This window comes from Armigeres subalbatus, chromosome 3, assembly GCF_024139115.2.
Source record: "Armigeres subalbatus isolate Guangzhou_Male chromosome 3, GZ_Asu_2, whole genome shotgun sequence".
NCBI classification, from domain to species: Eukaryota; Metazoa; Arthropoda; class Insecta; order Diptera; family Culicidae; genus Armigeres; species Armigeres subalbatus.
The window spans coordinates 248,668,057-248,812,235 of NC_085141.1; the positions used below are offsets into that span (position 1 = coordinate 248,668,057).

Genomic DNA, 144,179 nt, shown 5'->3' on the forward strand with positions numbered 1-144,179 from the left:
GGCATATGAGATGTTTGAAGATCTCCAAATTGTCCTGGAGTTTGAATCAAATGGTCCACCGAATCAAACAAGACTTTCACGATGTCCCTAGCCACAATAACAAGGCCATTATGTCCACCAAGTAAATATAGATTAGTTACCAAATGAACAACGACTTGCATGATGTCCTTATCAACCCAATTGTGTTCTCCTAGTATTTATAGATTACTTGCGATCCTCCAAATTGCCCAAGAGTAGGAACCAAATAGTCTACCAAATCAACCTCGCCAATGTCCACAATGAAAGTGTGTTTCCAATTTTTTTGCACATATTTTATTCATGAAGATGGCATGATCTAGGCTCTCCAAACTGCCCTATGTCCCAAGCACAAAAGGGCATGGCCCAATAACTGTGTCTGGGGACATCATGGAAGCTTTGGTTGATTCGGTGGACCATTTGATTCAAACTCCAGGACAATTTGGAGATCTTCAAACATCTCATATGCCTGAATTTGAGACGTAAGTGAAAGACAAATAATCGGAGGACATAATTGGGTTGATACCGCGGCTGGGGACATCATGGAAACCTTGGTTGATTCGGCAGAACGTTTGATTCAAACTCCAGGGTAATTTGGAGATCTTAGAACAACTCATATGCCTGGATTTGAGACGCAAGTGAAATACAAATTCTTGGAGGACATAATTGGGTTGACACCTCGGCTGGGGACATCAGGAGAGACTTGGTTGATTCGATAGACCATTTGATTTAAACTCCAGTACAATTTGGAGATTTTAGAACAAATCATATTCCTACATTAGAGACGCAAGTGAAAGACAAATACTCGGAGGACATATTTTGGATGAAACCGCGGCTGAGGATTGTAAGGAATTTTTGGATGACCTGGAAAGAAACGGCTGCTTGAGGCATATTGAGTTTTAAAAAAAAATAAAAAGAGATAACAGTCCTTCGGTTACGCGTGTAGACCTAAAGACCTATATTCCAGGGAATTCTTGGATGATGAATTTGGTTTAATATATCAAATAGGGCATAAACCATTTTTAAAAAGAGATAACAGCTCTTTCGTTACGCTTGTAGACCTTAGGTCCGCGTATATACTCCAGGAAATTCTTGGGTGACCTGGAATGGAACAATAGTTGAAGGCAAATGATGAATATACAAAGCATCTACTTTGTTCTTTGAGTTTCTAAGAGTGCCTTCTCATAGGCTCACTTTTGGATGTCAATAATGTTTCAAATTCTTTGTACGTCACGTGCCGTGGCTTCTGTGACCGGTAGCTTGAGGTAGTCTACCTACGTGCCAAACGGCCCTCCTCTTTGGCGTACAGAGGTCTTCTCAACCTCTGTACCGCACTGCGTTCTGATGGCTGAGACGATGTAGTCTGCATCCGTGACCTCATTCAGTTGTTTACACTGGAGGGTCACTTCCGCACCCAACGACCTCGCTTGCGCTCCACGTTTCAACACCAAGATCAGATCCCCAGCCTTGTTGCGTCTGACGCTTTGCACGTCCTCTCCCAGAGCCGAAAGACTTTCGACCACCCGCATCGGCTTAAGGACTTCGTCGTACTTTTCCTTGTCGGTTTTAAACGACAAGACATCACCTCTGTCCCTAATGTTCTTAGATACATAACCCGAGCAAAGCTTGAGAGCAAATCGATAACTAATTTTGTTGTTGTTAAATCGCCTAATTTTGATAACTCAGGTTGATATCCTTTTGGTCGTTTTAACGGTTAAAAGATCAAAATCTACAGCAGAAAAATCTTACTGTGACATAAAATCGAAAACTATTCCTGCTATCTATGAGAGCAAATCGAAAACTAATTTTGATATTGGTTCCGATAGCAAAATAAGTACACAGTTTGATGTCAGATCATACAATTTAGAAATCAACAGCAAAATGAGATCAAAATGTGGAATCTTCTTCTTCTTCTTATTGGCATTACATCCCCACACTGGGACAGAGCCGCCTCGCAGCTTAGTGTTCATTAAGCACTTCCACAGTTATTAACTGCGAGGTTTCTAAGCCAGGTTACCATTTTTGCATTCGTATTATCATGAGGCTAGCACGATGATACTTTTATGCCAAAGGAAGTCGAGACAATTTTCAATCCGAAAATTGCCTAGACCGGCACCGGGAATCGAACCCAGCCACCCTCAGCATGGTCTTGCTTTGTAGCCGCGCGTCTTACCGCACGGCTAAGGAGGGCCCCTGTGTAATCAGTCATAATGATTAATATTTGAAAACAAATTATGATTTCAATTTGATATCAAAATCGAAATTTGTTTTCTATATGCTCTCATTATGTTTTCAGACTTTGCTCGGGAAGCCAGGTACAGAGATGCGAGAAATAGTTTCATCAGTGGGATCCCCTACACAAAACTTGGCCAAGTGGGTAGTCAAGGAGTTGAGTATGCCGAAGCCGTTTCCCAGCAGATCAGTTGTAAACACCCAGGAGTTCACCAAGATGATATTGGAATCAGTAAACATCGGAGAAGAAGACATCATGGTATCATTCGACGTAGCGGCATTGTTCCCAAGCGTTCCAGTGAAGGACGCTCTGAACCTTTTGGAGGATTGGCTACTAGCACAACGGACGGATACAGCATGGCGAGGAAAAGTAAACCTTTATCTCAAGCTTGCACGATTATGCATGAATAAGAACTACTTTACATTCCGTGGAAGCTTCTACAAACAAACGAAGGGTGCACCTATGGGAAATCCGCTATCACCGTTTTTGTGCAAATTATTCATGGCGAATTTGGAGGACAACCTTTCGGTGAAGGGGTTCACCACCTCTGTAGCTGCTGCTACCTCAAAAGAATTGTTATTGTTGTCAGACTTAGCCCATGCGAGGGTTGACACTTGCGTGTTCAAAGCTGGATTAGCGCAGGTCAGGAAAGTTGAATGACTCGGCTGCCAGCCTTCGCTTGCTCAAAATCGCAATATCCAAGACAAGGTCCGTTTACACGCAGCCAGAATGCCATAATTAGCAGGAGGCCGCGGAGAGGGTTCGTCAAGCTACTGGATATAATCCCTGCTGCCCCATACGCACCACCCTGCTTCAATTCATCTACACCGGTTCTCAACCTTTTTCTTGGTAGGTACCCCTTTGAACTTTTGCATTAATTGAGATACCCCCTATGATTTTTTTGCTGTAAATGAAAATAATCGTAGCTCTTAAAGTATATGAAACTTTCCAATTAAAATTAAGTTCTTACATCGAGGGACTGACTGTAGGCACTGTTTTGACTATTGAAGGCTTCCGAGCATATTGAAAGGAGGCTTCCGAGCCTCTTGAAAGAAGGATTCCACGCCTCTTCTGAAAGAACCATCCAATCCTCTCGAAGATACGCTTCCGAGTCTCTTGAAAGTAGGCTTGAAAGGAAGCCTCTGAGCTGCTTTAAAGTATGCTTCCAAGCCTCTTAAAAAAGAATTCTGAGCCCCTTGAAGAGAGGCTTCCGAGCCTCTCGAACGAAGGCTTCCGAGCCTCTCGAACGGGGGCTTATAAACCTCATCAAGGGAGGCTTCCAAGCCTCTTGAAAGGAGGCTTCCGAGCCTCTTGAAAGGAGGCTTCCGAGCCGCTCGAAAGGATGCTTCCGAGCTTCTTGAAAGGAGGCTTCCGAGCCTCTTGAAAGAAGGCTTCAGAGCCTCTTGAAAGGAGGCTTCCGAGCCTCTTGAAAGGATGCTTCCGAGCCTCTTGAAAGGAGGCTTCCGAGCCTCTCGAAAGGAGGGCTTCCAGGCCTCTTGAAGGAGGCTTGAGCCTCTTGAAGGAGGCTTGAGCCTCTTGAAGGAGGCTTCGAGCCTCTTGAAAGAGGCTTCCAGGCCTCTTGAAAGGAGGCTTCTGAGCCTCTTGAAAGGAGGCTTCCAGGCCTCTTGAAAGGAGGCCTGAGCCTCTTGAAAGGAGGCTTCCGAGCCTCTTGAAAGGAGGCTTCCAGGCCTCTTGAAAGGAGGCTTCCAGGCCTCTTGAAGGAGCTGGGCCTCTTGAAAGGAGGCTGAGGCCTCTTGAAAGGAGGCTTCCAGGCCTCTTGAAGGAGGCTTCCAGGCCTCTTGAAGGAGGCTTCCAGGCCTCTTGAAAGGAGGCTTGAGGCCTCTTGAAAGGAGGCTTCCAGGCCTCTTGAAAGGAGGCTTCTGAGCCTCTTGAAAGGAGGCTTCCGGGCCTCTTGAAAGGAGGCTTCCGAGGCCTCTTGAAGGAGGAGGCTTCGAGGCCTCTTGAAAGGAGGCCTGAGCCTCTTGAAAGGAGGCTTCCAGGCCTCTTGAAAGGAGGCTTCCAGGCCTCTTGAAAGGAGGCTGGAGCCTCTTGAAAGGAGGCTTCGAGGCCTCTTGAAGGAGGCTGAGCCTCTTGAAAGGAGGCTTCCAGGCCTCTTGAAGGAGGCTTCCAGGCCTCTTGAAAGGAGGCTTGGGCCTCTTGAAAGGAGGCTTCCGGGCCTCTTGAAGGAGGCTGAGCCTCTTGAAAGGAGGCTGAGGCCTCTTGAAGGAGGCTTCTGAGCCTCTTGAAGGAGGCTTCTGAGCCTCTTGAAGGAGGCCTCTTGAAGGAGCTGAGCCTCTTGAAAGGAGGCTTCCGAGCCTCTTGAAAGGAGGCTTCCGGGCCTCTTGAAAGGAGGCTTGCACGCCTCTTGAAAGGACGCTTCCAAGCCCCTTAAAAGGAGGCGTCCGGGCCTCTTGAAAGGGGGCTTCTGAGCCTCTTGAAAGGAGGCTTCCGGGCCTCTTGAAAGGAGGCTTCTGAGCCTCTTGAAAGGAGGCTTCCGGGCCTCTTGAAAGGAGGCTTCCGGGCCTCTTGAAGGAGGCTGAGCCTCTTGAAGGAGGCTTCCGAGGCCTCTTGAAGGAGGCTGAGCCCTCTTGAAAGGAAGCTTCCAAGCTTCTTGAAAGGAGGCTTCCGAGCCTCTTGAAAGGAGGCTTCCGAGCCTCTTGAAAGGAGGCTTCCGAGCCTCTTGAAAGAAGGCTTCCGAGCATCTTGAAAGGAGGGTTCTGAGCCTCTTGAAAGGAGGCTTCTGAGCCTCTTGAAAGGAGGCTTCCAAACTTCTAGAAAGGAGGCTTCCGAACCTCTAGAAAGGAGGCTTCCGAACCTCTAGAAAGGAGGCTTCCGAGCATTTTAAATGATCCCGAGTAGCACACTTGTCATACACGAGTTTCTGTAACTCATATACGACCAAATCGAGTCACGTATGTGCTGTGGCAACCAAAGCAGTAATATTTGAGCTACTAGGTAGTCTACCAGATTTTAAAAAAAGGCTTCCAAGCCATTTAGAAGGAGGCTCTCGAGCCTTTTGGATGAAAGGATGCTTCCAAACCACTGAGCCTAATGAAAGAAGGCTTTCGAGGCACTTAAAATGAGACTTGAGTATCTTGAAAGGATGCTTCTGCGACTTTCAAGAGTACGGTTCCAAACCTCTTGAAAGAAGAATCCCGAGCCTCTTATAGGGAGGGCTTCGAGCCTCTTGAAAGGAGCCTTCCGAGCCTTTTGAAAAGAAGGAGAAAAGTAAAAATAGGAAAGTTTCAAGAAGAAAGCTTAAAAGAAGTCTTCCGGCCCTTAGAAATGAAGCTTCCAAGCCTCTTGAAAATAGGCTTCCAAACGTTTTAAAATGAGGTCTTCCAGCCTGTTAAAAATCCCTTCAGAGCCCCTTGAAAAGATCCGAGGCTTTGTAACCGTTTGGTTACAAATTGTTGATTTTTGTTTTGTTGGCATGTTGTTTTGTCAGAGCCTTCACGTTTCTCGTGTAATACCAGCAGAACTACCACAGAAGCGTTAGGGTTTGGTACCGCTGTAATTATATGAGAGCGCTATAAAATATCCAACATGGCATCAAGCTTGGATAAATGCCATGTTGGATAAAATGACATGCAAAATAGCGGGAAATATGGAGGGAATTTATTTTAAAAGAGGAGCCATTGCCCAAATTCGGGCTCTTAGTAAATCAGGCGTCCGTGTGCTGTGAAGTGAAAGTAAAGTGCAGTATTCCAAGTGAACCCCCCCCCCCCTTTCTAGTGGGAGCTAGTGTGAGCTCCGGGGAAAAAGTGTTCAGGACCTCTCTTTTTCTACGTCTTTTTCGAACTGCCAATTCGTCCAGCACACGGTTCGGCCCGCGAAGTCATTTGGCTTCCGCGCCTAATCCGTCAAGGATTGTAACGTCCTTCACCGGACGATTCCTCGGGCCGTAGGCCCTAAACGTCAAGGAGGAATTCCCCTCTCGGCCGTCCAAGGTGGCTAAGCCACGGCCGGCCGATCGCGCCTACGAGGGAAGACGCCTGCCCACCATCGTCCAGCAACGCCCGCTGGTCCCGTCGGACGACGATTGTCCGCATAGCCGCTCGCATCGCTATTCCGGCGAGATTTCTGGCCGCACAGCTGGACAGGAGTCGCTGTGCCGGCTATTCCGGCCCCAACAACCGAAGCAGCAGCGGTATGTACCGGTACCATCGTTAAAACTAGGTTACACATAACAAATTAACACAAATTTATTACACAGAACAACACGCACACGCCACAATTAGGAAAAATAAAATTATACAAGGAAAGTGAAAGTTCTGTGTTGTTAGTTTTTGTTTACCGCGAAAAACCCTTGATTACCCAGTAGTTAGCCGACCCTGGGATTGCCGGAGAGTCTCTTGCATCTTGGTTGAGCTAGCTACTACGTATTGTCGTCTAGTTTCAGCTTTTAAAAGTAGCAAAAAAAAAGTTTATAGAAAAAGCTTGGCTTCTGGGGCTCTTAAAAGAAAGTTTTCGAACCTTTTAATATGAGGCTTCCGGGTCACTTGAAAGGAGGCTTGCTTCCAATTCTCTTGCAACGAAGCAGCTGAGCTTTTCGGGAAAAAGTCTTCATGTCTCTCAAATGAAGGCTTTTGAATCTGTAGACTCTAAAATTTAGCTAAAAATCCATCCTTCATCCATTGCACTGTTTGTGAAGAGCAGTATTCAATTGGCGATGATTCACTGTTCGCCATGCATATGTTCAAGACAAAGTTAAGAAATAAATAAAAAAAATACAAAATCATCAAAACTTTATCGAAAAGTTTTTGATTAAAATTGTAATTCATCCGCCATTAAGCATTTCGTTCGAGGTACCCCCTGGGCTCAGCGAAGGTACCCCCAGGGGTACATGTACCCCAGGTTGAGAACCGCTGATCTACACATCTACATTATTCTACCGACCTCCGCAAAACTTTCGCCGAAATTCCAAGAGCCGAGATCTCAGTAATTTATTTTTTTTTTCCAAGTTCGTTTATTTGGTAGGCTCAGGCGTGTATAACACTTTACGGAGCCATGGTTCTTTATGATATATACAATCAATATCATTTTATTATACAGTTAATAAGAAAGGGGAAGGAGCCAGCGTACTCGTGGTGACTCGAGGTTAGTTTACAATGTTTAAGGATGGACGGGGCTAAGGATTTGGGATCAGGGAATTTCAGCTTCTCATCCGGGTATTTGGCGTCAGGGACGATGTGGCGTGTCGTCGTGCTCGAGGAATGGTTCGACTGGGAGCATCTTCCGGATGGCAAGAGCTATGGTGCTCTATGGAACAGAAAGCAAAGACTAAACACAAAAAAAAACTTTGAAGAAAGAAAAAAAACAAACTATTAGATTTTGATCTCAGAAGCACAAAGAAAACTATAAATGGCCTGCATATAGACCACATCACGATCTCCCAAAACACCTCGAACTTCCCTGAAGGGTTGTTTACCTCGGGCCACTAGGGTATCCAATAACTGCTCTCTGGAGGCGTCATTTTCCGAGCAGGACCAAACTACGTGATCGATGTCATCATAATCGGCTCCGCACCTACATAAGTTGCTATCGACAAGGTTTATTCTGTACAGATGTGCGTTTAGTGAATAGTGATTGGACATAAGCCTCGACATCGTGCGAATGAAGCCTCGACTTAAGTCCTCACCTCTGAACCACGCTCGCCCAGAAACTTTTGGAACTATGGAAAATAGCCACCGTCCAAGTTCGTTGTGTGTCCAATTTCTTTGCCAACTTTGAAGAGTACTCTGACGGACTAATGGGAAAAACTCGTTGCTCGAGAATTGTCTATCATAAACCTCAACTTCCTGTGCGCCCACCTTTGCCAGCGAGTCTGCCTTCTCATTGCCGTAGATTGAGCAGTGAGAAGGGACCCAAACAAAGGTAATCTTGAATGATCTTTCGACCAAAACACGCATCTGCTCTCTTATGTTTGTAAGAAAGTAAGATGCGTGCTTAACAGGTTTCATCGACCGGAGTGCCTCGATAGAACTAAGACTATCCGAGAAGATGAAATAATGGTCTACGGGCTGATTGGAAATTATCCCCAAAGCGAAGTTAATTGCTGCCAGCTCAGCAACATAAACTGAACACGGTTCCTGAAGTTTTCGGAAGGTGGTTGAAGTTACATTGAAAACACCGAAGCCAGTGGATCCGTTGATGCGAGAACCATCAGTGAAATATCTGTTGTTGCAATTGACATGTTCATATTTTTCAGAAAAAAGTGAGGGAATAGATATTTGTCGAAGATGATCTGGTATTCCTTGAATAGCATGTTTCATGGACAGATCGTATACAATTGAGGAACTGTCTTTGGTGAAGTGAACTCGAGGAGGATTATAACACGGAAGACAAAGATCTGATGATATGTAGTTGAGATAAACTCTCAGGAATCTTGAACGAGCAGTTAGTTCAAGCATATTATCGAAGTTATCTAGAACAAGTGTGTTACTTGTTCCACATTTGATGAGTATTCTAAGTGAGAGCTCCCAGTAACGGTGCTTTAAAGGAGTGACTCCAGCAAGCACCTCCAGGCTCATGTTATGCGTTGAATGCATGCAGCCAAGGGCAATACGCAAACAACGATACTGAATTCGTTCCAATTTGATCAGGTGGCAATCAGCTGCTGAGAGGAAGCAGAAGGAGCCATACTCTAAAACAGAGAGAATAGTCGTTCTATAGAGTTTGATGAGGTCTTCCGGGTGAGCACCCCACCATGTTCCGGAGATAGAACGTAGAAAATGGATCCTTTTCCGGCATTTTTGTATCAAATACTCAATGTGGAGTTTCCAGGTACATTTTGAATCAAACACGACCCCAAGGTATTTAGAAGATAAAGATTGGTTGATGTCATCATTCAACAGCTTGAGTTTCAGTTGAGCAGGATACCGCTTTTTAGTAAACACAACCAATTGAGTTTTTTGCGGTGAAAACTCGATCCCTAAATGTCTGGCCCAAACAGTCAGATTATCTAAGGTACTTTGCAATGGTCCTTGCAAGACAGCTGCACATGGACCTCTTAGAGAGACCACGGCATCATCTGCAAGTTGTCTGAGCGTGCATTGTCCTTCCAAACAATTGTCAATATCTTTAACATAGAAGTTATAAAGCAAGGGACTTAAACATGATCCTTGGGGAAGGCCCATGTAACTATTTCTGGAAGTTGTCAGAGTGCCGAGTGTGAAGTTCATTTGTTTTTCTGACAACAAATTGTACAAGAAATTATTTAAAAATACGGGTAGTCCATTACTGTGCAGATTGTCTGACAGTACTTCAATGGAAACTGAATCAAAAGCGCCCTTAATGTCCAAGAATACTGAAGCCAATTGCTCCTTGTGCGCAAAGGCCAGTTGTATATCTGAAGAAAGCAACGCTAAACAATCGTTTGTTCCTTTACCTTTACGAAATCCAAACTGAGTATTTGACAGTAATGCATTTTGCTCGACCCAATGGTCGATTCTTGAGAGGATCATTTTCTCCAATAATTTTCTCATGCATGATAGCATGGCAATCGGTCGGTATGAATTGTGATTAGACGCTGGTTTCCCAGGCTTTTGAATAGCTATTACTTTGACCTGTCGCCATTCAGGTGGCACAATGTTGTACTCCATGAAACAGTTGTACAGGCCAAGTAATCGTCTTTTGCGATATCTGGGAGGTTTTTCAGAAGATTGAATTTGATGTTATCGCATCCCGGAGCAGAGTTATTCGATGAAAGAAGAGACATAGAAAGTTCCAGCATTGAGAATGGTCCACCCAAAGAACCGGGATCATTGACTGATTCTCGAAATAGCGGTTCTGCTGGTACGGAATCTGGACAGACCTTTTTGCGAAGTTGAATATCCATCGATTGGAGTATTCTTCACTCTCGTTGGTGGAAGTGCGGTTCCGCATGTTGCGGGCCGTTTTCCAAAGTGTTGTCATTGAGGTTTCTCGCGATAGTCCCTCGACAAAACGTCGCCAGTAGCTACGTTTTTTAGCCTTGAGAAGATTTTGAGCTTTCTTTCAAGCCTCAAATACTCTTCGAAAAGCTCAGACCTTCCGTGTTTACGGAAGGCCTTGAAGGCATCAGATTTCTCAGAATACAACTTAGTACATTCATCATCCCATCCAGGAGTGGCTGGTCTTCTTATGACAGATGTACTTGGAACGCGTCGTTTCTGAGCTTCTAGTGCGCTTTTTTTAATTAATTCGGTAAGGAATCGATATTCATCCAGCGGTGGAAGAACATCAGTTGATTCAATACCAATATTTACCGCCGATGCAAATTTTTGCCAGTCAATGTTCTTCGTGAGGTCGAAAGGAACATTAACTGGCTCAGATTGTTGATAGCTACTTTTAATTGTAGTAACTATCGGCATATGGTCACTACCGTGGGGATCTTGGATAACCTTCCACGTGCAATCTAACGATAGTGAATTTGAACATAAAGACAGATCAATACGGCTTTGCTGACCATTTGGTCCTATTCGAGTTACTTCACCAGTGTTCAAAATATTCAAATTGAAATCGTCACACAAATCATAGAAAATAGGCGCTCTATAATCGTCATACGTTTCGCCCCATCCAATACCATGTGCGTTCATATCTCCCAATATCAACACTGGGGATGATAAAAGGGAGAATGCGCTCCAAAGATGTCGACGATTAAGAGAGGCATTTGGAGGAATGTACACTGAAGCTTGGCATGCGACGATTTCTAAGCCGGGAACAGTCGGAATGGGAATTCTGTAGAAGGAGTAGCATTTTTTTGATCCCCAAAAGAACGCCACCATAATGATCATCCCGATCTTGGCGAATAATGTTAAAATCGTGGAAGTTGATTTCATCTTCAGAAGAAAGCCATGTTTCACAGAGCGCAAATATATCGCAATCGGAATTGCAAATCAAAAACTTGAACACGTCTAATTTATTTTTCAGACTATGACAGTTCCACTGCAGCACAGTGATTGTATCTTGTATGGCCGTATTATCCATCGAAAGATACAATTCCTGCAAGAAGGGGCCATGAAACAGTCAATTGCTTCAGATAACTTTCCACTGTTGGTATAAAGAGGTCAATGATTGGCCTCAATGAATTCGGAATATTGAACAAGTTCAAAAAACGGTCCACAAGGTCCTTAAAGGAGATCAATCCTCGCTTGGACGGAGTACTTTTTTGGGAAGAACGAATTGTAGTTTTTCTTTCATTGATTCTCCTAGCCCTATGTTTATTGGAAACATCGGTTTTGGGCAATGGCGGGAATGTCTTGCTGCAAGATGGATCCAAAGGAGCAGTGAAGACAGGTTGCTTCGGGATTTTAAATAATCCCCCATTGCCTTCAGATTTGGGCAAGCTTTTATGGATGACTTTTGATTTCTTACGGCGCAATCCCGGGGAAGACGGTTGCTTCCTCTTTTCGGGCACGTGTACCTCCGTAGAATCATCCATATCAGCTGCGTCAGAGTCCAATTCGTCAATGCATATGGAATCATAATAATCACTAACTTGAACGGTAGCTGAAATAGCAGCCTTTGCAGTGGTATCGGCGGATGTGTCTTGCGCTTTAACCATTTCCGCATAAGTCTGCTTGGAGCGCTTAGTAATTTATTTTACCGGAATTCGGTAATTTCTTTTTTATTTAAAAATTTAAAAAAAAAAATTCGCTCAATCGATTCTTTATTTAAGTTAAGGTCAACTTTCCCAAAGAACTCATATTTTTTGACACCTCTGACATCGAAAGAATTTTTCAGACTGGCTCACACGTGCAGCACTTTTTCAGTTTTTGTTTTCGATGTCAATTTTGACACTCTAATCTGGACCCTTCATTATTAAGTATATGAGGCCATCCAACCAGCTGGTAGGCAGATCTTCATCCTTCCATTTTTTCTGGAACCTCGTTTGGGATTTCGTTCTTCTCAGCTCCCAGCGTATTTACTGCTTTCCTGCTCAGAACCTTCTTAATTTCATTCAGCATTCATTGGTGATTCCACAACTTGACCGTCGTCGACGTATTCGTGTTGTTATAGAATTCGATTCTATCAAAATTTTCGGAGTGAAAATGGCCTTTTTCTTACACCTCGGTTTACGAGAATGGCAGAATCCGGCCCTATGTTTCAAATTGTATGTTTATGTAGATTGCACTAGTTATCATAGTGAATCCATGTTGTGCGCCTATTCTATATATCGAGTAACTGGAGAATTATCGATTTCAAATATTCTTGCGAAAGACGACAATGTAGGTAATTCGAATGGAAGGTATCGACATTTCTCACTTCATCCTAACAATTATCTAATCGCAATTATCAATCATCAGAAGCATATCCATTTCCTGTGACGATTTCTAATAACGGAGGTTTCATTTATATACTCCTTCCAGATGATCATGGCATTGATAGGTGCTACCGGAAGGACGCGTTCATCAATCTGAAACGTGTTGAAACGCTTGGATTCTCAGCGTTGTACATTGAATGTGGTAGCTACTCCCAATATAGATTCGCGTATCTGTTGTGCATTTTTGATTATCTTGGTCACGGTGTCGTAGCTACAAATTAGGCGGTCATCTGTGTTCACTGTTCATGCTCTGCAAATCAACCGATCATTCCTTTGATATTTGTTTGAAATTTCAAGGGCACGTAGCTCTTTTAGGAAACTTCCTTTGTATATTTGAATGATAAATCAAATAAAATTCATTTTCATCAGTACGGTTCCTTCAAAATCGATTTTACACGAGTTCCAACTAATAAGCTTTTTTAAATCTGTCCACGCTTTTCGATGATTCGAGCGGTCGCGCCAACCCGTTGGCGATGGAGAGAAACCTTACCGTGATGGCAAATAATGCAACGCTGCGGGAAACTTTGCGCAGGGTTTGCTTTTTTTCATTTACTTCCAAGTTTCACACCATCATTGTTCGTCCGTTCGTTGAGTCGCGCGCCACGCGGTGCTCATCCTGACTCGGGTTCCAGTAAGAAGTTATTCGGTAATAATGCACCATCAGGCTTACTATAATAATGAGAATTGTGTAATAATAAAATAACCAGAACAAGTGTCTTGTGTGTTTAAGGATTATACCAATTTCAATCAAACCTACGAGTTTTTGTGAATTTCTTTAGCGTACAGTAGAAATCTTATACAAAATAAATTAAAATATAAAAAATATATATGCAGTTGTGGAAAAATTGTGAATACAGTGAAAAACCTTAAGAACTATGGACATTTTCCTGAAGCCGCACATTTTTTAAATTTAAATTTTCTTGATATTCTCAGATTTTACCCTATTTCTCTGATCTTTTTCTGGTGTCAGCAGAATAGCAAACATGCTATTATAGTGACAGCTAAAATGTTCAGATAATGTGTATAATCATTGGAAGAATATCTAATGTGCTCTTTGTTACTTATAAACTCTCATTTGAAATTCTATTTAAATCCTGAAAATAAAATTGATGTGTTCGGCCATGTCGAAGGTATGTGCCTTCAATGAACCAAAATCGAAGTATTCACACATTTAGTTTCGCACGATCTACCCAACGCAACAGTGTCAACATAAACAGTTTTTAAATGCAATAATCAACAAATCTTGGACCCAGTGTACACAAGCCGGCAAACGTTCGTAGTATTTTGTAACTGAAACCGTCACCGCCAGGTATTGGGAAAGCAAGCACACAAATATTGACTGCCGGGTGGGTTCGCCGTCGACTTTCGTGGACAGTCAGTGTTGCTGCCCTCTAGAGAAAACGGATTTCTCAGAGTTGCACGTGGTGATCACCCTTCAACTTTTGGACAGACGACACAGCAAACAGGAAGTGCTCAGAACCGTGACTGAAAGTGTGTGGATAACGACCTACAAAGCTTGTTTGATTTTCGGTGACGGTCAAAACCTTGAATGAAAAATTAATCCGCCTAAAACGGTGGTGGGGTTGCGCAGACGAAGAGCAAGAACAGAGCGATAGTGAACAAAAACGGTGGGCAGTGAAGAAAATCAAGTGCACGAAAATCAGGTGAGTCGCAGCGAATTTTTGCATCGTTCGTGAATTTTGTATTGCATTGAGAGTCAATGACACAATGAAACCTAAGGTGTAGTAAACAACTTTAATTCAGTGTTTCTTATCATTTTAAAAAATCATCGAATTTCAGTGCACAATCAAGTTGTGGAGTACAAGAATGAAACCAATAATAAAAGTTATAAGCCGAGTTTTGACCATCCCATTTAATTCCACCACTTGATTGTACCTTGACAGATACGTATTTCGACCCTGAAGACGACCTTACTGTTGAGGTCGAAATACGTATCTGTCAAGGTACAATCAAATGATGGAATTAAATGGGATGGTACAAACTCGTCTTATGACAAGTGAAGACATTCCACTAAAAAGCTCAAAATAATTTTCTTAACAAAAGTTAGTTGAGACTTGAGATGAAGGATCTCGCAAACGAAAACTTATTTTCATGAATAAACATTCTAAACATTTAATTCGTACTTGGGCAACTTAGTAGGGGGAGATCCCCCCGCGCCGGACACGACACTTGCGGAGGTCCCACCGCCATCTTATGATTTGTTAATTGATTCGACTAAGATGGCGACGGTAGAGGTATTGGCTTTCAGTCTTTTGGGATCAAAAAACGGGGTGTATTGTTTTCATCCGACGTTTCGTACACATTTATTTTGCCTTTTTCAAGGAGTCTGTGTACAATGAATATGTTTATGATGTGTTTATGTTTTATGCTTAGTGTACTAGCTAACTATGTTCCGTTTTGTTATCACATTAGCCCTCAGCATAGGACCTATTTGTTACCACAATTCTCGCTTAACTTTTCACCTTTTTTTTCATGAATTAATTTGCATAGCGCGATCCACGGAAAAGCATGAAAGCAATTGATTGCAGTATTCAAATAAATTCATGAAAAAAATAGCAAGAATTATCTACAACAAGAAAAACGTATAACGGAGCACTCACTGTGTAAGCAGTCAATTTTGGATCAATTAAACTTACTTTGCCCTGTCTTGTGTGTGGTAGGGCGGAAATTTAAATTGACCCGGCTCGCAGAAACTTTTAGTGCGCCATTTTATTTGGCGCTACTTTTACTCTGGTTGTGTCGAATTGTGTTGTGATGGCTGTCCTATCTGTTGATTGGCTTTACTACATCTATTGTTTTAAGTCCTATTGAAAAGTTAAGCGAGATTTGTATTATTTTAATACAAAATTTGTATAAAAAGCTTACAGAATTGTAAGCTTACAGAATACAATAATTGTCAGATTTGTTTTTTGGGTGTAGAGTCTAATATTTATACGAATTTCTTACGGTTCGTGGTTGCAAACAATCCCATTTGATTTTGCCATGACAGCTGCTCGTGGTTGCAAACAAACTGAGTAAAAGTGTGAGTGAAATGTGCGTGTACGTACACGCTCGCAGAAAGCCTAATACTCAGCCCTGTCGTATTCGTAGCCAAACAAATCTACACTCGATTCACTTTTCTACATCAAGAATCGAACACTAAATGATATTCATTTGTGTTCTACGCCACTCTTTGAAAAATCTAGCATTCCATGCAAGCCTCATTTATTTAGTTAACATCTAAACAGATAACACTCAATCAACAATTTGACGCCACAATGCACGGTTCGAGGCCGCATCTCTCCATCCTCGGATACGCCCCACGCTCGCCAAGTCGTTCTGCACCTGGTCTGCCCATCTCGCTCGCTGCGCTCCACGCCGTCTCGTACCTGCCGGATCGGAAGCGAACACCATCTTTGCAGGGTTGCTGTCCGGCATTCTTGCAACATGTCCTGCCCATCGTACCCTTCCGGCTTTAGCTACCTTCTGGATACTGGGTTCGCCGTAGAGTTGGGCGAGCTCATGGTTCATTCTTCGCCGCCACACACCGTCTTCTTGCAAACCGCCAAAGATGGTCCTAAGCACCCGTCTCTCGAATACTCCGATTGCTTGCAAGTCCTCCTCGAGCATTGTCCATGTTTCATGTCCGTAGAGGACAACCGGTCTTATTAACGTCTTGTACATGACACATTTGGTGCGGTGGCGAATCTTTTTCGACCGCAGTTTCTTCTGGAGCCCGTAGTAGGCCCGACTTCCACAGATGATGCGCCTTCGTATTTCACGACTAATGTTGTTGTCAGCCGTTAGCAAGGATCCCAGGTAGACGAATTCCTCGACCACCTCGAAGGTATCCCCGTCTATCGTAACACTGCTTCCCAGGCGGGCCCTGTCGCGCTCGGTTCCGCCCACAAGCATGTACTTTGTCTTTGACGCATTCACCACCAGTCCAACTTTTATTGCTTCACGTTTCAGGCGGGTGTACAGTTCTGCCACCTTTGCAAATGTTCGGCCGACAATGTCCATGTCATCCGCGAAGCAAATAAATTGACTGGATCTGTTGAAAATCGTACCCCGGCTGTTACACCCGGCTCTCCGCATAACACCTTCTAGCGCAATGTTGAACAACAGGCACGAAAGTCCATCACCTTGTCTTAGTCCCCGGCGCGATTCGAACGAACTGGAGTGTTCGCCCGAAATCTTCACACAGTTTTGCACACCATCCACCGTTGCCACCGTTTTGCACACCATCCAATAATGGCCATACTATTTCGAACAATTTTGTAGAACAACAGTTTTTTTTCTAAAAAATACAGTTTTGGTGTAAAATGCATCTTTCGCTTAACTTTTCAAAAGGTCCTAAGTAACATTTTTTTCATGATTTAATTTGAATATTGCAATGAACAGATTAACATGAAATATGTTGATTGCAATATTCAAATTAAATTATGAAAAAAATCTTACTTAGGACCTTTTGAAAAGTTAAGCGAGATCTTTCCGCGTAAATCTGTATCCTGGACCATAGTGCAATGTTAAAAATAAGTGTTTCCAAAATGTAAGTTAATCGATATCGTTTTAATGTTCAATATTGTGCCATAATCAAGAAAAATTTTACAGAATGTACCATAAATATCCAAACCAGACAGTTATTGTAAGACTAAACATTAGACAAGGAACAAACATAATATTGTAAGTCAAATTTTAACAAATATTTATAACACACAACTCATTACCCAATTAATTATAGTTTTCCCTGATGAAGACACCAACCCCGTGTCGAAACGTTGGACAAATATAAATCTTGTTTTAATCCTTAAAGACTGCGTAGCCGTTTTAAATTAAAATAACAATAAACAGTCGATCATTCGAAAGTTGTTCTACAACTTTCTCGAAGACACCAATGATGTATCTTCATAATTGGAGGAAAGAGAATTTCCATCTCACTTTCAGGGGGATTGGGGTATCTAATCATGGTTTGAACCAAATGGCGGGTTTCAGATGAGCCGTCAAAATAAAATTGATTTATTTCATTGAAGGGACATGTTAGAACTGCGATTTCTAGGTTGTATGGAAGCTTAGCTCATTATATTTCTAAAAACATCCTGGGTGCACATATTTATGCTTAGTTTCATTGAAAAAAACTTAATAATTATATTACTTTGATTCGTACCATGGTTTGAACTACACTGTTCATGGTTTGAACTAAATTCGTACTATGGTTTGAACTACTGGCAGCCAGCAGCTCCTAAATATAATACTAATCACATGCAAGAAACGCTGAGGAAATCTGTAGAAAAGCAAATTTGTTTTACTATTCATCTTCTCGCATTCGATTGTCAGTTCATATCAGTTTACACTTTCTAACACTGTACACAAAGCAACAGCTGATTTTGTACATGCAATCATGAGTAGAGCTTACCAGGCTCTTAAAAATCAATCTTGCATCAAAATCAGAAACATTTCAACAATATTCTCAGTTCATATCAGTTTACACTTTCTAACACTACACACAAGGCAACAGCTGATCTTGTTCATGCAAAAAATGGTAGAGCTTACCAGGCTCTAGAAAATCAATCTTGCATAAAAATCAGCAAAATCCCAACATTTTCAGTTCATGTCAATTTACACTTTCTAACACTATACACAAAGCAACAGCTGATCTTGTACATGCAATCATGAGTACAGCTTATCAGGCTCTTAAAAATCAATCTTGCATCAAAATCAGAAACATTTCAACAATATTGTCAGTTCATATCAGTTTACACTTTCTAACACTGTACACAAAGCAACAGCTGATTTTGTACATGCAATCATGAGTAGAGCTTACCAGGCTCTTAAAAATCAATCTTGCATCAAAATCAGAAACATTTCAACAATATTCTCAGTTCATATCAGTTTACACTTTCTAACACTACACACAAGGCAACAGCTGATCTTGTTCATGCAAAAAATGGTAGAGCTTACCAGGCTCTAGAAAATCAATCTTGCATAAAAATCAGCAAAATCCCAACATATTCAGTTCATGTCAATTTACACTTTCTAACACTATACACAAGGTAACAGCTGATCTTGTACATGCAATCATGAGTACAGCTTATCAGGCTCTTAAAAATCAATCTTGCATCAAAATCAGAAACATTTCAACAATATTGTCAGTTCATATCAGTTTACACTTTCTAACACTACACACAAGGCAACAGCTGATCTTGTTCATGCAAAAAATGGTAGAGCTTACCAGGCTCTAGAAAATCAATCTTGCATAAAAATCAGCAAAATCCCAACATTTTCAGTTCATGTCAATTTACACTTTCTAACACTATACACAAGGTAACAGCTGATCTTGTTCATGCAATCATGGGTAGAGCTTACCAGGCTCTTAAAAATCAATCTTGCATCAAAATCAGAAAAATTCCAGCAATATTCTCAGTACATATCAATTTACACTTTCTAACTCTATTCACAAAGCAACAGCTGATCTTGTTCATGCAATCATGGGTAGAGCTTACCAGGCTCTAGAAAATCAATGTTGCATCAAAATCAGAAACATTTTAACAATATTGTCAGTTCATATCAGTTTACACTTTCTAACACTACACACAAGGCAACAGCTGATCTTGTTCATGCAATCATGGATAGAGCATACCAGGCTCTATGAAATCAATCCTGCATCAAAATCAGAAAAATTCCAGCAATATTCTCAGTTCATCTTTGTTTACACTTTCTAACACTATACACGAGGTAACCGCTATCTTGTTCATGCAGTCGTAGACAAATTTTAGCACACGGAGGTTGAATTTGCCTCTATAAGATCCACCGGATCAAACGTCCTCTCAGAGACGCACCAATCCACTCGGAGATTGGATTTCTTTTATGTGATCCACCCGGATCAAACGTCCATTCAGAGACGCACCAACCCACTCAGAGATTGGATTTCTTCATATCCTTTACTCATCTCAAACGTTTCTTAATACAATAATGGTTCACAATCGGGAAAATCGAACAATACTTTCAGTTCATCTCTGTTTAAAAGAAGAATTCCAACAATATTCTCAATTCATATCAGTTTACATTTTCTAACATTATAGAAAAGGCAACAGCTGATCTTGTTCATGCAATCAGGGGTGGAACTTACCAGGCTCTGAAAATCAATCTTGCATTAAAATCAGAAAAATTCCAGCAATATTCTCAGTACATATCAGTTTACACTTTCTAACACTGTACACAAAGCAACAGCTGATTTTGTACATGCAATCATGAGTAGAGCTTACCAGGCTCTTAAAAATCAATCTTGCATCAAAATCAGAAACATTTCAACAATATTCTCAGTTCATATCAGTTTACACTTTCTAACACTACACACAAGGCAACAGCTGATCTTGTTCATGCAATCATGGATAGAGCATACCAGGCTCTATGAAATCAATCCTGCATCAAAATCAGCAAAATCCCAACATTTTCAGTTCATGTCAATTTACACTTTCTAACACTATACACAAGGTAACAGCTGATCTTGTTCATGCAATCATGGGTAGAGCTTACCAGGCTCTTAAAAATCAATCTTGCATCAAAATCAGAAAAATTCCAGCAATATTCTCAGTACATATCAGTTTACACTTTCTAACACTGTACACAAAGCAACAGCTGATTTTGTACATGCAATCATGAGTAGAGCTTACCAGGCTCTTAAAAATCAATCTTGCATCAAAATCAGAAACATTTCAACAATATTCTCAGTTCATATCAGTTTACACTTTCTAACACTACACACAAGGCAACAGCTGATCTTGTTCATGCGAAAAATGGTAGAGCTTACCAGGCTCTAGAAAATCAATCTTGCATAAAAATCAGCAAAATCCCAACATTTTCAGTTCATGTCAATTTACACTTTCTAACACTATACACAAAGCAACAGCTGATCTTGTACATGCAATCATGAGTACAGCTTATCAGGCTCTTAAAAATCAATCTTGCATCAAAATCAGAAACATTTCAACAATATTGTCAGTTCATATCAGTTTACACTTTCTAACACTACACACAAGGCAACAGCTGATCTTGTTCATGCAAAAAAATGGTAGAACTTACCAGGCTCTTGAAAATCAATCTTGCATAAAAATCAGCAAAATCCCAACATTTTCAGTTCATCTCAATTTACACTTTCTAACTCTATACATAAGGTAACAGCTGATCTTGTTCATGCAGTCATGAGTAGAGCTTTCCAGACTCTAGAAAATCATTCTTGCATCAAAACCAGAAAAATCCAACAATATTTTCAGTTCATCTCAATTTACACTTTCTAACTCTATACACAAAGCAACAGCTGATCTTGTTCATGCAATCATGGGTAGAGCTTACCAGGCTCTTAAAAATCAATCTTGCATCAAAATCAGAAACATTTCAACAATATTCTCAGTTCATATCAGTTTACACTTTCTAACACTACACACAAGGCAACAGCTGATCTTGTTCATGCAATCATGGATAGAGCATACCAGGCTCTATGAAATCAATCCTGCATCAAAATCAGAAAAATTCCAGCAATATTCTCAGTTCATCTTTGTTTACACTTTCTAACACTATACACGAGGTAACCGCTATCTTGTTCATGCAGTCGTAGACAAATTTTAGCACACGGAGGTTGAATTTGCCTCTATAAGATCCACCCGGATCAAACGTCCTCTCAGAGACGCACCAATCCACTCGGAGATTGGATTTCTTTTATGTGATCCACCCGGATCAAACGTCCATTCAGAGACGCACCAACCCACTCAGAGATTGGATTTCTTCATATCCTTTACTCATCTCAAACGTTTCTTAATACAATAATGGTTCACAATCGGGAAAATCGAACAATACTTTCAGTTCATCTCTGTTTAAAAGAAAAATTCCAACAATATTCTCAATTCATATCAGTTTACATTTTCTAACACTATACTCAAGGCAACAGCTGATCTTGTTCATGCAATCAGGGGAAGAACTTACCAGGCTCTAGAAAATCAATCTTGCATTAAAATCAGAAAAATTCCAGCAATATTCTCAGTACATATCAGTTTACACTTTCTAACACTGTACACAAAGCAACAGCTGATTTTGTACATGCAATCATGAGTAGAGCTTACCAGGCTCTTAAAAATCAATCTTGCATCAAAATCAGAAACATTTCAACAATATTCTCAGTTCATATCAGTTTACACTTTCTAACACTACACACAAGGCAACAGCTGATCTTGTTCATGCGAAAAATGGTAGAGCTTACCAGGCTCTAGAAAATCAATCTTGCATACAAATCAGCAAAATCCCAACATTTTCAGTTCATGTCAATTTACACTTTCTAACACTATACACAAGGTAACAGCTGATCTTGTTCATGCAATCATGGATAGAGCTTACCAGGCTCTTAAAAATCAATCTTGCATCAAAATCAGAAAAATTCCAGCAATATTCTCAGTACATATCAGTTTACACTTTCTAACACTATACACAAAGCAACAGCTGATCTTGTACATGCAATCATGAGTACAGCTTACCAGGCTCTTAAAAATCAATCTTGCATCAAAATCAGAAACATTTCAACAATATTGTCAGTTCATATCAGTTTACACTTTCTAACACTGTACACAAAGCAACAGCTGATTTTGTACATGCAATCATGAGTAGAGCTTACCAGGCTCTTAAAAATCAATCTTGCATCAAAATCAGAAACATTTCAACAATATTCTCAGTTCATATCAGTTTACACTTTCTAACACTACACACAAGGCAACAGCTGATCTTGTTCATGCAATCAGGGGTAGAACTTATCAGGCTTTAGAAAGTCAATCTTGCATCAAAATCAGAAAAATTCCAGCAATATTCTCAGTACATATCAGTTTACACTTTCTAACACTGTACCCAAAGCAACAGCTGATTTTGTACATGCAATCATGAGTAGAGCTTACCAGGCTCTTAAAAATCAATCTTGCATCAAAATCAGAAACATTTCAACAATATTGTCAGTTCATATCAGTTTACACTTTCTAACACTACACACAAGGCAACAGCTGATCTTGTTCATGCAAAAAAATGGTAGAACTTACCAGGCTCTTGAAAATCAATCTTGCATAAAAATCAGCAAAATCCCAACATTTTCAGTTCATGTCAATTTACACTTTCTAACACTATACACAAGGTAACAGCTGATCTTGTTCATGCAATCATGGGTAGAGCTTACCAGGCTCTTAAAAATCAATCTTGCATCAAAATCAGAAAAAATCCAGCAATATTCTCAGTACATATCAATTTACACTTTCTAACACTATACACAAAGCAACAGCTGATCTTGTTCATGCAATCATGGGTAGAGCTTACCAGGCTCTTAAAAATCAATCTTGCATCAAAATCAGAAACATTTCAACAATATTCTCAGTTCATATCAGTTTACACTTTCTAACACTACACACAAGGCAACAGCTGATCTTGTTCATGCAATCATGGATAGAGCATACCAGGCTCTATGAAATCAATCCTGCATCAAAATCAGAAAAATTCCAGCAATATTCTCAGTTCATCTTTGTTTACACTTTCTAACACTATACACGAGGTAACCGCTATCTTGTTCATGCAGTCGTAGACAAATTTTAGCACACGGAGGTTGAATTTGCCTCTATAAGATCCACCCGGATCAAACGTCCTCTCAGAGACGCACCAATCCACTCGGAGATTGGATTTCTTTTATGTGATCCACCCGGATCAAACGTCCATTCAGAGACGCACCAACCCACTCAGAGATTGGATTTCTTCATATCCTTTACTCATCTCAAACGTTTCTTAATACAATAATGGTTCACAATCGGGAAAATCGAACAATACTTTCAGTTCATCTCTGTTTAAAAGAAAAAATCCAACAATATTCTCAGTTCATATCAGTTTACATTTTCTAACATTATAGAAAAGGCAACAGCTGATCTTGTTCATGCAATCAGGGGTAGAACTTACCAGGCTCTAGAAAATCAATCTTGCATTAAAATCAGAAAAATTCCAGCAATATTCTCAGTACATATTAGTTTACACTTTCTAACACTGTACACAAAGCAACAGCGGATTTTGTACATGCAGTCATGAGTAGAGCTTACCAGGCTCTTAAAAATCAATCTTGCATCAAAATCAGAAACATTTCAACAATATTCTCAGTTCATATCAGTTTACACTTTCTAACACTACACACAAGGCAACAGCTGATCTTGTTCATGCAAAAAATGGTAGAGCTTACCAGGCTCTAGAAAATCAATCTTGCATACAAATCAGCAAAATCCCAACATTTTCAGTTCATGTCAATTTACACTTTCTAACACTATACACAAGGTAACAGCTGATCTTGTTCATGCAATCATGGGTAGAGCTTACCAGACTCTTAAAAATCAATCTTGCATCAAAATCAGAAAAATTCCAGCAATATTCTCAGTACATATCAGTTTACACTTTCTAACACTGTACACAAAGCAACAGCTGATTTTGTACATGCAATCATGAGTAGAGCTTACCAGGCTCTTAAAAATCAATCTTGCATCAAAATCAGAAACATTTCAACAATATTCTCAGTTCATATCAGTTTACACTTTCTAACACTACACACAAGGCAACAGCTGATCTTGTTCATGCGAAAAATGGTAGAGCTTACCAGGCTCTAGAAAATCAATCTTGCATAAAAATCAGCAAAATCCCAACATTTTCAGTTCATGTCAATTTACACTTTCTAACACTATACACAAAGCAACAGCTGATCTTGTACATGCAATCATGGGTAGAGCTTACCAGGCTCTTGAAAATCAATCTTGCATCAAAATCAGAAACATTTCAACAATATTGTCAGTTCATATCAGTTTACACTTTCTAACACTACACACAAGGCAACAGCTGATCTTGTTCATGCAAAAAAATGGTAGAGCTTACCAGGCTCTAGAAAATCAATCTTGCATAAAAATCAGCAAAATCCCAACATTTTCAGTTCATGTCAATTTACACTTTCTAACACTATACACAAGGTAACAGCTGATCTTGTTCATGCAATCATGGGTAGAGCTTACCAGGCTCTTAAAAATCAATCTTGCATCAAAATCAGAAAAAATCCAGCAATATTCTCAGTACATATCAATTTACACTTTCTAACTCTATTCATAAAGCAACAGCTGATCTTGTTCATGCAATCATGGGTAGAGCTTACCAGGCTCTAGAAAATCAATGTTGCATCAAAATCAGAAACATTTTAACAATATTCTCAGTTCATATCAGTTTCACTTTCTAACACTACACACAAGGCAACAGCTGATCTTGTTCATGCAATCATGGATAGAGCATACCAGGCTCTATGAAATCAATCCTGCATCAAAATCAGAAAAATTCCAGCAATATTCTCAGTTCATCTTTGATTACACTTTCTAACACTATACACGAGGTAACCGCTATCTTGTTCATGCAGTCGTAGACAAATTTTAGCACACGGAGGTTGAATTTGCCTCTATAAGATCCACCCGGATTAAACGTCCTCTCAGAGACGCACCAATCCACTCGGAGATTGGATTTCTTTTATGTGATCCACCCGGATCAAACGTCCATTCAGAGACGCACCAACCCACTCAGAGATTGGATTTCTTCATATCCTTTACTCATCTCAAACGTTTCTTAATACAATAATGGTTCACAATCGGGAAAATCGAACAATACTTTCAGTTCATCTCAGTTTAAAAGAAAAATTCCAACAATATTCTCAGTTCATATCAGTTTACATTTTCTAACACTATACAAAAGGCAACAGCTGATCTTGTTCATGCAATCATGGGTAGAGCTTACCAGACTCTTAAAAATCAATCTTGCATCAAAATCAGAAAAATTCCAGCAATATTCTCAGTACATATCAGTTTACACTTTCTAACACTGTACACAAAGCAACAGCTGATTTTGTACATGCAATCATGAGTAGAGCTTACCAGGCTCTTAAAAATCAATCTTGCATCAAAATCAGAAACATTTCAACAATATTCTCAGTTCATATCAGTTTACACTTTCTAACACTACACACAAGGCAACAGCTGATCTTGTTCATGCAAAAAATGGTAGAGCTTACCAGGCTCTAGAAAATCAATCTTGCATACAAATCAGCAAAATCCCAACATTTTCAGTTCATGTCAATTTACACTTTCTAACACTATACACAAGGTAACAGCTGATCTTGTTCATGCAATCATGGATAGAGCTTACCAGGCTCTTAAAAATCAATCTTGCATCAAAATCAGAAAAATTCCAGCAATATTCTCAGTACATATCAGTTTACACTTTCTAACACTATACACAAAGCAACAGCTGATCTTGTACATGCAATCATGAGTACAGCTTATCAGGCTCTTAAAAATCAATCTTGCATCAAAATCAGAAACATTTCAACAATATTCTCAGTTCATATCAGTTTACACTTTCTAACACTATACACAAGGCAACAGCTGATCTTGTTCATGATTCAGTATAATGATCATGACCTTCCAAACATCTTTGTAGAAGATAACAACTTTCTTCCTCTCCTAGATTCATCCAATCCATCTGGAAATTTCATGTTTACTAGCGCCATCAAGCAAATGATTCTCAAACTAAGCTTATACGCAATATAATGGTCTTGACTTTTTTAACAACTTTGTGGAAATAACAACTTTCTAGATTCTGAGATATGCAATCCATCTAATGATTTCATGTACACTAGCGCCACCAATCGAATGATTCGCAAACTAAACTTATTCTCAATATAATGATCTGGCCCATACGACTTTGTAGAAGACAACAACTTTCTATCTCTCATAGATTCTGAGTTATTCAAACCATCTGGTAGTTTCATATATACTAGCGCTACCAAGCGAATGATTCTCAAACTTATTTTTTTTATATAATGGTCTTGACTTTTCAAAAAAAAACTTTGTAGAAAATAACAACTTGATATCTCTCATAGATTCTGAGATATTCAATCCATCTGGTAATTTCATGTATACTAGCGCCACCAGGCGAATGATTCTTAAACTAAATCTATGATCAATATAATGGTTTTGACCTTCCAAACAACTTTGTAGAAGCTAACTACTTTCTATCTCTCATACTTTCAGAGATAATCAACCCAATTGTTAATTCATGTACACTAGCGCCACCAAGTGAATAAATCCCAAACGTTCGATTCTAAACATATTGGGTTTGAGCTCCCGAAAAACTATTAAAAACATGTAAAAAAAAATTCCTAGTAATTTAATTTTCTACAACAGCCCTGTGTTAACAACATTAGCATTAGAAAGCCATCAACAGCCATGGGCTCTGAGCACGCATAAACACAATTTCGAGGAAAAATATTTACACAACAAAGCCAATCAAGAACCACTGCATTAATAACCCAGAAAACACAAAAAATGTAACAGTTGTAGCGTTCGGTCACTTGGAAAAAAAAACTTTTAAAATGGTGATAAAATGTATAGGTAAACGACTTGGCGAGCGTGGGGCGTATCCGAGGATGGAGAGATGCGGCCTCGAACCGTGCATTGTGGCGTCAAATTGTTGATTCAGTGTTATCTGTTTAGATGTTAACTAAATAAATGAATGTATAGGTAAATAGATAACATTTCAACTTTTGTCGTGGCAGAGCGGAATTCATTCTGAAATGCCCACGAATTTGAGTCCCACCTTTACTACTATCATCAGTCATCACGTCCTTCAGCGACCATATTTCTTATTAGCCAAACAAGCCACAACTTGACCACAATTCAATAAGTTTTGCCTCAAACGTTTGGTACTTACAGATCCACCGACTGTCGCCATTGTCGGAGCTTCCCTCAGAGGTATATAAAACTAAAACACTTTTTTTTCTTTCGTATTTTTCTTCTATATTTTTCTTTTCTTTTCACGTTTCCACAAAACACCACTGTTCTCACTGATATCAATCTCAAAACTGACTCTTCTGTAGCCCAATGCATACCGACTCTCTATTCTTCGTCTTCCTCTCATTCCTACCTCTTACGTTCATAATTCTCAATTTGACGTTTCCCTTACAGGCGGGTATTTATAATACACTGTTATAAATGTTTAATCAAATTGTGAGTAGAGCTAAAGAATCCAAATATTAGAATTTTATTTAATTTTAATCTATATCTTCTCAATCCTACAGAAACGTGTGAAAATCGTCTAAATTATCGATATGAAAATTGCAATTTTTCCTTATTGGAAATGTAAACAAAATGCTCCAGCTAGGCGCATGCAGCGCTCCTAGCGGACAGCAGCAGAACATGACTGCATTTACAAGTTCAAACCATGGTACGAATTTAGTTCAAACCATGATCAGTTTTTACCTTGTATAAATGTTACTATTTTAACTATTTAAAACTGTTTCTCAATTGTATGATGACGTCAATCGATTACAGATGAAAAAAGCATTCTTTTGATATATTGATCTCACTGCTTTGTCATAAAATGCGTCTTTTACGAGCTTTTTGAAATTGTGCCACTGGTGGTGGGGATTTGGCGCAAATTCAGGACGTTTTTAAATCGCTGTTTTTTTAATTACTTAAACAATATGTACAAATGTTTAAATAAACTCTATCACTTCCAGTATACCTAAATATTCCATTCATACTGTTGTAGGTTAATTTCCTGCCAATGAGATGGTAATTTCTACTGATTTCAAAATGGTTCAAACCATGATACGCTTTTCACTAGTTCAAACCATGATTGGATACCCTAACCAAAAAAAAAATTTTTTTTTTAATGTGGACCTTAACTAACATACTGAAACTTTTCTCTGAAGTCACTGAACCTCTAAAATCCATTTTTCAAGGCCAAAACATTTTCGATTACGAATTCCTGGGTAAGAAAACACTGTGCAGTGAGTCGTCACGGTTTAGCTGACAGGCTCCCCATTGACATTGGGTAATTAGACAAGGCTTTTGAATTACATCAATCTTTTTCGTTTGGCACAACCCACGCCTTGCACGCTTGGTCATTTTCGTTTTTGTTGAGCCGTCATTAGTTACATACATAATAAATAACATGTTTACAGTCAAAAAGAAATCTATTGTTACGAGAACTCTTGCAACACCTATTCATGATTTTTTTTTGGAGCTACCCGGATAAAAATGTACTATTGGTTCAATAGTGTAAACAATTAAATTACCATACAATGTACGGTATACAATAGGATACATTGTTTCTTGATGGTTGCACAGATTGTATCAACACTGAGGATACAATACATCAACATATTTCTTTAATGTAGCAATACTTGAAATTATTTTTGAAAAATTTTCTTTCATAAGATTCATACATTGATAACTTTTGAAACTTTTCTTTACATTGCATATAAACTATATAACAATATTTGCCTCATAGCGCCAAATATGCATTTTTTTCCCTTCAAATTGCATTGTTGAACAGTAAAGCTGTCACAACTGAGAAATCAAAAATCGTATTGTTTTACTATACAAATACAATACAATCCATTGTATTTTGAACAGTTTCGTTCGGATATTTCAACAATATATTAACCATACACTCTATTGTGTGACGAAAAAAATGTATGGAAAAATCTCAGATTTTGTATAGTTACGATACTTAACAACCCGTACATTCTATTGCGAAAACTTCATTTACATTCGAATAAATGGTTCATAACAATGCATTTTAATGTATTTCTATGGTTTTATTTACAATATAATCTTTTACCAATTTAATGCTATTAATAGTAGTGTTACAATAAATTGTATTGTTATTCTACTGTATTTTTTATTCGGGTAAACTTCCCTCATTGGCGTACTAGCCCTGATTTCCTCTTTTTCTTGATTGTCTTCTAGACAATGTGAATAAAATAAAACAAAATCTTCAGTATCAAACCAAAATTTTCAGCAACAAATAGTAGAACAGGAGAAGTTCCGCATTTCGTGATAGTTTGTGAACTTTTTGCATGTTCTTAACCTTTGAATAAATTTCTAGTGGAGCTCTTGATTAGACCTGTGCACCGTCGCCGCCGGTGGTTTTAAGGTTCCCCCAAACACACGCGACGCGACAGTCGCCACGCGATTCTATCGCTTGGCGCCAGCGATGCTGTCGCCGTTGGTATGGAAGCGTATATAGAACATTGCCTGCAGCGATGCAACGATGGAATCGCGGCGACTAGTTGTCGCCGTCGCGGCTATGGAATCGCTTAGGTTTGGGGGAGCCATTACTCACGCCGCCGTCGCCGACGATTTTGGGTCGGCGCGCCGCCGATCATAATTTTGCCACACCGATGACTAACCGCAATAAAAAATAACTTGAGTCGAGTCGAGTAAAGTACTAGACACTGAAGATTGCCTTACAGTTCAGGACGAAATACGTATCTTTAAAGCAATACAATGTGGTGGAATTAATTGGAATAGTACTAAACTCGTCAAATAATAGTTCATAAATGTTGTTAAGGTGGAACTTGTCAGAATTCAAATTCAAATCTACCTCAAGTGACGGTGTCTCTAAGTCAGTGTGGTGACATACATTGTCTTGTTTAATGAATAGGTTGGTTGATTAGTTTGTGAGTTTGAATGAGGCTTTATCTAGTAGATTTAATTTACTATGTAGAATAATACATAAAATGTTTAACTAATCTTTTAAATTCGTCTAAGCCAAGGCCATTCAGTCGGACACCTAAACCTGTTGGTATGTGCTGTAGGTGACTAGTAAATTACACAGCTCAACAAGATTTTGTCCCTAACACCAAATAATGTGTCCCTAGTAGATTTTTGCTCGCTGAATCCGAATCTGACTTCAGATTTGCTCTAACACGTCGAGATTTTGAGATATACCTCAACAAATGTCGTAAAAACAATGATTTTGGGCATTTTGGAACAGCCATCGTTAACCCTATAGAAAGAATTACTTGTCAATCAAGGTCCAAAATGGATCACAAACATCTAATCTTTCGAAATGTGGTGCATTTTGAACAAGTTAAACATAATAAGTGTGATTTATCTGCAATTTTAGTTAGTGAAAGCTATTTAAAAATATGTTTTATGCAAGCCACCTTGTATACAAGCCTGGTTATTTTCTGTGAACGGTTTTGAGAGGAAAGTAACAAGAATTCAATATAATAGTTTGTCCAAGCAAAAAAATAATATGTTTTCATTGAAGTAACTGCTATTGAATATAAATATGATATTGTATTTCCTCTGGCGCGATAAATTTTCAATTATTGCACAAGTGATATGGTGTATTTAATTATTCAATTTATGTCAATTTATGCACCTTTATTATATTCATTCGAAGCAAGCAAGTACGAGAACTGTACGCAGTTCTATATATTTTGATTATTCCTGCTGTTTATGATCATTCCAATATTCCTATGATGGAAATTTGGGCGGAAAACTATCAATTAGCAAAATCAATCAACGAATCGATAAGTTGGTTTTCGATCGTTCTTGTGCATGATTGCATACAAGCTGAAGCGATGTTGACGGCTACGCAACAGAAACCGGAAAACGTCAACAACCTACTCGTGCGTGGGGGACTTTTTATTTGATTCGCGTTGAAAATGCTGCGTGGATGTTGCAATAATCCCAATGCAATTTCTTTAAACTATGATCAGCTTATAATATTGAAAAAGGAAAAAGTTCACTAGTTTTATCAAGCTTTGTTATGTACTAAGAAGCAAAGTTATGCGACAGAAAAAAAACTTGGGCTCCGCTCCACTTGTGTGCTGTTCAACATGTTACAGTTACCCGAGCATATGGTTGGATGATCCGCCAATTATGTACTCTGATATTTCTCTAATTTATCAAAACAACGGCGTGAATGAGAAAATTTACGATGAAGTTACAAAATGGTTAAGTTTCAACTTATTTTCCGAGTGCTGAAATGTATTTTATCAGTCAATGTAGCTTGAATGCTCTGGTAGAGGATCTAGTAGAGGATTTGAATACGTTCAAATTGCACTCCGATCTTTTTTTCTTGTTGATTAAAAGAAAGGAATTTTATGGATCATCATGTTCTCACTATATTCTAGCACAACACAATTGCACAATTACGTGTGGTTATTGGAAGTTGATCGATCGAAAAAAAAAACAACCAGAAATCTAGCAGAATAACATTTTAGGAGGAGGAGAAATGTTGAGCATAAAATGAAAAAACGTGGATATTTTATTAAAAGTCCAATTTACAAACTGACTAGTATCTCTATACTTCATTTAACATTTTCTTATCCTAGTTCCTCTGGCCTCATGTTGTGGAATTTTTGGTGGCTTCGAACTGATGGTGATGGCATTTGCATGCAAGTTTTTGAAACAAACTTGCATGGAATATTTTTAAATTAAATTCACTGAACTTAAATTCAAGTAAAACCGAATAGAAAACAATTGTAACGTGCAAATCTGATGGAAATTCATTAGATCAGATGATCTTTTACCGTTTCGGGTATTGATTGACCTAAAATTATGTTAATATACTTCATGAAAGTCCTTCGAAAAATGCCAATTTCTTCAAATTAGCGGTATTAATTTAGCTATATCTCAAAATTTGGACGTGTTAGAGCATATCTGAGGACAGATTCGGATTCAGCGAGCCAAAATCTACTGAAGACACATCAATTGGTTCTGAGGACCCGCAAAAGGTTAAATTTTGTTCCCCTGTGTTATGTTTGTTGTGGTACATAAGTTTTTGTGAAGGCTTGAATACATATGAACCGTTTGTTTGAGAAACTGCATATGTAACATTTTTGGCCAAAATGAGATTTTTATATATTCTGAATCCTCGTCCAAAAATACGTATTCTGGCAAAAAATACGAAAAAAAAATTTTTGTTCAGGAATGTATGAAAAAATTTTCGTTTGTTTGAGAAACTACATATGTCCACGTACTTTGAAGAGCAATTGTGGAGTACTGTTTACATTTTTTGCACCAAAAGTGCCCCAGGGTGTTGAGTTTTGCCAAAAACTAATGATCTGTATCGAAGAAATCGAAAGATTCGGTGCAAATTTGCTCAAAAACAGTTTTTTGTTTTCTCGAAAAAGTGTAAAATGGACTTATGCAGTTTCTCAAACAAATGATTCATATGATCTGGCACTGGTGTAGGCAAATTATTGTAGCTCAAGAAGTTCAAGTTAAGTAGCACATTAAGGTCTGAGGGAAGGGTTTTCCGTTAAAAAAGCACGTGGTAGCACTCTCTGAGAGAGAAAATTGCACAATTCAGCCCGCCAGAATGACACTGTCAGTGTCGCCAAAATTATTTCATCATTTTGCAGTTTACAAATGCTTGAGAATTTGCCGTAAACGGATAACAAAAGGGATTGGCAACAATGGGGAAGAAATTTATCACTCATGCAGTGGTTCGGCGAGAGAACAGCAGCAGCGCCGACCAATCACGCAATGAGGAAATCAAAATAAACAAACTCCAGCTGGTTTTGGAAAATGAAAACATTAGTTGTTTCTAGAACAACATTAGAAAATATCGTGAGAGGATTTCTGTACAAGGTTTCCACACAAGCTTTGAAAAGTATTTGGGTGATAATAGTGGTACTGATGTAAGTAAGATAAATAAGACAAATAAGACAAATAAGACAAATGAGACAAATAAGACAAATAAGACAAATAAGACAAATAAGACAAATAAGACAAATAAGACAAATAAGACAAATAAGACAAATAAGACAAATAAGACAAATAAGACAAATAAGACAAATAAGGCAAATAAGACAAATAAGACAAATAAGACAAATAAGACAAATAAGACAAATAAGACAAATAAAACAAATAAGACAAATAAGACAAATAAGACAAATAAGACAAATAAGACAAATAAGACAAATAAGACAAATAAAATAGATAAGAATAAGAAGAAAAATAAAGTAAGTTCCTCCAGGAATTCGTTCGGAAGTTCCTCCGGGAATTCCTCCGGAAGTTCCTCCGGGAATTCCTCCGGAAGTTCCTCCGGGAATTCCTCCGGAAGTTCCTCCGGGAATTCCTCCGAAAGTTCCTCCGGGAATTCCTCCGGAAGTTCCTCCGGGAATTCCTCCGGAAGTTCCTCCGGAAGTTCCTCCGGAAGTTCCTCTGGAAATTCCTCCGGAAGTTCCTCAGGGGAATTCCTCCGGAAGTTCCTCCGGAATTCCTCCGAAGTTCCTCCGAATTCCTCCGGAAGTTCCTCCGAATTCCTCCGGAAGTTCCTCCGGGAATTCCTCCGGAAGTTCCTCCAGAATTCCTCCGGAAGTTCCTCCGGAATTCCTCCGGAAGTTCCTCCGAATTCCTCCGAAGTTCCTCCGAATTCCTCCGGAAGTTCCTCCGGGAATTCCTCCGGAAGTTCCTCCGAGAATTCCTCCGGAAGTTCCTCCGAGAATTCCTCCGGAAGTTCCTCCGGGAATTCCTCCGGAAGTTCCTCCGGAAGTTCCTCCGGAAATTCCTCCGGGAATTCCTCCGGAAGTTCCTCCGGGAATTCCTCCGGAAGTTCCTCCGGGAATTCCTCTGGAAGTTCCTCCGAATTCCTCCGGAAGTTCCTCCGAATTCCTCCGAAGTTCCTCCAGGAATTCCTCCGGAAGTTCCTCCGAATTCCTCCGGAAGTTCCTCCGGGAATTCCTCCGGAAGTTCCTCCGGGAATTCCTCCGGAAGTTCCTCCGGAATTCCTCCGAAGTTCCTCCGGGAATTCCTCCGGAAGTTCCTCCGAATTCCTCCGAAGTTCCTCCGGAATTCCTCCGAAGTTCCTCCGGGAATTCCTCCGGAAGTTCCTCCGGAATTCCTCCGGAAGTTCCTCCGAATTCCTCCGGAAGTTCCTCCGGAATTCCTCCGAAGTTCCTCCGGGAATTCCTCCGAAGTTCCTCCGGAATTCCTCTGAAGTTCCTCCGGGAATTCCTCCGGAAGTTCCTCCGGGAATTCCTCCGGAAGTTCCTCCGGAAATCCTCCGAAGTTCCTCCGGAATTCCTCCGGAAGTTCCTCCGGGAATTCCTCCGGAAGTTCCTCCGGGAATTCCTCCGGAAGTTCCTCCGAATTCCTCCGGAAGTTCCTCCGGGAATTCCTCCGGAAGTTCCTCCGAATTCCTCCGGAAGTTCCTCCGGGAATTCCTCCGGAAGTTCCTCCGGAATTCCTCCGGAAGTTCCTCCGGAATTCCTCCGGAAGTTCCTCCGGAAGTTCCTCCGAAGTTCCTCCGGAATTCCTCCGAAGTTCCTCCGAGAATTCCTCCGGAAGTTCCTCCGGGAATTCCTCCGGAAGTTCCTCCGAGAATTCCTCCGGAAGTTCCTCCGAGAATTCCTCAGGAAGTTCCTCCGAGAATTCCTCAGGAAGTTCCTCCGAGAATTCCTCCGGAAGTTCCTCCGGAATTCCTCCGGAATTCCTCCGGAAGTTCCTCCGGGAATTCCTCCGGAAGTTCCTCCGGAATTCCTCCGGAAGTTCCTCCGGAATTCCTCCGAAAGTTCCTCCGGGAATTCCTCCGGAAGTTCCTCCGGGAATTCCTCGGGAAGTTCCTCCGGGAATTCCTCCGGAAGTTCCTCAGGGAATTCCTCCGGAAGTTCCTCAGGGAATTCCTCCGGAAGTTCCTCCGGGAATTCCTCCGGAAGTTCCTCCGGGAATTCCTCCGGAAGTTCCTCCGGGAATTCCTCCGGAAGTTCCTCCGGGAATTTCTCCTGAAGTTCCTCCAGGAATTCCTCCGGAAGTTCCTCCGAGAATTCCTCCAGAAGTTCCTCCGGGATTTACTCCCGGAAATCCTCCGGAAGTTCCTCCGGGAATTCCTCCAGAAGTTCCTTCGGGAATTCCTCCCGAAGTTCCTTCGGGAATTCCTCCGGAAGTTCTTTCGGGAATTCCTCCGGAAGTTCTTTCGGGAATTCCTCCGGAAGTTCCTTCATAAATTCCTCCGGAAGTTCCTTCGGGAATTCCTCCGGAAGTTCCTTCGGGAATTCCTCCGGAAGTTCCTTCGGGAATTACTCCGGAAGTTCCTTCGGGAATTACTCCGGAAGTTCCTCCGGGAATTCCTCCGGAAGTTCCTTCGGGAATTCCTCCGGAAGTTCCTTCGGGAATTCCTCCGGAAGTTCTTTCGGGAATTCCTCCGGAAGTTCCTGGAGAAACTTCCGAAGGAATTCCTGGAGAAACTTCCGAAGGAATTTCTGGAGAAACTTCCGAAGGAATTTCTGGAGAAACTTCCGAAGGAATTCCTGGAGAAACTTCCAAAGGAATTGCTGGATAAACTTCCGAAGGAATTTCTGCAGCAACTCCAGGAGGAACTTCCGGAGGAATTTTTGTAGAAACTTCCTGTGGAATTCCAGGAGGAATTACTGGAGGATCTTACGGAGGAATTACTGGAGGAACTTCCGGAGTAATTCCTGAAGGAACTTCAGGAGAAATTCCTGGAGGAATTTCTGGAGGATTTCCTGGAGGAATTCCCGGAGGAACTTCCGGAGGAACTTCTGGAGGGACTTCTGTAGGAATTTGTTTTGTTTATCTTATTTGTCCTATTTGTCTTATTTGCTATATTTGTCTTATTTATTTAATTTTGCTTATTTGTTCTATTTGTCTTATTTGTTTTATTCATTTTCGATTGTTTATCTCATCAAATTGCTATATTTGATTTCAATTTATATATTTGGTATCCTCGTGTTCAGAAATAGGAATACGCTTTTTTCTAGTGTCACGCTAGATACAAAGTTGACGGACTTTCTACCGCTCTCATCGCTCCTTTCCTGCCGTGCGCTAACAGAAAATATGCTGTTGGCTGCTCTCCCGAAATGGTAACTTTTGTATGGAATTTAAAAAACTTGGTTGAAGTAAAAAGAGCTTCCTGCAAAATTTATTGCGGTGACATATACTTTTTATTACATCAAAATGATCGTTGGAAAAATTCAAAACTTTTGTCAGTTGGGTTTTGCGAAATTCGGTTCCTTTGTGCCTCAAATCATCGGAGAGAGGTACTGAGAAGCGAAAATTTCAGTTCTACAATAGTTCAGTATTTAGAGCTTAATTCAAATTTGGGAAATAGTAGGTCCATGAAATTTTGTAGGAACATTCCTTGATAAATTTCAAAGAGATTGTCAGTTGAGATAAGCGAAATTCGTTTCCAATTCCGAGTTATAGACATTTTAGTACGAAAATAGCGCTCTACCGCGAGAGAGCTTCCCTCAGACCTTAATTATACTGACATTTTTTTTGTATTTTAAAATCAACCAGATTACTCATTTCATAAGTTTTCTTTGTTTTTTGATTTGTGCTATTAGGACAGTTGACTTATTTGACAGGGGGCAGCAGGGACTATGTCCAAGGGCTTGACGATCCCTCCCCAGGCCATCTGCGAGTTGTGGGGCTTGCCTAGGATGTGGTGGGGTTTGACAGTGGGCCCTGTTAAACCTCTATAAAAAGCTGCATGTATCCGCAAGTAGGCCCCACCAAAGCGACCGTGTGCCGCTCAAAGCGCACAAGCCCAAGTCCTGGTGTTAGGTGGGACGCTAAACAGCCCTGACACGACGGCCCTCCGACGAGACAGGAGGTTTGCGCTGGCCCAATAAGCCGCCTAGAAAACCAATCATTACGAACAATATAAGAGATAATGCGACTCGATATAATCGGCAAAGACCTAGGCGACGAATACAGGATCACGATTGGAAGCTTGGAACATGGAATTGCAAGTCGCTAGGTTTCGCAGGTTGCGACAGGATGATCTACGATGAATTACATCCCCGCAACTTCGACGTCGTTGCGCTGCAGGAGATTTGCTGGACAGGACAGAAAGTGTGGAAAAGCGGGCATCGAGCGGCTACCTTCTACCAAAGCTGTGGCACCACCAACGAGCTGGGAACCGGCTTCATAGTGCTGGGTAAGATGCGCCAACGCGTGATTGGGTGGCAGCCAATCAACGCAAGGATGTGCAAGCTGAGGATTAAAGGCCGTTTCTTCAACTATAGCATCATCAACGTGCACTGCCCGCACGAAGGGAGACCCGACGACGAGAAAGAAGCGTTCTATGCGCAGCTGGAGCAGACATACGATGGATGCCCACTGCGGGACGTCAAAATCGTCATCGGTGACATGAACGCACAGGTAGGAAGGGAGGAAATGTATAGACCGGTCATCGGACCGGATAGTCTGCACACCGTATCGAATGACAACGGCCAACGATGCATAAACTTCGCAGCCTCCCGCGGAATGGTAGTCCGAAGCACCTTCTTTCCCCGCAAAAATATCCACAAGGCCACATGGAGATCACCTAACCAAGAAACGGAAAACCAAATCGACCACGTTCTAATCGACGGTAAATTCTTCTCCGACATCACGAACGTCCGCACTTACCGCAGTGCGAATATTGAATCCGACCACTACCTCGTTGCAGTATGCCTGCGCTCAAAACTCTCGACGGTGTACAACACGCGTCGAAGTCGGACGCCGCGGCTTAACATTGGGCGGCTACAAGATGGTAGACTAGCCCAAGAATACGCGCAGCAGCTGGAAGTGGCACTTCCAACGGAAGAGCAGCTAGGCGCAGCGTCTCTTGAAGATGGCTGGAGAGATATACGATCCGCCATTGGTAGCACCGCAACCGCTGCACTTGGCACGGTGCCACCGGATCAGAGAAACGACTGGTATGACGGCGAATGTGAGCAGTTAGTGGAAGAGAAGAATGCAGCATGGGCGAGATTGCTGCAACACCGCACGAGGGCGAACGAGGCACGATATAAACAGGCGCGGAACAGACAAAACTCGATTTTCCGGAGGGAAAAGCGCCAGCAGGAAGATCGAGACCGTGAAGAAACGGAGCAACTGTACCGCGCTAATAACACACGAAAGTTCTATGAGAAGTTAAACCGTTCACGTAAGGGCCACGTGCCACAGCCTGATATGTGTAAGGACATAAATGGGAACCTTCTTACGAACGAGCGTGAGGTGATCCAAAGGTGGCGGCAGCACTACGAAGAACACCTGAATGGCGATGTGGCAGACGAAGATGGCGGTATGGTGATGGACCTGGGAGAACGCGCGCAGGACATAATTCTACTGGCTCCGGATCTCCAGGAAATCCAGGAGGAGATTGGCCGGCTGAAGAACAACAAAGCCCTGGGGTTGACCAACTACCAGGAGAGCTATTTAAACACGGTGGTGAGGCACTGGCTAGAGCGCTGCACTGGGTCATTACCAAGATTTGGGAGGAGGAAGTTTTGCCGCAGGAGTGGATGGAAGGTGTCGTGTGTCCCATCTACAAAAGGGCGATAAGCTGGATTGTAGCAACTACCGCGCAATAACATTGCTGAACGCCGCCTACAAGGTACTCTCCCAAATTTTATGCCGTCGACTAGCACCAACTGCAAGGGAGTTCGTGGGGCAGTACCAGGCGGGTTTTATGGGCGAACGCTCCACCACGGACCAGGTGTTCGCCATTCGCCAAGTACTGCAGAAATGCCGCGAATACAACGTGCCCACTCATCATCTATTCATCGACTTCAAAGCCGCATATGATACAATCGATCGGGACCAGCTATGGCAGCTAATGCACGAACAAGGTTTTCCGGATAAACTGACACGGTTGATCAAAGCGACGATGGATCGGGTGATGTGCGTAGTTCGAGTTTCAGGGGCATTCTCGAGTCCCTTCGAAACCCGCAGAGGGTTACGGCAAGGTGATGGTCTTTCGTGTTTGCTATTCAACATCGCTTTGGAAGGGTAATACGAAGAGCAGGGATTAACACGAGTGGTACAATTTTCAATAAGTCCGTCCAGCTATTTGGTTTCGCCGACGACATAGATATTATGGCACGTAACTTTGAGAAGATGGAGGAAGCCTACATCAGACTGAAGAGGGAAGCTAAGCGGATCGGACTAGTCATCAACACGTCGAAGACGAAGTACATGATAGGAAGAGGTTCAAGAGAAGACAATGTGAGCCACCCACCGCGAGTTTGCATCGGTGGTGACGAAATCGAGGTGGTAGAAGAATTTGTGTACTTGGGCTCACTGGTGACTGCCGAAAATGACACCAGCAGAGAAATTCGGAGACGCATAGTGGCTGGAAATCGTACGTACTTTGGACTCCGCAAGACGCTCCGATCGAATAGAGTTCGCCGCCGTACCAAACTGACAATCTACAAAACGCTAATTAGACCGGTAGTCCTCTACGGACACGAGACCTGGACGATGCTCGTGGAGGACCAACGCGCACTTGGAGTTTTCGAAAGGAAAGTGCTGCGTACCATCTATGGTGGGGTGCAGATGGCGGACGGTACGTGGAGGAGGCGAATGAACCACGAATTGCATCAGCTGTTGGGAGAACCATCCATCGTTCACACCGCGAAAATCGGAAGACTGCGGTGGGCCGGGCATGTGGCCAGAATGTCGGACAGTAACCCGGTGAATATGGTTCTCGACAACGATCCGACGGGAACAAGAAGGCGAGGTGCACAGCGGGCAAGGTGGATCGATCAGGTGGAAGATGACTTGCGGACCCTCCGTAGACTGCGTGGTTAGCGACGTGTAGCCATGGACCGAGCCGAATGGAGAAGACTCTTATATACCGCACAGGCCACTTCGGCCTTAGTCTGATTAAATAATGACTTATTTGACAAACTAATTAAGCAAAATATTTAAATCCCTACTGTGAATGCTTTTCCAGCTTTTTGTCCAGTATAACTAATTTTTATTTTGGAATCAATGTTTGAATAGGTGTCAGGCCATTTGGCCGAATGCCGTTTGGCCGAACGCCATTTGGCCGAATGCCGTTTGGCCGAACGGGTCGTTTGGCCGAATAGTTAAAAAAAATTAACCTCAAATTACGAGTAGCGAAGAGTGAGAAATGAAACGTGAGTAATGAGAAGTAAGATGTGAGAAGGGAGATGTGAAAAGTGTGAAGAGAAAAGTGAACGGAGAACTGAGAACAGAGAACTTTTTCCTTCTTCCTCCTCTTTTCTTCTCCTTCCTTTTCCTTCTTCCTTCTTCTTCCTTTTCCTTCTTCCTTCTTCTTCCTTCTCCTTCTTCCTCCTTCCTACTTTATTTTTCCTTCTTCCTCCTTCTTCCTTCCCCTTCTTCATTTTTCCTTCTTTCTTTCTCCTTTGTACTTGTCTATTTTCCCTTCTTCTTTTTACATTCCCCTTTCTTTCTTCTTTCTTTTTTCTTCTTCTTTCTTATTCCTTCTTCCTTCCACCTTCTTCCTGCTTCTTTCTTCCTTCTTCCTTCTTCTTCTATCTTCTTCCTTCATCCTTCATCCTTCTTTCTTCATCCTTCTTCTTTCTTCCTTGTTCCTTCTTCTTTCTTCCTTCTTCCTTCTTCCTTCTTCCTTCTTCTTTCTTTCTTCATCCTTCTTCTTGTTTCCTTTTTTCTACTTTCTTATTCCTCCTTCCTTCTTCTTCTAACTTCTTCCTTTTTTTCTTCTACCTTCTTCTTCCTTCTTCTTTTTTCCTTCTTCCTTCTTCCGTCTTCCTTCTTCCTTCTTCATTCTTCCCCTTCTTCCTTCTTCCCTCTTCCTTCTTCCTTCTTTGTTCTTCTTCTATATTCTTCCTTCTTCCTTCATTCTTCTTCCTTCTTCCTTCTCCCTTCTTTTTCCTTCCTTCTTCCTTCTTCCTCATTCCTTCTTACTTCTTCTTTCTTTATTCATTCTTCTCTTTCTATCTTCTTCCTTCTCTTTCCATCTTCTTCCTTCTATCTTCTTCCTTTTTTCTTCTTCCTTCTACCTTCTTCCTTCTTCCTTCTTCTTTCTTCCCTCTTCCTTCTTCCTTCGTCCTTCTTCCTTTTTCCTTCTTGCTTCTTCCTTCTTCCTTTTTCCTTCTTCCTTCTTCTTTTTTCCTTCTTCCTTCTTCCTTCTTTCTTCATCCTTCTTCCTTCTTCCTCCTTCCTTCTTCCTTCTTCCTTCTTCTTTCTTCCTTCTTCCTTCTTCTTGTTTCCTTTTTTCTACTTCCTTCTTCCTCCTTCCTTCTTCCTTCTTCTCCTAACTTCTTCCTTCTTCCTTCTTTCTTCTTCCTTCTTCTTTCTTTCTTCTATCTTCTTCTTCTATCTTCTTTTATCTTCTTCCTTCTTCTTTCTTTCTTCTTCCTTCTTCTTTCTTTCTTCTTCCTTCTTCTTTCTTTCTTCTTCCTTCTTCTTTCTTTCTTCTTCCTTTTTCTTTCTTTCTTCTTCCTTCTTCCTTCTTCATTCTTCCCCTTCTCCCTTCTTCTCTCTTCCTTCTTCCTTCTTCTTCTATATTCTTCCTTCTTCCTTCTTCCTTCTTCCTTCTTCCTTCTTTCTCTTCCTTCTTCCTTCTTCCTTCTTCCATCTTCCTTCTTCCTTCTTCCTTCTTCCTTCTTTCTTCTTCCTTCTTCCTTCTTCCTTCTTCCTTATTCCTTCTTACTTCTTCTTTCTTTATGCATTCTATCTTTTTCCTTCTCCTTCTATCTTCTTCCTTTTTCCTTCTTCCTTCTTCCTACTACCTTCTTCCCCTTCTTCCTTCTTCTTTCTTCCCTCTTCCTTCTTCCTTCGTCCTTCTTCCTTTATCCTTCTTGCTTCTTCCTTCTTCCTTTTTCCTTCTTCCTTCTTCTTCTTTATTCTTCCTTCTTTCTTTTTTCTTCTTCCTTCTTCCATCTTCCATCTTCCTTCTTCCTTCTTCATTCTTCCTTCTTCCCTCTTCCTTCTTCCTTTTTCTTTCTTCCTTCTTTTTTCTTCCTTGATTCTTTCTTCTTCCTTGATTCTTTCTTCTTTGTCTTTCCTTCTTCTTTATTTGTTTTTCATTCAAAGAATTTCAACTATTCGGCCAAACGGCATTCGGCCAGATGGCGTTCGGCCAAATGACCCTTTCGGCCAGATGGCATTCGGCTAAACGACATTCGGCCAAACGGCATTCGGCCAAATGACCCCAAACCGTTTGGATATGATTGCCGAAACCACTTAGTAGGGCGAGATCCCCCAGCACCGGACACCTCCCAATACCGGACACTTCTCAAAACGACACTTGCCCTCCGTCATCTTTTGTAGTACAAAAGAAAGCTATTGAAAATTCCTTTACTTGCATGAAATATCAGCTCCTTATGTTGTACACTTCGTACAAAATTTGAAATTGAACAAAAATGCAAAAAAAAAATTATGTTTCGGCTTACTTTAGAAGGTTTGAACTAGTGGCCTTGATAAGAGAAACGCGGATAGAAAATATAGCTCTGCCAACACTGCAGCCAAACTTCTTCATGTAAGAACAACACATGAAAAGGAAGAAATGGTTTATCCAGGTAAAATTTTACACACCTCTATTTAATGTGTTCACATCACATGACAATAAAATCCCATAAACAAAGCAATTGCATTTCATAATCTATCATTGATTTCCATATGTTATTGATAACAAATGTAAAATGCATTAAAATTTGTTCATTCATAAATGGCATTAATTCGAATTTAGCCGTTTTCAGTATTTGAGCCGATGTTTTGGTTGCTTGACAGGTCTCTTGCTCGATTGGCTGCTGTTTTTTGACGGTTCGATTGGCGGCTCATGCCAATCCGCGTTTCTCTTATCAAGGCCTCTAGTTTGAACCAACAATATCAAAATCAATCGAATGCATTCTGATTATGTGGAGAAGGTCAATATTAGCAATACTTAAAATAACGATCATGATTTGTTAATTGGTTCGACTAAGATGGCGACGGTAGAGGTATTGGCTTTCAGTCTTCTGGGATGAAAAAACGGGGTTTTATATTTTCATCCGACGTTTCGGACACATGTATTGTGCCTTTTTTAAGGAGTCTGTGGACAATGACTATCTTCATGTTTTATGCTTAGTGCACTTGCTAACTATGTTCCATTTTGTTGACACATAAGCCCTCAGCACACGTTATCCGGAGCACACACTGTGTAGGCAGTCAATTTTGGATCAATTAAACTTACCGCCATCGGGGGTGACAATGGGTCTGGGGGTGAGAATGGGTCATCGCTCTCACCGGCAGCGAAAATCGGAGGTCGGACAGCAAAATAGTTCAAAAAGGTCTCTTATATTTTAGTCTTCTTCCCCACACATACATTCAATTTTTTCTACAAGCATTCTAAGTACTTGAAACAGTGACCCATTCTCACCCCCATTTGACCCATTGTCACCCCCGATGACGGTACTTTACCCTGTCTTGTGTGAGGAAGGGCGGAAATTTAAATTGACCCGGCTCGCAGAAACTTTTGGTGCACCATTTTATTTGGCGCCACTTTTACCCTGGTTGTGTCGAATTGTGTTGTGATGGCTGTCCTATCTGTTGATCGGCTCTACTACATCTATTGTTTTTCAATGTATGTAGTATGCCGGCGTACGTACTGCTCCAATTGTCTGTGTCTGCACGTTAATTGACTGTGTCTGTACGTTTATTGACTGTGTGTTGTGTGTTTACAATGTGACATGTTTCGAGAATGTGTAAATTTTGTTTCTTAAAACTAGAGTCTAATATTCAAACGAATTTCTTACGGTTCGTGGTTGCAAACAATCCCATTTGATTTTGCCATGACAGCTGCTCGTGGTTGCAAACAAACTGAGTAAAAGTGTGAGTGAAATGTGCGTGTACGTACACGCTCGCAGAAAGCCTAATACTCAGCCCTGTCGTATTCGTAGCCAAACAAATCTACACTCGATTCACTTTTCTACATCAAGAATCGAACACTAAATGATATTCCTTTGTGTTCTACGCCACTCTTTGTAAAAATCTAGCATTCCTTGCATCTGATACGTTGTCGAGCGGACGTCAACGAAGCCGGCTTGACAACTTGCCACGAACTCATTCACTAATGGTGACAGACGGCGGAAGATGATCTGGGTTATCACTTTGTAGGCGGCATTAAGAATGGTGATTGCTCGAGTTCTCACACTCCAGCTTGTCGCCTTTCTTGTAGATGAGGCATATAACCACTCCTCCGGTAGCTGTTCAGTTTCCCAGATTCTGACTATCAGTTTGTGCAGGCAAGTGACCAGCTTTTCCGGGGCCATCTTGATGAGCTCAGCTCCGATACCATCCTTACCAGTTGCTTTATTGGTCTTTAGGTGTTGAATGGCATCCTTAACTTCCCTCAAGGTGGGGGCTGGTTGGCGTCCATCGTCCGCTGAACTGACGTAGTCATCTCCTCCGCTGCCTTGACTTTCACTGCCTGTACTCTCAGCGCCATTCAGATGTTCCTCGTAGTGCTGCTTCCACCTTTCGATCACCACACGTTCGTCCGTCAAGATGCTCCCATCCTTATCCCGGCACATTTCGGCTCGCGGAACGAAGCCTTTGCGGGATGCGTTGAGCTTCTGATAGAACTTGCGTGTATCTTGAGAACGGCACAGCTGTTCCATCTCCTCGCACTCCGCTTCTTCCAGGCGGCGTTTCTTCTCCTGAAAAAGGCGGGTCTGCTGTCTCCGCTTCCGTCTATAACGTTCCACGTTCTGCCGGGTACCTTGCTGCAGCGCGACCGCCCGCGCTGCATCCTTCTCCTCCAGAATCTGTCTGCACTCTTCGTCGAACCAATCGTTCCGTCGACTAGAGTTCTTTGGGAAAGTTGACCTTAAATAAGCCAAAGAATTGACTAAGACAATAAAACTAGATTCAATTTTTGACGGGAAAGGTTAATTGTGTTTTCTTATTGATTCTTCATCATTTGATTAAAGAAGGCAGATTTCACTTTTGAAAATATCAACTTATTCCTACAATAGCCTTTTTTTTGGGCAAACGTCTATTTCTAGAGAAGGAAAATCATCCACCGATGCCTTATTTCGGGCAAACGCATATTTTTAAAGAAGGGATCACACCCACCATCTAGAAGAAAATACATTTATCATTGCTTTTCACTAGGCATAGTGCAAACCATGATTCCAACAATTATCATTGCTTTATGGCCGGCTAATGCATGCTTTCGATGAAAGGATTTTGTGTTTTAATTTTATTACCATTCGAAGTTATTTTCGCCATGCAAAGAACTATTTCAGTTAACACAAAAAAAATTCAAACGTCGGTTTAGTCCAGTGGTCCCCAGGATTCTTACTATGAAGGGCCGCACAGACGTTTTGAGCTGTTGAAGCGGGCCGCAGCATATTTGCAAGATTTGTAGCGGACTTGACATAAGAAAATGTTTTTTCGCCATATATAGCATCTTGTCGGCTCAATTGGCAGAAAATATTCTATGCTTTTTTCCTAAATAATCAAGTGGCAACTAATTCTGTAATTTTGATCTCATGCTTTTCATACTTGTTGTTCGTAGCAAATAACAAACGGATTCTTAAAAATGCTCTAAGCAGCATCCGTTCGATGTTCGAAGCAAAATTCGTTAGAGCTTCTAAACAGAATCCGCCTGGAATTCTGAACAGAATCCGTTTGGGATTCTAAATAGAATCCGTTTGAGATTATAACGGGTCGGCCAGTAGCGTTTCCGGTTTAGAATTGGGCGGCTTATGCGCCACTCCTGGTAGGAGACCGCCCAACGAGTTTTAGTTGCCCGGCTTGAGACCTTCTTAGGGGAAGGGTCACTTTCCTTAAAGAGAAAGCTGACTGGCTAACCTGCATACGTCCGTCGTACTTCTCGTTTCCGAGCGGACACAACTAATTCCAAAAGATTTCCTCAAATAAATTCTTCTGATATCCGGCCTGGAGACAAAATCATGCAGGCGGGGTTTTCCTCATCGGACCAACCCAAAAGTTACCCGTTTCACCCCGTCCAAGACTAGAAAGCGGTCCAAAAGTCAAATCGGGCTGACTACCCAGTAAATACAACAACAAAAACCTAAATTCGAACACGAAGCGACATAAATTCTTTAAAGGACAGTAACTGACTACATTCAAATTACACGCATTTGGACCAGTCTAACGTCTCAACTCTGGGTTATTTCGGCTCCGATCAAATCATACATGGAACACTCAACAAACATTTACATGGATTTTAATGCATTTATTTTATCCCCTGCATTCGCCTAGGCCTAGCATTTCCCACTGTTTCCCTCTGCGCTATCTGTGTGTGCGTGCAATATTCCTCTCTACTTCTAATTTGTGTACATTCTCTTCACATATCTTCTTTCCTCTTTCTCTTCGCCGGCGGTATCTCCGGCTACGCGACTCTCCTCCTCTAGCTGACTCCGACAACTTCTCCTGCGAGCACACTCTCGCTTCTCACATACGGTGAGCTTCACACGGGAGCCGTATCGAATGGGCTACTGACGACTCACGAAAACAAAAATTGTTGTGCCTCTACTGGGTCACATGGCCATGGACGACACAAACAATTATGCATGCATATTACTCACGGTTTTGCTTAGCGAGTTTGGAGCGGACCTACGGATGGGGCCGGAGCTGCATTGCGTACTACTCCGGTCCAGAAACTCACGCCGACGGACGGCGTATTGCGTCGATGTTGTACGGTCACTCACTTCCTTCGGTGCGCGGGCTTACGGATGGGGCCGGAGCTGCATTGCGCACTACTCCGGTCCAGAAACTCACGCCGACGGACGGCGTATTGCGTCGATGTTGTACGGTCACTCACTTCCTTCGGTGCGCGGGCTTACGCATGGGCGCGGTACAAGCGTCCGTCCTGGCGCGCAAAGCAGATTGTTGAGGCGCCGTCGGTAGTGCGATGATGACGACGACAACGGCGATCTGCTGCTATGCGGTTGGAGGTACGATGCAACTTGATTGGATGCTGTTTGCGGTGGGTTGGCTTCGCCTGCCAAAGGTGCGCTTTTGATGGTACGCAACCTTCTCCGGCCAAGTGTACCCCGGGAATCTTTGTAGCCGATGCGTGGGGTCAAAAGACGGTCTTATCGGATTGGTGTAGTGTGTCGGCTTCGCCAATTTAATGCTGCCACGGACCTAATTGTACACACGCACGATGTTTGAGAACTATCTAATATTTTAAAAATGTCACAAATTACCTTTCTTAACATGGATCTACGCACACACAATATACAATCAACTGACTGAATTGAGCTTTTCTAACTTAGGCTCGACTAGAGGAAAACAAAGAACGTATATTAGCTAACAACCTACTAAAAAACTATGTCACTTTTACCTTTCAAAACACACTACGGCACGGAACAAAATTGACCGCTTTTGCCTCTTCCGCGGAACGGAACAAAGTGAACGATTCCGGTTTGGGAAAATCCTTAGATACCGCGAAATTTTAGACATTGTCTCCATAGTTCGCGAAATTCAACGAAGTTGAAATTTGCAAATCGAGCATCAAAAGAATTTATCCACGAAATCCCCCAAATCGTGCATCTCATTCCCACAGACGATTCAAATTAGCCAGTAAGCTTGCTCGCTAAGAATCGTGCCAAGCGTGGAATGCCGGACAAGCCAAAGGTCAACGCAACTTCAAAAGACCGGCGTGCGGGTCGTTGGCCGCAAGCCACGCGCTACTTTTGGCGTCATGATGCGCTATATGCTGGCTAAACCCCATGTGTTTCCTTGGTAGCTGACTGTAGGGAACTCATAATACTCAATTCTTAGCGTAGGTAACTCAATGGCGTACTTCTTCTAGACTATTCTTGCGGTGATCCAAGACAAAGATTTATTTCAAAAGACGCAACTATACATGCAAAGTTTTATAATTTAAATAAATAACGAAATAAATATATTTACAGAGATAAACTAAACATTGAAATAAATAAATAAATAAATATGGCGTACTTGCTACAACATTCCCCACTAAAAGTACGAAAATTTGATTGGCATTTGAAAATGGAGATGAAAAATTGCCAATCAAATTTTCGTAGATAGCAAGACGCATTGGATGAACAACTTTCGATTTTCGGGGTCATATAAGATCATCGTCAACCGAAGTCGACTCCTTCTCAATTTACAGCACAAGTTCCTATTGGTACTGGCTGCCACTGACCATCAGCGACGTGAGTCTCCGGTCTCCAGCAAAAATCTAGTCATTATCTCTCCGCTACGCTCACTAATAGAAATATGAAAAGAGTGGCCGAAAAATAGCTTGAAAGTCTATGAAAAGCAAAACCAGAGTCTATGGAAGTTACTTGTTTTACAGTCTATGATGATAGATGACCTCATTCATACACATAAATTCTCAAAAATACAACATTTAAACGGCTTCAACTCTTGAGTCGTGCACAACTCTGAGCAAGCTCACATAAAATACTGAAACATTATTCTACACCAGGACTACGCCGATATACAAAATAACATTTACGAAACATTCACATACATGTGAATAAAACTAACAAGTCAGAATGGTTGCCTCTCACCCAGCACGTAGCGAGCAACGCGAGACACCAACTTTCTTGCCAAAACAGGGTCCGTTTCTATTTACGATTCGCTTGCACGGAGTCTTTCATCCGCAATATACGCTCACCATAACATAGAAACTCAAATTGCTTCTTAAGAGTACTTTCTACGCCTAGAAATATCCGGCTATAAAGTACTCCAAGAAAACAACGCAAGACGCAATATATAAATCACTCACTCATCTCAAGCACTCACTTCCGCATCAGAATCCAACCCCAGTTGACCTCCGCCACGCGCGCACTAATTCTCTCTTCAGACCGGTCTATCAAACATATAATGTCAACATCAAAAGAGAACTGCGAAAACAGAAAGTGGACAAAAAAGTGCAACAAAACAGTTCGCGGACGGGAAAGCCATGCTTTTCCCAAAAGTTGGTGGAAATCTGCGATGGAGCGGCCAGCGATGGAAATCTTCAGGAGAGTGAACCTCTAGTTGTTCCAAACCTATCTGGTGTAAGTTGTTTTGTTTTTATATTTACAGGTAATCGGGAAAAACAAATCTGCGGTGAAATAGCGTCGGACAACATGGACGAAGGAAAGGAGATAAAGAGAAGAGACAACCACTGATAGTAACCTGTGTGGTTGAATGGACGGGACCAAATGCGAATACTTGATAGACGAAGGAATTATGGATAACTGGACGGGACTAAAATATATTGCATCGGACTGGAAGACCAACACAAGAACGGCACTATCTAAGGACTAAAGGAAAAAATATAAACAAACGAAGGATGACTACTGTATAAGGACATTGGCGTGGACTATACTGGACTGTTACGAATAAGGAAGTGGACAACATTGAGAAAAAAACGGATTTACTTCAATCGACAAAACGGAACTACAAAAGACTAAGCATAAATAATAAATAACGTAAGTAATCAAACAACAAAGAATAACAATTTTTACTTTTAGGATATTTACAACGCTGGCTCCTCCTTTACGAAGTAACCAGGAGAATAAATCCAGTCGTTACCCGAAGGATGTGAACGACCAGAACGAATCCAAGTGGATATCGTGAGTGGTTTTAATATTTAATTAATTTAGGCTAAGTACTAATCTAATTTAAGTGATAGGGAAATAGGCTAACTAACAAACTAATATTTACATATTTACAGCTCACTGGAGAGTGAGAAAGTCTAAATCGGGAATACGCGTCTTCAATGTCTCAAATCGTGGTTTGTTTAGGAAATTTCTGCCCGAGTTACGGTATTTTCGCGAAGCTTAGTTGTTCGTAGTTACTTTCAGAAAGTTGCATAGCTTTTTAAATTGTCGTAGTTTTAGGCTCAGTCGGTACCCTCAGTGCTAGTCAGTCCAAGAACCTCCTAAACACGAGTCCGTCGATCTGTCCGTAGATGTTATGACCCCGTAGGTGTTTTCGTTCATCGGTGAATTGTCGCTCTAAAAGAGGTACATAGCTGGACAAGATTTCCGCTTATGGAATACACGGAGGGGAATGCAACTTCTTGAGTCGATTGGCGAAGTAAACTCCGATTCTTTTACCGGAATCGTCCTCAAGTTCATACGTGTTTGTACCCAAAACCTTCCTAACCACCGCAGGTTCATATTTAGGAGCTAACTTTTTGCAGAACCCTTTTCCCTTATCTGAAAGCTCAAAAGTTTGCTTCAGGACCCTCTCTCCTTTCCTGTACGCAGGACAGCTTGGATTCGAACGCAAATTGTACGCTTTGGCGTGCCTCTTATATGCTGCTGACAGATTGGTCTTAATTTCGTCGAACAGCTTCTTTCGCCTATCGGCAACGGCATTCTCCTCATCCTTGTCATCAATCGGTTTATAACTATCGCGAATTCTGCTGTATTCCCTGCCATCGGAAACCTGATTTCGTCCAAAAACAACGAAATAGGGGCTGTATTTCGTCGAATCATGTACAGTGGTTCTAATAGCGTTAGCGACTGACTGGATATCGTCTGCCCAGTGTTTGTGGTCCTTCTTCAGCGTCGCACGGATAGCCGTAGTGATGACCCTGTTTACTCGTTCCGTATTGTTTACCTGAGGATGGTAGGCCGGCGTTAACCAGTGGTTCACGTGGTATGCTTCCAATAAATCCTTGAACCGCTTAGAGACAAATTGGGAACCATTATCGGTGAGAATGATTTCTGGAACACCAAAGAGTCGGAAAATCATGTTTTCCACGAATTCAGCAAGCGAGTTGGCCTTTGCTTCACGGAAAGGCTGGATGAGAACGAACTTACTGAAGACATCAGTGGCCACCAAGAGACATGTGCTCCTATTCTTCCCCGAGGGTGGCAGTGGCCCAACGTAATCCAGGGTTACAAACTGCCACGGGTACTCTACTGGCTTCTGTGCTCCCATCGGCGGCGTCACGTTCACATTGCCCGATTTACTGATCTGACATACTAGGCATTCTCTGCAGTATTTCTTAATCTCCCCATTCATTTTTGGCCAGAAATACCCTTGCTTAATCGCGGCCAACGTCTTTTCGTACCCGAAATGAGCCTTATCATGCTCTCTTTTGATAACTTCCTCCTTCTGCGATTCGGTGGGGAGTTGCTTCCACTCGAACCTAGGGTCGCTCACCCGGTCTTTTACCTTAACGTACCGGTACACCACGCCGTCTACGATTCGGAAGTCTTTATACTTCGTCGGGTTGCTCTGAATCTCCTCCATCAAATCCTCATATTCAGCGTCCGGTTGTGAAGCCGAGATGACGTCGATTTCTACTGCTCGAGACAGGCAATCGGCAGTGATATTTGCCTTTCCTTTCCGATACAGCAAGTCAAAGTCGTACGCCTGTATCCGGAGTGCCCACCTTAACAGCTTCGCGTTTCCCGTCTCTGCTCCCACGTTAAACAGCCACAGCAGACTGCGAGCGTCCGTGATGACGCGGAACTTGGTTCCCTCGACGTAGTGTCGAAAGTGATGAATGGCCGATAGCACTCCCAAGCATTCTTTCTCCACCGCGGAGTATCGTCGTTGTGTCCGATTCAGCTTCTTGCTGAAATAGCTGATTACCCGCGTCTCTCCGTCCTGCTCTTGGACCAAAGCTGCTCCCACTGCGCGATCGGATGCGTCTGATTCGATGGTAAATGTTTTAGTAAAATCAGGATTGCCTAAAATGGGTGCTGAGGTCAGCACCGATTTCAATTCGTTGAACCCGTTTTCTGCCTCTTTGGTCCATATTACCTTCTTGTTTTCCTTGGTCAAAAGGTCCGTGATTGGAGCTGTGATGCGGCTGTAGTCCTTGATGAACCGCTGATAGAATCCAGCCAGACCCATAAGACGACGAATGTCTTCCTGATTCCGCGGTCGTGCATAGTCTAAAATCGACTGGATTCTGGAAACATCTACCGCTAGCCCGTCCTTGTTCAATAGGTACCCAAGGTACATGACCTGTTTCCGACAGAAACGGGATTTTTCTACAGAAATTGTAAGTCCTGCTCGGTTTAGTCTTTCTGCCACTATTCTCAATAATCGAAGATGTTCTTCGAACGTCTCGGAAGCGATGACAATGTCATCTAAATAGACAAAAACGAATGGTTCGAGGTCGAATCCGAGCGCTTTGTCCATCAGGCGTGACATCGTAAACGGCGCGTTCATCACGCCGAACGGAAGAACCTTAAAACGGAACACCCCTTTCGCCGTACGGAATGCAGTGTAGTTTCGACTACCTTCTTTCAGAGGAATCTGAAAGTAGGCGTCCTTAAGATCGATCACTGTAAAGTATTTGGCTTTACCCAATCGTCGGAATATGTCCTGCATATTCCGCATTGGGTAAGAGTCCTTTATTGTGAGTTTGTTGATCTTTCTGGAATCCAAACACACTCGCACTTTCCCGTTTTTCTTACGGACCGGAACGAGTGGATTCGTCCACTCGCTATAGCACTCTTCAATGGCGTCAAGCTGTTTGAAACGTTCTACCTCCGCATTTATTGCCTCTTGTATGTACGGTGAACACTTGTACATTGGAGGATTTCGAGGTTTCACTCCATCCTTCAAGACAATCTCGTGTTCGATGAGATGTGTCCTCCCGAGTCTGCCTTCTGACGTTAGCTCGAACCGTTTTATCACATCTATCAGCTGTGCTCGTTGTCCATCCGTTAATGCATGCTCCGTCTCTATATTCTCCGGATCGGCTACCGTTTCCGTCGGTCCTTCGTAGACCGGAATGTCTAGGGTCTCATCGCTCTCTTCCTGTTCGATCGTCGGTAATTCGGTCGCTGGTTCTAGCGTATAACAGATGACTTCGTTGTCTCTCGGTGCGACGACTTCTACTGTTTCCGGACCATTTCCAATATCAATCATCGGCCGAATGCCGAACGCCTCCCAAAAATCTGCTCCAAGAATCAACTGTCGCGAGATTTCCGGTACCACGATTGTCGGAATAACTTTCGTCATGTTTTTGAAAGTAAATGGAATGTTGGCGTATCCCAGACACCTGTAGTTTGAGCCATCTGCGGTGGAAACTCTAATAGACGCAGGTTGAATTTTCAGGCCGTATCTGTCGATTACTTCTCTTGAATTGAGGACACTTATTCCTGCTCCAGAGTCTAATAGCGCTTCCCAGTCTGTGTCGAAAATCCTTACTCTAATGTGGGGACACTTGCCCACGCGAATCTTAATATGATACACTTCCAATAATGGGTCATATGGAAGGTTTGTCGTAGTTAGTTTGGGAACTTCTTTTGTAGTTTGGATGTTCGCGTTCCCAGACCGACACCCTTCTACTCGTTTCCCCGCTGGTTCCTGGAGCAGTGCTCACAGTTCCGCGTAGTTCTTCCTAAATTGCCGCAGCCGTAGCAAAATACCACTTTTGGCCTGCTACACTGTCTCCATCCGTGTCCTTGAGATTGGCAATTCCAACATATCATCGGCGCTGTAGCTTGATTGCCTTCTTGCTGTTCTTGACCGCTTTGCTGTTGGCCGTGTCTCTCGGGGCCAGTGCTTTGCCTCCGACGATCTCCTCTTTCGTAGCGCCCCCTTACCACGTTGACCGGTACTGAACGGTCGCTGTCGTAATCGCTTTCTTCCGCTTCGATCTGGTTGATAGGCCGCCGAACGTTGCTGTCGTTGGCATGATACTGTAACTGCGGGTCGGCTGCGTCGATTCTGTAGTTTAGTCTCGTAAGTTGCTGTAGGTCCTTCACCTCTACGATCGAGATTTTGGAGCGATAATGCTGCCGCATGTTGTCCCACACTATCTCGAACTTTCTCCGCGTCGACAACGGCCGGGACAGCATTTTATTCAGCTTCTCAATCTCCGTTACGAACGCTATAAAGGACTCGCCTCTCTGCTGCTTACGTTCGTGAATTCTCGAACGGATCCCTTGATCCTTGTTCGGATTCCCAAATCGGTAGACGATATTAGCTTCAAAGACATCCCAAGTGACCAGTTCATCCACAAAGGTAAAGAACCAGTCAGAAGCTGCGCCTTCGAGAAGCATGTGGATGTCACGAAGCAAAATGTCTCTCGACACACCTTCTCGTTCGGCTAACTTCTTCGCTTTATACAGGAAGTTCTCGATCGGCATGCCCCTAGGTTCGCCCGTGAATCGGAGCTTCCATTTCTCGATTCGGTTGTGGTTAATTGGTTCCCGAGGACGTTGCCCGCCATGCTGTGAACGCGCCCAACCTCGATGTTGCGGAATGTTGTTCCTGTAACTCTCATCGTCGCTTGACTGTGAGCTGTCTCTTGGCGGTTGATGTCTTCTGTATCGGTGTCCATCCTCACTAAGGCCTAACGAATCCTGGTGTGGCTGAACTTCACTTTGCCAATAGCTGTTCCGTGGGTCTCTCTGCCTCGGCAGTTCTTGTCGTTTTTCGTTCATTCCTATTTGCCTCTGGTGTTCCTCGTTCGAATGCCTAACCCGATTATCCTGACCATCCCCAGAAAACTTACTCATCAAACACTGCATCATGGCTTTCATTTCATCCCATTCTTGACGCGAGACCACAAACTTAGAATCCTGTGTCTGCCCTGTCCCCTGGTTGATTTGAACGGTTTCTTTGTGAATGGCAACCTTGGAATAATCGAGCGATTTGCGAGGATTATCGAGAATTGGTCTTAATTTCGTCGAACAGCTTCTTTCGCCTATCGGCAACGGCATTCTCCTCATCCTTGTCATCAATCGGTTTATAACTATCGCGAATTCTGCTGTATTCCCTGCCATCGGAAACCTGATTTCGTCCAAAAACAACGAAATAGGGGCTGTATTTCGTCGAATCATGTACAGTGGTTCTAATAGCGTTAGCGATTGACTGGATATCGTCTGCCCAGTGTTTGTGGTCCTTCTTCAGCGTCGCACGGATAGCCGTAGTGATGACCCTGTTTACTCGTTCCGTATTGTTTACCTGAGGATGGTAGGCCGGCGTTAACCAGTGGTTCACGTGGTATGCTTCCAATAAATCCTTGAACCGCTTAGAGACAAATTGGGAACCATTATCGGTGAGAATGATTTCTGGAACACCAAAGAGTCGGAAAATCATGTTTTCCACGAATTCAGCAAGCGAGTTGGCCTTTGCTTCACGGAAAGGCTGGATGAGAACGAACTTACTGAAGACATCAGTGGCCACCAAGAGACATGTGCTCCTATTCTTCCCCGAGGGTGGCAGTGGCCCAACGTAATCCAGGGTTACAAACTGCCACGGGTACTCTACTGGCTTCTGTGCTCCCATCGGCGGCGTCACGTTCACATTGCCCGATTTACTGATCTGACATACTAGGCATTCTCTGCAGTATTTCTTAATCTCCCCATTCATTTTTGGCCAGAAATACCCTTGCTTAATCGCGGCCAACGTCTTTTCGTACCCGAAATGAGCCTTATCATGCTCTCTTTTGATAACTTCCTCCTTCTGCGATTCGGTGGGGAGTTGCTTCCACTCGAACCTAGGGTCGCTCACCCGGTTTTTTACCTTAACGTACCGGTACACCACGCCGTCTACGATTCGGAAGTCTTTATACTTCGTCGGGTTGCTCTGAATCTCCTCCATCAAATCCTCATATTCAGCGTCCGGTTGTGAAGCCGAGATGACGTCGATTTCTACTGCTCGAGACAGGCAATCGGCAGTGATATTTGCCTTTCCTTTCCGATACAGCAAGTCGAAGTCGTACGCCTGTATCCGGAGTGCCCACCTTAACAGCTTCGCGTTTCCCGTCTCTGCTCCCACGTTAAACAGCCACAGCAGACTGCGAGCGTCCGTGATAACGCGGAACTTGGTTCCCTCGACGTAGTGTCGAAAGTGATGAATGGCCGATAGCACTCCCAAGCATTCTTTCTCCACCGCGGAGTATCGTCGTTGTGTCCGATTCAGCTTCTTGCTGAAATAGCTGATTACCCGCGTCTCTCCGTCCTGCTCTTGGACCAAAGCTGCTCCCACTGCGCGATCGGATGCGTCTGATTCGATGGTAAATGTTTTAGTAAAATCAGGATTGCCTAAAATGGGTGCTGAGGTCAGCACCGATTTCAATTCGTTGAACCCGTTTTCTGCCTCTTTGGTCCATATTACCTTCTTGTTTTCCTTGGTCAAAGGTCCGTGATTGGAGCTGTGATCCGGCTGTAGTCCTTGGTGAACCGCTGATGAATCCAGCCAGACCCATAAGACGACGAATGTCTTCCTGATTCCGCGGTCGTGCATAGTCTAAAATCGACTGGATTCTGGAAACATCTACCGCTAGCCCGTCCTTGTTCAATAGGTACCCAAGGTACATGACCTGTTTCCGACAGAAACGGGATTTTTCTACAGAAATTGTAAGTCCTGCTCGGTTTAGTCTTTCTGCCACTATTCTCAATAATCGAAGATGTTCTTCGAACGTCTCGGAAGCGATGACAATGTCATCTAAATAGACAAAAACGAATGGTTCGAGGTCGAATCCGAGCGCTTTGTCCATCAGGCGTGACATCGTAAACGGCGCGTTCATCACGCCGAACGGAAGAACCTTAAAACGGAACACCCCTTTCGCCGTACGGAATGCAGTGTAGTTTCGACTACCTTCTTTCAGAGGAATCTGAAAGTAGGCGTCCTTAAGATCGATCACTGTAAAGTATTTGGCTTTACCCAATCGTCGGAATATGTCCTGCATATTCCGCATTGGGTAAGAGTCCTTTATTGTGAGTTTGTTGATCTTTCTGGAATCCAAACACACTCGCACTTTCCCGTTTTTCTTACGGACCGGAACGAGTGGATTCGTCCACTCGCTATAGCACTCTTCAATGGCGTCAAGCTGTTTGAAACGTTCTACCTCCGCATTTATTGCCTCTTGTATGTACGGTGAACACTTGTACATTGGAGGATTTCGAGGTTTCACTCCATCCTTCAAGACAATCTCGTGTTCGATGAGATGTGTCCTCCGAGTCTGCCTTCTGACGTTAGCTCGAACCGTTTTATCACATCTATCAGCTGTGCTCGTTGTCCATCCGTTAATGCATGCTCCGTCTCTATATTCTCCGGATCGGCTACCGTTTCCGTCGGTCCTTCGTAGACCGGAATGTCTAGGGTCTCATCGCTCTCTTCCTGTTCGATCGTCGGTAATTCGGTCGCTGGTTCTAGCGTATAACAGATGACTTCGTTGTCTCTCGGTGCGACGACTTCTACTGTTTCCGGACCATTTCCAATATCAATCATCGGCCGAATGCCGAACGCCTCCCAAAAATCTGCTCCAAGAATCAACTGTCGCGAGATTTCCGGTACCACGATTGTCGGAATAACTTTCGTCATGTTTTTGAAAGTAAATGGAATGTTGGCGTATCCCAGACACCTGTAGTTTGAGCCATCTGCGGTGGAAACTCTAATAGACGCAGGTTGAATTTTCAGGCCGTATCTGTCGATTACTTCTCTTGAATTGAGGACACTTATTCCTGCTCCAGAGTCTAATAGCGCTTCCCAGTCTGTGTCGAAAATCCTTACTCTAATGTGGGGACACTTGCCCACGCGAATCTTAATATGATACACTTCCAATAATGGGTCATATGGAAGGTTTGTCGTAGTTAGTTTGGGAACTTCTTTTGTAGTTTGGATGTTCGCGTTCCCAGACCGACACCCTTCTACTCGTTTCCCCGCTGGTTCCTGGAGCAGTGCTCACAGTTCCGCGTAGTTCTTCCTAAATTGCCGCAGCCGTAGCAAAATACCACTTTTGGCCTGCTACACTGTCTCCATCCGTGTCCTTGAGATTGGCAATTCCAACATATCATCGGCGCTGTAGCTTGATTGCCTTCTTGCTGTTCTTGACCGCTTTGCTGTTGGCCGTGTCTCTCGGGGCCAGTGCTTTGCCTCCGACGATCTCCTCTTTCGTAGCGCCCCCTTACCACGTTGACCGGTACTGAACGGTCGCTGTCGTAATCGCTTTCTTCCGCTTCGATCTGGTTGATAGGCCGCCGAACGTTGCTGTCGTTGGCATGATACTGTAACTGCGGGTCGGCTGCGTCGATTCTGTAGTTTAGTCTCGTAAGTTGCTGTAGGTCCTTCACCTCTACGATCGAGATTTTGGAGCGATAATGCTGCCGCATGTTGTCCCACACTATCTCGAACTTTCTCCGCGTCGACAACGGCCGGGACAGCATTTTATTCAGCTTCTCAATCTCCGTTACGAACGCTATAAAGGACTCGCCTCTCTGCTGCTTACGTTCGTGAATTCTCGAACGGATCCCTTGATCCTTGTTCGGATTCCCAAATCGGTAGACGATATTAGCTTCAAAGACATCCCAAGTGACCAGTTCATCCACAAAGGTAAAGAACCAGTCAGAAGCTGCGCCTTCGAGAAGCATGTGGATGTCACGAAGCAAAATGTCTCTCGACACACCTTCTCGTTCGGCTAACTTCTTCGCTTTATACAGGAAGTTCTCGATCGGCATGCCCCTAGGTTCGCCCGTGAATCGGAGCTTCCATTTCTCGATTCGGTTGTGGTTAATTGGTTCCCGAGGACGTTGCCCGCCATGCTGTGAACGCGCCCAACCTCGATGTTGCGGAATGTTGTTCCTGTAACTCTCATCGTCGCTTGACTGTGAGCTGTCTCTTGGCGGTTGATGTCTTCTGTATCGGTGTCCATCCTCACTAAGGCCTAACGAATCCTGGTGTGGCTGAACTTCACTTTGCCAATAGCTGTTCCGTGGGTCTCTCTGCCTCGGCAGTTCTTGTCGTTTTTCGTTCATTCCTATTTGCCTCTGGTGTTCCTCGTTCGAATGCCTAACCCGATTATCCTGACCATCCCCAGAAAACTTACTCATCAAACACTGCATCATGGCTTTCATTTCATCCCATTCTTGACGCGAGACCACAAACTTAGAATCCTGTGTCTGCCCTGTCCCCTGGTTGATTTGAACGGTTTCTTTGTGAATGGCAACCTTGGAATAATCGAGCGATTTGCGAGGATTATCGAGAAAATGAAAACCGTCCTCTGATACCACTGGTCCTCCTACTGTTCCACCCCTAGTTTGACCACTCGCTTCCTCATCATTACTATGAATGATTTTATTAATTTGCTGTTTGTATGGTGAAAGCGAGGGACCAAACTGGAAGTTCTGCATAACAGTCTCGACTCTTCTTATTAAATCTCTCCGCAATTTCTTCTCCTCGTCGTTCCTAGCTACCGCTCGTTTAACCCGATACCAGTAGTGGATCACTCGAGATTCAAGTTTAATTTCTACTCTCTTTTCCAATGCCTTAGATAAATTTTCGATTCTACCTTCAACGTGTGCCGCTTCCTCGCTAATGGAGTAGGGCGAACGATAGTTGCGTCCATCTTTCTGATCTTCCTTGAATAAACGTCTCAATGTTCTTTGCCTTCCAGACAAATCAAGCTTAAAAACTTCTTCTGGTTGTTGTCGAATCGCGAGCTCATAATCGATCTTCTCAGAGTTGAGATCTTCGGCTCTGGGAAAAACTTGATTCATATTGAAATAATAGTAGAAAATTCACACCAGAAAAAAATGACACTCCACAAAGATCTACCGCAAATATGTAGTTAAATGAATTAAGTCTAGTATACGTTTCGAGTTACCTTTTTTTAATATTCCAAATTCAAACAGAATAATATAATAAATAACACTCAGCAATAAATAACATAGAACAAGAAAAATAAATTATGAAACAAAAATGTAAATAATATATAATAAATTAACAATGATGTAACAAATATGTAGGTTTATTGAAATAAACATAAATAATAAATATGAATACAGAAAACAAAAATACCATATATTTAAACATAAATTTCCGAAATTTGAGTTCCCTTCCAATGAATTTTCCACTTTCAAAATAAATATGTGCTTTTTCATGCAACAAAAATTCAAACTTGAATATAAAAAGTTATTTTACAAACAATCAGCTACAAAAAATTCCGAAAAAGCCTTGTTTTGTTGGGCGCCAGATATAACGGGTCGGCCAGTAGCGTTTCCGGTTTAGAATTGGGCGGCTTATGCGCCACTCCTGGTAGGAGACCGCCCAACGAGTTTTAGTTGCCCGGCTTGAGACCTTCTTAGGGGAAGGGTCACTTTCCTTAAAGAGAAAGCTGACTGGCTAACCTGCATACGTCCGTCGTACTTCTCGTTTCCGAGCGGACACAACTAATTCCAAAAGATTTCCTCAAATAAATTCTTCTGATATCCGGCCTGGAGACAAAATCATGCAGGCGGGGTTTTCCTCATCGGACCAACCCAAAAAGTTACCCGTTTCACCCCGTCCAAGACTAGAAAGCGGTCCAAAAGTCAAATCAGGCTGACTACCCAGTAAACACAACAACAAAACCTAAATTCGAACACGAAGCGACATAAATTCTTTAAAGGACAGTAACTAAATACATTCAAATTACACGCATTTGGACCAGTCTAACGTCTCAACTCTGGGTTTTATTTCGGCTCCGATTAATTCATACATGGAACACTCAACAAACATTTACATGGATTTTAATGCATTTATTTTATCTCCCTGCATTCGCCTAGGCCTAGCATTTCCCACTGTTTCCCTCTGAGCTATCTGTGTGTGCGTGCAATATTCCTCTCTACTTCTAATTTGTGTACATTCTCTTCACATATCTTCTTTCCTTTTTCTCTTCGCCGGCGGTATCTCCGGCTACGCGACTCTCCTCCTCTAGCTGACTCCGACAACTTCTCCTGCGAGCACACTCTCGCTTCTCACATACGGTGAGCTTCACACGGGAGCCGTATCGAATGGGCTACTGACGACTCACGAAAACAAAAATTGTTGTGCCTCTACTGGGTCACATGGCCATGGACGACACAAACAATTATGCATGCATATTACTCACGGTTTTGCTTAGCGAGTTTGGAGCGGACCTACGGATGGGGCCGGAGCTGCATTGCGCACTACTCCGGGCCAGAAACTCACGCCGACGGACGGCGTATTGCGTCGATGTTGTACGGTCACTCACTTCCTTCGGTGCGCGGGCTTACGGATGGGGCCGGAGCTGCATTGCGCACTACTCCGGTCCAGAAACTCACGCCGACGGACGGCGTATTGCGTCGATGTTGTACGGTCACTCACTTCCTTCGGTGCGCGGGCTTACGCATGGGCGCGGTACAAGCGTCCGTCCTGGCGCGCAAAGCAGATTGTTGAGGCGCCGTCGGTAGTGCTATGATGACGACGACAACGGCGATCTGCTGCTATGCGGTTGGAGGTACGATGCAACTTGATTGGATGCTGTTTGCGGTGGGTTGGCTTCGCCTGCCAAAGGTGCGCTTTTGATGGTACGCAACCTTCTCCGGCCAAGTGTACCCCGGGAATCTTTGTAGCCGATGCGTGGGGTCAAAAGACGGTCTTATCGGATTGGTGTAGTGTGTCGGCTTCGCCAATTTAATGCTGCCACGGACCTAATTGTACACACGCACGATGTTTGAGAACTATCTAATATTTTAAAAATGTCACAAATTACCTTTCTTAACATGGATCTACGCACACACAATATACAATCAACTGACTGAATTGAGCTTTTCTAACTTAGGCTCGACTAGAGGAAAACAAAGAACGTATATTAGCTAGTAACCTACTAAGAAACAATGTCACTTTTACCTTACAAAACTCACTACGGCACGGAACAAAATTGACCGCTTTTGCCTCTTCCACGGATCGGAACAAAGTGAACGATTCCGGGCTAGAAAAATCCTTAGATACCGCGAAATTTTAGACATTGTCTCCAGAGTTCGTGAAATTCAACGAAGTCGAAATTGGCGAACCCAATTTATCCACGAAATCCCTCAAAATCGTGCATCTCATTCCCACAGACGATTCAAATTAGCCAGTAAGCTTGCTCGCTAAGAATCGTGCCAAGCGTGGAATGCCGGACAAGCCAAAGGTCAACGCAACTTCAAAAGACCGGCGTGCGGGTCGTTGGCCGCAAGCCACGCGCTGCTTTTGGCGTCATGATGCGCTATATGCTGGCTAAACCCCATGTGTTTCCTTGGTAGCTGACTGTAGGGAACTCATAATACTCAATTCTTAGCGTAGGTAACTCAATGGCGTACTTCTTCTAGACTATTCTTGCGGTGATCCAAGACAAAGATTTATTTCAAAAGACGCAACTATACATGCAAAGTTTTATAATTTAAATAAATAACGAAATAAATATATTTACAGAGATAAACTAAACATTGAAATAAATAAATAAATAAATATGGCGTACTTGCTACAAGATTCTAAAAAAAATCATTCGGGAATCTGAACATAATCCGATCAGGGTCAAAACAAAAGATAGAAAAGAAAAACAGAATCATTCTAGAATTCTAAAGAGTATCCATTCGCGAGATTCGGGACAAAATCTTTTCGGAATTTGTATGAGATTTTCAATAGAGTCCGCTTAGAATTCTGTTTGAGATTCTGAAAAAAATCGATTGAATGTTCTGTACAGAACCTATTTGCGATTCTTCAAAGAATTCGAATGGTATTCTGAACAGAATCTATTTCTGATAGTCAACGTAGTTTCTGGAGGTAATAATCCACTAAATTTGGTGATCACTGGTTTAATCAAACAACCATCGCTTTTGATGCTGTTCATAATTATCTCAAATGCCCTTTATGCCGAATGACCTTAGGCCAAATATCGTTATGCCCGCTTTTTTCAGAGATATGTAATTTTCAGGGAAATGTCATATTCTGAGAAAAGTGTTTCATTTTCGGAAAATATCATTTACGATTAAGTCATTTTGAAGAAAATGCTATTTCCGGGAAAATGTTATTGTCGAGGATTTGCTATTTTTGAGGAATTCGAACTTATAATACTTATAATAATAGGGAGTTTAAATTATGTTTAAAGGGTTTAGAAGTAACACCAAATTGTTCGAGTTCTAAACAATTCCCAACACCAAAAACCATTAGCATTCTCAAAGTCCCTCTCAATCTCTCTATAATCGTTTCCTTTGGCTAGAGAATACATGTTGCAAATTTGGTTCAAATTGCGATACAAGTTATACTAAACTGTTTGTTTGATAAATATACCCTCCCTCTCATCTATGACACTCCTACCCAGTCTGATGTCGTCTTCCTAAGACAGAGAATATGGGTTCTAAATTTGGTGGACATTGGTAAATGGATTCAGAAGTTATACTGAATTGATCGATAAATAAACAATACCCCTCCCTCACACCCTCCCTTTTAAAATGACCTACCACTATTCACTAAAACCGTTTGCTTAGGACAGACAATATTTGATCCAAATTTGGTTGAAATCGGACATGTGGTTCAGGAGTTACATTGAGTTGATCGATAACTAAACAATACCCCTTCTCCAACACCCTTCCCCTTTTCAATAACGAATCGTCGTCTCCTCAAGATGAAGAACGTGTATTCCAAATTCTGTTGAAATCGGCCAAGGGGTTCAGAAGTTACACTGAGTTGATCGATAACTAAACAATAAACGATAACTCATCAAGGATTCAGAATATATACAAAATCTCGTTTTGGTTTAGTTGGAAACTGGTATCACTACAAATGCAAATCAAAGCGAAAAATACTGTAATTCTTTTATTTATACAAGCAGATCGAATTCAACTAAAATCACGACAACATTTCCTTAATTTCAGATATTCTCAGCCAGTATGCCAAATGACACAGATCGCATACCATTCTACGACGTGTTCGGATACTACGAATGGACCCTCACTCTTGCAGATCCCCGAACCAAAGGATGGCTGCTAGTGGACTCTCCAGTCCCGACGCTACTGTGCGTTTGCGGATATCTCGTCACAGTTTGGGCTGGCCCTAAACTAATGCGAGAGTAAGTGGTATTCATACTAAAAAGCATCCAGAAACAATTGAACATATTATAAATTCGTTTCAGCCGAAAACCATTCGACCTCACCCCAGTACTGATACCTTATAACCTAGTGATGGCCCTCCTGAATTTGTACATATGTGTTCAACTATTCGTCGGTTCCACGCAGCTGGGATACAGCTACATCTGCGAACCGTGCAAGCAGAGCTTCAGCACTCCGGAGATGAGGGTAAGGTTCAGCTGCATCTAACTGCAAGCTAATATAACAGCTTCATCAATCAATGGGACAAAATGAAATGCTGATATGCTAATTAAGTCAAGGAAATAAATCCTTCCTTCATGACGTCCATTCATCAGTTCGAGTGCACCACAGTGCATATTGCAAAAATGTGGCAAAGCATGACAAAAGGTGTCAGAGAGCGAATTGCTTCAGATCATTTGAAGTGCTTTCAGATGTAACCCGCGGTCTGGTCCAGCTGTTATATAAGCTTTTATAGGGAGAAAGTAACGACGGCTTCTTTTATGTCAGAAAATGTCGAACTAGAAATTCATTCAGTTGAGATTTCAAAATTATAAATTAAATGTAGAAAAACAGATTTCATTAACTTTTAGAATCTATAATAATGTCATAAAGGCTAATCCAAAATCATCCTTCCATGCTTTTCCAAATGGTTTCGAATCAAATTAACTTGGGCTCGTGGTCATTAATTACGAAACATATCTCATGTGTCCCTACCAAGTGCATCTCGAGACGTTCTCATCTTCTTCGCGAAGCCCGTTACTTAATTCGTATCCTCTGTCGTATGCGATAATAATTTATCAATCGAAAATTATCGTTGACATACATACTTCTCCACGCGACCTGCTGGTCGCCCTTCGTCAAGCTCAGCATCCCATCGCGCCACTTCATGGCAGGGGTGGATGCTGCGCTGCCCTCTCCTTCATCGCCATTTATCTCCGTCTTTCTTCGAAAGCGACCTTCTTGACACTCATTATGCCGACCAAGGTCCGAACAGGCTCGGGGTACCTCGAGGTGCTTTTTCTTGCACACAAGGATTTTTTAATTTGTCGTTTTACTTTTTTTTATTTCACTTTTTTGGGAGGTCAAGCGTGCGGATCTTCTTCCAACGAACTTTCGATTTCATGTCAATTTCACTTTCGTTTCCCACTTGTCGTGTGTGTTGTTTTTCTTTCGGGTAATTCCATTTTTCATTCCGGTCATTTTTTTTTTCGTTAATCATACGCAACAACCATTCATTAAGATTTCTTTGCACAGATTGTCGGAGCCGTGTGGTGGTACTACTTCTCCAAGGTACTGGAATTCACCGACACGTTTTTCTTCATTTTGCGCAAAAAGGACAACCAGCTGACGTTCCTACACGTTTATCACCACAGTACCATGTTTTCGTTCTGGTGGATCGGAGTCAAGTGGGTTCCCAGCGGAAGTAGTGAGTATTATATAAATCATGTAATTTGATACACCATAGTAATTGGGTCTCCAATTAGCCTTGCGAGCAGAGGTGCAGGATTACGATATCACGAGCTCGATTCTTGGTCGGGTCAAGGGTTTTTTTTTCGGGTGGGAAACATTCTCAATTGCAGAAGATGAAATATAAAGCGATGCTTACTCCACAAATCTAAACCAATAAGTTGACAGCGTGCTTCACAAGTTGGTAAATAATTTTGATTATTCTCCCAAATTTGGATAAAGCAAGTTTAATATTTCATCTTAAAAACTGATTATGGATTTTGTATCCGCCCGACTTTATGTCCCATATCGTACAAATACAGTGTTCCAAAATCTTTGAGTTTCTTCATCTTTTTTCTAGCAAATAAAATAATGAATGCAACGAATTGTTTTCCAATTTTCATGAATATTTAGAGCACACTTATCCATACCTGACCATCGCTGTTTTATTAGAATGCTTTAAATTCATCACTTCGCAAAATCTTCTATTCCGATTCTAACCGATTTTGAAGATTTTGAGATCAATGGATCGACGAACTCTTTAAGATTTCGCCCAACTATTAAAACACAATGGATTAAAAGCGCTAAATTATTGAAAAATTGAACTTTGCCAAGTACTATTAACAATCGGTAAATCAACCAATCCCGTACATGCATCGCAAGCACAGATATCAAAATCGTGCAAGTTATGGGCTCAAATCCTCAGATCTATCAAGACTTCAGGGCAGCGGACACGAGGGCAACACAGCAGCAGTCGAAACGATGACGCATATCAGTGGTCCCTGCGGAAATAGAATCATCGATTGGCTCTCGCCGACAGCAGCATTCAGCAGAAAATAAATCGACGGTCTCGTGCAATACTGTAAAAGATACAACTCAAACAAAATCTGCAAATTTTCAGAAACGACGTTTTAAATTTTTGCCTCAAAAAATGAAACATCTATAATAATGTGGTTTTATCGAATATCGCGGATCTATCTGCATGTGTCGATACAAATGGATTAGTGCCGCCATCGGGGGTGACAATGGGTCTGGGGGGTGAGAATGGGTCATCGCTCTCACCGGCAGTCTGGAGGTCGTAGAGCAAAATCGTTCAAAAAGGTCTCTTATATTTTGGTCTTCTTGCCCTCAGATGCATTCAATCTATTCTACAAGCATTCTAAGTAGCTGAAACAGTGACCCATTCTCATCCCCATTTGACCCATTGTCACCCCCAACGACGGTGCTTACGTAAAATGTTTTTTTTTATAGAGGAATGAAGGCAAATCTGCAAACAGACACCTGACTCAGGGTGTGGGGATGGAAAAAGGCCGACCCACTAAACCCACCCATTAGGCCATTAAGCTCTCTACGTATTCGCAAGCTACTCAGATAGTCCCCGGCGGCGGATCTATCCTTTTCCGACGGGAAGTTTCCCGACGTTAGAAGCTCCCCCGTAACCGAATACCCGTCTCACCGGATGACCGAGCGAGTGCCGAGGTCGATCCAAAGATTCCGGGAGGAGAGAACTTCCTGTTCAATGGTGCCCGACGACCCGAAGCCGATGTATTCGTACGTCGCGGTCTACTCAGCTGATCCCCGGTGGTGGGCCTAGCCTACTCCGATAACCGACTTTCGATGCGCTTGAGTCATTTAACACCCACCACCTTATTGGTTGAGCCATTTAGCTCCCGCCTCGGTCGCGATAGCGAAGGAATCGAATAGTCCCCGACGGCTGATCTAACCTACTCCGACGAGAAGTTCCTCAAAAGTGGGAACTCCTCCGAGTCCCACCGTTTCGCCACGTTCTGCAGCTACGCAGTCGCTGCAAGCTGACATAGCTGACACTGGCGTTCCCATACATAATCGACATATATTTTCCGCGGCGGAGTGCTCATGGTCCGATATCCGCAATGGCGATCTGCTGCTGCTCCCTGCGTCAACTTCGTTGTTGGATGTCGGCTATCCTGGACGTCACACTTGCGACCGCTCTCCACTGTTCTGGGTTCTGGCGCATTCTTCTGACGATGTTATCGGTGGTAGTGTCCATTCCGCATGACTCCAACATCGCACTCCTTTCCGTTTCGAACCGGGGACATGTGAACAGGATGTGCTCAGCCGTTTCTGTCACGTCTGGGCATTGCGGACAGGCGGAGGAAGCCGTCAAGCATCCGTGACCTGTTAAGAACTGGGTCAAGCCAAAGCTTAGCTCTCCGTGAGGTCTAGCTAATCCACGCAGACACACTTGGGACTAGGCGATGGGTCCACCTTCCCTTAGGCGAGTTGTTCCACTCCCTGTGCCATTTTGCTACCGTTGCTGCTTTGGTATTTATGCGAGCATTACCGGTGCCCCTGAGGGCTTAGCACTCCTCGTCTTCCTCCACCACCAGTTTAATAGGCATCATGCCCGCGAGTACACATGCCGCCTCGCGAGATACGGTGCGGTATGCGCTGATGACTCTCAGGCACATCAGCCTATCTGTACTCTCCAGCTTTTGCACGTTGCATTTTGCGCTCAACGCCGACACCCAGACTGAACCTCCGTATCGCAGCCTGCACTTGCTGGAGCACACCCTAGAGCCGTTCGTTATCATCCTCGATTGTGCCGCTATCGCCTTCGCCACGCGCTTGCAGACGTAGTCGATATGACTTTTGAAGCTTAACTTATCGTCGAGCATCACCCCTAGTTGTTTCAGAGATATCTTGGAGGTGATGTCGCAGCCATCGACTCGAATTGTCGCCTCCTGCACCGATTTCCGGTTGTTGGCAAATATCATCTCCGATTTTTTGGTGCGCCAACTGTAGAATCCCTCTAACTAGACTCCTGGCTGAAGCTTCAATCTCAGCACGCCATCGTACATTACGTTCCACAGTAATGGACCCAAAATCGATCCCTGTGGGACGCCGGCCGTGATAGGGGCGCTAACCAAGCCCTCATATGTCTCGTAGATCAATACTCGATTCGGGAAGTAGCTTCCCAGAATCTTGTACAGCCCTACCGGTACTCCTAGTTGAAGCAACGAATTCGCGATCACCATCTAGCACGCACTGTTGAATGCAATCCGCACGTCGAGTATTATTACTAGTAACGTATACCGCGTCGCTTGCATTCGATGTCGACCTCTGCAGTGTCCACCACTGATTCGATGGCACCCAGAGTAGACCGTCCTCACTGAATAATCCTCCCGCCTCCTCCACGTACGGCGACAGCCTGTTTTGGATCAACTTCTAAACTTCCCTACCATGTATATTAGACAGATTGGTCTGTACGCTGAGGGGTCTTCTGATGGCTTGCCCGGTTTCGGTAACAGGACCAAACGCTGTCTCTTCCATATATCCGGGAATGCCCGCTCGTCGGATTTGTCATTATGGCTGCCTTTAACACTATGTTTGTGATCCCGATCCGGCCAGGTGCTTTACTCGGGTCGACGGTCTTTGCCACCGTCATTAGCTCCTCCACCGTCACCATCGCCACCTTTTCGTCTTCTGCTCCTATTCTCGCTGCTGGCGGCCACTGGGTTGAGCCGTGATGCGGGAAAAGTACCACGATAATCGTCTTCAGTCTCGTTGGCATCGCTCGGGAGGAGCCAGTGCCCCTCTTGTTTTGGCCATCACCACCCGATAGCCGTCTACCCATAGGTTCGAGTTGGCGCTCTGGTACAGTCTGTCGAAGCAGTCTTTCTTGCTCTCCTTGATGGCATTGTTTAATGCCAGCCTCGCAGCTTTGAATATCTCGATGTGTTCTTCCCTCACTTCCACCTTTGCAGTATTCTTCTAGCCCTGAGGCCGGTTGCTCAAAGGGCTGCAATTTTCTCTCCTTGCCTCGCTGCTTATCCTGTACCGGATAGCCAAATGGTCACTGTGGGTGTAACCGTCGTCGATCCTTTACTGCAAAGCACCGACTAAACTTGGACTGCAGAACGTTACGTCTATTATTGATTCCGCTCCGTGTCGCTGGAAGGTACTTCTTGAGCCTTCATTGCATAGCACGACATCCAGTTTGACTAAGCGTTTGTTCTCTCCGATTAGTACAACGACTTCCCCACTCTATCGCCCACGCGTTGAAGTCTCCTGCAATGACTACTGGCTTGCAACCCAAAAGGTCTGATGTCGGCCGATCGACGATCTGGGTAGTACACTCCATTTATTTTCGCTATAACTGTACCCTCCGTTCTTGTGTTCGTGACCTCCTGGATCGGGTATCTTCCCGTCGTATAGATCGCCGCTGAGCTAGATCCATCCGCTACCCAGTTCCCGTTATACGGGTACGGGTTTGCCAGGATAGCTACGTCCGTGCTCGCTTCTGCTACCGACTACCACAGTACCTACTGGACGGCCGCACAATGGTTGAGGTTGAACTGCGTTACTTGCACGGCTTTCTCGTATAACCCCTCAACAGGCACACAGGTCCACCCATGGCGTGGTTGTGTTCCTGCTTCCTGCTCGCACATAGCATACACGATGGTGCTTTATCGCACGTGTGCGCTTCATGGCTATCTTCGCCACACCGCCTACATAGGCTACTCCTATCCGGCACTTTGCAAGCCCTCAACTTGTGTGCCGCTTCGAGACAGTGGAAGCACTTATCGATTACCGGTGGTTGGTAGAGGCTGACTGGACATACTTTCCAGCCGACTTTCAGCTTACCAACTTTGATCACCTTGTTGGCGTCGGTGACCGGTAGCCTCACCGTAAAAATCTGCGTCCCTTGCGGTCCTCTTCGCAGGCGGATGGACGCCTTTGCCACCACCACTCCACCTTGGTCCTAGATGGCCGAGGCGATCTTTTCCGATCCTTCGTGACCTCATCCAACTCCTTACATTGGAGGGTCACTTCGTCATGTAGAGCCCTCACTTCTACACTCTCGCGAAGGACCTCCTGGACTAGGGCTAAGCTCACCTGTCACCTTAAGACAAGGATCATCTCGCCCGCTCTCGTCCTCCTTATACTGCGAACCTCTTTACCGAGGTCCACCAGTTTCTCGTCACTGCGCATCGCCTTGAGCACATCGGCGTAGCGCTCTTTCTCTGTTTTAATAAGCAGTGCTTCTCCCTTCTCCCTGGCTCTCGCCGGACGCGCGTTTTCCGCTTTCTTCCTCGATTTCCTGGCTACCGTTTGCCAGGAACCGTCCGACCGCTGGTTTTCTTGGTCGACTTGCTTCCCTCCTCCGGCGACCTACTGGCTTGTTTCGCCCTTGCTTCCTTCTTACGCCGTTCTCCCTTGCTTGGGGGCCGTACACTAATTACGTAAGCAACTTTTCTGGGTTTTCAACCCCCTTCCCCCATGTAACATTTTTCCCATATAAATCATTTTGTATTTATATGAAGCGCAAAAAAATGGCAGACCCCCCTCTCCCCATAAGTGCTTACGTAATTAGTGTACGACCCCTTGGATCTTTCGTGGGCCCGCTCTCCTGGTTTGCGCTCTCCTAACGCCTTTTCCAAATTGCGAAGCTTAAGCAGGTTCAGCTTCAGGTCTCTTGACATATTGCCCCGTCCATTGATTAAGTCGATAATGTCATCGAGTTGCACCATAACGACGGTCAAGCTCTGCAGGACGCCACTCGACACTATCTCCACCGTATTGTGCTGCTGCTTTCCGACTATTTGTAATTATTGCTTTGCTAGCCCGCGGCTATTTCTCTCAGGATCGGCGCTCTGTTTACTTCGGACTACTTACCCTTAACTCACCTAGAAACCAGGTCCATCTTTGCATAGAATAAGTGGCACAAACACATGAAAGTAGGCTTTACATTATTTTTATATTTAAACATTAGGTTTGGGTTAGTAGAGGGAGGAAGGAGGAAGCATCCTTGCGGCCGTACCAAAGCACCTTAACTCAACTGAGCAGAAGAGGATCGTCATGCTTGCGTCGGTATTGCTGAACAAGGCAGCCACCACGAGTGGCCTTCGATGGAGTGCTTCGAGAACAGCGGGCAGGGCCGCCGGTTCGGTGTTTACTTGTCGGCCCACAGGAGGCCCTCCACGGCCAGTTGGAATGGTCTCGAGTATCTCGGTGAACTGTTTCGGCAGGGTAGCAGTATTCGGTGGTCTTTCCGATGTCCAGGAGTAGCCTGACACGGCTCGATGGGATTCGGTGGATTACTTTCGGCATATTGGACTTATTTTATATTTTTTTTATATTTTATTCTACGAGATAAACATTCAGCTCCGTATCTTTCGCTCCCGATACATTGGGTGGAGATCTCTCCACACCTCTTATTGCGAAGGGGTTCACTTCCGTTTCTTTTGTTTGTTGGTTTAGCTGTATTCATGACTGTTGGGTCTCCCTTAGGGCTGCCATCGAACCCAGCTGGCATAGTCGCCTTCTTGATCCCATGGTTATCTTTGCTGATGCAGTGAGGCCATGTGGCCATGAACACCTCCGCCATTTCAAGACGGTGTCACCTTTACTCAAGGAGTGGAATGACACAACTCCCTTTATTCATTGTATCTATCTCGATTTCCGCTCGTGTCCGTTGACATTGCCGCTTTCGAAGCTCCTGGGCTGGAGTAGTGTGCTTTGATCGGCTTACGGTCGCTTTGATAGGACCTGCTTGTGAATATATGCAACTTTTTGTAGAGGTTTAACAGGCCCACTGTCAAACCCCACCTCATCCTAGGCAGGCCTCCTGACTCGTCGTGGCCATAGGTAGGGGTTGTCACGCCCTTGAACAAAGTCCCTGCTGCCCGTAATACACCCCTAAAGTGTCGTTGTGTTGCGGAAAACCTTGATTCTCAGTAATTTGTCGAGCCTGAGATTAGCAGAGAGTCTCTTGTGTTCTGAGTAAATCAGTTACTGCTGGTTGTTGTTTAATTTTCAAAGTTTTGTTTGATGGTTTAGAAGCATTTGAATATTTGCTTTGTATAGTAAACGGCAAGTGCTGTTTCCCTGCCACACATTTCCCCTCTTCTCGGGATTTTTTCAAGTGTCGTTTGTTTTTTTTTCACGTGAAAATTTTGCTGTTTTATAATGCTCTATTATGCTTATGAGAAACCAAAATATCCATCCGCTAATTATATTTGACACCACACCATACAATCACTGTAGAGACAAAGTTGAATGCAGCTTGTCAAATTATCAACCTCAGAACTTAACTTACATATTAATCAAAATATTTTTTTTGCTGTGATTATATTCCAAATACTTACCAATTAGCTACTGAATCTTAACTGAGATCTCCAAATATATAATATATCCCTTTCCTTGCATCTCTATTCTTAACTTACCCCGTTTATTACAATTTGCATCAATACTGTTCGGATCGGACTAGTCGAAGACAAAGTACATGATAGGAAGAGGTTCAAGAGACGACAATGTGACGACAATGTGAGCCACCCACCGCGAGTTTGCATCGGTGGTGACGAAATCGAGGTGGTAGAAGAATTTGTGTACTTGGACTCACTGGTGACTGCCGAAAATGACACCAGCAGAGAAATTCGGAGACGCATAGTGGCTGGAAATCGTACGTACTTTGGACTCGGCAAGACGCTCCGATCGAATAGAGTTCGCCGTCGTACCAAACTGACAATCTACAAAACGCTCATTAGACCGGTAGTCCTCTACGGACACGAGACCTGGACGATGCTCGTGGAGGACCAAGGCGCACTTGGAGTTCTCGAAAGGAAAGTGCTGCGTACCATCTATGGTGGGGTGCAGATGGCGGACGGTACGTGGAGGAGGCGAATGAACCACGAGTTGCATCAGCTGTTGGGAGAACCATCCATCGTTCACACCGCGAAAATCGGACGACTGCGGTGGGCCGGGCACGTAGCCAGAATGTCGGACAGTAACCCGGTGAAAATGGTTCTCGACAACGATCCGACGGGTACAAGAAGGCGAGGTGCGCAGCGGGCAAGGTGGATCGATCAGGTGGAAGATGACTTGCGGACCCTCCGTAGACTGCGTGGTTGGCGACGTGTAGCCATGGACCGAGCCGAATGGAGAAGACTCTTATATACCGCACAGGCCACTTCGGCCTTAGACTGAATAAATAATAATAATAATCAATACTGTTTTCTTCCAGAAGTTTGGAATAGGCACATTGCGCCTTCGAGCATACTTCTGTATATGTACAATGGTATTGATTCAAGCCCTTAGCGACACCACATGTCACTTGGCATTGTACATATTGCAATTATAGTAAATTTCTACTATTTTTCAAGGGCCTCGATTGGCATTTTTTCTTTTAAGCTCAATCAAAAAAATTACAATACTAGTTCGAAGCAAGCACTTTTCTTCGAAAATTATCAACACTAAGTTTCACTGAGCATGTTTATGCAACAATAACTTGTACTGAGCACTCAATGCGAACACCACTCGCGCTCTTTACGAAGATTAACAACAGTAAGTCGCATTGAGCACTATATGCGAGCACCACTCGCGCTCATTAAAAAATTGCAACAATAACTCGTACTGAGCACTTCATGCGAGCACCACTCGCGCTCTTTACGAAGATTAACAACACTAAGTCGCACTGAGCACTATATGCGAGCACCACTCGAGCTCATAAAAAAATTGCAACAATAACTCGTACTGAGCACTTCATGCGAGAACCACTCGCGCTCTTTACGAATATTAGCAACACTACACGCTTAAAGTAAATTACACATCGCATGAATAATTTTCACACATGACGACGATGACACGAGAGAATAGCAATATGTGTGAAAATTATGTGTAAGACATGCACAGTCGCTGTGTAATGTCTTTTATTATTTTAATATGTGTAAGAAACTTTGCTTCGAACTGTCAAGTCCATTTTGACCGCCATGATGACGGTTGCGTCCGGCATGCACCGCAACGAAAATGACTTTTTCTGTGGATTTTCGTTAAGTTTCGATGCGATACAACTAAAATGTGCGACTATAAACATCGCACTTTAGTTTGGTCATATCGAAACAAATGGTGACTCCTTTGAAATAGTATAAAAATGTTGCGATAATTTTCAATTTACATGAAAAAAATATAATTGAGGTTAGGTCCGTTTTCCGACCGCTCTCTCACTGTGTGAAATGAACTCATCAGAAATCGTTCACCGTCAATTACACTAAAATGAGTAACATGGCAGTTACTCATAATATGTGTTGTTCCAGGTTAGGCCCGTTTTGTGTGAACGAAACACAAAATTGTGTGAATGACTTTAAGCGTGTAAGTCACACTGAGCACTATATGCGAGCACCACTCGCGCTCCTAAAAAATTGCAACAATAACTCGTACTGAGCACTTCATGCGAGCACCACTCGCGCTCTTTACGAAGATTAGCAACAATAGAGTAGAGTGGGGCAAGAGTACGCACTTAGTTTTCAATCGATCATGTGGCTCTTATGAAGCAAGCTTCTGCATATCAAATCAGTGTCGATGATTCATATACTCTTCCTTTATGTTACCCAGTGAAAAAAATATTGAAATTAATGAGATCCGTTTTAGTAGAACCCTTATTGCAAGACAAGTGAAAAACGCACTCTTACCCCACCGGTGGGGTAAAAGTGCGCATCGGGTGGGGTAAGAGTACGCATTTATCCAATCATGTGCTTTAAGTATATATTAACACAAATAAGAGTTAATAACATTTAATTGATGTTCAATGAGTATATATTAGGGAATGTTTAAAGATTACGTAACTCTTAAAGGGGGAGGGGGTACTAAAAATGTGCACTTTCATACGAAAAATTTTTTTTTTTGTATATACTTAATATATATCAGGTTTCGCGTGGCGTATACAAAGGAATTTTCCTTAAAGAAAGTCCAACAATCACGTAACGTAAAATTTGGCTATTTCATCTCCTAAAAACTTGTGATAATTTCGAATTCTGTCCCTTTTTTCTTAGTTGTGGATCTTTACGCTTTGGAAGAAGTCTTATTTCGGCCGGAAATACGGGTTTGACGTCAGAACTTGAAGATTCATATGCGTACTCTTGCCCCACCGGTTCCTGCGTACTTTACCCCACAGTCCCAAAAAATATTCAAGTAATGGTTTTGACGTCTTGGAAAACCAACCGGATTGGTGTTCTGTACCATAAAGTACTCTATACAATAGGTTATCGAAATGGTATAATGTTCACCTGATTGAACGTTTATATGGTAATGAAATACTAGTTGCGGAAACCCAATTATTTTTAGCAAAATGACCAAAAAATTATCTAACTCCATATCTCCCTTGTTGTTTATTCAAATCGTTTACAATTACACATGATAATAGTTGGCCAGAATACCTGTCAAACTGATGCAGTGCTGCTAGTTTATCTTTTTTTAATACTTCAAAAAATCGAAAACGTACTCTTACCCCACGCGCACTCTTGCCCCACTCTACTCTAAGTCGCACTGAGCACCATTTGCGAGCACCACTCGCGCTCATTAAAAAAATTGCAATAATAACTCCAACTCGTACTGAGCACTTAATGCGAGCACCACTCGCGCTCTTTACGAAGATTAGCAACACTAAGTCGCACTGAGCACCATATGCGAGCACCACTCGCGCTCATTAATAAATTTGCAATAATAATTCGTACTGAACACTGCTAAGCATGTCTAAGTTGAATTAGCCAACGCATTTTATTAATTCTGGTATCAAAATTGATAGCACTATCAGAAAAAGTTTCATTTGTTGACCATGAGACGCTTTACACGTGTGCTTGGGGCAATTTTTTTTTGATAAATCTTGAAGCGCAATTTTGAGGTTTAGTTGAAGGATTCATAGTTTTCTATGCGAGCGTCTCTCGACACATCGAGACGCCCAGTCAAAATAAGAACCCGAAGCACAATCACGCGACTAAGATGCAGAAATGAATCAAATCAAGCAGCAACACAAGTGGGGCACACTGCAAAGACCCTCCACACGCTAAAATTGAAGAGAAACTGTTACTGTACATATTACTCTTTCATATCAACAGCCTCAATGGCTATCAAACTGATCAGTTTTCAACGTACCGTCGTCGGGGGTGACAATGGGTCAAATGGGGGTGAGAATGGGTCACTGTTTCAAGTACTTAGAATGCTTGTAGAAAAGATTGAATGTATCTGTGGGGAAGAAGACTAAAATATAAGAGACCTTTTTGAACGATTTTGCTATCCGACCTCCACGCTGCCGGTGAGAGCGATGACCCATTCTCACCCCCCAGACCCATTGTCACCCCCGATGGCGGTATACTACTTATTTATTTATTTCAAATGCACTCACTGTAGTCCAAATGTATCCATTTTATAGTTGTCACAAACTGGATCACATCACTCACTAGTTTAGACGAACAACTTAACTTTCCAATGTGTGCTCCCGCTTGCTTGATTCTATAGTTTTTTTGCTTTTTTTTTGCTGTCGTTTAATCTTTCTATTTCAATCGCAAAGAAAAGATGTGATTGGTTTTCATCGGAAAATGCTTCGGAAGCGTAAGGGTCTGTTCACAAATTACGTAACGCGTTTGGGGGGAGAGGGAGGTCCAACTTGCGTTATACTTTGTTACACTAAAAGGTGTGGGAGGGGGTGGGTACTACCAAATGTTACGCATAACGCGAATAAAAATTTATTTTAAAGGTTTTTTTTAAATCACTGATTGAAGTAATTGTTAATATGTCTTAATCAAGACGATGAATACGTATCAATCTTTCCTCTTCACTACCATACTACGCATAATTGTCCCATAATAGTCTCTGTAGTTAATTAGTGCAGGCTATTTTGATGTATCTTTTTGGGAAAACAGAGAGTTTTGTTCGAATAATTGTTGCTTAATTTCGAGGCATTTTTGTTTCACGATGAATATTCACGATTTCTACAGATTATATTATTTTGTGGAACGACGCTTTTATTGGTATTGTATTTCAAGATTAGATTATCCAAACCAAGCCTAAGCAATTGCATTTTAGCTCAACCACTTCAACCATAAAAACAGTCCAACTTAAACATGATTTTTTTGGCAAAAAAAAATTGAATGGCCTATTTTCCTTTTTACTAGCTGCATTCTTGGAATTCTTGGTTTTAATCATGTTCTAACAGTGTTTCATAAATGCCATGCTTCTGAGAAAGAAAAAAATGTATTTGAAATTTTCTCTGTTACGCGTTATATAGGGCGGGGGGGGGGGGGGGTTGGTGCAAAAAATGTTACTTTTTGTTACGTGGTGGTGGGAGGGGGTCAAAAACTTGGATTTTTGCGTTACGTGAACAGACCGTAAACGGAAACAGTTCAAGAAACCTCATTGTTCCCCGATTCGCATACTTTTAGAATATATCTCCCAGAATGACAAAACAAGATATTCATAATAAATGTTAATATAATTTAGCGATTCCCATTCATTTTGAAAAAATATTTCGACAAAGTTATAGCTATATATGTGGACCTCTCTTGTTTTATTGTATTTTAGTCATTTTAACTACGAGACTAAATTTTTAACAAAATCTGTTTCAAAAATCCACTAGTTATAAATCTACATTACTCTACTTGAAAGGCTTTCCAAATTTGGTTACCACAAAACGACAATCTGCAAAACATTCAAGAAATGAAACTAATTGAATCTTGTATACTTGACTTACAATATTTCATTTTATTCCCCACAGCTTTCCTCCCCGCCATGGTCAATTCATTCATCCACGTACTTATGTACACCTACTATGGCTTGTCCGCTCTTGGACCACACATGAACAAATATCTCTGGTGGAAGAAGTACCTCACCATACTACAACTGGTAATGCGCAATATTTGTCTTTGATTTTGACACACATATGATAATCATCTTTCCTGTTTCAGATCCAATTCACCTGCGCATTGCTGCTGGGCGTCAACGGTATTCTGGTGGGTTGCGAATTTCCACTCTGGATGCACTACACCCTGATCGGATACATGATTTCGTTCATCTTGCTCTTCGGAAACTTTTACGCCCAGGCCTATCTCAAGGGCGAAACCATCAAGCAGTTTGAGATCAATGCTAACTGTTTGGATCTGCGGTCTAAAAACAAGGCTGAGTAGGGTTCTGTTGGTGTAGTCATACGTACTTAAGTGTTCATGGGGTTAAACGCCAAATAACTGATCAAAGTGAACAGTTTCAGTTATGTTTCGTACCGGTTTAATATGGAAGAGTGGATTTGTACAGTAACTATCTTGATTCTAAGTAAAAACTTCTTATTGTGAATAGGAGAATTTCTATGTTAAACTTTTCTTCAGCGACATATGAGACTTTCATCTACAAGAGATACAAATAAAGTACCATAACATAACTCATTATCAATTAATTTTCTCGACAAGGTGGGTGCATTGATTTATTTAAAAAGGAGATTCAAAACAAGCAGGTAAGATTAAAAAAGTTATCACGGTATGTAGAGACCTATGTTTAAATCAATCGGATCCAAGTGGACGACCGTTTCTGAGTCGATCGATGTTGGCAATTCCCAGTGTGTTAATAAGCCTGGAAAAAAATAAAATCAAATGAAATATGCATTCAACAAATAATAAATCCGTCGTACAATCGTCTCACGTTCGGGTAGTAACAACCGATGTAGAAAATGAAATTCATTGGACGGGTACCGGCCCAGCTGAGTGGGGTTTTATTGGCTAGAGCTATCGCATACAGCTCGGCACACCGTTCACTGGTAAGGCGACGATCATCGGCGTTGACAGGTTTGTTGAATTTCTTAGCGAAAGGATGAGGAAACATAAATATTCACAAACAATTCAAATGACTGGAATAAGAATCTTACCTCTCCAGATGTACTCGTGAAACATTCCTGTAGAAAATTCGTAGCCGTCGGTCCTGGGCAGAAAATGGATACGTCAACTGGGAATGACTCGTTCTGGAGTGTCTCGAAATAGCCCTGAAATATAAATCAATTGCATTATAGAGAATAGTAAAGATCAGTGATGTATTATGTTACAAGTGTGTAACAGTCTGAATTTTGATAAGACAGTGGTCTATGGCTAAAAACATACGGAAATTGATCTAAAGCATTCAAAAAATCTTCAAAGCCAATAAAAAGAGACAATTTTTTAACGGGTGATTTTTCGGATTATGCTATATAAATGACATCAAATTTTGAATAATAACATAAAAACCCTAATTAATCCACCTAGGGGCCTTTCACAAATTACGTAACGCAGAAGGGAGAGGGAGGGGTCAAGCCAAGCGTTACGATTCATTAAAAAAAAATTAAACCAAATTTAGCGTTACGTAATTAAAGAAAGAACCCCTAGCAGTATTAGTATCTTTTTCGTGCAAAAAATACTCAAAAATATGAGTTAGGGAACATCCCAAAACACGTAACGCTTAGAGGAGGAGGGTTGCCCGAAGTGTGACAATCCTTACAATTTTTTTGGATGCTTTATACAAGGGGCCCTCCTTGCCGTGCGGTAAGACGCGCGGCTACAAAGCAAGACCATGCTGAGTGTGGCTGGGTTCGATCCCCGGTGCCGGTCTAGGCAATTTTCGGATTGGAAATTGTCTCGACTTCCCTGGGCATAAAAGTATCATCGTGCTAGCCTCATGATATACGAATGCAAAAATGGTAACCTGGCTTAGAAACCTCGTAGTTAATAACTGTGGAAGTGCTTAGTGAACACTGAGCTACGAGGCGGCTCTGTCCCAGTGTGGAGATGTAATGCCAATAAGAAGAAGAAGAAGATACAAAAATTGCGACATAGGACGGAGAGGGGGTTGAAAATTACCATTTTTTGCGATACGTAATTTTTGGATCTTCCACACAGTATTTTGGCCATAACTTCTAATCCCATAGTCCGATCTGGCCAATTTTCAATAGCAAACATTGGGACAAGATTCCCCGTCGAACCTAATGCGAGTGATACTAAGTTCCAAAAAGTGTATCTACAAACAATTGTACGCAGACACGCATACACGGATACACGGATATACGGAAGATGGGGGTCCAAAATTTAACGTGGACAGGCTTTATGTGCAAATAAATATTTTCCGTACATCGAATTCGTGGTGATTTGACCAGCGATGCTAGATTTGAGGACATTTGAATCTCTCTGAAGACATTTGTTTTGACATTTTGAAGACTTTTTCAATTTTTTTAGAAGACTAATCAACTTATTTGAAAATTCTTGAAGACAATCAACTAGCAGGCGAATAGAAAATATAATTTATTATTTACAGATTATATAAACAAACTGCAAAATGGTAGGTTGACATCAAGGAAGGAGCGCCCAACAGAGCTCTGGTCCCCACAAGTCCCTATCTCACGCTTCCACTGGTCGTACGATGACAAAAGACCGCCAGCTAAGAGTTGTGTACTTAGCTGATAGTGCATCCTGGGCACTGTTGTCCTTCTGACATCAACTAGAGTGAGAAGGTACGCCTCTATCGTCTGTTCACCAGGAGGTGCGGCTCAAACAGCGTCTGCCTGGCTTACTGAAGCCTCTCAAATACCACGAAAAATGGAGATAGAAGAAAAAGAAAACGTTTTTTTTTGGCAACCGACCCGGCAACGAAATAAGATCTATGATTGGAAACTTGGTCCGTGGAATGTCAGGACCCTAAATGAACCTGGACGAGTGAGCCTTCTGGCTCGCGAACTGCAGAAGGTTGGAGTGAACGTGGCCGCTATTCAAGAAGTCCGATGAGCCAGATCCAGAGAACGTGAATTCCGAGCCGTGGACCCCACGACCAATACTGCATTCAAGTATAACATCTATCACAGCGGCGGCGGAAAACCAGAGCATGTGGTTGGTTTCGTAGTGATGGGCAAGCAGATGAAGCGAGTGATGCGGTGGAAACCCCTTAGCGAACGAATCTGTGTGTTGAGGATACGGGGCAAATTCTTCAATTGCAGCCTAATCAACGTTTACGCACCGACAAACGATAAATCCGACGACGTGAAGGACACGTTTTATGAATGTCTTGATAAATCCTATGAAGAGTGCTCAAAGCATGACGTGAAAATTGTGATCGGAGACGCTAACGCTCAGGTCGGTAGAGAGGACTTTTTCCGTTCCATAATCGATAGGGAGAGCCTTCACTCCGCTACCAATGACAACAGCCTACGACTAGTCAATTTCGATGCTGCCAGAGGGATGGCCATCAGAAGCACCTAGCACGAAAGAATATCCGAAAACACACTTGGAGACACCCAAATGTTGAAACTTGCAACAAGATAGACCATGTTCTGGTGTATGGGCGCAATTTCTCGGATGTTATCGATGTGCGGACGTAAAATTCGATCACGGTTGTCAACTGTATCGAACGAAAGATCACAGCGAACGATGCGTTACAATATCCAGCGATTGTCGGCGGAAGGAGTATCGGCTGAGTACCGCCAGAAACTCGACGAACGGATAAGTGCAATCAACGTTAGCGACAACATCAACGATCTATGGGAGTCGATCCATGGAGCGGTGAGCCGGATGTTGATGTCGGGTACCCGATCGAATAGAGATCGGTACAAGGAAGCAAGAGCAGCCGAAAAACGAACCCACCGCAGGAAGAAAAAAGAGTACGAAGAACAAGTTATTAGTGAGGCGCAGGAAAAAATGGAGCAGAACGATATGCGGAGGTTTTATGAGTCTGCCAATGGCGTGCGGAGAAAGACAGCGCCATCTCCCGTCATGTGCAACGACCAACAAGGAAATTGGCTGACAGATAAAACCGAAGTGGCTGCCAGGTGGAATCAACACTTCGAGACTTTGTTGAATAAGGGAAGTGAAGGTGCATCAGTGAACAGAATTAATATTAGCGATGATGGACAAACTGTGGAGTCACCTACACTAGATGAGGTTAAAAAAGCTGTTAAAGAGCTGAAATACAATAAGGCTGCGGGGAAGGACCAGCTCCCGGCTGAACTTCTCAAACATGGCAGTGAGCAGCTTTATGAAGTTCTGCACCATATTATGTCGAAAATATGGGAAGACGAGGAAATGCCTGCTAGCTGGTTGGACGGCCTCATTTGCCCTCTATTTACGAAAGGGCGCAGACTGGAGTGCGCCAATTACCGAGGAATAACCCTCCTTCATTCGGCATACAAAATTATGTCCCGTATTCTGTTCAACAGATTGAGACCGCTTGAAGAGTCCTTCGTCGGCGAATACCAAGCAGGTTTTCATGAGGGCCGATCAACGACGGATCAAATGTTTACCCTGAGACAAATCTATATAATAAAAATAAAATGGTCTGTGTTCGTATCCGCATAACTCGAAAACGGCTGGATGGATTTTCTTCATTCCTTCAGCAGCTACATTCGTTATAGTTTCCGACGGGTTTATATGACATTTTCTCATGCGAAAATTACGAGTAAGGTTGAGTAAATTGTGAAAAACTAAAATAGAGATTCGTATGGAAATTTCGCACGCGCATTTTCGCCTACTATGCAGGACAACGTCTGCCGGGTCGACTAGTCCTTGATAAATTCCGGGAGTACAACTTGCAGACACATCATCTGTTTATTGATTTCAAGGCGGCGTACGATTCAGTGAAACGGAATGAATTATGCCAAATTATGCTTGAACATGGTTTTCCGGCGAAACTGATACGGCTGATTCGTATAACGTTGGACGGATCGAAATCAAGTGCAAGGGTTGCGGATGAAATATCGACGTCATTTGTTACCTTAGATGGATTAAAGCAGGGTGATGCACTCTCGAACCTACTGTTCAATATAGCGCTCGAGGGAGTGATTAGGAGAGCTGATGTGCAAAGAAGCGGTACCATTATTACAAAATCGCATATGCTCCTGGGATTTGCGGACGATATAGATATTATCGGAATTGATCGCCGTGCCATGGAAGAGGCTTTTGTGCCTTTTAAGAAGGAGACAGCGAGGATTGGAAACTCACGAGCACGATCAATACCAGCAAAACGAAGTACATGGTCGCTGGCAATCAACGTGGGTTCATTAGTGGTGGTGGTAGCGAAATGGTGCTGGATGGTGAAAAATTTGAAGTGGTAGAAGAATTTGTGTATCTTGGAACATTAGTGACGTGCGATAATGATGTTACCCGCGAGGTGAAAAGGCGTATTTCAGCTGCAAATAGGGCTTATTACGGACTTCGTAACCAGCTTAAGTCCCATAGTCTGCAAACGAAATCAAAACTCGCGCTGTATACTACTCTGATTCTTCCGGTGGCTTTATACGGCCATGAGACATGGACGTTAAAAAAGGCTGATCGGAATGCTTTCGGAGTGTTTTAGCGTAAGGTGCTGCGAACAATACTCGGTGGTAAACAGGAAAACGGTATCTGGCGGCGTCGCATGAATCACGAGTTTTACCAGGTGTATAAAGGGTTGGATATTATTAAGCTTATACAACACGGCAGACTACAGTGGGCTGGACACGTTGTTCGTATGTTGAAAGAGCGCCAAGTGAAGATAATATTTAGTAGATAACCCGGAAGAGGTCGCAGGCTTCGTGGAAGGCCACGTTCACGATGGCTTTTTGCAGTTGAAGAGGACCTGAGGGCGCTCAATGTTCAGGGCGACTGGAAGCGATTGGCCTAGGATCGAGTCCAGTGGAGAAGGATACTCCATATTCGGCGTAGGTTCATCGAAGAGCTAGTGCCCATCAAGTAAGTATATACACACATTACAAAAAATGTAAGAATAATACTGATTAATTCCATTTGTAAAAGAATGAATTAAAGTGTATGACTGTTTTGAGTCGGGTTTGAAATCTCACAAGCACAGAGAAACAGACGTCTCACTCGAAAGTAGCTCTTTCGTCACTCAAAGTTTTCATTCGGACATTCTACTTTCTTAGTAGAGCCGGGTGACACTAACTCGAAATGGCGAATGGGCTAATGGTCTTCCGTCCCCTAAAACCGTGGCGGGCCTTGTAGCTAAGCATATGCGGTATTTCTAAAAAATTCGTATTAGGTGATTCGAAACGAAATTCCGCGGAATTTCGCGGAATTTAAGCATGGCGAAATCTGATTTCTTGATTTCGTTTCGTTTCGTTAAATTCCAAAAAATTCGGTATAAAAAACTAGTTTCTAACAAAATTTTACGGAATTTCGCGGAATTTCGAAACAAATTTAAACTTATACCATACTTTATATTATCAAAATTTTCGGCTGCGCCGCTGAACTAACTAAAAAACTGTTTTCAAAACTTTATGTTATGCAAATTTTTCTACTAACACCTACTATATAATCCCATTCTGGGCTGACGAATACATATTTAGTTTTCTTCTATAAAATGTCTTCAGTGTTTTGTTTGAAATATTTGATAGAAAACAAAAAGTATCTTCTTCTTTGATTTCTCTACATTCCAAATGGGACCTGGCCTAATTTTCAACAAAATATTCTATTAGCATTTCCTTAGTTATCAATTGAAAGCTTTTCTATGCCCACCATTGCATGAGTATGTATCTTGTATGGCAAGTACAATGGATACACTATTCCCATGGTGTCGAAAATGTTTCCAACCCGAAAGCATCCTAGACCGAACCGAGAATTGAACACGCCATTCCCGGATTGACAATCCTACACCTTTGCTCGCAATGCTACTGGAGATCCCAAAAAGTATCATAACTCAATTTTTGGGATATGGGCTTAATATTTGAGACGTCAGGCTTAGAGTGTAAATGTAATAAGATACGAAGTCTTTTTCTAGCGCTTCTTTCCTTTTAAAGGCCGATTTGTCCACCTCCGTTTAGGACTCAAACCAGGTTTAAGTTAAGAAGGCTTTTAGGAAATCAAAAAGCAACATTGGAGGTTTCCGCACTTTTCTAGGGATTTATGGCAGTGTTTTATGGAACAATCAGATTTTTGTTTATGAATCTTTTTTCCTTTTTTCATGGATCATTCTTTATTGTTTATATACAAAAGTATGTTTTGCCTTCACCTCATACTGTAAATAGCAGCTGTTTCTTGCACTGAATTGAAAGCGTACTTTAAGGCGAAACCCGCTAGAATCCAACTTCAAATCTACCCCACGCTTTGGGGGGCACACATCTCAAAATACATGATGCTTGAAACACGAAAGACAATTTTTTATCTTCGTTGCGTTGTAGAATGCATTAAGATTTGTTGATCATCTTTTTACATAATAAGAGTTTGGTCAGCTGGCGCTTCAGCTTTGGTTCTAAGTTTTACAGTTTGGCTTTAAACGCTATTTATTAATTTTCTAATATAACATTTTATCCTTCAGGAGGCATTGAGGCGTCAAATGATATAATATTTCTTCATGGAAAAATCAATATTGAGGTTGAGTAAATTATGAACAACTAAATTTAAGATTAGTATGGATCTTTTACATGGGTAGTTCATAACGCACATTTTCGAATACTATACAGGGCAACACCTGCTGGGTCAACTTATAGTATAGAAAAAATGTCATAAAGCGCTGTAGTATACCAACAAAATTACAACTATGGTAATCATCTTCCAAGGGTCTCATAGATAAGCAAAATTTATCCGCATTACAAATATCACGTGCTATCAAAGCATTCACTGCCAAGATCAACTACGTGCCTACCAAATTAGGGAAAGACACCCAGAAATCGCCCTCACCCCAGTTTGCGCTCACCAATTTAAAAATCTACATTTCTCGAAAACTAGTTGTTGGAAACAGATAAAGTTCTAATTTTTTCCACACAATTATCGATCAATTATAGTAAAAGTTGAATTTTAACTCGTTGTCGAGAAATGAATATTTCCAAATTGGTGGGCGAAAACTGGGGTGAGGCGATTTCTGGGTGTTTTACCTATGATTTTCAAAAATATCAAAGTAGCTTTATTCTGAAGGTATGTCCTTCTTAGGCGACTAACTGGCTCTGATTTTTGGTTGCGATTGAAAATAAGCGCAGGAATAGATTTTTTACACGCGCGCGTATGCGGTACAATATATGAAGGCTGGGTGGTGCGAATAGAATCGATTTAGTAGTCAAGCTGAAGCCAAAGCTTTCTATTGTACCGGAGCCAAACGTTTTAGATCTTATATTGAGATTTTTTGTTATTATTTGGGGAAAAAATAAAAAATTAACTTAGTTAGAGTTGTGTATTATTTGTAACAAAAACTTTCACTATTTCAAGTGGAAAATTAGTAGGAATGCAACTAAAAATCACTCGAACTTTTTACGAGATTCAGCAGCTGATTGGAGCAGGAATAGATGTAAACCATCGTAAAATCATGTAGAGTCTCGCACATTTGTGCGACCTCATACAGCATGGAAAGAGAAAGGATTTCAAAATATCCCTCTACTCGCTTGAGAGCAGAAAAGCGGCTCTTTTTGCAGCACCCAATATGAAGGTAGATTGAGTATTGTTGTTTGAAAAAAAATCGAGCTACTTAGTACGATATGCTGCTCAACTCCTCTATAAAATTTAAATTTTTCCATATTGAAAAAAAATTCTTTTCTCATATTTAGCTATAACACCAACATTTTCAGTACGAATCACCATTTTCTCTATAACTTTTGAACGCGATGGCCGATCGTATCCAAATTCAATAGTGATCAACAAAGATCTGGTCCCTATCGAATGCAATTTGTTGCCAGAAAACCGGTTGATGAAAATTTTGCAATAATTGTTGAATGCATTATATGCAGAAACACATATACAAGAGCAAACAGACAATAGCTCAGTTCGGCGAACTGATTGTATATCAGAATTTGGAGAATTTGGATTGTATATGATTTTGGAGTAAAATAATTGCCTTTTGGTACATTTCTTTAATTACTTCTCAAAATTATTTCTCTATACCTGACAAACTGCTGATGCTGCCATGGAAACTTTGCTATCACATTTCTGAAATACAATCAGAAATTGTTATCTTTGTGCATTTTAGAAAGTTGCAGAGGATTTGTCAAGTGAGTAAATGTATGCTATTATCAATTATTTTTTAGTCATTACTTAATATTTTGAACGGAGGGGTTGGTATGTCCCCGTTCTATGGCTTGAATGTGAAATCAAATTATGAATTGATTTTCACTGAACTTCTCCGAAAACGCTGCACAGTAGGCTTTTATCTTTGAACTACATTCATGATATGCTTCGTACACAAATATGGACAGAAAAAGTAATAAAAATAGTCGAGTCTATCATTTTCCATGATTCTTCCAACTGGTGGCAATGTGTATGCAGGCTAGCCTTACTGATATAAAACTGAACTAATATAAAATAGATCAAATTCGGGAGCACACGCTCCACGATGAATTTCTTTGAAAGCGATACAAATACTGGTGTGGTTGTATCTTCTTCTATATACATACAAAATAATTTCTGTCTGTTTGACTCTTATAGGTAGATTCGGAAACTATTGATCGGCCGATCGGCCTGAAATTTTGTATACAGAGGCTTCTCGGGCCAGGAAAGGCTCATAAGATGGTTCAAGACCTCCCCTATTTGGAAAAGGGGGTTTCCATACAAATGAAACACAAATATTTGCATAAGTCAGGAACTAATCAAACAAATGGAACCAAATGTGGCATATGAGAGATTTTGATGACAAGAAATGTTTCTATGATAGGTTGAGACTCCTCCCCACTTTAGAAGGAGGGAGGGTCCCATAGAAATTAAACATAGAAATTAAACAAGAACGAATCAAGCAAATGGAACCAAATCCGGCATGAGGAGCTTTTTAAAGATAAAAAATGGTTATATAATGGTTCGAGACTCCTTCCCGCTCTAGGAGTTTTGACGTATCGTAGAGCAAACATTCAAACTTATATTGTGAAAACAAAATAAAAGTTTGTGCTAACTAATCCATTGTGGGCAAGACGAAGTTCGATAGGTCTGCTAGTGATATATAAACGGAAACGCGGCGATTTATCACAGCCTGCTTCTTCTGTTACTATAACGCTATTGGTCCCAAAACCTTTTTTCAACTTCGAAAAAATGAAATCAATATATAACCAATTCAATAAAAATTCCGCGGAAAAAAAATTAAATTTCGTTTCGTTCCGTAAAATTTCGAATTAAATGGACCTTGATTTCGTATCGTTTCGAAGTCTCGAAAGGAAATCTATATTTCGTTTCGTTCCGTTTCGAATCAACATGGACATTTTATATTTCGTTTCGTTTCGTTTCGTTAGATAAAAGTGTGTTATCGCATACCCTTACTTGTAGCACGCTGTCCAATCCTGGCACCAAGCTTTGCCCTTTCCTGACTTGCGCTGACTTGGCTCTGAGCACGTAATTGTCAACCCTTGCAAAGAGGCATGCAAAGATAACCATGGGATCATTGAAGGTGACTACTCCAGTAGGATTCGACGGCAGTCACAAGGGGGACCCAATTGAAATGAGTGAATTAAAAAATAATTGTTTTGACGATGCCTTAGGCATAAACGTAGTAAATTTCTTTGCCAAGGGGGGTTTGGCGAGGTCTCCTGCCAGGGAGGCGGACAGCGGAGTGACGGAGGCTGTGCAACTCGATGATATCATCGAGCTCGCAAACGCAAGACACAACATCAGTAAGGAACTGAAACAGAGCCTTCGGAAGCTGCGCCAGGCTGTTCGAGTCGCAAGAGAAGAACAGGATGCGTTTATCGGAAGGGTGGTGGGAATAAAGAAGGTCGACAAAGGTACCCAAACCAATGCCATCTCCTTCCTTGGAGGAGCGACCATGGCCCAAAAGGTGATTGATTTCAGCATAAGCAAAGCCAAACGACGTGCGACCATTAAGGCCAAACGTCGTCTGGACGGAGCAGATCGGGGTGCAGAGGATCCCGAAGGGCGTCGTCTCGAGAAGGTGACTTCTCGGCCCAAACAAGCAAAAGGCACTAACCAGACGCTAATCGTCAGGCCGCAAGAGGGTACCTGCCGGCCTGTGCCATCGACACAAAGGACCGAAAATCCCTGGCAACTGGTCAGTAGAGCAAAGCTGAAGTCGAACGCACTAAATCGATGCAGATGGCCGAAAAGCTGGCCCGAGAGGTATTGGGTGACGACGCCGAGGTGAGGTGGTTGGGGACGGAAGTGACCATCCAGTGCAAACAACTGGACGAGGTCACGAACGCGGACGACGTCGTCTCTGCTGTCAGCGATCAGTGCGGTACAGAGGTCGAGAAGACCTCTGACTAGCACTGCAATAACACACGGACAACAAATCCACCAGACAGGGCTGGTTGCTCTGTCGCTCAAAATAGTGACAAAATAGTGGTCACTAACCAACGCTGTCGAAAAAAGAGACCAAATATTGATTTTAAAATGTAGAAAAAGTGACTTTTACCTGTGCTTTTACTTCACGAAAAAGTAACAAAACAAAAAGTTCAGCCCTCTTTATAAGAATTTGTCATTTTTTTAATTTATCCCTTTTAAAAAAAATGTTAATTACACTGTAGTCACTATTTTTCGCAAGGTTCAATGTTTCCTAAAATTCTCGTCAGAGTATGTAGTTTATGTTATATGAAACATATTATATTATTTTCATCAATTCACGTTTATTTGCATTCATTTGAATGCATTGCAGCAATCTCTAAGAAAAATCGAAATTCATTGAGTTGTACGAAACCGTCGCTTTCATGAAAATGCATGAGACCCTGAAATAAATTGCGATTGTCAAAAGAATAAATCAGGTCGCCAAATATTCATTAATTTTTAATCCTTAATCATGATTACATACACTGAAACTGAAGTTCTTCATATAATGTACTGCTTCTGGGAATTCTGAGGTAACTCTTGAGGCAATTTCTTGGATTTTCTCCCAGCTATTAAATCTATATCTATATACATAAAAATGAATTTCTGTCTGTCTGAACCTTATAGACTGGGAAACTACTGAACCGATCGACGTGAAAATTTGTATGCAGAGGTTTTCGGGGCCGAAACCTTCTTAACATGGTTCGAGACCTCTCCCATCTTAGGAAAGGGGGCCTCCCATACAAATGAAACAAATATTTCTTCATAACTCGAGAATTAATCATGCAAATGGAACCATATCTGTCATGAGGAGCTTTTGGAAGGGAAGATATGTTTCTGTGGTGATTCGTCCCCCTCACCCTTCTGAAAAGGGGGCTCCCATACAAATGAAACAAAAATTTCTGTTAAGAAAATTATTTTGAGCTTTTTAGTGGAATGTCTTCACTTGTCATAAGACGAGTTTGTACAATCCCATTTAATTCCACCACTCAATTGTACCTTGACAGATACGTATTTCGACCTCAACAGTAAGGTCGTCCTCACTGTCTCGTGATGTCGAAATACGTATCTGTCAAGGTACAATTAAGTGGTGGAATTAAATGGGATTGTACAAACTCGTCTTATGACAAGTGAAAAATTTCTGCATAACTCGAGAACTAATCAGAGAATAAATAAATTTTAGGTGAAATGAAGTTCGTCGGGTCTGCTAATAGTCAATAGAAATATCTTGTTCTAACTAGCGAATGCCGTTCACTAATTGGGACGCTTTGACAAGCGTCAATTAGGTACAATAATTCTACTCGATTAAAAAATGTATTGGGAGGTAACACCTTTTATTCAATGGGATTCAAACCTACAATCCTTAGTAAGTGCCAATGTTATTTACTTTCTACATTTGAATAAAGAAAAACTGCACAGATAGAAAGATTCACTGAAATTTACGCTAAAAATCATGCACATAAATGGAACACCATTATTAGCGTAATTGCACACGGGATATAGTCTGAATGTATACAATATTTGACGTGAATCGTCAATATTGCATACAACTTGTAAGCAATCTTGTTAGGAAGAAAACAATTTCAGCGTAGAATAGCGTAAATTTCCGCATGTCAAGTTTTACGCGCTGTTTATTTTTAATAATTTTTTTGTGTGTATACATCCATTCCAACATGTATCGATCCCTATAAAAGCGATTTAGAGATTTGGACAGCATTTTTTTTAGATTAGCTGCTGTTCAATTATGTTTCACCACAATTAGCGAACACTAAAACAAAATGCATCCAAACTAAAGAAAACTCAATTGGCGGATGAATGCTGTACCACACACAAAAAAATTATTAAAAATAAACAGCGCGTAAAACTTGACATGCGGAAATTTACGCTATTCTACGCTGAAATTGTTTTCTTCCTAACAAGATTGCTTACAAGTTGTATGCAATATTGACGATTCACGTCAAATATTGTATACATTCAGACTATGTGCAATTACGCTAATAATGGTGTTCCATTTATGTGCATGATTTTTAGCGTAAATTTCAGTGAATTTTTCTATCTGTGCAGATACTTGAAAATACATTCTGAGAATAATAATCATAAAAATTTCTTTATAGATACCAGAAGTTTTCAACGATACTTCAGCTTCATCATTTATGATTTAATTTAACTCTAGCGAGATTGAGGAATTTTACCAAGCTGGGTATTTTGATGTCAAAGTTCACACATCTTATTTTTTTATAGCATTTCATCATCACATGATTTAATTCAAGCTATAATCTTAAGTATATGTATTCCATAAAACCGTTATATTTGCATCAGAATTGTATTTATACAGAATACACCAAACCACGGATTCTTGCCAGAGCTTTCAAATCTGGATTCCGTGAGGATTGTTCACAAGATCAATAATTATTTTAAAATTTCGATTCGATTTCGATTCGATTTGGGTTACAGAAAACTTTAATCAAAAGTTTCTTCGAAATACAGTCAAACCTCCATGAGTCGATATTGAAGTCCCAGCAAACACAAGATCGTATATCATAGCAAATAAGTGTACAGAGTGTAGGCCATATACGTGCATTTTGCACGCAGTCAAATTGAGGAATGCATATGCGATTTTGTGTTGGCTGGGGTGACCATCGACTCATGGAAATATTGAGATGTAGAATAGGAAATCCTTGGGAAGCTAATTGGAGGGACCATAACAGTAGCCCAGAAAATATGTTTTTAATATGGCATAATTTGCTTCCATGAGTCGATATCGAGTCATGGAACATCGACTCATGGAGGTCACAAAAGTTTTGATGTGTCAAATTCAAAATAACCAAAATATTTTTAAAACGATTTTTCCTATTGGGATCTCCAAACTAACTTACTTACTTATGGATCCTGTACACCTCCGGTGGTGCAAAGGGCCGACTTGAAAGATCTCCATCCTGAGCGTTGCCCGGCTATCGCTTTAACCTGTTGCCAGGTTCGATTTCGGTCGACTTCTTTTATTTCTTTATTGAGGCTTCGCCGCCATGAGCCTCTGGGTCTGCCTCTGCTGCGATGTCCCGCTGGGTTCCAGTCTAATGCTTGTTTACAGATTTCGTTTCCGCCCCTACGTAGAGTGTGGCCGACCCAGCCCCACTTCCGATCCCGAATTTCTGTTGCTATCAGCCTCTGGTGACAACGACGATGGAGCTCGTTGTTTGAGATCCAGTTGTGAGGCCACCAGGCCCGAATTTTATACCGCAGGCATCCGTTAATGAACACCTGCAGCCGTTGAGTGTTCTTTACTAATACACACCATGTTTCGCTAACGTATAACAGCACAGATTTCACGTTAGAGTTGAAAATTCGTATTTTGGTGCGTTCACTTATCTGCCTGTTTTTCCAGATATTTCTTAAACTCGCAAAGGCAGCCCTTACTTTCTTGATCCGTGCGCTCATGTCGATCTTGGTACCGCCGTCTGACGCCATTTGGCTACCAAGATATTGGAAGCTTTCAACATTCTCCACTGGTTGCCCGACTACTGTGAAACTGGAAGGAGTCACCGTGTTTACATCTAACGATTTGGTTTTGTTGACGTTGATGACTAAACCTGCCGAAGAGGAGTGCTCGGCAAGGTCGTTGAGCTTACTCTGCATATCAGAGCACCGTTGCGCGAGGAGTGCAACGTCATCAGCCAATTCGAAGTCGTTTAGGTGCTCCATGGTTATAGGCTGCCATAACAGCCCGCGGTTTGGTTCACGGTCAATCGCATCTACCAGAATCTCGTCGATTACGATGAGAAACAGTAACGGGGACAGAATACATCCTTGCCTCACACCAGCTACGACCCGGATAGGGTCGAACATAACCCCATTGTGCAGCACTCTACACGAAAAGGCCTCGTACTGTGCTTCGACGAGGCCGATGATTTTCTCCGGAACCCTCTTGTGTCTCAGGGCGATCCACATATTCTCGTGATTGAGACGGTCGAAAGCTTTTTCGTAGTCAATGAATAGCAAGTAAAGGGACTTTTGGAATTCGTTGACCTGCTCCAGAATTATGCGGAGCGTGACAATATGGTCCACACAGGATTTTCCGGCACGGAATTCGGCCTGCTGCCGCCGGAGAGTCGCATCGATCTTCTCCTGAATCCGGGCTAGAATAATTTTGCATAGAACTTTGAGAACGGTATACAGCAGTCATGGAGCTTCGGTATTGACGCGTGTTATATGTCGGATCCTAGGCAGATCATGCCGAGGTGGTGATGGCCTGGTTGGCACTTGAAAAAGTTGTTCGAAGTGCTCAAACCAGCGTTTCAACTGGTCAGTTGGGACGGTCAATAACTGATCATTCGCGTCTTTCACAGGCATCGTTGCATTCATCTTCGCCCCGCTTAAGCGTCGTGAGATATTGTAGAGGAGGCGAATGTCCCGGGTTGCGGCGGCTCTCTCTTCTTCGTCGGCTAGAGAGTCTGCCCACGCTCGCTTGTCCCGTCGACATGAGCGTTTTACTTCCTTCTCAAGAGCCGCGTATCGTTGACGGGCTAAGACTTTGGCTCCTCTGGTTTTTGATCGCTCTATCGCGGTTTTGGCTTTTGGCTTTTCTTCGCTCCTCTATCTTCCTCCAGGTCTCATCGGTGATACATTGTTTTCTCTGGGAGCGCAGTTCGCCCAGATTGTTGTCGCTGGTGGCGATGAAGGCATTCTTGATGGCGGTCCATTGGTCTTCCACGCTGCCACCTTCCGGAGTATCTGCAGTACGAGTCTCCAGTTCTTCAACGAAGAACCGTTTCACCGTGGCATCTTCCAGTCGGCGTCTGTTGAATCGTCGTCCAACTCTTTCCTCCTGCCGACGAATCCGCGCAATGCGCAGGCGTATTTCGCCGATAAGCAGGTGATGATCAGACGCGATATCGGCACTACGTTTATTCCGTACATCAAGAAGGTTCCGTTTCCATTTGCGGCTGATGCAGATGAGGTCGATTTGATTTTCTGTAAAGCCGTCACGGGAGACCCACGGATCTCCAAAGGTATAGATTTTTGAATGTCCAAATTATCATCAGAATATAGTTTGTCGCTTAGTACGTTGGTCCATCTTGCATACGGTTTCACAATATACAAAACCATAAACAATGACATACAACCCCTCCATTTAATATTTAATATTTTATATATTAAATATCACTGTTTAAAAGCTTATAAGAAAATCGAGTCAGAAGGCTAGCCAAGTTTTAGTTGAACCACAGATAACAGATATTGAGGCTGGCATCCAATATGTGTGTAAACATTCGCAACCGTTATTTCAAATGTATTTTAAATTGGCACCGCGTTTGGCAATCGATTGCAGATGGCGCAAGGATCATAGTTATTTAAAACGCAGCCCGAATGCGGCTGTCAAATACATTGGCTGCGTTCGATGGTTGTTAATCAGCCGCGTCCGTGTGTACTGCCGCAATCAGTTGAGTAGATGGCAGTAGTGTGCCAACGTATATCAATTCAAAAGTTTACACAGGATTTTCAATAAAATTTGTTCTAGCCTAAATATCTGTTATCTGTTGTTGAACTTTGACTTTTAAGCATTCAAGCTTTCATTTTCCCAGATTCGCCATTTGATTTGAGCAAAAAATTACTCGATTGGTGCATTTCAGAGATTTATATATTTTGTAATGTATTTTTCATCCTACAATGATGTCCATAATGAATTCTTGGATTTTGATCAAAATAGTTGGAAATAGTGACTTTTTACGAGAAAAACTTACTTTAGTGACTTGAGCTCGAAAAAAGAGACTTTTTAGTGACTGACCCGAAAAAGTGACCCGCTACCAGACCTGCACCAGACAGTTTGTTCGATTGGTCCAATTGAATCATGTCAAATTACTTACTGTCAAATCCAACTCGTACACTTAGTGCGCATGAAAAATGAAAAACAATGATCTCATTGGGTAGAACGTCCTATCGTTGTTGGTCCTAATGTTGCGGTAGTGTTAAAATAGTCCATTCTAGATATAACAGCACTAAAAAACGACTATAACAGCTTTTGTTTAACAAAATTCCATTCAAAATGATGAAAAATCAACATTTTGCATTAAAAAAATGAATTATTTGAGCCTATTATTGCGGTAGTGCTAAAAGTTTCATGCAATACCGCAACAATAGGAATGACCTTCAAAAAATATAGCAACGATAGACAACTGCGTCCTATTATTGCGGTAATTTGTTTCAACTGATGTAATATTTACGAAGCTTTAGTTAACGAGCATCCTATTCGACTACTACAATGTGAAAAAAGACCAACAGGTAATTTTTAAAGAATTTTTGAAATCAATTTTATTTTGATACGGTGCTTAACCCCTCCATAATAGGTCGTTTTACCCTAAATAATTACAAGTAATTTAATTCATGGTCAAGTCTGAAACATTAATCGGCAGTAAAAAAATCCTCCTTAATAAACCAATCAATAATGATGACTTCCTCGTGCATTATTAAAAAATATTTTGTCCATAACTTTTACGCTCATTGGCCAATCTGGCAATTTTTAATAATAAACAATAGGACAGGATTGTGTAAGTATATACATAGTGTTCTGTCCTACTACGCATTATTGTACCATGTTAAAAGTTATGGAAAAATCCAAACCCGAGTCAATTTAACCCACTGAAAAATGATGTTGTTACCTAACGCGTCGTAAGCTGGAAAACGTTTACATAAAGTGTGATCCATCTGATGTTCCAGAAAAGTGTTTCCTTCGCTTGTAAGATACCAAAAATATTGGGAAACTTTTCAGAACTATGTATATAAAATTACCCTTCTTAGATCATATCCCAAAAGAGACAAAATTTGTTTCTGCTTGTCTCGGTTGCCAACAAGCAAACAGGTTCTCTAATTGATCGACACACCAAAAGCCGTCCCATACTTACATGTAACGCATGCTTCGCCGCAGTGTACGTTGCCGAGTTAGGGAACCCAACAAGTCCCGTGATGCTACTGGTCACGGCAATGTGACCCTGTACGCCTTTCCTAATGAAATAGTTCAACGCGATCCGGGACAGGTTGACCACGGCGAAAACGTCCAGTTCGAACAGCTCCCGATCCACGTTCAGCTGAATGGTGTTCCATTCCGCGCGCTGTGATCGCCCAGCATTGTTCACCAGAATGTCCAGCGTTTTGAAGTGATCGATCACCTGATCGAAGTACTTCTGGTGGCCATCGATATCGAGCATGTCCATCGGCATAACGAAGATGTCGTTGCCATGCAGATATCCTCTTGATGCCTGCAAACACTCTTGCTTCACTTTCATGAGCTCCGATTGTTTGCGCGACGACAGACAAAGCCGTACGCCATGCTTCGCCAGAATAATGGATAGATCACGACCAATTCCACTGGACGCTCCAGTGATCCATATTACCTTTCCACGCAGGGATTCTATTCACAAAAATAGCAGTTGAAAAATATAAACTTCAATCTACAAACAAACCACCGTGTTGATTACCAATAGGCTTTCCCACTTTTGAGAGTAAATACAACTCCAAATCACAGTCGAGGAAATAATACACTAACAACTGAATCACATAGTAGATAACAACACAAAGTCCAATAAGCGAAAATAGGAACATTGTTTTGAGTTGCAATATTTATAACCCAGATTAGACAATCGCAGAGTAATCTTCAACCGTCAACGTTCTGCCGCTAACTGAGGAATTCAAAACAGCACATGGGTGAGCATATGTAGGTACTTCCATAGACTACGAACAGACGGAAAAACAACAAACTCGTTCGGGGACAGAACAGCCCAATCAAAGATGCACTTTCTTCGGCCGTTCTTGCTTTTATGGGGATTGTTTCTAAGGCGTGTGGAACCCGTTGAGCGAGAAACTCGTTTGATGCGGCAAAGCTGTTGGTAACAAGAAATACAAATATTTTGCTAAGTTCTGCTTGATAGACACAATACAATCCTATACATACAATTCCATCAAACACGTTTAGAATATCTATCAACACTTATCACATAAATATTTATAGACAATATATGAGAAGAATGGTAAGAGTAAAATTTCATTTTAATGGAATTATGCAAGTTTAACATTTCCCACTCTTTAATCTCTCTTTGTTTCTTTTTCATATTTTTGTTACTTCATTGCCCCTTTTTTTTATTCTTATTCTTATAAATAATGTTCAAATAAAAAAATATGGGAAAATTCGTCATTAATTCTTAGCTTTTCAAACTATTAGTAACTGTTAATGTTAAATCATTTAGTATAAGTTTTTTTCATTTAAAATTTTTGAGGTTTGTATTTTAAGACCGCCTCCATTAAAAACTTCATTGGAAGCTCACTAACTAGGTACGTTTCAATCTGTTATTATTGATTGTAATGAGGTACAGTAATATCCCGATTTTATCACCCCCCTGGTGAATTTTGGGGTGATAAAACAGGGTATGTGACAAAATTGGAAAAAAAATATTTTCATTTTTTTTAATTCATTCCACAAATATGAATCATTTTATGCCTTGAAAGGCCAAATGCGTGAACGGTACCCGTTATTTCTTGTTGAAATTGCTTACAAAATGTTTCCCATATACTCAGAAGTCGATCGTAATAAACTACAGGCGGTGAAAGTTATTTCATGAAAATCAGTGTTGTTTTTGATATTATTTGCGAAAATAAAAAGAATGACAAATTTTTTTGGGGTGACAAAATCGGGTCGAAAACGTGACAAAACCGGGACGTGATAAAATCGGGTCGAAAACGTGATAAAATCGGGGGTAGACAAAATCGGGGAGTGACAAAATCGGGTCAACACTGTATTATTAATGCGAGGGAACATCAGAGCATGTAAAGACGCTTGATGATTCTCTTCCATCTCTCTGCCAGCTGTTAGGCTTCCTTATCGCAAAAAACCTATATGCAAGGACTTCTTCATCAATCGCTCTATATTCCATTCCAGTAGGAACTTGGGGGCCGTACACATATTACGTAAGCACTTTGGGGGGAGGGGGTCTGTTGTTTTCTTACGCGCCATATAAATAAAACATAATTTGTATGGGAAAAATCTTACATGGGCGTAGGGGGTGTCGAAAAACCCAGAAAAATTGCTTACGTAATAAGTATACGACCCCTTGACAGCTTTTCAACATTGGTGTTCTATTTGCATATTCACAGTTCACTAATTGCAAGCTTGCTGTGGGGAGATGCACGATTTCATTATTTTAACGCTTGGTTGGTGTTAAATTCATTTGAAAAGAACAGCGCTTGAACGTCAAATAACGGACTCACACCCAACCGGCGATTGTTAGATTCTCTTACAATTCAAATTACCTACCGTAATTTGTATAAGAACTGAGCATATGAGAAATTGCTAGATTTTAATACAAATGTTGTATGAGCCCTTACAATTTTGCAATCTTTTCTAACAATCTTTGTGTGAAAGCCTAAATTTTTGACGTAAACTACGTCTAAGGGGAAGGCTCGGATACAGGGTACAAAATAAAAATTTGAAAATTGGGGACCGTCACTAAATCATGTAAGATTTTGAACGTTAATAGCGCCTCTATCCTTCGATGGATTTTCTAGATTTATTAACTCTCCACTAATTTGTAAATTTTGATACTTAAAACTTTTGAATAACTATAACTAACGTTAAACTATTGAAATTTCCGTTTATGCATCCCCAACACAAACATCAGTTTGATGTAAGTTACTGTACTATTGGCCCACCGCTTAATTTTCTCTATGCATAAAAAGGCCCTAGTTCCGGTCGCGCGCATCATTTTCGTACGAGCATTCCCGGATAGCTGACATGACGCTCCATCGGTAGCAATTTGTCAGCATCGGAGAGCAGACTAGGCGTCGGATATTCAAAATGCGCATTATTTATCCAAGATGAATTTTCTTCATAGTGCAAGACAATCGCTTGGCAACGACAGATAGTTCAATCTTAACGATGCCGTTGGTAGCAAAATCAAAGGCGCGTGTCGGAGGGAGACGCTGCAATAAATTTTCGGCTGGCACGCACTCGTGATTCTGCTACCGACGGCAACTATCTGCTGACCCGATTTATTTCCAATAATGTGCGTTTCAATCACAAACAGCAACAACTTGATTGCTACTGACGCCAGCATCAGTAACTCGATGAACTGCCATGGAAATACTAAAGACGCCAACCATGTGAATACATTTTACAGCGACTCCCTTCTACATGCACCTGTGATTCTGCTACCGCCGATTCTGGGACCACTCTCCGTGACATCTCGAACTTTAGTAGTAGTAGTAAAATTCTTCTTTATTTAAATCATTTTTTGTTCTACAATCATTTTATACATGTACAGTGATCGGCCGGCATGGCCCTCCAACTTCAATTTCAATTATTGTTATTATTATTATTATGCTATTACTTGATTTTTAAAATATAATGTATCATGACGGCCTTTAGGAGGCGCTGGTGTGTTTTTTTTTAAATTTGATAACCTAACTACTATGTACACTAATATTTACAATAAGAAATTTGATAACCTAGATTGGAACTAGCGCCCTAATTGGAGCCTGATCCGAATGCAAGCAACGGACCCTAAACTTTTCTTTACACTCACCAAAGCGTTCATGTAAGGTTTTTATTCCGGCCAGACGGTGGACCTCGGATGTTCTTGTCCTGGGAGGGGTGTTGAGGATCATCCTCAGGAATTTGTTTTGGACCCGTTGAAGTTTGAGGTGGTGGGTTTTAGCGCAGCTCTCCCAGACCGGCATGCCATATTCGATCACAGGGAGGATGATTTGCTTGTAGACAGCAAGCTTATTTTCCAGGGACAATGACGACCGGCGGTTGATCAAAGGGTACAGTAGTTTCAACAAGACGTTACACTTTGTCACCGTTTTGTCAACCTGTTGCCTGAAAATAAGCTTGCTGTCGAGGGTCAAGCCAAGGTAGCCGGCCTCATTGGCCCATTCCACGGTCGTGCCATTGAGGATGATTTTACAGTCCCCAGGCGGAACAAGTTTAGGGGATTTGGAGTGGAGGAAAATGATGACCTGGGTCTTCGCCGCGTTGATACAGATCTTCCAGCTGGTGAGGTACTCTGACAGGGCATCCAGGCCTCGTTGGAGTTTTGCCACTAGTGCTCTGATCACTCTACCGTTGTAGACGATGGATGTGTCATCTGCGAACAGAGACAGAATGCCGCCTTCTGGAGGTTCTGGCATGTCGGAGGTGAACAGATTGAAAAGCAGGGGCCTGAGGATACTGCCCTGGGGGACGCCTGCGACGATGTTGTGCGCATTGGAACTCGCTCCGCTGATTGAGACCCGGAATGTCCTTGCCGACAGGTAATTGTTGATGATTTTCACCAGGTAGCTGGGAAGATTGTAGCGTTGTAGTTTGTACACCAGGCCATCATGCCATACATTGTCAAATGCCTTCTCGACATCGAGTAAGGCCATGGCGGATGTTTTCGAGACAAACTTGTTCCGTCTGAGGACGTTGGTAACTCGGGTCAGTTGGTGTACAGTTGACCGACCGCGTCGGAAACCAAACTGTTCCTCGAGCAAGATGTTGAGATTTTCGGCAGACTCCAGTAACCGATGATGAATAGCTTTTTCGAATAGCTTGGATAACCCTGAGAGAAGGCTGATGGGTCGATAACTTTTGGGGGAGGAAGGATCCTTCCCAGGCTTCCGGATGGGGATGACTTTCGCTGACTTCCAGGACGATGGGAAGTAGCTAAGCCGGAGACACTGATTAAAGATCAGCGAGAGGTGCTCAAAGAACGGAGCACTCATGTGTTTGAGCTCGAGATTCAGGATGCTGTCGAAGCCTGGGGCCTTCATGTTCTTCGACGATTTGATATAGGCCGTCAATTCGTCAGCTGAGATCTCCAACTCCTCCGAGAAGTCGTTGGGAATCAAATGGATGTTGTTAGCATGCTCGTTGACGGCTGCTTCGTGTGGACTGACGATGTTCTGCCCAAGATTGTGTGAGCTGACGAAGTGACGACCTATTTCAGCGACCTTCTCTGCAGGAGTTATCAAGCGATCCTTAGAGCCATTATTGTCTAGTGGGATCAAAGGTGGAATGGGCCGAGGCTTGGATTTTAGAATTTTGGTCATTTTCCAGAACGGCTTAGCATAGTCTGGGAGAGTGCGGATCTTATTCGAGAAGTCATTATTTTTGAGGTCCACCATTCTGGCCTTGATAATTTTGTGATTCGATTGCAGCGTGTTTAAGCTCAGGCAGTCCAGTACGCTGAAACTGCCTGCGAGTGACATTCCGCAATCGAATCAAATCTTTGGTGAGTGTATCGATGTTTAAGGAGTTGCTTACCTGCCGAGCCGTCGGTACGTGTAGCTCTCGTGCCGCCGTGATCGCCTCCTCGATAGCGCACAGCTGGCGGTCGATACTTTCCGGCGTCTCCGGACGCACCTCGTAGTCGACGGTGTTATCGACGCACTGCTGGAAACGCTGCCAGTTCACTCGGTGGTAGTTCCGCCGTAACTGCTGGTGCCGATTGACCGAGGAGCCCAGTTCCGCCACCACCGGATAGTGATCCGAACTGAGCTCCTGGTATACAACCGGCTGCGAGACGTGGTCACTCAGGTTTGTTACGTAGAGGTCGAGCGTTGAGTGGGCACCGGACCGACTCAGCCGAGTGGGGGAATCCGGGCTCAGGATCGTGTAGTGGCCTTCCTCCATGTCGTTGCTCCAGATGGTGCCGTTTCGATTGCCGCGACTGTTGCCCCAGGCTTGATGTTTGGCATTCAAGTCGCCGGCAATGATATACTGGCCTTGCCTCCGCGTCAGCTTGACGATGTCTCTCCGAAGGGCAGCCGATGATCCATCGCCGGCTTTGGCTTGCGTTGGACAATACGCCGCGATGAGCGCGATTGTGCCCACCGAAGTGGTGATTTCGACACCGATGGCCTCGATGACACTGAGCTGGAAGCTTGGAAGCAGACGACAGTTGATGTTGTAGCGAAGAGCGATGGCCACACCACCTCCCCTGGTCGGCCGGTCGAGTCGCACGATGCGGAAGTCCGGGATGTTGATGTTCACCTCCGGTTTTAGGTGCGTTTCGGTGATGAACGCCACGTCTATTTCCTTCTCCTCAAGGAAATCCTTCAGCTCGAATGTTTTGCTCTTTAGCGAGCAAGCGTTCCAGTTGACCAGGCCCACCCTAGCAGCCATTTTCAATGATGAACATGCCAAGTGTGAAGACCTGGTCGAATCGGGTTTTGCAGCCGCGCAGTCGAGTGGCGAGCTGCGCGAAGATCGGCATCAGTTGCTCCGGAGTGTACAGCGGGGCAGATTCTTCCGGTGGGACGGCTTCGTTCTCCGACTGCCGACGGAACCCAGGAGGAGGAAGCGGGGCCATTCGCTGGTGGATGGTGCCGACGATGCTGGAGCTTGGACCGATGCAGCTGCCGCTGCCAGTCGCTTGTGCGGCTGTAGCGGTGGGAGTATTGGAATCACACGACGGGGAGCCGGGATAGCTGGAAAGTTCACCTCGTTGATTACAGGAACACGGTTCTTCTTCGGAATGGTCCTGGTGGAAGCCTTCTTCCGGATTTCCAGGAACTCGGCTCGCTTTGGGCAGCCCTTTGTGGTGGTCCGATGTTTGTCGCCACAGTTGGCGCACTTGGGATCGGCCACCTCCATTTTGTCGCACTCGTCAGTCGGATGGGGTTCGCCACACTTGTTGCAGCGCGGCTTCATGCGGCAGTTCCTGGTGCCGTGCCCGAAATTGAAGCAGTTGGTGCATTGCGTGACATCGCGGTGCACTGGCCGATATCGCTCCCAGTCAACGACGGTGTAATTTATAACGCCAACCAGCTTCAGGTCCTTCCAGGTAGTGGAGCCGTGCTCCAGATGGATCAGGTAAAGCTGGTCGCGATATTTCCTCGCCTTGTCGTGACGAGCGATCTTGTGGACGGCTACTGGCTTCAGTCCGCAACTTTCAAGCTCTGCTTGGAGCTCTTCCTCCTTCATGTCGTGAAGTCCTCGCAGCAAAGCCTTGAGCGGCTTCGTGCCGGGGTGGTCATGAGTGTAGTACTCATACTTGTGGACCTCGAGGAACTCCACGACGGATTGATGATGGTCCCTGTTGGCCGGCATCACTTTCACGCCCTCGCTGCAGAGCCGAAAAGTACATTTCAGCCCCTTAGCGATCAGCTGGCGAATGTTGGGCGTAAATCCGGCGGATCGCCCTTCACAAACACGGGCGGGCACTTCTCCTTCCGCTCCGGTTGCACCTGCGGCAGCTGCGATTGCTGCTTCTTCCTCTTTTTCGGCGGATTGCCGGCGTCATCAAGCGGCAACGGCGAGAACACGTTGCTCTGCAAAAGCTGCTTGGAGGGGTTACCCGCGCCTCCAAGAGCAGTGCGCTTAGGCACTTTTCCAGCGACCGAATCGGCTACCGAGTCTCCCATGACGGGTCCGGGAGAAAATAACGCCAACGCGACAAGCGAAAACGTAAACAGCGAAAGAACGAGAAAAAACACTTCGAAAAAATGCGCGAGCAAAAAAAAACACGTCCGTACGTGTTGCTGTCTCGAACTGGAATGTTAGCGACATCTCGAACAGAATAGCTCGCGCTATTGTAGTCAAATAAGAAGGACCATTAGCCCCGCCTCTTTGTTAATCGCTATGGTGCAAATATTATGTGCAACCATAACACTCACCAAAGGGGCGGGCTACAGGTTTCATTTTCTTTATGCATCAAAAGATTCGTGCTTCAGGCACGCGCGTCATGGAGGATCGTCGCATCTCATCGTCATCCAGATTGGACGCATATCGTCAATCTCCTGGTATCACCAAAGAAATTTTAGAACTTGCTCCTGCGTTCCGATCCACAATCAGATCCTTGCGGGATAGTCTGGTGTGGACACCGGTCCGCATCGCACATGGGCAAACTATCATGTCTTGGCTTGTTGGCCATTTGATAGTAAATTACTCAGACGATTGCATATTAAAGTGTATTCTTAAATCGCGTATCAATTGGTCAGAAGAATTGATTGAAAGAATGGCAGTCCGTCTGCCAATGTAAGCCAACGCCTGATCTGGACAACGCAAAGAAAAAAACTGCACGTGGAAGAAACACTGGCCATGACCAGGGTTTGTAGAAATCGCTGTCAATAGATAACGAACAACGATAAAAGAAAGGCAAAAACCTTTTCGAATCACAACAAGCCATGAAAACAAAACTATCGCACTTGTATACAAGTTTGTTATCTCTTTCTTATTGGTTTACGTTTTATCTGGGGCACCAGAACTATCGATAGTTCCTGGTGTACGGATAAATTCAAATTTCGCAGCCCCTACCGAAAAATAGAGGGGCGATTTAACATAAAGTTGTGACAAAACGTTCTATGCTAAGACAATGTAACAATAAAACGGGACTTAGTTAACTCCTTGATAAAGGTACAATATATGTAACCGAAACGTCGGATAAAAACGTAAAACCCGTTTTTGAGCATAAGAAGACTGAAAGCCATAACCTCAAATATCACCACCATAGTCGATCTCTCCTAGCAAGTATACAAGAGCAACCTTAGGGAAGATCGGGTAACCAACCCCGGTGGGAACTATGGTCGTATGCTGACAGGGAAGGGGGGGTTTGCTCCTCTCCGGAGGTGCAAATCTTATTGAGCGTCTGTTCTCCATGTCAGGATCGGCTCACAACAGCGTCTGTTCTCCATGTTAGGGGCGGCTGATCATCGTCCGAGTGCCAGCGAGGGACTCTAAGTGAAACTGTGCACCATGGTCCACCGGAAATAAGAAGGAATGGTCCTCCGGAAATTTAGTGGGTTTGGTGTCAGGCCCTGCAAGCCAGCCTTTAAAAATCATAAGCAACGAACAATCAACAAGAGAGTACGGACCGGAACCATCGGCGAAGACCACTGCGACGAAAAGGGACTAGCGATTGGAAACTCGGTTCGTGGAACTGCAAATCTCTCAACTTCATCGGGAGCACACGCATACTCGCCGATGTGCTCAAGGACCGTGGATTCGGCATCGTAGCGCTGCAGGAGGTTTGTTGGAAGGGATCAATGGTGCGAACGTTTAGAGGCAATCATACCATCTACCAGAGCTGCGGCAACACACACGAGCTGGGAACAGCTTTCATAGTGATGGGCGATATGCAAAGGCGCGTGATCGGGTGGTGGCCGATCAATGAAAGAATGTGCAGGTTGAGGATCAAAAGCCGGTTCTTCAACTTCAGCATAATCAACGTCCATAGCCCACACTCCGGAAGCACTGATGATGATAAGGACGCATTCTACGCGCAGCTGGAACGTGAGTACGACAGCTGCCCAAGCCACGACGTCAAAATCATCATAGGAGATTTGAACGCTCAGGTTGGCCAAGAGGAGGAGTTTAGACCGACTATTGGAAAGTTCAGCGCTCACCGGCTGACGAACGAAAACGGCCTACGACTAATTGATTTCGCCGCCTCCAAGAATATGGCCATTCGCAGCACCTACTTCCAACACAGCCTCCCGTATCGGTACACCTGGAGATCACCACTGCAGACAGAATCACAAATCGACCACGTTCTGAATGATGGACGGCACTTCTCCGACATTATCGACGTCAGGACATATCGTGGCGCTAACATCGACTCTGACCACTATCTGGTGATGGTTAAACTGCGCCCAAAACTATACGTCATCAACAATGTTCGGTACCGACGACCGCCGCGGTACGACCTAGAGCGACTGAAGCAACCTGATGTCGCCACTGCATACGGGCAGCATCTCGAGACAGCGTTGCCGGAAGAGGTGAGCTCGATGGGGCCCTCTTGAGGACTGCTGGAATACAGTCAAAGCAGCCATTAACGACGCAGCGGAGAACAACGTCGGGTATATGGGTCGAAGTCGACGGAACGATTGGTTCGACGAAGAGTGCAGACAGATTCTGGAGGAGAAGGACGCAGCGCGGGCGGTCGCGCTGCAGCAAGGTACCCGGCAAAACGTGGAACGTTATAGACGGAAGCGGAGACAGCAGACCCGCCTTTTTCAGGAGAAGAAACGCCGCCTGGAAGAAGCGGAGTGCGAGGAGATGGAACAGCTGTGCCGTTCTCAAGATACACGCAAGTTCTATCAGAAGCTCAACGCATCCCGCAAAGGCCTCGTGCCGCGAGCCGAAATGTGCCGGGATAAGGATGGGAGCATCTTGACGGACGAACGTGTGGTGATCGAAAGGTGGAAGCAGCACTACGAGGAACATCTGAATGGCGCGGAGAGTACAGGCAGTGAAAGTCAAGGCAGCGGAGGAGATGACTACGTCAGTTCAGCGGACGATGGAAGCCAACCAGCCCCCACCCTGAGGGAAGTTAAGGATGCCATTCAACAGCTAAAGACCAATAAAGCCCCGGAAAAGCTGGCCACTTGCCTGCACAAACTGATAGTCAGAATCTGGGAAACCGAACAGCTACCGGAGGAGTGGAAGGAAGGGGTTATATGCCCCATCTACAAGAAAGGCGACAAACTGGAGTGTGAGAACTTTCGAGCGATCACCATCCTTAATGCCGCCTACAAAGTGATATCCCAAATCATCTTCCGTCGTCTGTCACCATTAGTGAACGAGTTCGTGGGAAGTTATCAAGCCGGCTTCGTTGACGGCCGCTCGACAACGGACCAGATCTTTACTGTACGGCAAATCCTTCAAAAATGCCGTGAATACCAGGTCCCAACGCACCATCTGTTCGTTGATTTCAAGGCGGCATACGACAGTATAGACCGCGTAGAGCTATGGAAAATTATGGACGAGAACAGCTTCCTGAGAAGCTTACCAGACTGATCAAAGCAACGGTGGATGGTGTGCAAAACTGTGTGAAGATTTCGGGCGAACACTCCAGTTCGTTCGAATCGCGCCGGGGACTAAGACAAGGTGATGGACTTTCGTGCCTGTTGTTCAACATTGCGCTAGAAGGTGTCATGCGGAGAGCCGGGTGTAACAGCCGGGGTACGATTTTCAACAGATCCAATCAATTTATTTGCTTCGCGGATGACATGGACATTGTCGGCCGAACATTTGCAAAGGTGGCAGAACTGTACACCCGCCTGAAACGTGAAGCAACAAAAGTTGGACTGGTGGTGAATGCGTCAAAGACAAAGTACATGCTTGTGGGCGGAACCGAGCGCGACAGGGCCCGCCTGGGAAGCAGTGTTACGATAGACGGGGATACCTTCGAGGTGGTCGAGGAATTCGTCTACCTCGGATCCTTGCTAACGGCTGACAACAACGTTAGTCGTGAAATACGAAGGCGCATCATCTGTGGAAGTCGGGCCTACTACGGGCTCCAGAAGAAACTGCGGTCAAAAAGATTCGCCACCGCACCAAATGTGTCATGTACAAGACGCTTATAAGACCGGTTGTCCTCTACGGACATGAAACATGGACAATGCTCGAGGAGGACTTGCAAGCACTCGGAATATTCGGGAGACGGGTGCTTAGGACCATCTTTAGCGGTGTGCAAGAAGACGGTGAGTGGCGGCGAAGAATGAACCATGAGCTCGCCAAACTCTACGGCGAACCCAGTATCCAGAAGGTAGCTAAAGCCGGAAGGGTACGATGGGCAGGACATGTTGCAAGAATGCCGGACAGCAACCCTGCAAAGATGGTGTTCGCTTCCGATCCGGCAGGTACGAGACGGCGTGGAGCGCAGCGAGCGAGATGGGCAGACCAGGTGCAAAACGACTTGGCGAGCGTGGGGCGTATCCGAGGATGGAGAGATGCGGCCTCGAACCGTGCATTGTGGCGTCAAATTGTTGATTCAGTGTTATCTGTTTAGATGTTAACTAAATAAATAAAATGAAATTGTATACAAGTTGGAAAAATCTGATTCGGATAGGCGCCCCACACCGTTGAGGTTTGATAAAACGCCTCGTTATCGCTCATTTTATGTTGGGGACCATATTTATTCGCACAGCTGTGTGAAACAAGTTGAAATGCATCATCAGAACCGGTGCCCACCGCAATGGGGCTTATTGAAAGAAATTGATCATGGGTTGTAGCCCCCCGAATCAGTTCATTATCGAATCAGCTACCGAAAAATGTCTCTCACGGTATGCTACCTATCGAAAGTGTACAGACATGATAAGTGAGAGATTTTCTCATTCTTCTTTGGATTCAAGCCCTGGTCATGACACGAGCCCATCCCAGCGATGCCGGCGATAACGTTACTACTGGGACAGCAGACAACATCAGCGGCCTCAATGGCTTCGGTGAGATCGAGGGTGAGTTCGACCAGCGACATCATCCGATCTCAAACAAAATTCCACCATTGGCAAGATCTGTGGGCTTGGACAAGCTGAAACGAAACCTGAAGACCATCGGGATAAACGCGGCATTCAAAATCTGCCGTATCGGAATCAAGGTAGTGCTCTCATCCAAGGAGGACTATCAGAAAACCAAACAGCATCTGGACAATAGCAAAGCCGAATGTTTCACCTTCGACATTCCGTCGGAGAAACCATTCAAGGCGGTAATCCGAGGACTGCCTATCATGGACATTGAGGAAATCAAATCGGATCTGGAACTTCGATACAAGCTGGAGCCACTAGCGATTTTCCCAATGACTCGACACAACAGCGTTATGGAATATCGCGACTGCCTGTACCTAGTACACTTCCGCAAGAGAACCATCTTGCTAGATGCACTGAAGGTAGCAAGATTAATCCAGGATGTTATCGTCTCATGGAAAGGTTACCGTGGAACAAACAACGATGTTACGCAGTACATGCGCTGCTTGAACTTCGGACACGGAACTCGAAACTGTCGTCTACGGCCAAGGCACAGAGAACAGACATACAAGTCCGTTCTCAATCGTGTGTAAGGAATTTAACGGCCGTTTTGGAACGCAACACAACTGGCAATCTCGTGGCGGCGCTGACATCGCAAAGTTTTTCTCGTCAAGAACCTGTCAAAAATTTAGGCGCCAACACCCACCATTAACATAAACAACAGATCTTCCTCACCAATCTGGTTTCAATTCCATAAGCGATGTTTCTCACACAAACGTAAGCGATTTTGCTGCCGTCAAGGAGCGCATGGTTTGTTTTGTGATGAGATGTTTCGTTGGTAACAGCAGCTACTTACCACCGTTGACTGTATTTTCATTATTGTAATTCTTTTGAATCTGTACCGTCCCTTCCATTACCCACAGTAATCGTCACAGCCATCAGCAGCAAAGCACTAAAAATGAAAAGGCCATAATTTGTGCTCAGGGATATTCATGATTTTTTCTACCATTCGCCTATGTCCCACCTAGTCGTTTCATTCGGGTTGTGTAGAAGAAGCTAACTAGCATTCCCGGTAGTGAATTGTTTCGGAGCACTATACCTCTCTTTGATAGTACATAGTTAACATATTTTACTAATCAAAATCTGGAATGCTATTATAAACATATATTTGTTCAACAATATGGAATTGAGAAGTGGCATAAGTAGCAAAAACTGTGCTTGGGAATTGAATAAGGTTGTTAGAGAAAACGGAATGCATTTCGTAGACTTTGATTTTTTACCTTGTTGGTTCCATAGTGCATGAAAAATAAACATCAACAATTACCCCGTGTTGAAAGAGACGGCAAGCTTGGTATCATTTTGGCGCGCAATATTTGTTTGAGGAAATGTGACAGCTGGCACGCATGACTCCACGAATGACACCTAGCGCCACCAAACGACGTATTGCCACAGTCAGTATTCTAACGTACGTTGATTTACACAGCTTTTTGAGTAAAATTTGTTCTAGCCTGGATGTCTGTTATCTGTGGTATTGCCACAGTCAGTATTCTAACGTACGTTGATTTACACAGCTTTTTGAGTAAAATTTGTTCTAGCCTGGATGTCTGTTATCTGTGGCCAAGGTGCAACATATGTTCCAAAGGTCACCCCTTGTCCCATCGAAGGCGCTACGGTGTACAAGTGCTCAAATTGCGGTGGTGTCCATCGCGCAACGGATCGAAGCTGCCAGAAGAGGGAGGAGTACAAGCAAATCCGAAAGCAATCGTCCACTTTGAATCAACCTGGAAGAAAAAGAAATCATGGCTCCATGCTTGATCTGGAAGAATTTCCGGCGGCAAAACATACTTTTGCATATAAACGATAAAGACGGATCCATAAAAAACTGAAAAACGATCCATAAATAAGATCTGAATGTTCCTTAAAATGCTACCATAAATCCATAAAATAGTTAATGAGATTCCATAAAGAATAATTTTTCGATCCATAACTAAGCTAAAATTTAGCAATTAATTGGGACATATGTTCCATTGACATGGTCAAGAAAAACAATACAATTCTTGCTATTTTCCCATGAAAATATGACAAATGATCCATAAAAAACTATATTTTGATCCATAAAACTTCAAATTTGCGCATTTTTTATCGTGATGATGATCCATAATTTCAGTAATATGATCCATAATTCTGGCCATTTGATCCATAACTTTGTTCAAATGATCCATAGTTTTGGTGATATGATCCATAAATTTTGATAAATGATCCATAGATTTTATAAAATGTGTGGATAAATTAATATAGTTTCATTGGCTTTCTTTCCAAGCATTATGGATCACATTATCAAAATTATGGATCATATGACCAAAATTATGGCTCATATGGCTGAAATTATGGATCATCATCAGGATATGAATTGCGCAAATTTGAAATTTTATGGATCAATATATAGTTTTTATGGACCATTTTTCAATGTTTTATGGATTTTATGAAATCTCTCGAACTATTTTATGGATTTATGGAACATTCAGATGTTATTTATGGATCGTTTTTCATTTTTTATGGATCGTTTTTCCACATTGAACGGTGCAAAGTAAGGGCTGCCATTTCCGGCTCCCACCCAAGAAGTCAAAAACATTTCGCCACCAGTGCGGCCACAGCTTGGAGCAGCGATGTTGAATAGCAGACACGAAAGACCATCACCTTGCCGTAACCCTCTGCGCGATTCGAACACCCAACCAGCGGATGGCAGATTTTAATACAGTTCTGCATAAGAACCTTACAGAAACTGTATAATAATTGGGCATATACAATTTCGAAAGATTTTAATACAATTGTTGTATTGAAATAATACAGATTTGTATTATTTTAATACAATATCTGTATAAAAAGCTTACAGAATTGTATATGCCCAGATTTTATACAATAATTGTAAGATTTGTTTTTTGGGTGAAGGGACTCGAAAATGCCCCTGAACTACGCACATCACCCGATCCATCGTCCCCTTGATCAACCGTATCAGTTTATCCGGAAATCCGTTTGCGTGCATTAGCTGCCATAGCTGGTCCCGATTGAATGTATCTTATGCGGCTTTGAAGTCGATAAATAGATGATGTGTGGGCACGTTGTATTCGCGGCATTTCTGCAGTAATTGGCGAATGGCGAACACCTGGTCCGTGGTGGAGCGTTCGCCCATAAAACCCGCCTAGTACTGCCCCACGAACTCCCTTGCAATTGGTGTTGGTCGGCGGCATGAAATTTGAGAGTGTACCTTGTAGGCGGCGCACAGCAATGTGATTGCGCGGTAGTTGCTACAATCCAGCTAACCGCCCTTTTTGCAAATGGGACACACTACACCTTCCATCCACTTCTGCGACAGAACCCCATCCTCCCAAACCTTAGTAATTACCCTGCGCAGCGCTCTAGCCAGTGCCGAGTTCAGTGCGAGATTTCTCTTGTTTCGGACAGCAGAACGATCGCGCGATCGGCCGAAATATTGTGTTCTGCATTGCGCGGCCGGTAATAAAAATCATGTGATAGATTTAGTTCGGAAAAGGTATTGGAGGGTAACCGCCCCTTCGGTGGGGTTTGATCCCACGACCCCAGTTCGCTAGACAGGTGCTTTCCCTACTAAGCTACGAATGACCTCCGTCGTCCACCGCAGCTTAGCGGGTACTGATGAAACCAAATTCCCAGCACCAGGTACCAGCAGATCTTTCGCAATACATTTTCGGAACTAACTCTCTCATATGTATTTTTGTACACATGCCAACCAAGTAGGATGAGTATTTAGTATTGTCCGGCTCCTACACACTTGCTTCATCAGCAACGGCGCTCAATGAAGTAGGGTTGTGTGAGGTTTTGCCAGTTGGTCGTCAGATCCCGACCCGACCACACAAGCGAAGAGAGATCGCCAGGCAATCGAAAGGCAATTAACTTTGAATGTACTGAACTCGAGTGGCGATCTGTCGTAACCAAAGATCTGTCCGTCTGTTTCAAATATGGTACATGCTCTGAGTGACTCATAGAATAGATTGTGTTCAAAGCCTAAGTTCTTGGTCATCAAAAAAAATCCTAAAGCAAGGCCTTTAGATCTACACGCGTAACCAAAGATCCACCCGCCTGTTTCAGATATGGTACATGCTCTGTGTGACTCATAGGATAGATTGTGTTCAAAGCATGAGTTATTGGTCATCCAAAAAAATCCCGAAGCAAGGCCTTTAAATCTACACGCGTAACAAAAGATCTGTCCGCCTGTTTCAAATAATACTTAAGAAAGATGCTCTGCGTGACTCATAGAATAGATTGTGTTCAAAGCCTAAGTTCTTGGTCATCCAAAAAAAATCCCGAAGAAAGGCTTTTAGATCTACACGCGTAACCAAGAATCTGTTCGCCTGTTCCAAATACGGTACATGCTCTGTGTGACTCATAGAAAAGATTGTGTTCAAAGCATAACTTCTTGGTCATCCAGAAAATTTCCGAAGTAAGGCCTTCAGATCTACACGTGTAACCAAAGATCTATCAGCCTGTTTTAAATATGGTACATGCTCTTCGTGGTTCATAGAATAGACTGTGTTCAAAGCATAAGTTCTTGGTCATCCAAAAAAGTTCCAAAGTAAGCCCTTTACATCTACACGAGTAACCAAAGATCTATCGGCTTTTTTCAAATATGGTACATGCTCTGTGTGGTTCATAGTATAGACTGTGTTCAAAGCATAAGTTATTGGCCATCCAAAAAAGTACCGAAGTAAGGCCTTGAAATCTACATGCGTAACCAAAGATCTATCGGCATGTTTAATATATGGTACATACTCTTAGTGGTGTAGTATTAGCTTTATTATAAGAATTAGCATTAGTATGGACTAATGTATAAGAGTAGCACTTTCACATTCATCCGTTACCACAGATATTGATTTGGGGCTTATCACTATCTCTTATATGGAAGCAATGCACTCTCCAATATTCGCGATCTGTCTTGGCTACGTCCCTGCGAATGCTGAGGAAGGGGAAGGATGGTATGTTGAACACCTACTTAAGAAAGATGCAGCGACGACCTCCTATGTGTGTCACCCCGAGCAGCACAAGTTAGACGAAAATGGTTGCAGTAACTTGATTGTAACTAGATCTGGTCTCATATGAGTTGCAGTTACCTGGGTGAAACATGTGTGCTGCTAGGGAAGTGAGGTTTTTGGAATTGTTAATGTGGAAGATTATAACAGTAAGAATCGTTTTGGTAAAACGTGAAACACAGAAACAGTTAAGATAGAAATACAGTCGGAAACGAAGGAATCTGGAAATGAACCCATGACGTCCTGCTTATAAGGCAGAAGCGGTAGCCACTAGGCCACCCAGCTCGTCTTTTTGTGGTTCACAAAGTATTGTATGTACACAAAATCCATCTACATTCAGTTCGGTCAGTAGATGCACGTCGCCAGCCTTACAGTTCACGGAGGGTCGTCAAATTATCTTTAACTGATCGATTTATCTTGCTCGCTGCGTACCTCGCCTTCTTGTCCTCATAGTGATGGGCGATATTTAAAGGCGCGATCTGGTGGTGACCGATTCATGAGAGAATGTGCAGGTTGAGAATCAAAGACCGGTTCTTCAGCTTTAGCATAATCAATGTTCATAGCCTACACGCCGGAAGCACTGATGATGATAAGGATCCATTCTGCCCCTACCCTGAGGGAAGTTAAGGATGCCATCAAACAGCTAACGACCAATAAAGCAGCTGGTAAGGATGGTGTCGGAGCTGAGCTCATAAAAATGGGTTCCAGAATCCAGAGATCCAAAGGTCTTACTTCTTAGAAATTATGACGTTTGAGTGGGTCGCATAACGAACGCAAAAAGAACTTTTGTTCGAGTGGACGACTCGCTCAAATGTCAAAATTCATCGGGTGAGTGAATTTGATGAACTTCTGCATAGGTCTATAGCAAACAAACGATTTCCGTACCTTGCGTAAAAATTTCACTTTTCTGCTAAATAGCCACTATTAAGAAAACATTTTCAGTGGCACCACTGGTATCCGGGGACCGTAGTCAATGCCATTTTTGCAATCAACTCTTTCTTCTCATATAATGTTGGTCCTGAGAAGAACCGATTTTCTTTCCACAATGCGCCACTAAAAGTAACTAAACGATAGTCCGAAGATTGTTGTTTTTGACAATGGCCTCTCGATGTTCTGCTTTCTGCTGAGACTGCTGATACGGGCGTCATCGTTGTGCCCGCTCCCCGAGAAAATTTAATTGAACTGAGGATTGGAGTCGAGTCCGTAAGTTGCACGATTTTGATGTCTGTGCTTGCGATGCACATACACGATTGGTTGGTTTACCGATTTTTCAGTGCCTAGTAAAATTCAATTTTTCAATAGTTTAGCAGCTTGAATGCATTTTTTCGATAGTTGAGCAAAATCTTAAAGAGTTCGTCGATCGATTAACACCAAAATCTTCAGTTCGATCAAAGGTAATTGCCTATTTTCGGGGATTAAACCACCCGACTTTGACGTTAATTTACAATGTTATGAAAACTCATATGTGAATATGTACGTTATGTGGAAGATATTGATTTGGAAAATGTATTGGAGGTAACCACTTTCCCTTCGATGGGACTCGAACCCATGACCCTACAGTACGCTAGTCTGGTGCTTTAACCAACTAAGCTACGAAGGACCTCCGTCGGCCTTCGCAACCTAGCGGCTACTGAACGAGCTCGAGATTCCCAAATCCCAAGTAACAATTTCAAGGCTTCATGGATTTATTTAAGTTTTTTGACGGTTTTATCGCTGCTTTGTTCAATGCTGCAAGATTAGCTTTGTTTGAAGACTTATAGCTATCTCCAAAACCATAATAAAACGTCTAATAAAACCACAAATGTCAACAGCTTCATAAACTTATGAGTGGGCTAATGATTATCTTGAAGACTCCAATAAAACCAATTCTGAAAACTGTAATAAAACCGGATATTTTGGTCATATACTTGTCTTACGCATAACCTCCATAAAACTTAGTGTTTTTTTTTTATAGATTTATGATGGGATTATACAAGAACATAATGTTTATGTTGAACTTCATGCACTATGGCGAACCGAATGACCAAAAACAAATGTTTCTAACATAATGTTTATGCTACAAGTTTCTCGAAAACATAAACAAAGAAAACAATAAATAGGGGAAATGTCTCGATCTCCATCTCACTGAACATATTTTCATCTCATTATGAAACAAAGAAATACGGCACCAATTTCGACGCTTCCTTTTGTAAACATGCGTGCTCACTACTGAGAAAAATTACAAAAATTAGAAGCAAATCAAATACCTTTTCATTGCATTGTTTTTGATGAGAAGAACATCCCTCAATGAATACGTAAACTGTGAAAATTCGACATTCGCATATTTGAAATTTTGTTGTTTATTGACAATAAAATCCATAGGTCAAATCCCACTCCTGAGAATGGAATAGGGAGTGAGTGCTAGTAATGGACCCCTTAACGACGGAAACTTACTTCAATCGCTTCGCTAGGGTAAGACTCATGACGAATTGCCATTCTGCAGCACTAGATGATAAGCAACAGGTATCAGCATCGCGTTTTGTAGCCAGGTTGCCTATTATGGCCACCCCCGGGTCCATAATACGCAACATCGGGTTTGTTTACATACGTATTATGGTTCCCTCATTTGATTTACATGTTCCATTTCCACATGTTCCTGTTGCCTATTATGGACCCCCCAACTAACATTTAATGTCAATGTAAATGTTATTTCAACTCGTCTATACGGCTTCAAGCTGAATATGTGTGCTATACATATGATCAAGAACTTCTATTCAATGCTTTTACCAGCAAATCTGGCGAATCTATTCAGCTGTTTTTGACGTGTCTGCACAACTACTTTACAGCATGTTACACAGTTTTTTCTCAATCTTTACTAAACCATTTAGTAATATAATTTGCTTCAATGGCGCTTATTCAGATTTTTTGAATCTGTTAAATAAGTTTTATACAGCCACTGAATTCAATTTGATTAAATATTATTTGAGAGGAGAGTAAATTTGGGGAGTTTATTCAATGTTTTTTTTTGTGAAAACACAAATATCAATTTTGTTCCTACCTAGATTCGAACTCCTGATCTCCTGATTCAATGGCCGCTGCTCTGTCATCACCGTCACTTTGACATATGTAAATAACAAAGAAAATTATGGATGTGCTTCTTCGCATACCCTATAGGTTGTTTTACTAACGCTATTTTCAGATTCATGCTGTATAAACGTTAGAAAGAGGCCTACATGCTGCTTTCAGCACATAAGCTTAAAAATTATGCTTTCAGCATTATTTCAACCATTATTCAAACATCTATCAGCATGTTCTGTTGGCTAACTTTTATCCATCATCAATCGCTGAAATTGTTTTTAGGCAACATTTTCTCGACCTGTATAGATGCTACTTTGCTGCTAATCGTTTAACAGTAGCCGTCAACAGAAATATCGCTCCTAAATGGCTTGTTTTCTTACGCTATCTGCTACCATTAATGACAGCGCTTTGTCAGTTGCTATAAGAGCAGGTGAATATCTTTGTAGCTGCATTACAGAAATCAATAGCTACTACACAGCTCCGGCAACAAAAATCAAATGTAAACATAGCGGTTTTGACGTTCCATACTGATATGCTATTAAAAGAAGCAGTAATAGGTTTACTTAAACGTTGTGTAATCTTCAAAGGTACAGAAGTTGCCTAAAAGCTTCGTTAGTTCATTTATAGCGCCATTAGGGTAAATGATGTATCTTGGACAAGCGCAGGACATTCATTAGAAAATATATCGAGATTGAATAGTATAAACCAATTGAAAACCACTAGGTTCATCCAAATACATAACCTATGATTAGTCTTGTGTCTCCATTACCCAATTTTTGAGTAAATTACGTTTACTAGGTGGAAACTGTGATATACTGCGAACTGAAATATTTTCTTTTTGGACATCAAATATATAATTTCGACATGGAAAATGAATATATTTTGGACAGAGTAATTTTCTCCTTATTTAAAAATGGCCACCTACAGATCTCAATGGGATGACTTACCTACACGTACCCACATTCATTTAAATGCATTTATTTGTTTAACTGACATAAATTAAACCAGAAATTAACATTGTTTCGCAATCTTATCGATATCATTGAAAACAGCCTGAAAGTTGGCAATTAATGGTTCATCCATGTACTGTACATGGGGTGACCAATAAATGTCTGATGCATTAAAACATAACTTCATTTTGGTCACTCCTTTTTCATCCGTCTCAAGTTCATGTTAAGCGATTGGAATATGTTAGTATCTCAATTACAATCAAACTTTGGCCGCAGGACCTCAAGATTGCCGTTTGAACCAATTTAAACGTGTTTCAGGTGCATGTTACGAAGAGTCCTATAATGCATGTTCTCCTGCATACTGACGTCCAGCAGGCACTTTGGTAGAAAGCTTTACATTTTAGATAATTTTAACGATAAATAATAGTTGATTTGTGAATTCTCATCAGGAGCCGCTAGAGTTGAGGTAAAAGTATGCAATGATCATACTTTCGATAAAAAAAATTCCTACACATTATCTAAAATTGATCGAAGAAGCTCAGGCTTGTCCAAAATATGTACATGTCCAAAATATATCATTTACCCTACGCTATGTTGTTAGTGCTATAACAACAGCAAAAACGTTTTCATTGTGAATGCTACTCACCGTAATATGGGAAGTTGCTAATAAGCAACTCAGTTACATACATGAGCTCTTAACCGATAAGCTTTGTTGCTAAATCAGACAGAGCTGTTTTATGACTATATGAAAGCTGCATAAACGATAAAAGATTAAATATATTCGGCACACTGACTAGCTGATAGATATTTGGGTAATAGTCGAGTTGAAGTTTAAGGGATTATTTGCGGAGGCTTTTCTTTTATTCAGCATTGGCTGCTTTTATTCAAATATTATACAGCCAAAGGCTAGAAGTTGAAGCTTTTAGCACCAAAAATGTTAGTTGGGCCCTCTCTTCTGTGCTAGTAATGGACCCTTTAGTGCGTTTACTTTTATAAATTAGTTAATATAATTAAATTTCAGTCTCCCAGTGCAAACAAATTGTATGGAACTACTATCCTGATAAGTGAAGCAACTTTATCCTATGGAAGTTTGCAGAAAATTGTAGATTCAAGCGTAAACTCTTGGGTTTTGTTCAGGGGGTCCATTATACGCACGGGGTCCATTACTAGCACTCACTCCCTAGATAATGAAAATCGAGTAGAGAATATGTCATTTTATTTCCGTTAAATTAGTATTAATACGAACATGCAACAAATGGTGCGATAACCAATATTTGAGATGTTCTACTGCCGCTGTTGGAAGCATAACTTCAGTTCTCGCTTAACTTTTCAAAAGGACCTAAGTAACATTTTTTTTCATAAATTAATTTGAATAGCGCAATCAACAAGAAAACACGAAAGAAATTGGTTGCAGTATTCAAATTAATTCATGAAAAAATATTACATAGGTCCTTTTGAAAAATTAAGCGAGAATTGCAATTATTGTGGACTCCGGTAACGCATAATCAGAAACAGAAACTGTTTTATCTGATGCTTATACTGCCCTTCTACGCATTTGATGAAAAATCTCAAACTCGAGTCAATTTGTCCCACTGAAAAAATGAAGTTGTCGTTTGATGATAATACAAAAAGTTTACAAATGCAGTAATCCGTGTTATGGTCAGGAAAAGTGTTGCCTACTCTCATTACATTCTAAAAATATTGTTCAATTAGCAGATCCAATCGATTTTAGAAATTAGTGGGACAAACCGACGCTATTTTTTTTTCATCTTAGGTAACATGGGACAGTTATGCGTAGAACGGCAGTGTATAGTTATTAAAAGTTCGAATTAGAAATTATCGCCGTTAATTTGATTGAAGTACCATAAGTTACTTGGAGTCTACGTATCGAACTTGGTTCCTCTCTCCATCTTCTCACAGTACTTTTATTGCATTCATTTTCCTTGTACAATGAATTAATTAGCAATTTCTAGCAAGTACTTGTTACACTTGAAAAATACGCAAAACTGTATTTTGACCATCACAACTACCCACGGTGTAGTAGCAGCCATTATGATAGTAGAGAATTGATTTCATATCGGCAATTTTTTTTGCTATATTCACTACCATATGTAGCAACCACCGCATTTCAGAATGATTTGTAAATCTAGGAGCACGAGAAATTTTTCGGTGCGAATCGAAATGCCACAAGTAAAAAAAAAACAGTATATTGCTTAAATATTTGCTCAAATTTAGTTTCAGTAAATCGCGGTATTGCGACGGCGCATTTAAATAAACTGCTTTTCTTACCTGGTTTCACCAGAAATTCGAAGGCGCATCAAATTTGTATGCACGCGAGCGAATTCTGGAGCATCCAATTTCCGATGATTCCATATTATTTTACATCCATATCCATGAATGTTGTTTTTTATCCTTCCATTGAATGTTGTTTTTTTTCATTCTTCCATTCCTACGATTTTCCTTTTTCTCCAGTTTAATAACAAAAGAGAAATTCCCTTTTTTGACAGCGGTTTTATGGCAGCTTTATTAACAACCTCGAGCTTGCTTTGAAGACGTTCTCAAGAGTGGTCCACTTGGTCATAACATAATCTTGTAGTGGTCTTCAAGAGGTTGTCATGTAGATCTTAGTTTTATTGCTAGTCTTCAAAATTTGCTCTCCAAAACTGCTAATGGAGTATGATAAAACTCAAAATGTTACTTGGGATTGGACGCATAGTCAAATCACTCGCAATCCATTTCTCAAGCCAAGCTTGACGACCGACTGGCAAATAGCTTACACAACCTCACTTGATCAGTACCGTTGCTGATGAAGAATGTGTATAGCCGCCAGACATTCTAAATACTCACGCTCCTCTAATGTGGACGTGTACAATACACATGTGGAAGTATTGGCTTGAGAAATGGATTGCGAGTGATTTGACTATGCGTCCAATTTGGGAATCTCGAGCTCGTTCAGTAGCCGCTAGGTTGCGAAGGCCGACGGAGGTCCTTCGTAGCTTAGTTGGTTAAAGCACCAGTCTAGCGTACTGTAGGGTCATGGGTTCGAGTCCCATCGAAGGGAAAGTGGTTACCTCCAATACATTTTCCAAATCAATATCTTCCACATAACGTACATATTCACATATGAGTTTTCATAACATTGTAAATTAACGTCCAAGTCGGGTGGTTTAATCCCCGAAAATAGGCAATTACCTTTGATTGAACTGAACTTGAGTTGCGTGCTCTTGCCTACGCAATGCGGTCGGGTCTGAGCTTGACGACCGACTGGCAAATAGCTTACACAACCTCACTTGATCAGTACCGTTGCTGATGAAGAATGTGTATAGCCGGCAGACATTCTAAATACTCACGCTCCTCTAATGTGGACGTATACAATACACATGTGGAAGTATTGGCTTGAGAAATGGATTCGAGTGATTTGACTATGCGCCCAATTTGGGAATCTCGAGCTCGTTCAGTAGCCGCTAGATTGCGAAGGCCGACGGAGGTCCTTCGTAGCTTAGTTGGTTAAAGCACCAGTCTAGCGTACTGTAGGGTCATGGGTTCGAGTCCCATCGAAGGGAAAGTGGTTACCTCCAATACATTTTTTAAATCAATATCTTCCACATAACGTACATATTTATATATGAGTTTTCATAACATTGTAAATCAAAATCTTTAAAATCGGTTGAAAGACGGCTGAGTCATTACCCCATACTTCCTGACCACTTTTCGTGACGGTCTCAGATTTGAAACTGCAGAATGACCCCCCTATGTTCCGGAAAGACGTAATCCTACGTCAAAAAACACGGTTGAATACTTAAATAAACTTTGAGTAACAAAAAAAGCTTTTTTGCAGCTGTAGATTTCAAGTCCTGAACTCAAGGATAGTTTGGATGGCCTATGACTTCCAAGGAAGATTAAAAATAGTTTATTATACATCAAGGTAGCTCTACGGGTACGTTTGAAGAAGAATCTTATTTTGAAACAGTACAATCCGCTGCCAATATACCTAATTTTTTCCCTTACTCCGCCGTGTTCATGACGTTGTAGGTTGTCGTAAGGCCTTGACCAGCCATGCTTGATAGTTTTCCCCGATAGGGGAGTTAATTTCAAGCAATTTTGCTGAAAACAGTATTCACTTTTATCCATCGTACGAATACACATTTTTCTGTTGTGGTCATATATGACTCGTGGGCCAGAAGGGATTAAGAAACAGAATAGTAAAAATGTAAATACGAATATTTGAATTAATTTATTAATGCATATTAATAAGTTCAGAAATGGATAAAGAGGCAGTCGACACTGTTCGCGGATAAAGCGACTCCACCCATACCATATCAATCCACCGGTAACGCGTGCACGACTACATTCCACACTGGGCACGAGGTACACCCAACAGGTAGTTTAGAAAATAAGTAACATGCACTGAGACTGAGTAATCAACGCACTCGATATTGCCATTCGGCGTGATTTCTCACCAAGCAATCATCCCAACTATTAAACCGGAGTTTAGTTCAACTCTCTGAGCCTCTCTCTAGCGCAACGTGCGTGCGTTGTTTAGAGTGAGCTTAGCTCTGAAGCGCAGCCTTTTGCTGGCGCAGTTGCATTTGCATTTCCGAAGAAAGTGATATCACACAGTGGGTTTGCGCGTACACAAAACTGTGCCATAAATTCATCATCAAACAACAACCACAACAAAAAAAAGTGCTGGCCTAAGCAGTTTCGTTCAATTCCGATTACGATTCGATGTTCAATTCAAGCGTTGGAGAAGTTTGATGCGGTATAGTCACACATACGCATCGACTAGGTATAATATTTAAGTCGGCGCAGACATTTTCATTGTTGATACGGCGAGGCGATTGTATAGTCAGCTCACAGCTCGGCTGTCGACTCAGCCAACGCGTATTGTCGTCGTTTTGGGTCAGTGGGAACGGCGACGTGTTGTCGTCTACTTCGCATCATCTCATCGTTCGTCGCGGTAGTGTGTTTTTATCGTATGGTTGCTGCTGGAATTTTTCCGAATCATATCAGATTAGTGCGGGGCGTGTGCCTTAGTTTGCCGTGCAGCAGCGGTGTGACACCTTTCTGAAAATGGCATTCTTCTTCAATTTTGTGGCCATCTGCACGATCCTATACTTCCTGGTACGACTCATACTGTGGCTGGTGCTTGATTCGGACATTGAACTTTTCGTGAAGTCCAAATTAGGCAAACCCATTTGTAAGTATCCACATAACTGTCTGCCACCTTATATTGGGGGTTCTCCCCATGCGCTCGCGCCAACGCATTAATAATGGGGGAGTTCCTACATTTTAGCATCACTAAGAGGAAAAGTCGTATGGATCACCGGGGCATCCAGTGGTATTGGCCGTGATCTGGCCACAGCGCTAGCGAAGAACGGCGTACGGCTGTGTTTATCAGCTCGCAACATTTCGGAGCTGCTTAAAGTTAAGCAAGATTGTATAGGTAGGTGCGCTCCTCTCGATGATTTCACCTGATACTGCACAGTGGCCAGACTTCAAACGAAATCAGGACAAAACCAAGTAAAGTGTAGCTTTAGTAAGTTAAAAATGCACGATGTTTGTAATTGTTATTTGTTAGCGAAACGTGAATCTGGTTGTTGAACCTTTCGTCAGGTCAGGAAAACTCGATGTGCATTTTCATAGCATGTGAAAGAATTGATTCGAAACATTATTTTGGTGATAACTGATGTTCACACATTTTCCTTGTTGCCCAGTAACTATCTGGTTTATAGGGCTTAAACAATTAACCATTGTTTATTGAACGATATTTCGACATAAGTGAAAAATTAGCTGAATGCTAAAATTCACAAAAATCAAAAAAAAAATGCTAAAATTCTCATAAATCAATGAATATGCACCAAGTAGATTGATTGGATGTTGCAGCTCGTTCGAGAACTCCCTTGTGGATCAAATTTAGGATCTGCTAATAAAACAGTAAGTTTTCTGAACCGTCCTTGAGTTCAGATTGTACAAAATTCTAGATCCTACAAGGTAAAGTGAGCCTTTCACTCTGTTGTCAAACAGTTTTAGATCATTGACCATCATGTTCTGCTTTGAAGACACGTTCAAGCCCTTCCAATCGATAAGGAACGCGTTTATATAGCGAGTTTCTATCTCTGATCCATGTTAACCATCACACGAGCTCGAGTAAAATGTTATCATCCACACGACCAAAAAAAATTGCATGGTCATGATCAAGGGTCAGTTTTTCAACTTTAATATGATTAACGTGCATAGTAAATACTCCGGTGATAATGATAGCAGCGCAATTCGCGCGCAACTCTATCGTGAGTATGGAAGGTGCTCAAAACCTGAGGCAAATATTTTAAATTTCCCATCATATTGGACATGACGAATTGAAATGAGTTTTACAGGAGATAATCATTGACCTGTCGCGAAAGCATGCTGTGGATTTTATTATCAGTGATTCAAGCTGCATCAATATTTGAAAAATGTTCAATTTGCTTGAATACGATGTTACGTTTGGTCTGCTTTGAAATATGTTATGGTACCCATAGAGGAAAAATCCTCCGCTTCAAGGCACTCGTTCAAGAAAAGACCTTGAGAGATAGTAAGCCCACTAGCTCAGACCATGTAATGAGCTCACAATCAAACATTGAACATTGTGAAGTAACCAACTGCGATCGAATTGCATGAAACGCACTCTATGCTCATCAAGCAAGTCAATTTGTTTTTTTAGCAAAGTGAACGGAACAAGTCCAGTGAATGGTGTTACAAGAAGTGACAGTGCAGTGAACCAACCACAGTCGATGAGTGCAGTGCGCAGGAGTAACGCAGAAGAAGACAGGGTCTTCGAAGGAGTAGCGAATGCAACCATCCCAGTTGCTGACAACTTTATTCTGGAAGTTCCGCCACCGATGTCGAATCAACCACCAGGAATGATTGCTATTCGCAAGTTCATTCCAAGCATGTGACGGTGAGGGCGGAGGACAACTGAATTCAAATCGGCGAAGCTGTTCGCCACCACCTCTCTACCGTTCGAGAGATCGTGCAGCCTGGAACCATCCAGAAAGTGATGCGCAAGGACTGGAAGCAAGAATAAGACAGACGCAGGACAGGGAGCAGAGTATTCGAGAGGAGTACTGCAGAATGCGGGACGAACTGGATCGTCTCATTCGTCGAGAACATCCCCGACCGGTGCGAGAAGAAGAAAGAAGAATGCAGAAGGCTGTGCATAACTGGCTATTCAAGTTCCGAGGAGCTAAAGACGCAGCATTGCTCAACGTTTTCCTTGATCGAGTTGAAACAATTGCAAGGTCAGAGGGCATGAGTAATGCGACCCTGCTTAGGTCTATCAAGCATTTTCTGCAGGAGTACGCAATCGACTGGTATGCTCAAGCCACTACACAGCGACTGTTACGCACGTGGAATGGCTTCAAGCGGCAGATCCGGAGAAAATTTGCCTAGTGGCTATTCGCAGATTCTTCGTCTGGAGGCAAGCTTCAGGTTCCAAGGAAGAGAGGAATCGTTCGCGAAATACTTTCGCGACATTTCTGCGATTTTTCGCTTTGTAGAACCGCCCATTCCAGAGGAAGAAAAGTTTTTTCTAGTGAAGAAGAATATGAACGAGAACTATGCAGCCATAGTAACAGCAGCAAGGCCGCATTAACTCGAAGAAATGGTTGAAGTATGTACCGGATACGACGAAACACAAATGCTTTTGAACAGACAGCGTCGAATTCCCATTCCGCACAGTGCACTACTGGAGCCAAATTTTGCCACACCGGTGACCGCAAACAGGGCGATGATACTTCCGCAATAACAACAACCACATCGTTACAACAGAGTTCACGCGGTGTAAGTTGAAGATAACATTCCACGATGGGAGGCAGAGGAAGATGAAGCTCGTGATAACTAGCAGCATGACATCGACGATCTCGTAGACCAGGTGAATGCGTTGAAACTGAACCTGGAGAAGAACACTTGGCGTTCGAGCAACACGGCTCGAAACTAGGAGCAACCGAGTTTAGCAGACAGGATTTGTTGGCCCGGAGAAGTTCTCCAGCAGGTCGGAAATGCAGAACAACCCAGAACGCACCTACGGAGGCAGCAATTCATGCAGTATCGGCAGCCACAGTAGCTACTAGATCGCTCTCAAAGAACGCAGAACTGCCAAGCGCACCGAGAAATTCCAAAAATCGAAACATCATTAGACCACGTTCCTCAGCAAAGCCATCGATGGCATCCGGAACAAGCCAGACGAGAGGAAATCCATTACAAGGATCAGCGAGAAATTCCGCGCAACCAACGTAGTTTGACACCATTGTTTGCTGGCACTGCGACGAAGACGGTCACAGGTTCATGGATTGCCCAAAACCGCAAGGAATTCTGTTCTGCTACCGATGCGGACGAAAAGGCTACTCACTCCGTAGCTGCATCCCGTGTCGAGCAGATGCGGAAAACGGTCAAGCGAGGAACCGACAATAGAGAGGAACAGTTATCCGCAACCCTTCGGACACCCCTCCAAAATTCCAGAACCTAGACTCAATTATCGTCATTCCCATGACTCCCATGACCCATCATGACTCTATTATCGTCATGCAGTCGTAACAGTACTAGGCGACGAACTAACGGCGCTACTAGTTAGCGGAGCAAACTGTTCCTTGCTTGGAGAAAGTTGGTCGGCCTGGCGGAGAAAGGAACAACTATAGGCGGAATAAAAACAGCGGATGGTACGAGGCATGCTATCTCCAATTTCGTACACCTTCCGATCGAGTACAATAACCGCAACAAGGTTTTACCAGTGCTGTTGGTACCCTCTATTCCGGACTGTATCATCCTTGGAATGGACTTCTGGGACATATGTGGTGTTAAAGCGATATACTGCAAGGAAGCGGATAAAGAGGAATCAAGTATTGGAGTGCAAAACGAGATGAGACAGCTGTCATCACAACAGAGAATGCAACTGGAGCATACGAGACTGTACGAACATCGCATCGATGTCGGGAACGCACCACCACGTAAGCAGAGGCATTATCCCATGCCACCGTGCGTTCTACAGGAGGTAAATAAGGAGATCGACCGAATGATAACGATCGATGTTATTGAGGAGGCACAGTTTTCCCCGTGGAATAACCCGTTGGTTACGGTCAAGAAGAAGATCGTGTCTGCCTGTATGCCCGGCATCTCAACTCCGTCATGGTGAACGAAGGTTACCCCATTCCGCAGATCGCAGCAATCCCCAACAATCTCCGAAGCAGCAAATACATTTCGTCCGTGGATCTGAAAGATGCTTTCTGGCAGCTACCACTCCATCCTGGCTCGAGACAATTGACGGCGTTCACGGTTCCATCCCACGGATACTTCCAGCTCAAGGTTCAGTTTTCCATCCAGACTTCAAGGAAGGAAGTGCAACGGTGCTTAGGAGAATGTAACTGGTACCGACGCTTCATTTCCTACTTTTCGGAGCTAGCGGCACCACTCACAAACCTGACATCAATAAAATTCGTTTCTCAAGCTTAAAGCAGCTCTGGTCTCAGCGCCGGTGCTAGCCATGCCAAACTACTCCAAACCGTTCGCAATAGCGTGCGATGCCAGTGACACTACCATCGGGGCGGTTCTGACGCAGGAGATCAACGGTGAAGAGTATCCGATTAGTTACTTCTCGCAAAAGCTGTCAACGTCGGAGCGAAAATAATCCGTCACGGAGCGGGAGTGTTACGGCGGTGATACGAGCAATCGAAAAATTTCGTGCATACGGGAAAGGGATCAAGTTCATCGTGTACTGCGACCATGCAGCGCAGCGCTTAGCTACCTCAAATCAATGAAAAATTCAACAGCCTCGATGAGCCGATGGTTACTGCGGCTAAACGCGTTTGACTTCGAGATCCGTTATCGGACTAGCCCGATGCGCACTCGAGAATAGTATCCGAAGCTTTATTCACAGTGGATCAAGTGCTGGATCTTTGGTACAAAAATCTGGTGGATATAGTAAACAGTGAAGGAGACAAGTTTCCAGATTTCCATATCGCCAATGACACCCTGTTCAAGAACTGTCGTTGCAAGGATGAAGTCGGAGCAGTATACCACAAATGGAAACACGGCCCCCGCCACCCCGCTAAATCCGGCCCAGCGTGGCCCATCTACAAAAAGGGCGATAAGCTGGATTGTAGCAACTACCACGCAATCACATTGCTGAACGCCGCCTACAAGGTACTCTCCCAAATTTTATGCCATCGGCTAGCACCAATTGCAAGGGAGTTCGTGGGGCAGTACTAGGCGGGATTTATGGGTGAACGCTCTACCACAGACCAGGTGTTCGCCATACGTCAGGTATTGCAGAAATGCCGCGAATACAACGTGCCCACACATCATCTATTTATCGACTTCAAAGCCACATATGATACAATCGATCGGGACCAGCTATGGCAGCTAATGCACGAGCACGGATTTCCGGACACGGTTGATCAAAGCGACGATGGATCGGGTGATGTGCGTAGTTAGAGTTTCAGGGGCATTCTCGAGTCCTTCGAAACGCGCAGAGGGTAATGGCGAGGTGATGGTCGTTCATGTCTGTTATTCAACATCGCTTTGGAAGGGGTAATACGAAGGGCAGGGATCGACACGAGTGGTACGATTTTCTCGAAGTCTATCCAGTTATTTGGTTTCGCCGACGACATAGGTATTATGGCACGTAACTTTGAGAGGATGGACGATACTCGTGGAGAACCAAAGCGCACTGGGAGTTTTTGAAAGGGAAGTGCTGCGTACCATCTATGGTGGGGTGCAGATGGCGGACGATACGTGGAGGAGCCGAATGAATCACGAGTTACATCAGATGTTGGGAGAACCATCCATTGTTCGCACCGCGAACATCTGAAGACTGCAGTGGGCCGGGCACGTAGCCAGAATGTCGGACAGTAATCCGGTGAAAATGGTTCTCGACAACGATCCGACGGGAACAAGAAGGTGAGGTGCACAGCGGGCAAGGTGGATCGATCAGGTGGAGCACGATTTGCGGAACCTCCGCAGACTGCGTGGTTGGCGACGTGCAGCCCTGGACCGAGCTGAACGGAGAAGACTTTTATGTACAGCACAGGCCACTCCGGCCTTAGTCTGGTGATAAATAAATAACGATAGGGGTTAGGACGCCAAGTGTTTTTAAATTGTCTTGTTCGATATCATGAAAAGTGTTGATTGATTGCGCGTATTGGTTTGTTCGAGGCATAATCATACCGGCAGAAAGTATAAAAAAACATGTTGTCGGGAGCGTAGCAGAGTCAATAACTCCGGAACGTAGTTTCTCTGCAATCGTTGCCTGATGAGTATTTTGCTTCAAGTGACTTCATTTGTATAGGAAGCGACAACACTCTTAGTACAGCCGTTGGCTCACAGAATGTTCGTAAAATTGGCAAAACTTAGTAATTTTTCTTGAAAATCCGCCAAATTACTGTAAAACTGAAAAGGTTATGAAAACATCCTCTGAAACCTACTACCTAACAGTGTTATATGCCAATCGACTTAAAGACACAGTTTTCTGAATCTGAACTAGGTATTACCCGTTTGAGCAATAACTGAGCAATGCGACAGCATCTGACGAGGAATCAGTTTTTTACTTTTTAAAATTGATCAAATCGGTCATTGTGTTCCGGATTTATGGCCAAATTCCTGTTTTTTTTCTGCATGGGGATAAAAGTTCTATATATTGTAGGATAGAGATGAGCTCAATTGAAATTAAATCTAATTTGTGATCAGCGATAGTTATAAACTACTCAAATCTGTTCAGATATTCCTAGCAGTGCAATCTGAGTACAGACTCTATACTCCATTGCACAGTGACGTCACGCACGACTTTTGACAGGTACTGGTCCTGTTGTTTACAGACGATTTTATTTTAACTTTGAAATACTTCTATCATTCTTTGAATTTTCTGATCGATAATTACCTAAACTTATCGATAATTACCAATATTTGAATGCGGAATGTACGGAATGTCTTCAACATCGTGAAATATGCAGATATAATTTGAATCAAAAAAATTCTAAGTCCGAAACGTAAACAACAGGACCAGTACCTGTCAAATAGTGAGGTTAGGTTTGCCGCGCGCAATGACCTATTAAAAAGTTATCGAAAACTGAGATGTGTGACCTTCGATAGTCATCACGATGCTCGTGTGGGAGAGGACGAGAGAGATGGAATCTGAGCAGAGAGCCTTTGAGCAGCACGTTCGAGAGGTGTCAGTTTTAAGATGGATGTTGATAGAAATGGAAGTGATTGTGATCAGTGGTTAAAAAATTAGAAAAAAAAGAAGAAAAACAATAAGAAGAAAATAAATAAAAAATAAAAAGAAAAGTGCAATTGTTATGTGTTTTATTGGGAAGAGGCTCCGACAATGGCGATAGTCGGTAGAACGGTAAGTCCGTATACATATATTATTTTTATGTTATTGCTTGTTCGGTTTGATTTGCTCTATTAAAATAATGATGCGTATGTAATCGAAGGCGAAATGGATCACACAAACAAAAATGATGCATATGTGAGAGTTTTTGATTACGTTTACGTTACGTTTACGCGGTTTACGCATATGGACCACAACTGTCATCAGGTGAAAGAGGGCTGTTAAAGACTTATAGTTTAATGTGTTTAATGCAGGGCTATCAAAGAATTATTTACAACTGTACACATGTACAAAAAATCATATTATTTTAAATGATGTATATCTTATAATGCTTCAATATCACTGTATCGCAACATTGAATGCATATGAATTACCACTAGAAGATGGAATTGGAAAACGTTAATATCAGCGAGTAGAGTATTTTGTTCAATGTCTTACGATTATAATGATTGCTTTGTTTCATGGAGCCTGGTAATCTTTTCCAATGAAGATATGGAAGAGGTCAGCAGTTGTCCTGATAAGGATTAGAACGTGTAAGTTATAGCGAGTGGAGTAAATAGTTGATGTAAAATAAGATAAACCTAAAATATCGCAAACATTTATCCAATTTTGATGTACAATTGGTGGTGGCCTAACCAATGACTTATAAACCAAGATCAGCTGTTGCAGTGATTGTAGTTGGAAGCTGTGTACAACGAGTTACAATACCCAAGTTGATGCGTATTTTTATGAATGCGTTTGATTACAGTGAATGACAGAATAAAATCCAATATCCGAGTTGGTTGGTGCGCTTCTGAGAGGATGTTTATTCCGGGTGATCCTATAGAAACAATTTTAATTTGGTGTGATAAGATTTGTACCTGACTGCATAGAAAATATAAGATGTGATATTGCGTATAGAATTGGTAAATGTAATCATGACTGCATTTGTGTAGAGCTGGAAGGTTTAACTAAGATGAACTGAGAATATTTCTAACATTTTCCCGATTGTGAACAATGCGTAAGTTCTACTCATGACTAGAGGCCTGAATGAACAAGATCAGCTGTTGCCATGTGAATAATATTAGAAAGTGTAAACTGATATGAACTGAGAATAATGTTAGATTTTTTTCTGGTTTTGATGCAAGATTGAATTTTGAGAGCCTGGTAAGTTCTACTCAGGACTGCATGAACAGAATCAGCTGTTGCCATGTGAATAGTGTTAGGAATGGAGTAAATGTGAACAATTGTTGTATTTGAACACGTTTGAAAAGAGTGGAATATTTGAAGAAATCCAATCTCCGAGTGGGTTGGTGCGTCTCTGAGTGGACGTTTGATCTAGGTGGATCCCATGGAAGAAAATCCAATCTCCTAGTGGGTTGGTGCGTCTCTGAAAAGACGTTTGATCCGGGTGGATCACATGAAAGAAACTGCAATCTCCGAATAGGTTGCTGCGTCTCTGAGAGGACGTTTGATTCATTAATTTCCCATAGAAAGACGTATAATCTCAGAATTATAAGCTCTGTTTATGACTGCATGTATAATATCAGCTGTTGCCATGTGTATAGTGTTAGAAAATGTAAACTGAGATGAACTGAGAATATTGTTGGAATTTTTCTGGTTTTGATGCAAGATTGAATTTCGAGAGCCTGGTAAGTTCTACTCATGACTGCATGAACAAGATCAGCTGTTGCCATGTGACTAGTGTTAGAAAGTGTAAACTGATATGAACTGAGAATATTGTTGGATTTTTTTCTGGTTTTGATGCAAGATTGAATTTCGAGAGCCTGGTAAGTTCTTCTCATGACTGCATGAACAAGATCAGCTGTTGCCATGTGAATAGTGTTAGAAAGTGTAAACTGATATGAACTGAGAATATTGTTGGAATTTTTCTGGTTTTGATGCAAGATTGAATTTCGAGAGCCTGGTAAGTTCTTCTCATGACTGCATGAACAAGATCAGCTGTTGCCATGTGAATAGTGTTAGAAAGTGTAAACTGATATGAACTGAGAATATTGTTGGAATTTTTCTGGTTTTGATGCAAGATTGAATTTCGAGAGCCTGGTAAGTTCTTCTCATGACTGCATGAACAAGATCAGCTGTTGCCATGTGAATAGTGTTAGAAAGTGTAAACTGATATGAACTGAGAATATTGTTGGAATTTTTCTGGTTTTGATGCAAGATTGAATTTCGAGAGCCTGGTAAGTTCTACTCATGACTGCATGAACAAGATCAGCTGTTACCATGTGACTAGTGTTTTTTTTTTTTTTTATTCGTATATATTTATTTGGTAGGCACTCTGTGTTCTTAACCGCTACTGTGCCGTGATCTACTGTGGTACTCTGCTGTACAGAGTCCACACAGAATCTATTTTTAGATGTCCATAATTCGTTATTGTTGTCGTTACCAGTCCATATCATCGTGAGTCCATTGTGTTCATTTGTCCATGTGGTGAATCCAGTGATCGTTGCTTTGTTCGGTTGCCATTAATCGAAGAACGTTGGAGGAATGCCTCCGAGAAGAACAGTTTTGTCAGTCGTCATCAGGCAGCCGTTTCGGTGAGGCGCGTTCCCCAAAACGCCACCGTACGGACTGCGCTTCTGGCAACTGACAAGGGTTTGGTGGAGGGGCTGGGAATCGAACCCATGACCATTCGCTTATGAGGCGAACGTGTAGCCAACTACGCTACGGGACCCCCAAATGTGACTAGTGTTAGAAAGTGTAAACTGATATGAACTGAGAATATTGTTGGAATTTTTCTGGTTTTGATGCAAGATTGAATTTCGAGAGCCTGGTAAGTTCTTCTCATGACTGCATGAACAAGATCAGCTGTTGCCATGTGAATAGTGTTAGAAAGTGTAAACTGATATGAACTGAGAATATTGTTGGAATTTTTCTGGTTTTGATGCAAGATTGAATTTCGAGAGCCTGGTAAGTTCTACTCATGACTGCATGAACAAGATCAGCTGTTGCCATGTGACTAGTGTTAGAAAGTGTAAACTGATATGAACTGAGAATATTGTTGGATTTTTTTCTGGTTTTGATGCAAGATTGAATTTCGAGAGCCTGGTAAGTTCTTCTCATGACTGCATGAACAAGATCAGCTGTTGCCATGTGAATAGTGTTAGAAAGTGTAAACTGATATGAACTGAGAATATTGTTGGAATTTTTCTGGTTTTGATGCAAGATTGAATTTCGAGAGCCTGGTAAGTTCTACTCATGACTGCATGAACAAGATCAGCTGTTACCATGTGACTACACTACTAAAAATCCACACATATTTATTGGCAAAAATCCATAGATTTAACTTATGATGTATATCAGCGCACACATAACCATTCTCCACGCGAACTACTTATAAAAAATATATCCAAATAAATTTTATGTGTGGTCTCGAATTAGCAATTATTTAATTTATGTGTGGTTCTACATCGATTATATTAGGGTGGAGCTATTGCAAAAATCTATAACGGCCACACATATATCTTATATAGATATTTTTGGCAGTGTAGTGTTAGAAAGTGTAAACTGATATGGACTGAAAAAATTGTTGGAATTTTTCTGGTTTTGATGCAAGATTGAATTTCGAGAGCCTGGTAAGTTCTACTCATGACTGCATGAACAAGATCAGCTGTTGCCATGTGACTAGTGTTAGAAAGTGTAAACTGATATGAACTGAGAATATTGTTGGAATTTTTCTGGTTTTGATGCAAGATTGAATTTCGAGAGCCTGGTAAGTTCTTCTCATGACTGCATGAACAAGATCAGCTGTTGCCATGTGAATAGTGTTAGAAAGTGTAAACTGATATGAACTGAGAATATTGTTGGAATTTTTCTGGTTTTGATGCAAGATTGAATTTCGAGAGCCTGGTAAGTTCTTTTCATGACTGCATGAACAAGATCAGCTGTTGCCATGTGAATAGTGTTAGAAAGTGTAAACTGATATGAACTGAGAATATTGTTGGAATTTTTCTGGTTTTGATGCAAGATTGAATTTCGAGAGCCTGGTAAGTTCTTCTCATGACTGCATGAACAAGATCAGCTGTTGCCATGTGAATAGTGTTAGAAAGTGTAAACTGATATGAACTGAGAATATTGTTGGAATTTTTCTGGTTTTGATGCAAGATTGAATTTCGAGAGCCTGGTAAGTTCTTTTCATGACTGCATGAACAAGATCAGCTGTTGCCATGTGAATAGTGTTAGAAAGTGTAAACTGATATGAACTGAGAATATTGTTGGAATTTTTCTGGTTTTGATGCAAGATTGAATTTCGAGAGCCTGGTAAGTTCTACTCATGACTGCATGAACAAGATCAGCTGTTACCATGTGACTAGTGTTAGAAAGTGTAAACTGATATGAACTGAAAAAATTGTTGGAATTTTTCTGGTTTTGATGCAAGATTGAATTTCTAGAGCCTGGTAAGTTCTACTCATGACTGCATGAACAAGATCAGCTGTTGCCATGTGACTAGTGTTAGAAAGTGTACACTGATATGAACTGAGAATATTGTTGGATTTTTTTCTGGTTTTGATGCAAGATTGAATTTCGAGAGCCTGGTAAGTTCTGCTCATGACTGCATGAACAAGATCAGCTGTTGCCATGTGAATAGTGTTAGAAAGTGTAAACTGATATGAACTGAGAATATTGTTGGAATTTTTCTGGTTTTGATGCAAGATTGAATTTCGAGAGCCTGGTAAGTTCTTTTCATGACTGCATGAACAAGATCAGCTGTTGCCATGTGAATAGTGTTAGAAAGTGTAAACTGATATGAACTGAGAATATTGTTGGAATTTTTCTGGTTTTGATGCAAGATTGAATTTCGAGAGCCTGGTAAGTTCTACTCATGACTGCATGAACAAGATCAGCTGTTGCCATGTGAATAGTGTTAGAAAGTGTAAACTGATATGAACTGAGAATATTGTTGGAATTTTTCTGGTTTTGATGCAAGATTGAATTTCGAGAGCCTGGTAAGTTCTTCTCATGACTGCATGAACAAGATCAGCTGTTACCATGTGACTAGTGTTAGAAAGTGTAAACTGATATGAACTGAAAAAATTGTTGGAATTTTTCTGGTTTTGATGCAAGATTGAATTTCTAGAGCCTGGTAAGTTCTACTCATGACTGCATGAACAAGATCAGCTGTTGCCATGTGACTAGTGTTAGAAAGTGTACACTGATATGAACTGAGAATATGTTAGAAAGTGTAAACTGATATGAACTGAGAATATTGTTGGAATTTTTCTGGTTTTGATGCAAGATTGAATTTCGAGAGCCTGGTAAGTTCTTTTCATGACTGCATGAACAAGATCAGCTGTTGCCATGTGAATAGTGTTAGAAAGTGTAAACTGATATGAACTGAGAATATTGTTGGAATTTTTCTGGTTTTGATGCAAGATTGAATTTCGAGAGCCTGGTAAGTTCTTCTCATGACTGCATGAACAAGATCAGCTGTTGCCATGTGAATAGTGTTAGAAAGTGTAAACTGATATGAACTGAGAATATTGTTGGAATTTTTCTGGTTTTGATGCAAGATTGAATTTCGAGAGCCTGGTAAGTTCTTCTCATGACTGCATGAACAAGATCAGCTGTTGCCATGTGAATAGTGTTAGAAAGTGTAAACTGATATGAACTGAGAATATTGTTGGAATTTTTCTGGTTTTGATGCAAGATTGAATTTCGAGAGCCTGGTAAGTTCTTTTCATGACTGCATGAACAAGATCAGCTGTTGCCATGTGAATAGTGTTAGAAAGTGTAAACTGATATGAACTGAGAATATTGTTGGAATTTTTCTGGTTTTGATGCAAGATTGAATTTCGAGAGCCTGGTAAGTTCTTCTCATGACTGCATGAACAAGATCAGCTGTTGCCATGTGAATAGTGTTAGAAAGTGTAAACTGATATGAACTGAGAATATTGTTGGAATTTTTCTGGTTTTGATGCAAGATTGAATTTCGAGAGCCTGGTAAGTTCTTTTCATGACTGCATGAACAAGATCAGCTGTTGCCATGTGAATAGTGTTAGAAAGTGTAAACTGATATGAACTGAGAATATTGTTGGAATTTTTCTGGTTTTGATGCAAGATTGAATTTCGAGAGCCTGGTAAGTTCTGCTCATGACTGCATGAACAAGATCAGCTGTTACCATGTGACTAGTGTTAGAAAGTGTAAACTGATATGAACTGAAAAAATTGTTGGAATTTTTCTGGTTTTGATGCAAGATTGAATTTCTAGAGCCTGGTAAGTTCTACTCATGACTGCATGAACAAGATCAGCTGTTGCCATGTGACTAGTGTTAGAAAGTGTACACTGATATGAACTGAGAATATTGTTGGATTTTTTTCTGGTTTTGATGCAAGATTGAATTTCGAGAGCCTGGTAAGTTCTGCTCATGACTGCATGAACAAGATCAGCTGTTGCCATGTGAATAGTGTTAGAAAGTGTAAACTGATATGAACTGAGAATATTGTTGGAATTTTTCTGGTTTTGATGCAAGATTGAATTTCGAGAGCCTGGTAAGTTCTACTCATGACTGCATGAACAAGATCAGCTGTTACCATGTGACTAGTGTTAGAAAGTGTAAACTGATATGAACTGAAAAATTGTTGGAATTTTTCTGGTTTTGATGCAAGATTGATTTTCTAGAGCCTGGTAAGTTCTACCCATGACTGCATGAACAAGATCAGCTGTTGCCATGTGACTAGTGTTAGAAAGTGTACACTGATATGAACTGAGAATATTGTTGGATTTTTTCTGGTTTTGATGCAAGATTGAATTTCGAGAGCCTGGTAAGTTCTACTCATGACTGCATGAACAAGATCAGCTGTTGCCATGTGAATAGTGTTAGAAAGTGTAAACTGATATGAACTGAGAATATTGTTGGAATTTTTCTGGTTTTGATGCAAGATTGAATTTCGAGAGCCTGGTAAGTTCTTTTCATGACTGCATGAACAAGATCAGCTGTTGCCATGTGAATAGTGTTAGAAAGTGTAAACTGATATGAACTGAGAATATTGTTGGAATTTTTCTGGTTTTGATGCAAGATTGAATTTCGAGAGCCTGGTAAGTTCTACTCATGACTGCATGAACAAGATCAGCTGTTGCCATGTGAATAGTGTTAGAAAGTGTAAACTGATATGAACTGAGAATATTGTTGGAATTTTTCTGGTTTTGATGCAAGATTGAATTTCGAGAGCCTGGTAAGTTCTTCTCATGACTGCATGAACAAGATCAGCTGTTACCATGTGACTAGTGTTAGAAAGTGTAAACTGATATGAACTGAAAAAATTGTTGGAATTTTTCTGGTTTTGATGCAAGATTGAATTTCTAGAGCCTGGTAAGTTCTACTCATGACTGCATGAACAAGATCAGCTGTTGCCATGTGACTAGTGTTAGAAAGTGTACACTGATATGAACTGAGAATATGTTAGAAAGTGTAAACTGATATGAACTGAGGATATTGTTGGAATTTTTCTGGTTTTGATGCAAGATTGAATTTCGAGAGCCTGGTAAGTTCTTTTCATGACTGCATGAACAAGATCAGCTGTTGCCATGTGAATAGTGTTAGAAAGTGTAAACTGATATGAACTGAGAATATTGTTGGAATTTTTCTGGTTTTGATGCAAGATTGAATTTCGAGAGCCTGGTAAGTTCTTCTCATGACTGCATGAACAAGATCAGCTGTTGCCATGTGAATAGTGTTAGAAAGTGTAAACTGATATGAACTGAGAATATTGTTGGAATTTTTCTGGTTTTGATGCAAGATTGAATTTCGAGAGCCTGGTAAGTTCTTCTCATGACTGCATGAACAAGATCAGCTGTTGCCATGTGAATAGTGTTAGAAAGTGTAAACTGATATGAACTGAGAATATTGTTGGAATTTTTCTGGTTTTGATGCAAGATTGAATTTCGAGAGCCTGGTAAGTTCTTTTCATGACTGCATGAACAAGATCAGCTGTTGCCATGTGAATAGTGTTAGAAAGTGTAAACTGATATGAACTGAGAATATTGTTGGAATTTTTCTGGTTTTGATGCAAGATTGAATTTCGAGAGCCTGGTAAGTTCTTCTCATGACTGCATGAACAAGATCAGCTGTTGCCATGTGAATAGTGTTAGAAAGTGTAAACTGATATGAACTGAGAATATTGTTGGAATTTTTCTGGTTTTGATGCAAGATTGAATTTCGAGAGCCTGGTAAGTTCTTTTCATGACTGCATGAACAAGATCAGCTGTTGCCATGTGAATAGTGTTAGAAAGTGTAAACTGATATGAACTGAGAATATTGTTGGATATTTTCTGATTTTGATGCAAGACTGAATTTTTAGAGCCTGGTAAGTTCTACTCATGACTGCATGAACAAGATCAGCTGTTGCCATGTGACTAGTGTTAGAAAGTGTACACTGATATGAACTGAGAATATTGTTGGATTTTTTTCTGGTTTTGATGCAAGATTGAATTTCGAGAGCCTGGTAAGTTCTGCTCATGACTGCATGAACAAGATCAGCTGTTGCCATGTGACTAGTGTTAGAAAGTGTACACTGATATGAACTGAGAATATTGTTGGATTTTTTTCTGGTTTTGATGCAAGATTGAATTTCGAGAGCCTGGTAAGTTCTGCTCATGACTGCATGAACAAGATCAGCTGTTGCCATGTGAATAGTGTTAGAAAGTGTAAACTGATATGAACTGAGAATATTGTTGGAATTTTTCTGGTTTTGATGCAAGATTGAATTTCGAGAGCCTGGTAAGTTCTACTCATGACTGCATGAACAAGATCAGCTGTTACCATGTGACTAGTGTTAGAAAGTGTAAACTGATATGAACTGAAAAAATTGTTGGAATTTTTCTGGTTTTGATGCAAGATTGAATTTCGAGAGCCTGGTAAGTTCTACTCATGACTGCATGAACAAGATCAGCTGTTGCCATGTGACTAGTGTTAGAAAGTGTAAACTGATATGAACTGAGAATATTGTTGGAATTTTTCTGGTTTTGATGCAAGATTGAATTACGAGAGCCTGGTAAGTTCTACTCATGACTGCATGAACAAGATCAGCTGTTGCCGTGTGAATAGTGTTAGGAATGGAGTAAATGTGAACAATTGTTGTATTGAACACGTTTGAAAAGAGTGGAATATTTAAAGAAATCCAATCTCCGAGTGGGTTGGTGCGTCTCTGAGTGGACGTTTGATCTAGGTGGATCCCATGGAAGAAAATCCAATCTCCGAGTGGGTTGGTGCGTCTCTGAAAAGACGTTTGATCCGGGTGGATCACATGAAAGAAACTGCAATCTCCGAATAGGTTGCTGCGTCTCTGAGAGGACGTTTGATTCATTAATTTCCCATATATATGACAATTATAGCTTTGTAAAAGGTTTTGTCCTGACTTCGGTCACTGTGCCCTTTGAGAAAACATTAGTTACCCCATGTTTTTATCCCTTATTTCTCAACGAACAACAGCGCAATCCAATGGATCCCTCGATCCGAACGATGTGTACGTCCTGCAGATGGACATGCTGGACGTAAACCATCACAATGACTACTTCAACATGGTGATAGACCACTTCAAGACGCTGGACATCCTGGTGAATAACGCCGGACGCTCGCAGCGTGCCGAATGGAACAACATCAACGTCAAGGTGGACCGAGAGCTGTTCGAGCTGGACGTGTTCGCGGTGGTGCACCTGTCGCGCATTGCTCTGAACTTTTTCATTCGCAACTCGATCAAAGGCCATTTGGCCGTCACGAGCAGCACGGCCGGTTTGATAGGGGCGCCCAACTCGGCGAGCTACACCGGCGCAAAGCATGCCCTCCATGTAGGTTGTTGTTTGTTATTGGCAGAAGAAAAGATAACGACGCAGCTATCTCTGACGTAGCGGTAATTGTTTATCGCTTCTGTATTTGCCTTTTTCATTAGTATTTTGTAATTAGATAATTAGTTTACGTCTCTACCCAATACCTCAGGTGATCGCATTCTCTCGTTTGCTTTTAGGGATATTTCGAGACGCTTAGGAATGAACCGTTCGAAGTGAACGTGACGATATTCTGTCCCGGTCCAACTGCTACCAATTTCCTACAAGAAGCATTCACCGATACGCCTGGTGCAGTAAGTACTTAAATTATTCAATGAGTGACTTATTGTTTTTTTCTTTAATGAAATAATACAATATTGAGACAAACAATAGCTGAGCCTATTTCTGGTAATATTTTATTATCTATTCTCTACATTTAAGAAATACAATCAAGCGGTCCGTCCTGAAGACAAGCGCATGACGAGTGAAAGGTGCGGCTACCTCTATGCAGTAGCATTGGCAAACAAAACACATCTCAGCTGGGTTGGCGCCTTCCCCATTAATCTGATATTATACATTGGATGTTACTATCCAAACGTGAAAAGATTGTAAGCATAACTTTCGGTGCTAGCGAACCCACCGAACCATAATCGTTTTTATTTGCAGGTTACTGAAAATTGTCGGCATGCGACGTCTGCGACAAGTGCGAGATAGTCAATAGACGCAGTTCTATCTCCCGTCAACGGTTTCAGCCATCGATGCATATTCCATACCAGATCACCGTTGCACTTTGTTAGCGCAAAAGAAAACCACGTTAGTTGCTAATTAACGTCTCACTTGGCAAAGACGAATGATAAATCAAAGCACTCGAAAGACGCGTAGCACAATTCGATTTATTTATTAGCGCTAATTAGCAAGTTTAATTTAATAGGGGAAAAGACGCCTTTGGCAGGTTTTGTTCTATTATTGTCAGGGGGGTTTTGTCGACCAAATTTTATGAAATTTGGCCACAATATTCTTTAATATGCAAAGAATGTTAAGCCAGATTTGAGCATAGTCAGTCATAAAAAACCCCTGCCAATAATAGAACAAAACCTGCCAAAGCCGTCATTCCCCCTACTAGTAGTGCGCAGTTTGTTCTAATTTATTTTCTCTTTAAGCATGCCATAGTCGTAGAATGCATTTTGTTTTTTTTTGCTTGTTATTGATCTGAGTAGATATGTATGTAAATGGAAATTTGTTCTAATTCACATAATAAAATAACTTTTGAAATTATATTTATCGCTCATGCTAACTCTTTTGACATACTCTGATGACAGTCCGCAGTAATAAAGTACATATCAGCCTTATATTCAGAATGTTTTCCGTGATTCTCCATGCGGATAAGGGGCCATTTACAAAGTACGTCACTTCTCTAAGGGGGAGAGGGTTCAGAGAAGCGTGACGATCTATACAAAAGTTTTTAAAGGTTTGTTACAAGAAGCGTGACAAAGGGGGGGGGGGGTGAAAATTGCCAATTTTTTGCGTGACGTACTTTATGGATCTTTTCTAACATCTATTCAGTTAAGGAAACTAATAACGAAATGCAGTGAAGTGCTCTACACTGTTCCTGACTTCGCACAGGTCACATTGTCACCAAAATTGCGAGAGACCTTTGTATGACCGGCCCGTAATCTCGAGACGATTGTCTGTTCTTTCTGCAGGGATTGGTAGTGCCTTTAATCCTCCTTAACGGTAGTGAGTTGTTGCTGCTCCAAATCCGTGCCCAATTCTGGCCGACGACACTTCTTATCCACTTTTTAACGTCGGGAAGTCCTTCATGTCCAACGCTTGCAAGGGCATGATTCAGGCGAAGCAGGTACTTGGCGCAATGCCGGCGAGAATTTCTTGGATCCATGGATGTTTGGGAGTGCTACTATGGAGGACGGCGACTACACTGGCTGAATCCATGAGAATCGCAATCGGCTTGTTAGTCGGGACCGTAGCGACGACAAAAATTGCAGCGGCTTCAGCCGAAAAGTTGTTGCACTGACTGGCTAGACTCTCTGATTTTGGTATTAAACGCCGCCGAGATGACCGTATAGACTGGATATATGCACTGCTGCTGTGAGCGGAACGAAAAGTATTGATCTTAGCGAATTTCAACTATCCGTGCCGTCTATTATGCAAGCCGCCAAACCGGATAAGTTTTGGCTGTACATGACAGACTATTTAATGATAGCGACGTGCAGAAAATAGTCTCACGTTGCTGCTGAGTTGCTCGGATGCTGCTGAGTTGATTCGCCTTGTTCCCAGAGACAGAGATGTGACCACCTTGACTTTCGTGTCCTACAAAATCGGATTAGATCCTGATTTCAAAGAATTGGCGCTCGAACCATCGTCTTGGCCCACCGGAATCCGGCTAAGAGAGTTGATTTCTCAAAAAACTAATCCTGGAATTTGGAAAAAAAACATAAAATCTACTGTTGCTGATCCGGGACAACCTACGACAAGTATTGAGGATTCCTCCTAACAACGCCCCCCCCATCTCCTTAATTCGAGCGTTCATCATCGTCTCGGTCGTATGGTCGGAGGTGGCGTAGGGGGTTTCCACACTCGAACCTCAGGCGAGTATCCTCAAAATTATATTCTTTCGGTATCTGATGCTTCTCCGGCTTCCAGCTACTCCATACCATTCGACTGTACTGTCAGTGCTCCTGCATCGGAAACAAGCATTTTAGCACCATTTACTGAACTGTGGCTCCGAGACACCCTTTTTTTTCTTCCTAAGCAATGGAGGGGGAATCTGCTCAACAGACATCCTGGGTTGACCAGGAAGTGCGGGGTTAGGGATCACCGAGGGAGGCAGGACTACATCCCCGACCCGCTAAACCGTTTCCATTTCCGCCAAGCCCATAGTCCCTTCGGTACAACCAGAAAGTAATGCTTCAAAGGGGGCCAGTGCACAACGCACCCTCGAGGTTAGCTGCGTGTCCTTGCAGCACCGAACATCGTAACTCGCTTTTTTAGAAGAACACCATGGTATCGTGCCAGCGCGTTGCCGGCTTTCCAGGTGGCCTTACCACGCCCTATGTCCTCGGAAGGTGGGAAGGGTCGACTTCGCGCCTGCTTCCCTCTGCACGACTGGTATCAAGAATGATGATGCCGCGTGCACCCCAAATTGACCTTTCTGCGATAGGGCCTATTCGCCAGCACACAGAGGGACTTGCCGACGCGGTGCCTACGCCTGCCCAAGCCTTGACGAGGACCCCTTTCCGTCCTCGGGCTCGGAACCCGCCCGGTTGACCGACGCCGCGAAAGCGACGATACCATGTTGTTCTTCGCGCGGCCACTTGTTCGATAAAAGGATCGAGTTCGACCACAGAGCATGATCACCGGTATGACCCATGAAGCCGACTCCGATCCCTTGGACCACCTCTTATTTGCGCCTGAACTAGCCATCCTTGAGTCCACACGCCACCTTCTGTGTAGCTCCGAGACAATTTGGGCGATAGCCGATAAAACGGCGTTCCAGCCAATTTCATCTTTACACATCCTCCGAACTAGGTTGTCCGGGGTAGTGTCCAGACCACGTGTGGCAAGCATGTGGTCACGCATTGCGCGAAAACGTGAGCACATGAACAACACGTGTTCCGCCGTTTCCTCTAAACCTGCGCACACCAAACACTCGGGCGAGGCCGAGCAAGCCAGCTGCGTTACCTGCTCTGTGATTTTGCAGCACGCTTAAACGCCGGGCACATCGAACCCCCCATGGGGTGCTTGCTGTTCACAGCTTTGCTGGAACAAATCAAACAATTGGGAGGGTTCGTGCAGCATTGATTGCTTCTGTCAGGGCCTTTGCAGTCCCATTGCTTGTGCCCCGGTTCCAGGCACTTGAAGCAAACTTCGGGTTGCTCGTATATGCCCACAGGGCATACCGACCATCCCACCTTGACGCTCCCTAACTTGACTACCTTGGAGGCGTCCGCTGCAGATAGCCGAACCAATGCTACCTGCGTCCCTGCCGGACCTTTCCGTAGCCGAACGGCTGCGGTGGGCGTCTTCACTTCATACTGTCGCCGCAGTGCCGTGACGAGCTCTTCGACTTCGGTGATCTCGTCCAGGTCTTTAACCCTTAGATTCACCTCCGTAGTGAGTGCCTTAACCTTGACCGTCTCGCCTAGAACTTGCGAGACGCCCCGCTTCAGCTCGAGGATCATCTCGCCCATCCGGGTACGTCTTATTCGACGTACGTCGGCGCCGAGTTCACCGAGCTTGACGTCACTCCTCATCGCCTTCAAAACGTCCGAGTACTTAGCCTCGTCCGCCGTGATGACTAGGGCATAGCCCCTGGAGCGATTGACGCCTACCCTAGACTTCTTGCTACCCTCATTCGCCTGGGTCTTCTTTTCGGCGCTTGACGTCTTCGGT

At 42.4% G+C, this 144,179-nt stretch overlaps 4 protein-coding genes across 11 annotated transcripts; 3 read left to right on the forward strand and 1 right to left on the reverse strand.

Annotated features, from left to right (window-relative positions):
* The first annotated feature begins 13,057 nt into the window (after window positions 1-13,057).
* LOC134223331 (elongation of very long chain fatty acids protein 4-like) lies at window positions 13,058-78,568 on the forward strand. 8 transcript variants are annotated; one of them, XM_062702485.1, is made up of 7 exons: window positions 13,058-13,200; window positions 14,005-14,218; window positions 63,727-63,920; window positions 63,984-64,146; window positions 65,194-65,365; window positions 77,912-78,039; window positions 78,102-78,568. In XM_062702485.1, the coding sequence occupies exons 3-7, from the start codon at window positions 63,742-63,744 to the stop codon at window positions 78,318-78,320; spliced, it is 861 nt and encodes a 286-aa protein (XP_062558469.1). In that variant the 5' UTR covers window positions 13,058-13,200; window positions 14,005-14,218; window positions 63,727-63,741; the 3' UTR covers window positions 78,321-78,568. The 8 variants fall into 8 exon arrangements, with proteins under 8 accessions (XP_062558469.1, XP_062558467.1, XP_062558470.1 ...); XM_062702483.1 differs by having other exon boundaries at window positions 13,071-13,200; window positions 13,808-14,218; XM_062702482.1 differs by having other exon boundaries at window positions 13,084-13,200; window positions 13,730-14,218.
* Window positions 78,569-78,579: 11 nt separating this feature from the next.
* On the reverse strand, window positions 78,580-97,167 carry LOC134223329 (dehydrogenase/reductase SDR family member 7-like). Its single transcript, XM_062702478.1, has 5 exons — window positions 96,839-97,167; window positions 96,266-96,771; window positions 79,049-79,162; window positions 78,815-78,981; window positions 78,580-78,756 (listed from the first exon to the last, which is right to left on the reverse strand). The coding sequence occupies exons 1-5, from the start codon at window positions 96,960-96,962 to the stop codon at window positions 78,687-78,689; spliced, it is 981 nt and encodes a 326-aa protein (XP_062558462.1). The 5' UTR covers window positions 96,963-97,167; the 3' UTR covers window positions 78,580-78,686.
* An 11,311-nt stretch (window positions 97,168-108,478) lies between these two features.
* LOC134222392 (uncharacterized) lies at window positions 108,479-109,171 on the forward strand. The gene has a single exon (XM_062701544.1). The coding sequence runs from the start codon at window positions 108,479-108,481 to the stop codon at window positions 109,169-109,171; it is 693 nt and encodes a 230-aa protein (XP_062557528.1).
* Window positions 109,172-122,097: 12,926 nt separating this feature from the next.
* LOC134227854 (dehydrogenase/reductase SDR family member 7-like) lies at window positions 122,098-140,795 on the forward strand. Its single transcript, XM_062709538.1, has 6 exons — window positions 122,098-122,848; window positions 122,945-123,094; window positions 139,438-139,793; window positions 139,970-140,083; window positions 140,211-140,377; window positions 140,436-140,795. The coding sequence occupies exons 1-6, from the start codon at window positions 122,722-122,724 to the stop codon at window positions 140,488-140,490; spliced, it is 969 nt and encodes a 322-aa protein (XP_062565522.1). The 5' UTR covers window positions 122,098-122,721; the 3' UTR covers window positions 140,491-140,795.
* The last annotated feature ends 3,384 nt before the right edge of the window (window positions 140,796-144,179 follow it).

Bases quoted from the DNA above. Each gene is read 5' to 3' on its own strand.
- LOC134223331 (XM_062702485.1), top strand. From the start codon at position 63,742: ATGCCAAATGACACAGATCGCATACCATTCTACGACGTGTTCGGATAC. The intron at 64,147-65,193 runs GTAAGGTTCAGC...TTCTTTGCACAG, and splicing joins TCAGCACTCCGGAGATGAGG to ATTGTCGGAGCCGTGTGGTG. The intron at 65,366-77,911 runs GTGAGTATTATA...TATTCCCCACAG, and splicing joins GTGGGTTCCCAGCGGAAGTA to CTTTCCTCCCCGCCATGGTC.
- LOC134223329 (XM_062702478.1), bottom strand. From the start codon at position 96,962: ATGTTCCTATTTTCGCTTATTGGACTTTGTGTTGTTATCTACTATGTG. The intron at 78,982-79,048 runs GTAAGATTCTTA...CCTTTCGCTAAG, and splicing joins TCACGAGTACATCTGGAGAG to AAATTCAACAAACCTGTCAA. The intron at 78,757-78,814 runs GTACGACGGATT...ATTTTTTTCCAG, and splicing joins TACCCGAACGTGAGACGATT to GCTTATTAACACACTGGGAA.
- LOC134222392 (XM_062701544.1), top strand. From the start codon at position 108,479: ATGACACGAGCCCATCCCAGCGATGCCGGCGATAACGTTACTACTGGG.
- LOC134227854 (XM_062709538.1), top strand. From the start codon at position 122,722: ATGGCATTCTTCTTCAATTTTGTGGCCATCTGCACGATCCTATACTTC. The intron at 123,095-139,437 runs GTAGGTGCGCTC...AACGAACAACAG, and splicing joins AGTTAAGCAAGATTGTATAG to CGCAATCCAATGGATCCCTC. The intron at 140,378-140,435 runs GTAAGCATAACT...TTTTATTTGCAG, and splicing joins TATCCAAACGTGAAAAGATT to GTTACTGAAAATTGTCGGCA.